Source organism: Podarcis gaigeae (assembly GCF_964106915.1).
Source record: "Podarcis gaigeae genome assembly, chromosome: 13".
Lineage (NCBI taxonomy): Eukaryota > Metazoa > Chordata > Lepidosauria > Squamata > Lacertidae > Podarcis > Podarcis gaigeae.
This window is the reverse complement of record NC_139689.1, coordinates 18,976,662-19,114,800: the sequence shown is the minus strand read 5'-3', so window position 1 is coordinate 19,114,800 and position 138,139 is coordinate 18,976,662. Positions and strand designations below refer to the sequence as shown.

The 138,139-nt window shown below is 46.4% G+C and overlaps 9 protein-coding genes and 2 long non-coding RNA genes across 19 annotated transcripts in view; 7 read left to right on the top strand and 4 right to left on the bottom strand.

The window, feature by feature from the left end:
- The window catches only part of TMC4 (transmembrane channel like 4), a 15,708-nt gene extending 3,795 nt beyond the window's left edge, over nt 1-11,913 (top strand). For all 3 annotated transcript variants that reach the window (XM_083707787.1, XM_083707788.1, XM_083707789.1), the window contains 12 exons: nt 1-57; nt 146-291; nt 386-533; nt 2,319-2,492; nt 3,637-3,800; nt 4,563-4,689; nt 5,026-5,123; nt 7,213-7,399; nt 7,584-7,714; nt 9,014-9,169; nt 9,722-9,800; nt 11,141-11,913. The exon at nt 1-57 is cut by the window's left edge and continues 29 nt beyond it. In XM_083707787.1, coding sequence (XP_083563913.1) covers nt 1-57; nt 146-291; nt 386-533; nt 2,319-2,492; nt 3,637-3,800; nt 4,563-4,689; nt 5,026-5,123; nt 7,213-7,399; nt 7,584-7,714; nt 9,014-9,169; nt 9,722-9,800; nt 11,141-11,194 — 1,521 coding nt within the window. In that variant the 3' untranslated portion in view covers nt 11,195-11,913. The remainder of the gene's footprint in view (nt 58-145; nt 292-385; nt 534-2,318; nt 2,493-3,636; nt 3,801-4,562; nt 4,690-5,025; nt 5,124-7,212; nt 7,400-7,583; nt 7,715-9,013; nt 9,170-9,721; nt 9,801-11,140) is intronic.
- Nucleotides 11,914-13,305: 1,392 nt separating this feature from the next.
- LENG1 (leukocyte receptor cluster member 1) lies at nt 13,306-19,149 on the top strand. The gene is made up of 4 exons (XM_083707801.1): nt 13,306-13,525; nt 16,169-16,342; nt 17,104-17,357; nt 18,368-19,149. Exons 1-4 carry the CDS (start codon nt 13,394-13,396, stop codon nt 18,579-18,581), a joined length of 774 nt encoding a protein of 257 aa, XP_083563927.1. The 5' UTR covers nt 13,306-13,393; the 3' UTR covers nt 18,582-19,149.
- Nucleotides 13,601-14,920, top strand: SPOUT1 (SPOUT domain containing methyltransferase 1). The gene is given in 5 exon segments (XM_083707800.1): nt 13,601-13,782; nt 13,784-13,866; nt 13,868-14,148; nt 14,151-14,260; nt 14,263-14,920. Coding segments are annotated over 5 exon segments (1,032 nt in total). The 5' UTR covers nt 13,601-13,740; the 3' UTR covers nt 14,779-14,920.
- Nucleotides 19,150-20,089: 940 nt separating the features above from the next.
- On the bottom strand, nt 20,090-42,448 carry CNOT3 (CCR4-NOT transcription complex subunit 3). 3 transcript variants are annotated; one of them, XM_083707784.1, is made up of 19 exons: nt 42,331-42,448; nt 36,045-36,104; nt 35,133-35,207; nt 34,602-34,669; nt 34,268-34,342; nt 33,477-33,566; nt 31,141-31,269; nt 30,347-30,442; nt 29,878-30,097; nt 28,906-29,039; nt 28,671-28,727; nt 27,743-28,058; nt 27,213-27,318; nt 25,875-26,052; nt 25,525-25,624; nt 24,245-24,446; nt 22,889-23,021; nt 22,580-22,705; nt 20,090-21,438 (listed from the first exon to the last, which is right to left on the bottom strand). In XM_083707784.1, the coding sequence occupies exons 3-19, from the start codon at nt 35,155-35,157 to the stop codon at nt 21,340-21,342; spliced, it is 2,154 nt and encodes a 717-aa protein (XP_083563910.1). In that variant the 5' UTR covers nt 35,158-35,207; nt 36,045-36,104; nt 42,331-42,448; the 3' UTR covers nt 20,090-21,339. The 3 variants fall into 3 exon arrangements, with proteins under 3 accessions (XP_083563910.1, XP_083563911.1, XP_083563912.1); XM_083707785.1 differs by lacking the exon at nt 42,331-42,448 and adding an exon at nt 37,050-40,454; XM_083707786.1 differs by lacking the exons at nt 33,477-33,566; nt 34,268-34,342; nt 34,602-34,669; ... (1 more) ...; nt 36,045-36,104; nt 42,331-42,448 and adding an exon at nt 33,111-33,208.
- LOC310829404 lies at nt 34,292-36,687 on the top strand. Its single transcript, XR_014557255.1, has 3 exons — nt 34,292-34,373; nt 35,198-35,293; nt 36,491-36,687. It is a non-coding gene; the product is annotated as an uncharacterized lncRNA (long non-coding RNA).
- A 6,056-nt stretch (nt 42,449-48,504) lies between the features above and the next one.
- Nucleotides 48,505-62,106, bottom strand: PRPF31 (pre-mRNA processing factor 31). 2 transcript variants are annotated; one of them, XM_083710495.1, is made up of 15 exons: nt 61,799-62,106; nt 61,319-61,453; nt 59,103-59,287; nt 58,482-58,542; nt 58,182-58,265; nt 57,660-57,757; nt 56,453-56,559; nt 55,253-55,422; nt 54,472-54,629; nt 54,279-54,368; nt 54,021-54,148; nt 53,141-53,213; nt 51,690-51,818; nt 50,934-51,032; nt 48,505-49,943 (listed from the first exon to the last, which is right to left on the bottom strand). In XM_083710495.1, the coding sequence occupies exons 3-15, from the start codon at nt 59,274-59,276 to the stop codon at nt 49,815-49,817; spliced, it is 1,500 nt and encodes a 499-aa protein (XP_083566621.1). In that variant the 5' UTR covers nt 59,277-59,287; nt 61,319-61,453; nt 61,799-62,106; the 3' UTR covers nt 48,505-49,814. The 2 variants fall into 2 exon arrangements, with proteins under 2 accessions (XP_083566621.1, XP_083566620.1); XM_083710494.1 differs by lacking the exon at nt 61,799-62,106 and having other exon boundaries at nt 61,319-61,462.
- Nucleotides 62,019-66,593, top strand: TFPT (TCF3 fusion partner). Of its 2 annotated transcripts, none has more exons than XM_083710496.1 (6): nt 62,019-62,154; nt 63,314-63,547; nt 64,421-64,491; nt 64,758-64,827; nt 64,941-65,177; nt 65,520-66,593. In XM_083710496.1, the coding sequence occupies exons 2-6, from the start codon at nt 63,323-63,325 to the stop codon at nt 65,652-65,654; spliced, it is 738 nt and encodes a 245-aa protein (XP_083566622.1). In that variant the 5' UTR covers nt 62,019-62,154; nt 63,314-63,322; the 3' UTR covers nt 65,655-66,593. The 2 variants fall into 2 exon arrangements, with proteins under 2 accessions (XP_083566622.1, XP_083566623.1); XM_083710497.1 differs by having other exon boundaries at nt 62,089-62,226.
- Nucleotides 66,594-67,119: 526 nt separating this feature from the next.
- On the bottom strand, nt 67,120-71,238 carry NDUFA3 (NADH:ubiquinone oxidoreductase subunit A3). Its single transcript, XM_083710498.1, has 4 exons — nt 71,165-71,238; nt 69,756-69,830; nt 68,146-68,223; nt 67,120-67,339 (listed from the first exon to the last, which is right to left on the bottom strand). The coding sequence occupies exons 1-4, from the start codon at nt 71,178-71,180 to the stop codon at nt 67,248-67,250; spliced, it is 261 nt and encodes an 86-aa protein (XP_083566624.1). The 5' UTR covers nt 71,181-71,238; the 3' UTR covers nt 67,120-67,247.
- On the top strand, nt 67,347-68,224 carry LOC310830678. The gene is made up of 2 exons (XR_014557675.1): nt 67,347-67,498; nt 67,548-68,224. It is a non-coding gene; the product is annotated as an uncharacterized lncRNA (long non-coding RNA).
- A 3,513-nt stretch (nt 71,239-74,751) lies between the features above and the next one.
- On the top strand, nt 74,752-99,388 carry LOC310829387 (T-cell-interacting, activating receptor on myeloid cells protein 1-like). 2 transcript variants are annotated; one of them, XM_083707774.1, is made up of 10 exons: nt 74,752-75,242; nt 75,547-75,831; nt 78,038-78,325; nt 80,745-81,005; nt 82,182-83,351; nt 85,098-85,944; nt 87,617-87,793; nt 89,027-89,257; nt 93,271-93,368; nt 99,159-99,388. In XM_083707774.1, the coding sequence occupies exons 1-5, from the start codon at nt 75,206-75,208 to the stop codon at nt 82,319-82,321; spliced, it is 1,011 nt and encodes a 336-aa protein (XP_083563900.1). In that variant the 5' UTR covers nt 74,752-75,205; the 3' UTR covers nt 82,322-83,351; nt 85,098-85,944; nt 87,617-87,793; nt 89,027-89,257; nt 93,271-93,368; nt 99,159-99,388. The 2 variants fall into 2 exon arrangements, with proteins under 2 accessions (XP_083563900.1, XP_083563899.1); XM_083707773.1 differs by lacking the exon at nt 93,271-93,368.
- On the bottom strand, nt 93,584-129,475 carry FAM83E (family with sequence similarity 83 member E). Of its 2 annotated transcripts, none has more exons than XM_083707767.1 (7): nt 129,377-129,475; nt 115,258-115,588; nt 111,292-113,984; nt 109,615-109,782; nt 108,918-109,042; nt 99,821-100,427; nt 93,584-94,343 (listed from the first exon to the last, which is right to left on the bottom strand). In XM_083707767.1, exons 3-7 carry the CDS (start codon nt 111,742-111,744, stop codon nt 94,104-94,106), a joined length of 1,593 nt encoding a protein of 530 aa, XP_083563893.1. In that variant the 5' UTR covers nt 111,745-113,984; nt 115,258-115,588; nt 129,377-129,475; the 3' UTR covers nt 93,584-94,103. The 2 variants fall into 2 exon arrangements, with proteins under 2 accessions (XP_083563893.1, XP_083563894.1); XM_083707768.1 differs by lacking the exon at nt 129,377-129,475 and having other exon boundaries at nt 111,292-111,747; nt 113,768-113,984; nt 115,258-115,583.
- Nucleotides 129,476-138,139: the final 8,664 nt, after the last annotated feature.

Here is a 138,139-nt window from a genome sequence, read left to right as displayed (position 1 = left end):
ACACCCAGAGGCTTGGTCAGCTTCTTTTCCTACGTAATGGACCTTCTGTCAGGCAAGGTGAGAGGCTGTATCCCCAAGAAGAAACTGTGGAAGGCTGCAGCAGTGACCCATTTTCAGACTTGGTGTTCATTTCTCTCCCTGACAGAGTTTCATGGAGCTCACCTACCTCTTCTACGGCTACTACCAAAATTCAGCTGTCGATTTTGTCGGCTTCTCATACAACTGCCCTCTGGCGTATGTACTGACTGCACTCTTCTACCTCCACTTCTCCTTGATGTGGATTGTACGGAGGTGAGGGCAACTTCAAGTCATCTTCCACACACCCCAGACAGAACTACAGCTCCAGGAATCACCTTCTTCTTTCTCTCCTACCCACCTTCTGTAGATCAGTCTATTGCCTCAAACGTAGCCTGGTTAGTGAAGATGCTTCCCTCGGATCCTACAGCAACAAAGTCTTTGCCGGCTGGGATTTTGGCCTGGTGGAGCGCAAGGCGGCGCAATTAAAGCACAACAGTATTCGCTACGAACTGCGGGTAAGACAAAGCAGGCAAGCCAGAAAAAGAGCCCAAGGCGTGCTAGTTGGCACTTAGGATTTGATTTCAGGGGTCTAGTACAAGGTCTACTCATGGCCTCAGGCAATGATGTAGACAAGGATGGGGAACTGAATCTGGCCATCAGGATAGATCAGGCATAGGCAAACTCAGCCCTCCAAATGTTTTGGGACAACAACTCCCATCGTCCCTAGCTAACAGGACCAGTGGTCAGGGATGATGGGAGTTGTAGTCCCAAACCATCTGGAGGGCCGAGTTTGCCTATGCCTGGGATAGATCATTATCTCCTCCACCCACTGTGGACCAAATTTGACACGTGAGCAGCAGCACCCATCTGTCAGTCACCTGACATCACCGTGATGTCACACATGATGTCAGACATAGGGCAAGTAGGCGTGGCTTGTCTGAAACGGCCTGGTGGGCCAAATGGGGAACCTGGTGGGCTTAATTAGGCCAGTGGGCCAGATTTTATCCTCCTTTGGCTTAGATCCTCCCTCAGATGCTTTGCTGCAGCCCTAACAGGAGAAAACCCAAAGCTCATCTCCCAGAATTCCCACATCACACATAGCTTGATCCTATCTCTTCCTAATTCCAGTGACAAACTATTCTCTGCCTGCTACCCGCAGCTAGAGATTTGTCACCTTTCCTGAAGTCTACTTCAGGGTACCTGTGCCACCACCTCTGTTTTGTTGGATTCCAACTCCTGTCTGCCCTAGCCAGCATGAACAGTGGCCAGGGCTGGCAGGAACTGGGGTCCAATGACATCTGGAGGGCCAAAGGCTCCTAATTCCTGGTCTAATGGGTGCCTCCCCAGACAACTGGAGAGAGATTCCTCCCAGAGTCACTCGAGCTGATGAAACATCAACTGTTCCCTCTGGGGTTATTTGCCTAACAGAGTTGATAAGTAGCCGCCAACTTTGTTAGGCAAAATAAGCCCAGTACTAGTGTAATTTGGTCACTAAAAATGGCAGCTAGGGTTACTATCTCCCACCCCACATCCCCTCAAGCTCCAGTGCTTTTCAGCAGCTCTGTCAAGAGGGTGAAATTCAACAGGTGCAGTTTTCTACCCAGTTCTCCTTTGCATGCTGCATACTATGCTTGTTGAAATTTCTGCCTAGCTTGCTGTTGTTTAAAAGCTACCAGAGCTTTACCAAAAAGGTGGCAACGTTAAGTACAAAACAAAAATATTCCTTCCTTGGTATGAGTTCTTGGTATGAGCTTTCGTGTGCATGCACACTTCTTCAGATACCTGAAGAAGTGTGCATGCACACGAAAGCTCATACCAAGAACTAACTTAGTTGGTCTTTAAGGTGCTACTGGAAGGAATTTTTTTTGTTTTGACTATGGCAGACCAACACGGCTACCTATCTGTAACGTTAAGTACATTTGCCTTCTTAACTCCCCATCGAAGCACTGCTTTTTAACAGTTGAATGGCAGGCAGAAATTCAATAGAGGCATCTATCTTCTTCATCTGCATCTGGCTTTGTTGGATTTCAGCCTGCTTTTTTCCCCTGTGCTGCAGGGTGGGACAGCTGAAAGATGCTAATTGCATTTCAGCTTTTGACAAGACTTGCAAGCAACACAGAGAACAAACGCTTTGATGACTTTTTTTCTTTTTTGTCCCTGGAGTTAACTAATATCCAGAACAAATGAAGATTTGGATAGCAACAATCTCACAGGAGATGCACACTGCTTATCCCTGCCCCACCCAACACCCTAGGGTGCTCACCTCTTTCTCTTTCTCACCTCTTCCTCCCCATTTCCAGATGGATCTAGAAGAGGAGGCAGTTCGCAGGCGCCAGGCAGAGATGACCACGGCACAGCGCAGCAGGCTCTATGTCTTCCGGGGGGTGCTTAATATTCTGGTTGTGGGTCTGCTAGGAGGATCTTTCTACTGCATCTACCTGGCAGCGACATATTCCCAGTCACTTCTGGGAGGGGTAAGGAAACGGCTCTCACTTCACACGCAGGAGGCAGTGACGGTCACTAACCTGGATGCCTCTAAAAGATGATTAAGCAAATTAATGGAGGAGAGGCTATTGATGGCTGTTAGCCATTATTGCCATGTTTGTCGCCATGTCAGAAGCAGAAATGCTTCTGGATACTCATTGCTTTAAACCATAGGCAGGAAGACACTCTTGTGCTCAAATCCTGCTTGGTACTTTCCCATGGGCTACTGTGAGAACAAGATGCTGGACTAGGTGGGCCATTGAACTGGTCAAGCAGACTCTTCTTATGTTCTTAAGCTGAGGCATGTGGGTGATATTCCTGGGTTGACTCAACACCATAGCTGTCAACTTACAGATTTGAAAATAAGGGACCAGCAGCCTCAAAAATAAGGGACCAGCAGCCAAAATAAGGGATTTTCCAGGCACAGATATGTTCAATTTCTGAGCCCCTCTGAGCCAAAGGCAGAAAGCCTAGCCAGCAGCCAAACGAAGCCTCAAGCGGTGGTTCCCACAGCGCAGCAACCCGGCAAAGGGGATGCAGCAAAGAACACCACCGTCCCCTCTCTGCTGGGAAGCGCTGAGCAAAGACGAGTCCCCAGGCAATGTGGCCGGGCACAAGTCATGCAAGCTCCACCCCCCAGTTGTTCTTAGGCTCCTTATTGGGTGAGCAACACAGCCAAGCAACACAGTTGGAGCCTGCCTCCTCCCTGACCGGCAGGGAGGGAGAGGAGCTGCTTCCTTTGAAACACTGTAAATTTAAGGGACATCATCAATAAGGGACAGCAGCGGGACATGGCGCTGGGATAAGGGAGTTTCCAGAATAGCTCCCGGTTGACAGCTATTCTCAACACTAGCCTTCCCATTGTCTACATGAACAGTCCAAGTACTGGCGGGGGGGTGGGGTGGACTGAGATTCTGCTTGCAATGGCTCTGTGTCTTTAACAGCTGCACAGCAGGCAGAAATTCAGCCAGCATAGCTTTGCCCATCGGTGCCTCACCACCTGCCTGCTGAAGTTCTGCATGTATGAAGCCCGGTTTCTCATTCTCCGGGAAGGCAGATACAAACCTTGCTCCATTTCTCACTGCAGCCTTCTTGCCCCCAGATTAACCTCTCTCTTTCTCTCTCGTTCTGCAGACAGACTCCCAAGTCAAAGGCCAATTTGTCCTGGAGCTTCTGGTGGCTTATCTCCCGTCAGTTGTCATCACAGCTGCCAACCTCATTGTCCCAATGATCTTTGAGATCATTGTTCAGCTAGAAAAATACCCGCTCAGCTTCCAAATCAAAATCACGCTTCTCAGGTACAGGAAGTGCTGAGTCCTTGGGAGTGCCTGGGACACACCGGCCTCCTCTTGCAGAGGCACCTGTAGCTTCCACCTCTGAGTGACGGACAGGACTGGATTGAGCATCATGCTACGCAGGCTATAGGGTGGGAGCCAAGGCCATCAGTTCCCCTTAGTGAACAGTAGGGAGCTTGTCTGGATCACAGTAGCCCCTGAATTATTTTCAGCTCTTCTGAATCATAGCCAGGGCCAGATTAACAATCACGCTAAGTACCGGTAAATCGCAGAATGGGTGCCATTTACAATGTTTCTGTGAGATCTCCATTGTCAGCCATTGCTTCCTGCAGTTCCTGAATTCTCTTTGCAGGAACTATACCATCATAGCCCAGGGATCATGCCTGGCTAGTGAAGTCAGGCACTAGTTGAGGGCTGGGTTGGCTTCAGGGGCCTGAGACTAGGCCCTGAGTGGGGCAGACGGTCAGTTCATGCTCTCATTTTGCATCAGGCTCATTCAGGCTGCAGGCAGCAAGGGCCAACAGAGCTGGAACATAACAAAATTGCATCATACTGTGAGTCTGACCATGGGTCCATCTAGCTCAGTGCTGTCTACACAGACTGGCAGCAGCTCTCCAGGGTTTCTGATGGAACTCTTGTAGCTTTACCTAGATTTGCCAGGGACTTGAACTTTAGAAGACCAGGAGCAGGCCATCTCTCCCTCACCCACCCACCATTTTCCATGGTCAGTTGGCAAACCTACATATCAATCTTTCTGTCTGATAGGAGCGTCTTCCTCCGTCTTGCAAGCCTGGTGGTTCTTCTCATTTCTCTCTGGAGCCAGATCACCTGTGGTGGAGATCCACAGAACTCTGAGTGTCAGAAATGTGGCTATAACAATCATCTCCATCCGGTGAGGTTAGAGGGAGACAAGAGGTTTGGAGCCAAGACTCCTGGGTTCTCTGGGTGGAGAATGAGTGGGCTAGAAATCGTGATGCCTTAGTTCCCTAAGAGGAGCTAGAATTCAGCTGGCAGCTGCAAGAGGTGGTCCTTCCCTTGCGGGGTCAGAATTTTGTCCAGCGGGGTAGGGATAAGGAACCATGACATGAAAGTTTAGGTGGCTTAAAGAAAGGGCTGTTCTCAACTATGATTCCTCAATTATATGGGAGAGAAATTGTGGGGCAGAGGGGAAATGGATAGTTATAAAATAAAATAAAAATATTGAAGTGTTTTTCCCCTGTCCTTCCAGTGCTGGGAGACCTCTGTGGGGCAGGAAATGTACCGGCTGATGATCTTTGACTTGCTTGTCATGCTGCTTGTCATGCTGTTTGTGGAGTTTCCAAGAAAGTAAGTGTTTGATACCCCCCCCCCCATGTTAGGTTTACTTGCTTTCTTAAATCCCACCCTTTGACTAGAGTCCTCAAAATGACTCCCAATGTTTATAAAATACAATTGACACACCATGGACCATATGCTAAAAAAACCCCTACAACCAGCCCCAATGGAACAAGTACTTCCCCATCTGATGTGCTTTCCCACAGAGCATTGGTATAATAACATGGCCAGCATTAAATCACTTGGTTTGGAGATTTGTTTAATTTGGTGTTGGGGCTTATAGCTTATAGCTTTTGTGTTTTTCCTTCCTTCCTATTATGTGTTTAGTTTGGCCTGCCAGCTAAGAACAGATTGTTTCCACACCAAGAATTCCCATACTGTCTATTATTCCCTCACTTGAATCCAGTGGATTCACTCTGTGGAATCAAGTCAACTTTGCTGCCCTCTGACTGTATTCCACTGCTTTTGTGTTGTTCTCCTGTCTTTCTTCAAACCTGCTTTCTCTGCCTTTCTTTCATTTAAAAGGCAGTTACAGCACCAACCTGTTCTATGTCGACTAACAAAATGCTATTGAAGTTCTAAAGGGTTACTGTGGCTTTAAGTAGCAACTTCCTCCTTGCCCCCCCCTTTCCTATTCAGCATGGTAATAACATTGCCCGATGACAGCTTTTTAATTGCTTCCTAATTATAAGGGGAGAAGTGGGGGAGCTTCCATTACTGATTTCCCCTCATTATTATTTTCTTTTCATGTTTAAATTATGAGATAGAGCTCTGTTGAAATAAAACTAGCAATAATAAAGTCTGCTACATCCCTAGACAGGAGTCAGAATGCACCATCAGACTTGATGTCATCCCGGTGTTTGTGTCATGTAATAAATTACTTTGGCTGCAGTCCTATGCCCTTACTGGGAGTAAGCCCTGCAGAACTCAGATGGACTTGTCTTTTGAACACATGTGTTTAGGATGGTGTGGTTTTCCACACAGAATAATTAAAATACAAACAATAATGTTTGTTTGTTTTTGTTTCTTTTCCCCGCTCCCCACATTTGTTATGCTGATGTTTAGGTCCTTCTATCCCACACTAACCTCATTCACTCAGGCTCCGAAAATCTGAAGCAAGAAAGGCTCAAAAACAATTATAGTATTTTGTGTGAAAATGGTGTTTTCCTAGCATGCATCCCTGCCTCAGCTCCTGTGCCCACCAGTGCTGTTTAAAACTTGCATACATTTCAGAATAATTAGCATACTATATAATAAAACCATTCCCCACCACCACCCTTGGGAAGATGCAAGCCTAGCTGAATGCACAGCAACCAAGGGTGCCAACTTGAATAAAATATTTGGGAGGCTCACCTAGCTTAATCGATCACAATACTCTCTGTGCGTGCATCATTTGAATGGCAGTGCCCATCAACTTTGCGGGAGCTCAGCCCTCAAATGTTTTTTTAGGGTGCTCAGGGGGAACTTGGTTCCTAGGAGTTGGCTCCTATGATAGCAATAGAGTCCTGGGCACCAGTGGTGTAGCAGGTAGGATGTTCTACCTGCTAGGTAGACCCAGGAAGACCTAGATTCCTATCCTACCATGGCCATGAATCTCAGTGGCCTTGGGCCAATCACACGGGTTGTTGTCTTCATCTTAAGTTCTACTCAAGAGTAGGTCCACGGAAATGAATTAAGTTATTCATGCTCATTAGTTTCAAGGGGTCTCCTCTGAGTAGGACTAACACTGGATACAGCCCTTTCCCAGTTTTCTTCAACCTTAGGTTCCCAAATATTGCTAGACTTCAACTGCTGTCATCCCTGACCATGGGCTATACTTACTGTGGATGATGGGTGTTGTTGTCCAACAACATCTGAGAGACCCAAGATTGAAGAACACTGAGACTTAGCCAGACCTACTTCACAGGGTTGCAGCAAGAATAAAAGGAGGTGTGGGGTGGACCATTATTTGTCATTTTGAGCTTCCCGGATGAAATCTGTAGTATAAATGGAATGAATGACTGGAGGAACAGAAGAGCATGTATTTGTGGCTGGGCTGCAGGTGTCAGATGCTGCCTGTGGGATCCATGCCTGCCTTCAGCTTCTTTTCTTTGCCTTCTAGGTTGCTGGTGACTGCCTTCCCTACCTGCCGCTTGCTGAAATTCTGGGGGCAGCAGGAGTTTGTGGTGCCTGGCAATGTCCTGGACCTGGTGTATGGGCAGACCCTGTGCTGGACGGGGGTTCTTTTCTGCCCCCTGCTGCCTGTACTCAATACCATCAAGTATATTTTAGTCTTCTACTTGAAAAAGGTGACCCTCATTTAAAAGTTATGAATGTTCTCTGGCTATGAACTGGGCAACCTTAGTTGCAAAGGATTCTGGGACATGTTCTAAGTGGCACACTTAGTTCAGTGCGCCATCTGGCCAGGCCTTCAGGGATCACAGCGGGAGGGTCTCCCGAGCTCTTTTACATTTTCTTCCCTCTTCCTTCCAGCTAACCCTCTATGCCAATTGTCGTCCGGCCGAACGGACGTTTCGTGCCTCCAGCTCCAACTTCTTCTTCCTGTTGGTTTTGCTTTTGGGTCTGGCTATTTCCTGTGTCCCTGCCCTCTACAGCATGTTTGTGTGAGTATAAATGCACCCCCTCTGAACCCAACCGCCTCCCAATATCTGTAATACAACCATTTGCAGCTACGAATGTTGTTCGCTGCTGGCACATCTTGTGTCTTAAATCTGACTGTGGGGACTTAATGTGCTCCTTTGTGCAAAACTGCTTGCCCCCGCCTCTAAAAAGGGAAACCCAGAAGGGCTGGCCAAAGTATAGTGAAAAACCAACACTATGTGGCTTACAAGATATACACATGGGCAGTCAATGACCAAGCTCCTTGCAATGAAGGACATGATGACAGAATTAGAGAATTAAGAGCCTAAATGGCTGGCTGGTCTATAAAGAATGGGGGGCTAAGTAGAGAGTTTGGAAACCATTAACGCTGTTGGTTTGGTATGGTCTGCAGCTCAGTGGTGGAGAATGTGCTCATCACACAGAAGGTCTGAGGTCCAATCCCTGGAACCACTAATTTAAAAATTATTTTGCGATGGGAAGAACTCTGTTCATCTAAAGCAGGGGGTGAAGAACCTGTTGCCCTCCAGTTGTTCTTGAACTACAACTCCCAGCAGCCCCAGCAAAGTTAGCCAAAGGCCAGCAATGATGGTATTGTTGTCCTGTACTATCTGGAAGGCCAAATGTTCTCCACACCTGATCTTGGACAGCTGGTGTCAGTCTGAGTAGGCAATTCTGAGCTAGAAAGACAAAAATGGCCCAGCTCTGTAAAAGGCAATTTCAGGCTGCTCCCTCATCTGAGTGAGAGAAGTAGCTGAGCAAGGATCCCTTTGCTGTTAGATCTGAAGTTTCCCATTCCCCCCCCCCCCCAAGATCTTGTTATGGGTTTGGAGGGTCAGTATGGATGATACCCATGGGGTCCTTTCAAATCTTATGTCTGTGGTCTTAGAATCTATGAGAGGGAACCTGCTGAATCAGTCAGATTAGTCTCTTTGTTAAAGGCCTTGGCTGGACAGTTAAGTAGTGCAATTTGCATAGGATAATAGAATCATAGAGCTGGAAGGGACCCCGGGGGGTCATCTAGTCCAACCCCTGCAATGCAGGAATCTCAAGTAGATCATACATGACAGATGGCCATCCAGCCTACCCAAAGAGGAGACAAATGAGTGAGCCTTTTCCAACCTCACCTTGCTGGAGGTCGTCATTATCCTTGTAGCTGTTTCAACAGACAACTGGCCCTGCAGAAGCTGGCAATATTTTCATGGTAGCTTTTGATGCTTTTCATTTGTGTTAACCTTGAAGTTGCCCTTCACACCTGCCGCTGCCAATTCTTCCTCTTTATCCCTGCTCTCTCTCTTCTCCAGTTTGCCTCCTTCAAAGGCCTGTGGTCCATTCCGGGGGGAGCCCACTATGTGGAACACTGTCAGCAGTGCTATCTCTGAGTTACCCCGCACTGCCCGGGACTTCTTTGGATATGTGGGCTCCATAGCATTTGCTGTGCCCTTGTTCCTGCTATTGAGGTGAGAAGGAGCTGGGTATCGGAGTGGGATGCTAGTGTGGTAAGGTTCAGGTATGGATTTGAGGAGTAAAAGAGAGAGGTCTTCTGAGTCCAGAGTCCATCTTGTGGAATGGAAAACACTGATTTATTCAAATTCTTTTTATCCCATTGTTAAGGTGCAAAAGACACTCAGCATGGCAGTTTACAATGATCACTAGTAAGATGGCCCCTCTCCTCAAGTTTACAATCTAAAGAGCACAGCACAAAAGGAAATAAAAAGTGGGAGGGAGGAGGAAAACAAACAAACACAGGTGCTAGTTTTAAGTTACAAAGTTCTTTGGGGTTCTTTTACTGTGTGGGGAAGCAAGCTCTCTATGGTTGCTCCTTCTCTGGTTGATCTCCTCCTTGTTATTCTTCTTTTGGGGATATGGAGGGAGCAGCCTCACAGCGCAATGGTCCCCTGATGGCAGAGACCATTGTGTGCTGTCTTTCACCTGTATAGTCTCAGGGGAACTGCAGTGCCATTGGCACCTGTCTCCTCTCATCTGTCTTTTTTCTTTTTAAACCTTCCTAGCATCCTCATGTTCTTCCTCAAGGCACTGGCTGACTCCTACAGCTCTGTGGTCAAAGGCCTTAAATGGCAGCTCCGTTTGGTAAGTGGTTCCTAACAGGTTGGGATAGCCAGTGTGATGCCGCTCAGGTGGTTTGGACTGCAACTCCCACCTTCCCCATCCAGCATGGTCAATGGTGAGGGATGATGGGAGTTGTAGTCCAACAATATCTGGAGGATCCCACATTGTCCACATCTGACAAGGGTCACAGTTAAAGAATGGGTGGGTAGTGCAATCCACTCTCAATCAATTTTCTTCCATATAGCCAAAGGCCTTTACAATGGACGACAGAGAATAAAAGGAAACTTTCATCTAAAATCATAAAATGTAACCTGTAGCAGTTTACAGCATCAAAAGAAATTTACAACATAAAAATTTAAGATTGGAGTGCATTCACATAGCTGGAACGGAGCTTCTTGGCTGCCAGTGCAAATTTGGCTACCTGGTGTGTAATATATAGATGTTTATCTGCTATGAGTTCCACTGTCACTTCCTGTGCGGATCGACCTGGAAGCCAATTAAGAATTGGCGATATAAATTTTCCTCCAGGTGTTGTATACAAGGGGCAAATCCAGCGTTGACAGGTTCAAATTGGCAGACTCAGAGGAGGAAGAGATTAACAGTGTGGTGCACACATTGATAAATGTTTTGGAAACTGAGATAATTTCCTCTCTGTTAATTCTGTTATCAGTGGCCACCAAAAAAGTTCAGCGGGAGAGATTCAGTCTTTGGCTTCGTTGATAGTAGGGTTGGGAATACAACGGCCACTTAAGCATCAGTCAAAGAGAAGACACTGCTTTGCATAAAGTCTACACATGCATAGATCAGAGGTGAAAAATATCTGTCAAATGCAGCCCTTCAAGCCTCTCTCTGGTCCTCAAGTCTCTTCCCCAGGCCACCGCACACACTTACCCTGGCTTTTGACACTTGAGGTGTATGCTTTTAGGACTCAACTTACTATCTTCTGCCAGTATCAAGAGGAAACCTCTGCTGCCAGCCACAATAACCAGTGTGATGCAAGAATAATCTAACTTGCTATTCAGCAGTTTCTTTAAAGATATCCCATCACTATCCTGGTTGTGTGTTTGGGGGCGAGGGAGAGATAGGGGAGAGAGAGAAAAATTGTGGTAAGTGAACTCCATCCAAAATGGGGGGGGGGGGGAGGAAACCTAGTAGCATCCTCTTACCGCCATTTCCAAAGTTGAGGGAGGAATTTTATTTCTTCTCCCTCTTAGAAGAAAGGCAGATTTTGTTTTTTATTAAAAAGGAAGATCAAATGCTGAAAAATGTTAGTGATTATATGGGCTCCTTCACTCAGTGCAGTATAGGGGAGATGGTGAGATAAATGCCATTGTTTTTAATTCTCTCTTTCTGTCCCTCAGGAGGGTCAGGACAAACTTTTCCTGGTAAAACAGATCTCTGAGCTGAGCCAGTGAAGCAAATGGATGCATAATGAGAGATCTCTTTTTCTCATCAGAAAGAATGTTAGGATATCACTGATTTTGGCAGTATTGATTCTGCAGATTCCATCAGCTCTGTTCTTCCATGCTGGATCCCCTGGCTTTTTCACCACTCTTCATAGACAGGACTCTGACCAATTTTGCTCTACGACAAATGTATTGTTATGTTTTATGGGTGCCAGAATGGTCTCATGTACACAGATCCTTGACCCAGCTTTGAAGTGAAATGCTGCTAGATATGTAACTGACACAAGAAACAAACACCTGTTGGGAATTAGACTTCAGTGCTGCAATGAACCAGAGAACCATAGCTCAGTGGTAGATGCAAAATATCTGAGGTTCAATCCCTTGCATCTCTGGGTAGGACTGGGGAAGAGCCTGGTCTTAAAACCTGGAAAGCAACTGCCAGACGGTGTAGGCAATACTGGGTAGATGGATCAATGGTGTGATCTTGCCTTAAATCCAGGAAATAGGGTTGCCATATTTCAAGCAGTGAAAATTTGGACAGAAAAGTTTTCAAAGTTGTTGGACATAGGGCAACCCTACCTGAAAAGCTACTAACTTGGAGTCTGACTTGGAAGAAGGCAGCTTCCTGTGTTCCTAATATCTAAAAAAAATGTGCCCCCCCTTGGAACAGTGTTTCGTTATATGTAAATGTTATGCATATTCAATAAAATTTCATGCTGATTTCTTAATTGGGTGACAGCCTACTAAGAAAGGAGACTTTGCACATTAGTTCAGGAAGAGTTGGGACATTTTGAAGTTTATTTGTTTACCATTATGTAGTTGTTATGAGTTCACCTGTGTTTTCTTAATGTATTTGATGAATGGTGAGTGGCTTTGGAGTACTGGTGCTGAGGACACAACTGTGGCTGAAGTAGGGGAACTACCAGCTTGGTAGGTGCACCCACCCTGTGGAACGGCCTCTCATCAGATATCAAAGAGTTAAAAAAAATATGCATTTTGTAGACATCTGAAAGCAGCCGTATTTCTGGAAGTTTTTAATGTTTGATGTTTGGTTTTGCCCAACTTGGGGCAAAATCCCAGAGCAGCTGGGGTAGCCGAGTCAGATGGGCAGAGTATTAGAAATACATTACGCCTCCTACAACTAAACAGGGCCTCACATGTAATTGATGGATTCAAGTACAGTATAACACATAACTGAAAACATTTCAAAAAGTATAACTTTATGCAATGTATGTTGAGGCAAGAGAGAAATGACTGTTTCGAATATATATACTGTACTGATTTTCCCAGTAGTGATGTATGGAAGTGAGAGCTGGACCATAAAGAAGGCTGATCGCCGAAGAATTGATGCTTTTGAATTATGGTGCTGGAGGAGACTCTTGAGAGTCCCATGCACTGCAAGAAGATCAAATTCATCCATTCTTAAGGAAATCAGCCCTGAGTGCTCAATGGAAGGACAGATCCTGAAGCTGAGGCTCCAGTACTTTGGCCACCTCATGAGAAGAGAAGACTCCCTGGAAAAGACCTCGATGTTGAGAAAGATGGAGGGCACAAGGAGAAGGGGATGACAGAGGACGAGATGGTTGGATAGTGTTCTTGAAGCTACCAGCATGAGTTTGACCAAACTGCGGGAGGCAGTGGAAGACAGGAGTGACTGGCGTGCTCTGGTTCATGGGGTCACGAAGAGTCGGACACGACTAAACGACTAAACAACAACAAAAACTACAGAGAATAAGCGGTAGTCGGTTTATGGCGGAGACCAAAACGGGGGTCATTTTCCGTTTCTGATGTAATGTGGGCACATGTGCAATAGAAGCTATTATTGGAAGAAGACTAACCGGAGGTAACAATGTGTCGCAAGAACCACGCACCTCACGGGAAATCGGGGGCTTGATTTAGATGCAGTGACACAGAGCCTAATAAATTCTCAGGCGAACGTGTGTGACTCTGCACCAATCAAGCCGCGGAACGAAAGGAGCACGAGCCAATCAGAACAAAGTACGAACTCAACATTCCGTCAGATTGTAAGAGGGGCGCGAGGGGCACGTACAGAGATGACGCAAGGGGCACGTACAGAGACAGCGCGGGCAACAAAAGCGGAGGGCGGGGCTAGACTGCCCCAATCGGAGAATAGACTGACACCGGAAACGGAAACGAAACTGGGAGGGAGGAGGGCGGAAGCTTCGGAAAGAAACCGCAAGAGCCAAGATGAACATTCTTCCCAAGAAGTCATGGCACGTGAGGAACAAAGACAACGTAGCCAAGGTGCGGCGGGACGAGGCGGAGGCCGAAGCGCAGAGGCAGAAGAAGGAGGCCCGAGCGCTACTTGCTGAACAGGAGGTACGTTGTCGCCAAGGCGCATGCGCGAAATTTTGCGCGTGCGCAGTTTTCTAGTCTGCGCGCCGTCTTCATTGCGCATGCGCGTGCTTTAGGCCAATACTCTGCCAGTTAAAATTGATGTAAAAAGGCAAACATATGAGGATGGTGGTTGGGCGAGTGGAACATGGCGGAGAAAAGCCAGGCGAAGCGCTTAAAGGGAGGGAGAAGTTAGGACAATGGACTGGCGCAAATGGAAGCAGGAAAAGAAGAAGGAGAAGGAAGAAATGGAAGGAGCTGAAGTTGTTGAGGAAACTGGAGAAGAAGATGATGCAGGAAGTGGCAGAGAAACAGAAAGAGGAGGCAAAGCCCATTGAGAAATAAAGGACCCCACTACACAGTCAGCATCGCCCTTCCAGGCTCCATTCTCAGCAACGCCCAGTCGGCAGAGTTGCGGACTTACCTTGCCGGGCAGATTGCCAGGGCCTGCGTCATCTTCTGCGTGGACGAGATTGTGGTGTTTGATGAGCAAGGGGAGGATTCAAAGACGATGGAAGGTGAATTTGAAGGGAGCAAGAAGAGAGATCAGGCCTGTGTGCAGCTGGCCCAGATTCTGCAGTGCCTGGAATGTCCCCAATACCTTAGGAAGTCTTTTTCCCCAAACACCAGGACCTCCAGTTTGCAGGGCTCTTAAACCTCTTAAACAGCCCCCACCACGTGTGGATAGGTGAGGAATCAGAGTATCGGGAAGGAGTGCTTTTGTCACCAAGCTTGGCCGGGGATCCTTTGTGAACTGTGGAATGCAAAAAGAGGTACAGATTGATAAGCAGCTGGAGGCAGGCCTTCGTGTTACAGTGCGTCTCAACCCGCAGCAAAATCCAGAAGGGTGTGGTCATTTCATCACACCAGCCTCGAACTGCTTCTGGGGTTACCGTGTCCGCTTGGCATCCTGTCTGAGTGTTGTGTTTGCTGAGTCCCCGTATAGAGAAGGCTACAGTCTCTCCATTGGAACCTCTGAGCGAGGGACCTCTGTGGACCAGGCAACACTGCCTCCTTTCAGACATGCTTTGATAGTTTTCAGAGGCTTGCAAGGCCTGGAGGCAAGCGTGGACCTGAACCTGGAGGTCACAGATCTAAGCACCTTGTTTGACTTTTATTTGAATATCTGTCCAGGGAAGGGCAGCTGCATCATCAGGACTGAGGAAGCAATTCTCATCTCTCTGTCGGTGCTGAGACCTCATATCAACGAAGCAGTGAAGAAAGGCAGTGGCCTCTGAATAGAAGCAGAAACTCAAGCATCCAACACAGGCAGACCATCATCAATCTTTACCTCTTCCATCCAACTTAAGACCGAAATGTGAAGCTGGACCATCTTCTCTCTCTGTTGGGAGGTCAGGAAACTCACCTCCCTGTTGCCACTGGATGATTTGAGAGTGGAACAGGTTGGAGCATCCAGACACAAATAGAGGGGGAAAGGGGGAAGGACTTTGAGACTAGCTCAGCTGCCACTTCTCAGAATCATCAAACTTGGGAAACAGTGAAGACCTAAGTGTGGCAATTGACTGGTGGTTGATGCCCTCTAGCCCAAATGCAATCTGTTGCAACCACATTCGTGTTTAACACAGGAGCAACAACTTCATCCACAAAATTAAGACTGCTATACCTACAGTTTAAGAAGAAACGTATCAAGTGTGTGACCTAATGTGATAATATTCCAGTAGTATCTTGATCAATGAAATGGCCAAACCTTTTTAGGTGTAAACCAGTGGTTCCCAAAGTGGGCAATACTGCCCACTGGTGGAGGGCAGTGCAATTACTTAGCAGAGCAAAAAGGACTATCAGGTGTTAAAAAGCTGGTATCACTGGATCAAGTTAATCAATTTTGTTGAATTAAATTAAATAGTTTTAATTGGGGGGGGGAGGCAAACATATAAAAGTCAAGTATAATGAAGCACCTGAATTCATACACACTATTTCCAAAACTTGCTATATTAAATAGTTAACCACCAGTTACCATTGCTGTGAATGTCACTGCTTAATCCTGTATACATTTGAGCACGGAACAAAAGTGTTCCAGACATAAGATACCTCTTGCATTTCATAAAATATTATATATATTTTTCTATACCCAGGAGTGTGTACATATATGCTACTCTGCCAACTATGGATAACATTTCATACATCAGATTTAACGGGCCGTAGTCCACAGAAACGTGTGTCACAATAAACCTGATAGTCTTAAAATGCCACAAGAATTTGTGTTGCTGCTTTTGTGTTCGTATTGTATATATACCATGTTGCTGCTTTTTTTGTTTATAACACTTGCTCTTGACTTCTGTCCACCCAGTTCTTTGTGAAAATACATGAGTTTAAAAGTGGTGGGCTTAGTGGTTCCCCAGTACATGCACACACTTAACATTTTTGCTTTGTCCCAGTCTTATTCTATCGTAACTCCTGTATCCAGTAATAGAATAGATTTATTGTTAATTTGACTGCAAAGTGACTATCTTGCAATGAGCCACAGGCTTTTAGAGAATAATGTAAGAGACTGGGAAGGAAAGGGCAGGTTGGCTGTCGTAGCAGAGAAATATGCCACAGCAAGGTAACTATGCAGGCAGGGAGGGCAGGGAGTTGCACCGTGGGCAAATTCTTCTCCTTTGATCCTAGGCCCGGACTGAATTCCTACGCAAGAAAGCACGCCTGTCAGCTCCAGGAGGTGATGACAGCAGCTCGGACATCCTCGCTTTAGGCTCAGAAAGGCCCTCACGCCATCTAAATCTCTTTCAAGAGTTGGAAGAAAGTGGCAACAAAGAATATGAGGAGGAGAAGAGGCAAGAGAAGGTAATGGGAGGAGGGGAGCTTGTTGTGGAGGCTTCCTTTTCACCAGCTGCAAACTTGGTGGTCTAAAGGGCTCCAACCCAGCCAGGGTGCAACATGAACTCCTTTGCCCCACTTGCAGAAAATAACTCTGGCAGAGTTGGTGTGGGGTGGTTTGGGTTCTTGCTACCCTCTGGCTGTGCAAGGGCAAAATGTGGAGGGCTAGTAGCATAAATATTCAGGGGTTTCTTTATCTGGCAAAGAAGTTTATTTTTGGGGTATCTGTTCCCACGTGCCTGTCATATATATATAGCCCTGGTTTGCCATGTCCTTTGTGCTCAATGTGCTCACCCTTCCAGAAAATATAGGCTTCTAGCTTCCATCCTTTTGGGTTAGCCTTCATTGTAATCTGTTACTGCCTGGTGAATACTCACTGGAAGGAAAAGAATATACTGCAGTGAGGGCCAGTGAATGGTTTGGGAGCATCCAATGCTGTAACATTGTTGAAGCTAAGTGGATAGAGTAGTATCTGGGTTGGGGATAGCCAATACAATCCCCTCCATATGTTGTTGGGACTCCAACTCCCATCAGCCTTAGCATGGCCAATGGTCGGGGATGATGGGAGTTATAGTCAAGCAGCACCTTTGGCTTCCCCAATATAGATGGTCTGTATTTTGTTAAAGGGGGGATAGGGATGTAAGTTGAGAGCCCATGGAGCAGTCTCGCACTGGCAGCATTAACAGTGCTTCGACTAACACTGCTTTGGGTTATTTCACTCCTCCCAGGAGCGTCGGGAAAAAGCTCTGGGTATCCTCACGTACTTGGGCCAGAGTTCAGCAGAGGCCCAGACAAGTCGTCCCTGGTACCAGGAGCTGCCAGAACGCAGTGAGGCCATCGCCAAAGATGAGAAGCTGAAAGGGAAGTTGGATCCCCTGGCTGAGATGGAAAGGCACTTGCGGAAGAAGAAGGGATCCCACAAGAAAGATGGGAAGAAAGACAAGCGGGAGCAAAAAGGAAGCGGAGGAACTCTGGCTTTCAGGTGCATTCCTTTAGCAGCCTAGGACACTGCTGCTCCTTCCTGCTGGCTGAGGCCGGACGCCCCAGACAACAAACACCCACCCTTAGGAGGTGCGGGGGAGGGAAGCCACACATGTGGGAAATGCAAGGTGTGCATTTCAGGTAGCACTTCCCATCTGTAGGTGGCTGCTCTGAAAAGAGGAAAATGCTCTTTTGTATAAAGGGGAGGTTTACAGAGCAGCAGTTACAGCCAGGTCTTAAGAAATAGGTCAGTGAGTGTGAGGGGTGGTTTTCCTGTTTTTGTGCTGCTTCAAAGAATCCAACTCTCAGAGATAAAAGACTTAACAGTAATTTGTCAAAGTAATAAAACTGACTCCTGCTCTGTTGCAGAGTGGGATATTGGCCCTGGAAAGGTGGTGGAGGGGGACTGGAAGTTCAGCCTTTAAGTATTGCCCCCTACTGGTCATGCAGTGCCCTGTTGTCAGGTGTTGAACGGAGAATATAGGGCAGGTGTTGGGAACCTTTGGCCTGACAGATGTTGCTGAACCTCAGTCCTACCCCTAAGTTTGCGTCCCCTCTCCTACATTTTATTGGCAATAGCTTCTGTTGCCTCCCAAAACAGCAGGACAAGAGCACAAAACAAAGGATTCCTGTAGGCAGGATGGTGAGGATTACAGACATTTGCAGGGTCCCATCTACACTTCCGTTTTTAACGCAGGCAAGCGGAACCTCAGCACCAGGCGTAAACTCAGCCTTCTGGGGCTCTGTTTGGCTCTTGAGACTTTCCAGGCTGCATCCCTCTCACCAGCTTCGTTTTGCACCCTTAAACGCTGATATTTTTTGCTGCCTCAGATGGAGGATAGAGGAGGATATGTAAGTGTAAAGAAGCTGGTCTACTGTTTTTCATAAATTTCATATTTTTTGCTTTTGTCTCTGGGCCTGCCTTCCACTAGAATGCCCTCTGCCAATAAAGCCTCTGGGCTGAAAAGGGTTCCCCACTCCTCTTCTTAAACCCTTTTGTTTCCATTTCAGGCCTGCCCCTTCCTCGGCATCGTCGTCATTGGAGCAACTGCGCCAGGAGAGGTTGCGCCGCGAGAAGGCAGAGCGAGCTCGTGCTGAGAGCCTTCTAGCCCAAAGGGCAGGCACCCTCCCACCCCAGGAGGAGGAAACGGATGAAAGAAAACGGGGCTACAACTCTCAGTTTAACCCGCAACTGGCAAGAAAGAGGGTCTGGGAACCACAGTGAGGTGTCGTGCAAGCGTGATATTACCAGACACTGCAATGAGACAATAGCAGTAGCAATGCTGTCAGGGAAAGCATGTTATCCTGCGGTATCAAGAGAGGAATGCTGTCAGAATCAATTTTCCTCAAGAGGAATATGCATAATTTTCTTCTTGCTCGATGCAACGTATTATTTATTGAATTCATACCCTGGCCTGGGGCGTGGACACGTTCTGGTCAATGTACAGTCATCAGGATTAGGCTGAGGAAGACTTTTGCATGTGGGCTTCAGTAATACGCTCACCTTATCACTATCGTTTTCTAGATTAGGGCTAGGCAGAGGCTGCTCCACCAGCTATGCAATCAATCAGTTGCCTGCCTTGGGACCGTTATGTACGATGGCAGTTGGATAACAAGTTCTGCCTATTTTCACCCCCGCCCCCTTCCAAGACCTCACCTCTCCCTATTCATCTTCGTTTTCCTCAAGGAAATTGGTATAGGCCAAAGCCTGTCAGTATCTATTGTGCAGGATATGTGTCAGTATCTACTGTGTCTTGAAATGGATTCTGGGCAATAAAGGACGCAGAACATCTGGTGCTTTGTGTTCATGAGTCTCCATAGGAAGTAGTAGCAGTGTCATCCTTCCACCAAAACGGCTCAAGGACCTGGAGGCAGTAACAAGAACATCCCTCTGTAGGGGAAGACATCTGCACGCATGCTAAAGTTCGTGACAAAAAAGGCATGGAAATAAGCTTCCATCCATTTTTTAAAAAATTAGTCTCTACTTTTGTATATGTGTAAACGTGTGGCCTAGGCAATGCAGGCCAAAGTCTCAGTTAGAAGCCTGAATAAGCACTGGAATAGAAGCACCAACTGTGAAGGGGGAACATTAGAAAAACCCTCAAGTCAGGGTAGCTGCCAGACTGGCCAGGGCTGCTGTGAGTTGTAATTCAACACCTGGAGACAGCACTGTTTGCTGCTGAACTCTAGTAGGGGAAGCTAATTTCAATGTACACATAAATCTACAATTCCCTCTTGTCACCCAAGTAGTACTGGGGGAAGATCTCTTCTGTTGTTTAGTCGTGTCTGACTCTTCGTGACCCCATGGGCAGGCACTCCTGTCTTCCACTGCCTCCCGCAGTTTGGTCAAACTCATGTTTGTAGCTTTGAGAACACTGTCCAACCTTCTTGTCCTCTGTGGTACCCTTCCCCTTGTGCCCTCCATCTTTCCCAACATATTTCCCAAGAGAGTGTTGATTAAGCGTGATCCACCTGGAGCAGGAACCGGCAAGCCACTCCAGTATCCCTGCCAAGAAAACTCCATGGGCAAAAACAACAGGCATATAAAAAGATCTATTCTGGGCAGCTTTTAAACATGTGGCGCATCCCACCTTAAACATACAATCACCACCTTGAACCACTGCCTCTTCTGCGAGGCACAAAGAGAAAGTAGGTTATTGGATTTCTTCACACCCCTTTGTTCCACCCACCCCCAATTTTATCTCCCCTTTTCTCTACAAGAGAAGAAGAACATTCATATAAAACTATTTATTCATAAATATTTTCCAAAACGAAAATAGGCTTACGAAAAAATATCTTAAACAGCGGCATGGGCGGGGTGCTCCAGTTCAGGGGGCTGCATGAGGAGGGAGATGGTGGGACACAGCTGTCTTTCCATCTCTCTCTGGGTTTCCCCAAGTCTTTCCCCTCCAATCAGGAATAAATTGCAAGTCATCAAGGGGGAGGGTCTCTCTGTGGGAGGAGCAGCAGATTAAGATATGAGCTCAGATACCAAATTTAGGGTGGCAACAAAATTTTGGAAAACGGGGGGTGGGGGTGGGGGGTTAGGAGAGAAGCAGCAAAGGGGGTGGGGGTGGGGATAGACTCCCTTAAGTCAAAGTTTCAGTCAGGAAAGGGAGCTTTGGGAATTTTTCCAAACTGAATTGATGAGGACAGGTGGCGTTTTGTGTCCCTCGACAACATCACCTGCAGAAGCAAGTGAAAAAATACGGCAGCCTATCAAATGTTAACAGAAGGTACCAGTCCACAAAATACTTTATGCTGGGATCCTTTCTGGCAGCCGGCTGACTTCACTGGTTGGTAACAAGTTGACGTCATTTTGCTTTTTGCCATTTCCAGCAGTGACAACTAGGCAGAGGTTGGAGCAAAGTCACCCTGAACTGTTGCCAACGCTTCTGACTATTGGGGATATTTATAGAGCCCTGCGCCCTCATCTGTCACAAACTTGGGCATATGATGGCAGCCAAATCGGGGGTGACGTCTGCACTTGAGAGGTTGGCGAGGAGGGCAAAGGAGGACAGGATGTTGGTGTTTGCTGCAATTGGTGGCGGAAGGGGCATAATAAATTCTCCAATTTAGAAGACACACAAAAATGTAGATTGGGGGGAAGTCACTCTTTTGGTGGGATTCTCAAATTCTTTTTTAATCTCCACTCTCTCACCCGAACCTGGTGCACATGAAGAGCATTTCCCCTTTTTCCCCCGACCTCTTCGTATGCATTACAGGCAGAAGAGAGCCAGGAAAAGGCAGAGGAGAATCCCGCCACTGCCGCCCCTCCTCCTCCGTCCCGCGGTCACTTTTAAAACTTGCATGCATTTTTTTTAAAAAAACGTGCAGCTCGCCCCGTTCCCCCACAGTTGTGACGGGTGGGGTGTGTGTGGGGTGATGTGGTGTTATTGGTTGGTCTTCCTTTGCTGCTGCCCCAAGCGCACCACAGTTGTCTCTGGAAGGAAGGCTTGGCACCCCCTGCTGGCCCCAGGTCATCACTGCAGGTCCCGGTCTTCCAGGTAGCGGTATTCAAAGGTGAAACCCTCCTTTTTGCGCTGGCCCCATTTCTCGTAGTCAAAGTAGATGTAAGTGCCCTGCACAGAAACGAGAGAGACAAAGTGTATAGGAGAATGAACTTCCTCTTACCCAGCAAGGAAGAGTCAGAGAATTAACAGCTTAGCAACTCCGCTCTCATGCCAGATTAAAACTTGATAGCAGGAGGCAAGGGCTACTTCCCAGTGAGGAGGAAGGGCTTCGGGGGCCCCTCAGTATCCCAGTTACATCCTCTTAAAGCATGCAGACCTGCTGAACCCCAATGCCATATAGCTATGTGGGGAGAAGAGACCTCAGAATACCCATTTCAGGGGTAGGTATGTCTATGAAGCAAGCAGAAGAATACAGACCTCCCTCCCTTCTCTATATTTTCCTTGAGGGGAGAAGTCACACTCAGGTAACTAGCTTTCCCTGCGGACAGTGGCATGAACCACAGCTCCCGAGAACCTCAAAACCTTTTCTGCATTTACTAAATGCAGAGAGCGCTGAAGCAAAGCTGTATTAGAAGTGACTCTTACTCAATTCAACAATGTCCACAAGAAAACTATGTAGGACCTTGAAAATGGGAAAACTGTCCTTTCTGCTTTCTACTTTCTCCCCAACTCCCTGTTACAGAAGAAAACCAACGATTATAAAATTCCCAGAGGCACTGCACAGTCATTTTGTACTCTTAAGCCCTACCCTCAGACATTCAAGCCAAACAACATCCTCATGGGAGTTACAGCGGAATTCATGCAGACTGGAATCCTTAAAAAAACCCAAAAATTTACAATAAGGGTTTCTAGTTTTCATGACAATGGAATTAACTGGCTCAAAACTCAACAAGAAGCTCCAGGGTCTAGCAGGCAAAGTTTCTACGCTTTACCTGGCTACTTACTCTGGTTCCCTCATTATCCCCCCCCCCCATTCTTCTCTTCTGGTAAGAGAAGGGCCATAGCTCAGTGGCAGAGCATCTGCTGTGCCTTCAGAGAAGGTCCCTGGTTCAAATCCTGGCATCTCCATGTAGGATTGCATAGGAACCTGCCTGAAAAACCCGGGAAAGCTACTGCCAATCAGTGTAGACAATGCCAAGCCCGACAGACCAACGGTCTGGTTCAGTATAAGGCAGCTTCCGGGGGGGTTGGGAATCCATGTGCTGGGCCCATTCCCACCCCCACACAGGAGCTTCTGTGGTCCCCTCACCTGCTCAAATTCATCAGTGATGGTCTTGGGTTCTTCGTGCCGCTGGAACCACATCATGTACTTTGTGTGGAAGCGCCAGGACTGCTTCTTCAGCGCCTTCGCTGCCAGGTATTGTGCCTTCGTGCCCTTCAAAGCATAAGGGGACAGGTGAGGGCTTGTGGGATACACACATTGGTACCAGTTCCAAGCGAGGGATACTAGTAGCACATCCATGGAGCACTTATAGGCCCCAGTGGGTGCCAGTGGCGGTGGGGAAAGGGTGGCAAAACCTGTCCATCAGAAACTACCGACAGAAATTCTACGTCTTACCTCCAAATAGTAGAAGATGAAGAAAAGGGTCTCTGTAGAGAGGCGCTGGTAGAACTCCACCGTATCGGAGTGTGGGGGAGGCATCTGGTGGTGGTACGGAGGGGTCGGGCAGGGGTTTCGCGGCAGATATTGCCTATGGGGTTAAGAAGATGAGAGTGTTCAACTCCAGCCTGGTGGTGGTGGCAGCAGCAGCAGTCTCCCCATCCCCTACGTGTGCATGCACACACCTCAAACCCCACAGATAAACTGATTGGAGGGTTAAAGCCGGTAGTTCAAGATGGCAACTGGAGTGGAATGGAGGAAGTGAACCAAGGAAAACAGTTGGAAACGATATGAGCAATTCCCACCGGATTGTGCCACTCTCTCCCTCCATCTGCCACTATTTGGTGACTGATGGGCCTCCATAATGTCCAACCATCTCAAGGTGTGGGTGGGTGTGCAATCTCAGGGTTTGGGTTCCAAGTCATTAGGGACATTATATGCTAGTGTTATTGACTGAATTCAGTCTGTGAGGACCGTCAGTCAGTGCCGTTCCTGCAGGACTGGTGTTATGCTGCGTGGCCACCACCCTTTGGAATAGTTCAGCTAAGGAACTTGCTTCCCACAGGAGGCAGTGATGGCCTTGGATGGCTTTAAAAGAGGAGGGGGCAAATTCAGAGAGGAGAGGGTTATCAATGGCTACTAGCCATTATGGTTATGCTTGGCCTCAATAGTTGGGAGGCAGCAACACTTCTGAATACGCGTTGCTGGAAAACACAAGAGGGGAGACTGCTCTTGTGCTTCCTGGTTTTGCACAGGCAATTATTTGACTCCGTGAGGATAGGATGCTGGACTCAATGGGCCTTTGGTCTGCTCCAGCAGGATCTTATTTTCTTACGAATACTTGCCCCTCAAATACTGGAAATGGATGCTCTAAATCCTCAGGGTCAAGGGAGGGCATCAAAGGCAACAGCAATTGCCAGAGCGGCTCAGTTAGCAAAGCCTGAGGCTCTTCATCTCGGGGTCATGGATTTGAAATCCCACATTTGAGCAAAAGATTCTTGTGTTTCGGGGATTGGACTAGATGACCCTTGCAGCCCATTCCAACTTTACAATTCCTTGATTCTAGGATGGCTCTTTTCCTCACCTAGCAGGGACATCCCCATGCATTGCATCTCCCCGTGTGTCTCCCATGTGTGACAGTGGGTTTTTGTTGCATCCTTATAAGTAAAGGGAAGATTTTGAGCTGCGCTGGCGATATGAAAACTGGACTGACAATTTACAGTTCAGAGAACTTGAGGATGTGACGTGGACTGTGAAAGGCAAAGGCCCCTGACACACCCACACACCCCACACACCCCAGGGCAACCCTCTTACCGGATCCTTTCTGAATCAGAAGGATGAGGCATGTGGTGCCAGGCGGCCTCCTCCATGGCCTGTTGGTAGAGCTGCTCCTTGGTGAGAGGCACAGGCCCCAGGGGGCACACCCCGAGCGAAAGGGGGATGTTCACCTCAGATAGCTGGATGGGGGGCTGGTTGGAGGCTGGCTGGGAGGTCGTGCTCGTAATTAAGATATCAGCTGGAGCAGAAAAGGGGAAAGAATCACTCAGCAGGGACTTGACACACGCTCTCAGGATACAATTCAAGCGAGCCTGGACTCTGAAGGCTGTATTTTTAAACACAGCTCCTCCTGCTTCTCAAGACGAGTCCTTTGATTCATCAAGAGTTATTATCCTTGCTACCATCTCTTAAAAGGTGGCTGCGGATTACAGTTCAGGTCGATCTCATTTCTTGCTATTGCATGTATAAGCAAAATCCTGTAAAGGCAGAACACCCCCAGCAAACCGGGGAGAAAGAGAAGCAAATCTCTAACTCCTCCACAAATCTCTCTGGCCTCCTCTGATCTCTTTCCAGCAGCCTCCCAAATGTTCTGCAACCTCCTCCGCTCTCCAACTTTTCAACTACACCCAAACGCTCTCCCAACGGCCAATGGGATTCGCCAGCCATTTTTTCCTGCTCCCCCACACCCCATTCCCTACCACACTTGGCATTTATTTATTCATGACCTGCATAAAGCTGTGATCGTGTAAGTGAAATCAGTGGTCTACGTGTACTACTCAGAACTTGGGAGAGTTCATTTTTTTCCTCCAAAATGTCTTCCTTCTCTTGAACAGACCCACAGCCTCAGAGAACACTTTCATTTATTTTTTTATTATTATCTCATTTTAAAGCAAGCTTGACTCTGTCACAGATTCTTGGCTTAAAATATCAAGCAATGAAAAGCTCCAGGGACAACATCTGGGCCAGAAAAAATTGATTGTTGTGTACCAGATGGCAGCCTGCTCCTCAACTGCCAACACAAATGGTGAATGGAAGGGCTGAGATCTATAGTAGAATGACTTGCCTGTAGGCCAAGAATTTTTCTTGTTGTTGTTGTTGTTGGGGGTGGGCGTAGAATGGAACAGAGAGAGAAGAGTGGAGACTGGTGGTCTTAGAAACCACCACCTCTCATCCAAAGTAGCCACACTTCAATTTCTGATCAAGGTTGTCAGGCACACTCAGGAATGCCACAGGATTCAGAAATGTGCGCCTGAACTGTGCTGACACTATTTGGCCTCCCCCTGAGGCAGGGGCAATGCCTCTCTCCCCACACTTACCCCTTTCAGCGAGATGAAGCGATGGCACGGGGTCCTCTATGCTAGAGCCGATAGCTGCCCTCTCAGCCATTGACTTCAATGTACTTAGAGGCTCAGGTGCCTGCAGGACACACAAACGTAGCAAAGGAGGAGTGAGAGAAATCTGTTTTTATGAAAGCTGCTGCAGTGATTAAGACTCACAGGGAGAACACAGGTAGTTAAGTCACCTTCTCTCGGGCAAACCTACCTTCCAGGGTTCTTTTGAGAGGATGATGTGGGACAAGCACAGCCACAAACACCAGCCCAAATTCCATGGGAGGAAAGAGGGCTGGAAGCAGCCTGTTGCGTGCGGAGCACAAGCGATCGCTCACCTTGATCTCTGCTGCGGAGCTGAACTGGGGTGGCCCGTTGAGCAGGGTCTGGGCAGGCTTGCTGTCAGAGAAGCTGGGCGTGGGCGAGGCAGGAGGGTTGGCAGTCAGAGGCACCAGGAGGCTGGATCCAGTGGTGTTGCCACCGCTTGGTGGCTGTGAAGTTGCGCTGGGCTCTTTGCTGCCAAAGGAGGCGAGACACAGAAGTCAGGGTTGCACCTCCTTCAAAGCTTTAGACCTCTCACCCAAACACAGGAAAGGAGAGAACCTGTCATATCTCCCAGGGAGGATGTTCCAAAGTATAGGCGCCATCATCGAAAAGACCCTCTCTGGTTGCATCTCTGGCAGTGACGGGAAGCCAAGGAGGGGCTCTGATTTCAGACAGGTTTATGCAGACTAGAACACCTTTCTTGAGAACATCCTGGCATAGCCTGAGTCTTTATAAAAGCACTCTAAACTGAGCCCAGAAGTAAATATGAACATAAGAAAAGCCCTGTTGGGTTGAACCAATGACCCATCTATTCCAGCATCCTGCTCTCACAGTGGCTAACCAGATGCCCCAATGCAGGAGCCAAGCCCAAGAGCCCCCTCTCCCTTCCTCGGTTTCCAGCAACTGACATTCAGAAGCACTACTGCCTCCGACCAGAGCTAAAGAGCAAAGTTATACAGTGGTACCTCGGGATGCGAACGGGATCCATTCCAGAGCCCTGTTCGCATCCTGAATAGAACGTAAGACGCGACAGCATGTCTGTGCGTGCACGGGTCGCGTTTTGCCGCTTCCGTGCATGATGTCATTTTGAGTGTCTGCGCATGCGTGAGCACTGAAACCCAGAAGTAACGCACTCCATTACTTCCGGGTTGCCGCGGAGCCCAACCTGAAAGCGCTCAATCTGAAGCACATTCAGCCCGAGGTATGACTGTATTTTATTTATTCATTAGCAACATTTACAGCCCAGCTCCTTGTGTGCCCAGATACCAAGATACACAGAAGTTTTTTTAAAAAAAAAAAAAATGCTGCCAAATAATGCACTTTTGCTTTGCAGAGTTTGGTATTCTTTTCTATTATTATTATTATTATTATTATTATTATTATTATTATTATTATTATTACTATTAAAGATTTCTCTTTTGCAATTTTGGTTGCTTATATTTACCCGTATTTCTTTAAATCAAGATTTAAAAAATAAAATAAAATAATACACTTTGCCAAAAGATGGCAAAAAAGAGAGCAAAACACCACTTACAACCGAGTAAAACTGTATGGTCTGCCCACTTGGAAAAGTGGACCATGGTGGGAAGAGTGAGAAAGGACAGCCAGGAAAGGACAAGACAGAAACTCACACAGAAGCGCTGGGCGGGTTGTGCGATGCCGTCTGATTAGGCAATGCCTGGTTGCCGCTGCTTAGCGTGGAGTCTGAACTGCTGTCCGCTACCACAGAACTATAACCTAGGCAGGAGGGATTGAAAAAAACAGAAGCTCTGGCTTGACTTCTGGGCTAAACAGTCACAATGTTACACAAACAAGGGGAAACTGAGCTTCCTGGCCTAGGTGTCAATGGAGCAGCTCCTAACTTTGGCTTCGTCTCAACCCTCCCCTCCCGTAGCCTATAAAACAGCACCTGCCGGCCTCGCTACATTACAGCCTGGCCTTTAGCTATTGCTGGATAGGAAAGAACTGGCAGGCGACACTTTTCGGAGCATGGAGGATTATCCCCTGTGGGTTTTCAAGATGCTGTTGAAAAGGCACAGCTACATAAGGCAACATCAGGCGACCCTGCTAAACACCTGGCATCTGCAACACAGCAGCCATTCCTAACCCCCCAGAAATCTTTTGGGAAACTTGAAGCAATGGCCCAGACCCCCAGACTCACTGGTTGCCCCGTTCTGCTTGCTGGCGTTCTGCTGGGTGCTGGGAGGCCGGGGCTGAGAGGCATTGGTGCTGGTGGGCGGGGGCGCCACAGCCTGGGCGTAAGGGGTCGGGGTGGTGGGTGCGTGCCCTGCCGGAGGGTTAGCTTTGCCGCTCGCGTTCCCACTGCCAGCCACAGCCCCGTTGCTGTTGGAACCAGGCCCATCCCCCAGCGAGGACGAAGTGCTGGAGCTGCCGCCCATCGGGTAGCTGGTGGGGATTGTGGGAGGCGGCTGGTGGTGGTGGTTGTGGAGGCTTTTCGAACCATTCTTCGCTGGGGACTGGGGGGAGAGAAGGATGGGAGGGGGGGGAGAGAAGATTTAGGATCATAACTGCTGCCTTTCTACTCCAAAGAGGGCAAAACTAGGAACCATTCATGTCTTGGTTCACCCGTCCCTCCACTCTTTTAAGAGCTGGCCTAAAACATACCTTCCTTATGGTGATGGTACAGTCCTCTTATTGGGCTGTACCACCTCAGAAAATGCTTTCAGAGAGGGGAGCCCAGGGGAAAGCAAACTCACAACTCCTGGCCTGTCAAAGCTAACTTTTTAGGAGGTGGCCTGATAGAAACTGTTCCCCTCTCACATGCAAGGTGTTTGTACGTTAAGGAGACTGCAATGTTGGTGTTACTCTCAAAGCAAGTGGCTCTGCCCAACCCTCCTCCCCCCAGCCCTACACTTGCATGCATTCTGGAAGTGGTACAGTCTTCACAACAGAACTGAACCAGATCAGAAGTAACACGCTGGAAATGGCTCTACCTAACTAGTCCCGATGCCCCTCTGTCCCAAGAAGCCCTGGCTCCTCTCCCCTTGCCCAAATCACCAAGGGAGTTTCTAACCCGTCTTCCAAAAGCCGAACCCTTGAGAGGAATGAATTCTGGGCTCCAAACTCACTTGGCTCACTTCACTGTCTGTTGATCGTCCCCGTTTCTTGTCATCTTCAGAGTTCTCCTAAAGGAAGGAAGGAAGGCCTGATTAGAAGAGCTGTTACCCGTGGAACTAAGAAAGCAAGCTGGGTTTCTAACAACCTGTAGAAGCAGTCAGTACTATTCGCTCAAGCTGATATAAACCCGAAAGTTTCCCTTTCCTACCCCCAACCCCTGGCATCGTAACAGGGGAGCCTCCTTACTGTTGTGCAGTTCGCAGGGCTGGGAGGGATTGGGGAGCTGGACGTGGTGGAGGTAGGCGTGCTGCTTGACTGGTTGAACATCTCATCCTCCATGTGACTGTGGCTGGGTGGGGAAGTGGCAACCAGGGCCTGTGCTGCAGAGTCAAGAACAAGGAGATGCTTATGAACCCAAAGAGGCTACAGTTCGTAGGCGGTGGCACAATCCAGCAGGTGGGTACTGCTGTTACAGGATATGATCCCGCTGTCTGGGCTTTGCAAGAGTTCACTGCTGTGCCACTTTATATCTGAAAAGTATACCGATATCCTGGCAAGCGCCGTCCTCCCAAAAAAAGGATTAAGATGAAATCAGCGATCAGTACGCCCAATTCTAATTTATACCAAACCCCATCACTACAATGCACTGAAGTAAACCATCCTAACAAGTTTCTGGGACACAAAGACCAGCATATGCTCCTGGAGTTTTAAGAAGGGTCACGACGCAAGCGTTCAGAGTCAGTAGCCCAGGTGAACAGATATAGTTCAAGTAGCAACAAAACAAAACAAATCTCAGAACAGTTAATGAGCTATCTAGCAATAATAAAATGCAGAGAACCACAACAGACTCCCACCAAATGCTAAATCTGCGACAACAGCCAAATGGCAGCGCCTACCCAGTAAAAGCCCAAATTTCTAAATATTATTATTATTTCTTGAATTTATATACCGCCCTATACCCGGAGGTCTCAGGGCGGTTCTAAGGGTGGATGGGTATCAAGCTAAATGCTACGCTCAAACTGACAGTTGCCTCTAGGCCACAGGTTTTGTTAGGAGGGAATAACTGGTTGATTTAAAATGATTTGAGGTTTGCTCCTTCACAGTTATCATAGCTAGCACTGCAATACTGCTTCTTCCCCAAGTCTCAAGGCTGCTTTGGCTTCCCCCACACCACATATAACCTCAACCAGAAGCAGCCCACCCAAAGGAGACACTTACGAATGTCTTCTAAGTCGAGGTCATCATAGAGGAACTCGTTCTCCTCAAAATCAGGGTCCTGCGAGGAATCCACATAGTATTCCACGTCATCCTTGATCTTGCGGATGGAGTCCACGTTGATGGAGTCGTTGTCCAGCATCCGCAGGATGGTCTCCAGCATCCGAATGTGGTACCGGTGTTTCTCAATGTGCCGCTTCAGGCCCTCGATCCGGTCTTGCTTCTGTGTGGTGGGGAGGGGAGGGGAAGAGAGCCAGGTTCAAATCCTCGCCCATCCAGGAAGCTCACAGCATAGCACCCAGGCACCACCTCTCAGCCTGACCCCCAACCTCACAGAATCTTGTTTCTTGTGAGGTCTCAGAAGTCCTAGCTCCCATAGATACCTCCACCTTGGCTTCTGACCTGTTAGGTGATGCCATTTCCCCAAACACAACCCTCCAGCCTCTGAGGAGGACATCATCCATCGACTCACATCCTTGTCTCCTTTCTTCTTGCGTGTCTGGACAGACAGCGACTCCACTTCGCTCTCAAACTGATCCACCTGCATGTTCAAGGTGTCTATTGTGTTCTGAAGGACAGACAGAAAGAAACATGTTATCCTCCCCAATCCTCCCTCACCATGGAAAAGGGGTTCTCCCTCTTGCCAATGGGTGGCTAACTGTGACTGTCCGGATATTATTGGACTAAAACTCGCACCATCCTCGGCCACTGGCTGTGCTTGCAGCACCAACAGTATCTGGATGGGCACAGATTTCCCCTACAGCCCCAGACAGAGCCTCATGGCTCTCTGTTTGCTAGCATTAGAAAACAAAGTCTGGTAGTCAGAAGCTGTCGGGTTCAGGTGAGAAGACAAAACTTTTTTTGGGGGGAGAGGGATGAATCTGTCTCCCCCTCCCCCCATGTCTGATCCTCAAGCCTCCAATGTCAACTATGAGTGGAAAGGGAGGACCACTTGTATCACATGGCATAAGGTCACAGCTTACATTCAGTACTATAAAAAGAGGAAGTTTTAAAGCAGGAAGGGGTTATTGGTGGTCCTCTGGTTGCTAACAGATTCTATAACCTCTATCAGTCCCAGTCAGTACAGCTAATGGTCAGGGCTGATGCAAGTTGGATGTAGTCCAAGGATATCTGGAGGTCCAGAGGTTCTCCTGCTCCTGCTTTAAAGCCACACCCCTTAAAAACCAGAGCTTCCTTCTCTCTTCCTCTGCTAAAAAGCAGCTCCTCCTTCCAGGCATTTAGCAGCCAGCCTCCACTTGTCCTCACCGTCAGCCACTGCCCGACCTCCTCCTTTTCCTTCTGGGCTGGGTCCACCTTCTGCGCCAGGCCCAGGCCCTCCTTCGAGTAGGCTTTCGTCTTGGTCTCACGTTCCACTACCTTGAACCGCTCCATTTGCTGGAAAAGACAGACCAGAGGTAACTAGCTGAGCTAAGGACCGCGGAGAAGTCCAAGCTATCAGCATATATTCCCTGCTCAGTGATCATTTGAAAAGACAGAAATCCTCAGCAGCAGCAGAGGAGATAAATTGCAAAATAAGTAAATAAACCTAGATTAATTACTTCCAAGCATGTTACAGCCCCAGTTTTCAATCTTCAATCAGGGTGGGGAAAGGGTAACTCTTCTCGGGCTTTTGAACATTGGTGGGCTGAGAATTCTATCTGCAGTAGGCATTTAAAGGATACAAAATGGGATCTTACTTTGTTAAAAGGGACCATTCAATCACACAATTCTTCCACCTAAATATTGAAGCAAACCCCTATGGGGAATTGGTACTTTTCCTGAACATGGGGACTGCAGATCCAGCCCAAGAACCACAGCCAGCAGAATGAAGTGGCAGAATCCTCAGGTGGTAGAATGGACTGTTCTATTCCAGACAGCAATGGAGGGATAACCATTTCTAAATCATTCTTGTGTATTTTTTTTAAAAGCCCACTGCAAGTAAAAAAACCAGTGCAGTAGAAAGGATGTGGTTGGATCGGAACCTTTCTACTACTGTGTTGCTTGTTCCCTGGCAGAGGCATTTAGTTTGGTGGGTAGGTTAGGGGTGGAGGTCCTCTAGGGACATTTAAAAACAGCTTTGCCTCATCTGTAGTTTGAAGTGCTACCTTCCATCCCAAGATCCTACCACCCCAATTCAGCTGCCACGTTTAAACTGGGCCACACAGCTCCATGCCCTAAGAGAGCTCTGCATCCCATCCCGTTAACTAAAGAATCCTGGCTCCCTAACCATTAGCTGGAATTTACCAGGATCCCTTCCTACACAGGTAGCGCTGTGGGTTAAACCACAGAGCCTAGGACTTGCCGATCAGAAGGTCGGCGGTTCGGGGTGAGCTCCCATTGTTCAGTCCCAGCTCCTGCCCACCTAGCAGTTCGAAAGCACGTCAAGGAAGGTAAACAGTGTTTCCGTGCGCTGCTCTGGTTCACCAGAAGCAGCTTAGTCATGCTGGCCACATGACCCGGAAGCTGTACGCCGGCTCCCTCGGCCAATAAAGCGAGATGAGCACTGCAACCCCAGAGTCGGCCACGACTGGACCTAATGGTCAGGGGTCCCTTTTACCTTCCTACCCAGGAATCCCAGGCTTCAGGTCTATTTTTGTAACTTCACTGACAGCTTTTTCAACCATCCCATTTTATCTCTGAAGCTTCCCCCCCCCCCCCCAAAAAAATGAAAACTTGTGAATATAGTGCATGTGCGTGTATGGAACTCAGAAGAAATGGCTCTGCACACATTACCTTGCAAAAGGAGATTTAAGGCAAACCCATAAAAAATGTGTATGTACCAATGCATTTTCAGTCACAAATCACATGCCAAGAAGCCAGTGTCGGCTGCAAGTACCCACAGCAATAAACATGTAAGCAGCCATTTAATGCACAAAGCTGCCCTCAAGTTTGAATGATCCAACTAATATGCAATTTGTGCCCCCGGGGAATTGGTCAGTGATCACCCTTTCTTTGCCACAGTGAACACACAGCACTTGGGCTTGATGGTTCTGCATTAGAAGATAACAGATGAGATTTACAGCAGTGCAGAACCGTGCAGAAAAGAAAAGCTAAAATCTGAATATGCATCATGCCAGTCTGTGCACATCATCATGGCAAATACAAAACTCTGCTTGCCCGTTGCAAAACAGCTGTCCAAGTGTTAAACTCCTTTCCAAAAGGGCCCAGGAAAGTCTTGGCCCACAGCTCAATAGACCTTTTCCCTGGGTGTCTTTAAACCATCTCTAAAACTTTACCATCTATCCCATGTTCTCCCAATCAGAAGACCTGCTCCAAAGGGCTCCTGGGCTCCTCACAGAACCCCTTTCTGCAAAAGTCTCCCAGTCAATATCTGGACTGTAAAGGCAAGCTGGCTCACCTTTATGAGGTCACACTACTTACTAGCCAATTGCAATGCTGTGGGGGAGGAGCTAAGCAAAGTTAAGCCCACGTATAAACAGGAGATCCTCAGCAAAACTAAGAACCAGCATGAAAATAGCTGAAGGCAATAAAATGTGTTAGTTTTATACCTTTGGTAGACACATAATTTCCCAAAATAAACCCCCAATTAATTAGGTATGTTGACAGGCACTAATATGTAGCAGGTAGAGGATTCTTCTTACCGTCTCAATGAGTTTTCGGTTGTCTATTAGCTGCCTTTTGTCCTTAATCTCATTGGATGCAACCCACGTCTTGATCTGGTCCCTCAATCTCTGCAGAAGAAGAAGGGCCAGTTGAGCAGGCAGGTGGGATCGGTTGGGGAAAAGATGCCAACCTACCTTTCCTCCAATGAATGAAGGCTAGTGGTCAGACGTATGAGCAAACAGAAGTAACAACCTCTAGATTGTTCATCATATGCTATCACCGCTAGAATTGGCATTAGCGAGCAAGGAAGCTAGCCTTTCCTTGCTCCAACAATTAGAATTCACTTTCTTTTAACAGAATCTAAACACACTAAACAGGCTGTCCTTTGTGAAAAATCTACACTTTTCCAAGCCTCATTCTTACTCAAATTCAGCCATGTCTGATCTGATTGCTCCAGATGTTTTAAACCTCCAACCAATGGTCAGGGATGATGGGAGGTGTGGTTGAAAACATCAGGAGAACATCAGGATGGAGAAGGCTGATCTAATCTATGCATCCTTGCTATCCCAAGACATTCTCACAATGAAGCTATGACACCCCCCCAAACACCTAGGTTCTCCCCCCTTCTCAGTGGAGCCATACCTGTGTCCAGGCCACCCCAACCTCTACTAACTATAAACCAGCAAGCCCTGTGGGGAAAGACTGCCCCATCTTCCTCTGCTCCTTCCAAAGGGCCCCCTAGAGTCCTGATACTCAGATCACTCCAACCCCAACGTTCCCTAAATTTGGTAAGAAAAGATCTGGAAACAAGCCCAGGCAAAATGTTTACCTGGAGTTTTTTTATTTCTTTTTTCAGATCGGCTTCATATTTCTCCTTCTGGTTGGCATTAGCTGCATTGTGGAGCTGTTGCATAGGGAGAAAGAGGAAACATGAGGTGGGGTGAGAAAGATGGGAGACCCCAGGGCTCAGGGTGGAAATCAACCCAGAGCAGAAAAAAAACGGAGCTGAAAAGATTCCAAGTGGGGGGTGGGGTGGAGAAGAACAGAAACCTCTGCAGACATAGAACAATTACAGGGCAATGTGATGGTCTAAAAGGCTAGTGTGGGGTGGATGTCAGAGAATAGGGCAGAATTTAGGAGGAGAGGCCACTGCCAGCCCTCACCTTCTGCCAGATATCTTCAAACTGCTCCACGCCTTCCGACACCTTTTTCAAACACCGATCAATCTCACCTGGGGAGAGAAAATCCCTGCTGAGAGCAATCTTAAGATCTACCTTGCCCATACCTGGCCATTCCTTCCTCCCAGTCTGAGAGGATTCTGGAACGGTGGTTCTCCTCTCCCTCAGCTTCCCACAAGCCTGCCCCTCTCACCTTACTGACCAAAACAGAACCGAGCCACCTCTCCCCTTCCTAAACTCCTCTCTCCCTTCAGAGCATAGTTATTGCTTTCTAATATCCCAAGTCATTCTCCACTTCTAAAAAAAAAAGAGGGGGCCCCTCTTGCTCCTTTAGTCAACCCTTCCCTTCCCTCCACTCTAACCAACGAGACCCCACCCTCTCCAAGAGAGCTCAGAGGAGTCCTGGCTCTGGCCCAGCTGTTCTGATGAGCAGCCCCGCCCTCTTTTGCAGGCCAGCCAGGTGCCTAGCATGTATTAGTAGCCCTGAGCTTGGAGAGTGCAGGTAGGCTCCCTTACCTTGTAGCTTCCTCTTGTCTGCCATGTTTCCTTCACTATAGAGGGGCTCTCTTCATACTTTATAGAGCGTTGACGCTTTAAGAAAAGCCAGCAGAAAGGCAAAGTTATGAAGCAAGCCCAGGACAGAAGTAGCACCTCCTGCTGGAAGGTGCTAAATGGAGGTAAGCAGGATGAGTAAGATTTGAGCTACTGCTTTGTTTTAACCGACAGAACATTTACTGCTTTTAGCAGCTGTATATATAAAAAAGTAGAAGTCACAGGTAAGGCTTTCTTCAACACTGTGCTTCCCCCTGTTGATTTCTACTCATTAAAAGCAGAGAGTTTCTGTCCAATGAAAAGTAAAGGCCGCAAACCTAGCTGAATCACAGAGATTATCCCAGGAGAAAGTGGGCAAGTGGGAGGTAATGCCTTGGGGGAAACTGGACCCAGTGGAATTAAAGAATTCCTTCCCACCTCCCCCCGGTGACCATGCAACAGGCAAACGCTCAGCGTGTGGAGCTTTACTCAGTATTCAGGTGATGCAACACTAGGGAAAGCTTCATCTGTTGAGTTTGGTTTTTTTTAATCATGCAACTCTTAAAGGCACCCGGTCTTCCAGAAAAACGTAAAACACATTGATCGTCCAAGGTGGAACAGATTTGGAGCAGGGATTTCCCCAACCCCATCATACGGTATATATATCTGCCACTCTTTCCTACAGTCTTTTACAGACTTTGGTGCCTTTGGTGCACAAAGACAGTTAGGCTTTTTACAAGGCCCAGAAGACTTGGGTGGTTTCACAAATCAAGCAGCTTTTTATTTTGTCCATTAAAAAACAACAACAACGGACTAGGTGCCAGCTTTTCTGTGCTCTGTTGTTTGACAGTGTTGCTTTAACCAGGCTAGGGGATGCATTATAAGGCTTGCACTCACCTAGTGGCCCCTGGGCGCTTGTTGTCTCTCCTTCTCTCTCTCTCTTTTCCAGCCAGGTTCCTATGCAGGTGAGAAAAAGCACATGACTCACAGGGGGAAAGAGCCCCACCTTTTCCTCCTCCCCCATCCAGCTACCCACCATGTCAGGCAGCAAGCTGGGAAGCACAAGAGACACCTATAAAGGCACAGTGGTGGCTGGCTAAGGTTACTGCAGTCTAAGGGACTCAGGCCTGGAATGAAGCAAAAGTACAGGGCTTGCAGATGGAAGAAATGGTTCCTGCCTCCTCAGACAATGGAGTTGTCCTAGACTAGCAAAACCCCAGCACTAGGGGTTGGTAACTTTTTTTTCCTGGCAGGAAAACACCTGCCACCCCATCAGAAGTCTAGTGGATTAAGCTTTCCTCATCTATACATCAGGAAAAGCTGAATTTCTCGTTGTCACACAGGTATTAAAGGCACAAGAGCCCTGCTAGGGGGAAAGCTGGCAATCCCACCAGTCACTAGTGCAGGTATGTGAAGAGATGCTTGCAAAGGTGTCTGCAAAGCAGGATGTTTGTTTTTTCTTCCCAGACTGAAAATATGCCACAAACAACATCCATTGTTAAGCCTGTGCAATTTGAACTAGTAAATGTTTATGGGTTTATTCACATGTCTGAACTAGTCCCTATTCTCTCTCCAAAATGCTCAGCTAACGCAACACATTTTCCATTCTCCTCTTGGAAAATCATGCAGCAGAATTCTGAGGTAGCAAAGTGGACTGGACCACTTTAGACTTGTGGGCAGGGGAAAGGGGAGAGGGAATGCAATGGTTAAGTGCACAATGGGAAAAGGGGGGGGGACCATAAGGAGGAGACAGTTTCTAGTCTAGCTTGGTACCTGCTGATGGATACTAGTTTCCTACCATTTTGAAACAAATGTAAGGGAGCTTTCAAAACTGTGATCCACACCTGCAGTGGCGCAGCCCAGCTTATCACTTCCTTGTGCTGCCTGAGTTAGACTACATACCTGCCAGGTTCTTCACCATTTCTCTCCCAAAGATTCCATACTCTGGTAGGCATCTGCCCTTCAGCTTCCTAACCTCCAGAAAACTTAGGAAGTCTTTTCTTGCCTGTTTATCTACTGTCAACTGCAAGATCCCATCATACCCCCCCCAAAGTAAGTGTGAGTCAGGGTCTCTCACCTCACCCCTTCAGAAACAAAGCTTTCTTCACAAAAAGGCATCAGTAGACCAACAATAAGGGTGAATTTGGGTAACCCAGGAAGTTCCTAACATTTTCCTATTCCAAGCAGGAGACCTGGGTCAAAAGCCAGCTCTGGAATAAAAGCAACTTGGTTCAGTGCATGTCTACTCAGAAGTAAGCTCCACCAAGTTTGAAGGGAATTATTCTCCAAGTAAGCATGCACAGAATTGCAATTTTTGGAGTTTCCAGGTCCTCACTTGGAGATGGTACCTATACCTTTAACATGCTGTGTTCCTCTTACCTGCTGTGGAGGGAAATCAGAATCTCACAAGCTGGGGAGAGGGCAGGAAGGGCTTCACTGGAAGAACTGGGCATTTTAAGAAAATTAACCCGATGCTGTTCCAGTGCCCTTAAAGGCAGGTTCATCTGCAAACATCAGCAGGTGGCTATGCTTCTTTTCACACTACGAAAAGCTTCACCTGCCGATTTCTGCATATCAAGCCTGCCATTAAAGGCACAGGAGTCCAGGCCAGGCCCTCTGATAACCTTAGACCAGGGGTGGGGAACCTGCAGCTCTCCAGAGGTTGCTGGACACCAGCTCCCATCAGCCCCAGCCAGCACAATCAACGATAAGGGAAGATGGGAGCTGTAGTCCAACAGCCTGAGAAAGAAGAAAAACAGTAGTGATTTGCTCACTGACAGGAACAGCTTGGTGAGCAGAATCAAAAGTAAAACAAAACCCTTACACTAAGCAATGGTGACACCAACATCTAAGATGGCAAACTTGGGCTTTTACTTAAACTATTGTAAGTTATAGGATTCCTTCTGGGTTTTTGTTGTGGGTGTTTCTTTTGGTTTGTATTCTGTTCCTGTGGCTGTCATAAAACAGATATTTACAGGCTCATGTCGGTTACTTACATCTGGCATACTGATACAGCTCAGTGTCTACATTTTCTACATTCAAGGAACAACCCCAGTTTGCCAAGGAACCACTGCAAAAGATTGTGGGGCATATTCTAAAGTAAACAATTCAGTTAATGTGAATCACTGCATCTTGAGCAAGGGATTCATGTAGAAAGCTGCCCTATACAAAGTCACACTACTGGCCCATCTAGCCTAGTAATGTCTACACTGACTGGCAGTAGCTCTTCACAGTTTCAGACAGAACTCTTTCCCAGCTTGGAGATGTCAAGCCTTGAACATGGAGCCTTTCACATGCAAAACATGTGTCCTACTGATGAACTACGAACCTTGTGTTGTATATAAGCAACACTTTCTAGCCCAACTGATTTCATTGCCTGAGTAACCGAGTTGTAGTGTTTTGGGAAATAAAACTCTCTTGAGCCGCACTGTACATATCAACCTACCTAACGCAGCCCCAACAGCCTTCTGACTTGCTGCAGAATATGTCATACATGCTTTGCAAAGGTCTGGGTTTTGCTTGATGTGGAGTGACAGGGGGTTGGTGGAAGGAGGCAAATCTGGATAAGACTTACAGCTGGATCCCATGCTGTATCTGACATGGAAGTGATTCCCACTTTGTCCAATAGGACTGAAAGCATGTTTAGAATTTCAGCCTTAGAGGCACTACCCTCATGAATAGTGACCGCTGCGAGTGTCCTGAGGCTTTCGCTACATTTATGTCACAGTTCACTGGGCTTCAATTCTGGAGTGTTCTAAAGCTATCTCTGCGTTTATGCATCCTGTAAAGTGCACCCCCTGGAAATATTTATTTTTATATATCCTTTATATTAGTTTGTAAAAACTGCTCTGTGCAATCCCCATAGGATATTTTTTTTTGGGGGGGGGGGAGGGAATTGCTGCAGAGGAGACCACAGATAAAAGAAAAACCTAGATTGACACACAGTCCTGAACCTCTGGTACCCAACAGAAAGGTCCCATTTGCAGAACATGTACCCAATGTGTGAGTGCCTCCCACTAATTTGTGACCGCCTGAAGGAGGCAGCCAAGCTTAATGCAAACAGCCTTGCTTCTTTAAGTGTGGTGTAGAAGCTAAGAGTCTGAGCTGCGATTCAGAAAATTCAAGATTCGAATCTCAATCTCCATTATGAACTTGCTAGGTGGCTGTAAGAAAGCCACTTTCTCTTTGCCTCACCTGGCATCTGCAATATGGGGATAATAGTATCAAAGGAATTGGATGAAGTGGGCATGGCTTGTTCTTTTTAACACATTGGGGGGGGGGTTTAACCACAGGAGAGAGGAACACACAAACCTTTGGAAAGTTAAAGAAAAATCAAGGAAGGCAGGAGACGGTTCACAAAAAAAGAGATTGGAGATGCTTTGGCATTGATGGTTTTTTAAAGGGCTAGATGAGTGCTACTGCACTTGAATGATGAGCAAGCTCAGTCCCAACATATTTATAGACCTTAAAAGAAAGAGAGAGAACTTTTACTGTGATTTATGTCACAGGTAGTGACCAATAGGTAGCTAGGCCCATTGAACAATTCATACGTAAATGCAATCGATACTCTATATGGAGGAAAATGGCAATTTCCCACCTATAGTTTTGAATGCTGGGTAAATGCAGTTCTCCTGCAAAAGGACCACAATTTGTTTTTAACAGGGACATCTGAATCCTGTGCCTTAACAACATCTGGAAAGCCCCCTTCCCACCCCCTGTCAGCAATAGGGAACACTGTCATCAAACTGTTCAAGATTAACATTTACTAACAGAGTTGATATATTAGCATTTTCCAGAGTCAAAGGTTTAAGGACAGCCTTGCCATCAGGTTACCATAAGCTAATGTGGTCCAATCCACCTCGGAATTCAAATCCCATTTCAGTTGTGGCCTCAGAGTGTTCCCCACAGATGAGTCATTACCTCTCAGCCTCTAGTCCCTGACCTGGTACTGTCTATTCCAATGGGCAGTAGCTCTCCCAAAGCCTCAAGCAGTGGCCTTTCTTAGCCCTGCTATTAAGGGATAATTTGACAGTCACAACTGAACCTGGAACTTTTATGAACTTGCACATCCATTTAGATCATTTGGAGAGGCCCTTTTCCATCTCCTGCTGTCACCAAGAGATTGGGCTGGTGAGAATGTCGGAAGCAGTTATAGAATCTCCTGCACCAGGAAATGTTATTCGCTCCTACACTGCTGGTATTTAAAGACCACCTGAAGACATAATAAATATTTTAACAAGCTTTTCAATTTCTGCTTTTTTTTCCTTTTTAAAAATCTGGTGTATTGCATTTTTTAAAAACTATGTTGTGTTTGATATTTTTAAATATTTTTGTTGTAATCTACTGGACAGCTTTTATAAATATATAAACAAATGCACATATACTGTATAGGCTAAGTGCATTTTCTACCTTCAAGCCTTCAACATGTCCTGAACCCAAGACACGAAAAAATAATAATACAGGGATTCCACCTATGCACATAATCACTGAGCTATTATGGTACAATATTAACGGTGTGCCTTACAGAACAGAAGAAATATTCCAAGTTCCTAGGATCACACACAATTTTTAAGCATCAACCCTGAGGAGAAATTCAATATCTTAGGTAGTAGCCTCAATTTGTAAGCAGCTTAGTAGTAAAGCACACGTTCTGCATGCAGAACATCCAAAGTTTTGTCTCCAGCATCTCCAGGTAGGACAGAGAAATACTCCTTTCTGAAAACTTGGGAGAGGTATGACAGGTCAGTGTAGACAATACTAGACAGACCAATGATCTGATTTGATAAAATATGGCTTCCTGTGTTTCTGCCAAGCTACTGAGATTTCACTAGGTCTTGACGTATTCTACATAAGGCTGACCAAGGTGTGACTTGTAATGTACTTTTTACATTACAGTCAGTGACTGGCTATAGTACCAGGCAACTCTGGCACTGGGGGCAGAATTCTGAATCTTAAGAATCTTCACTTTCAATGGGGGGGGAGGGGAATGTATGTCTCTAGCCCTTAAATCTGCAAAGTGTGCAGGTAAAGGCCAATGAAATCTCAAAAACCAGCAATCCTTCCCTTGGATAAGAGGCTGCAGCTTCATGCCTCTGCCTACTTACTGCCTTGTCTCTGCCCACAACTAGCAAAAACCAAAACCAGTTAGAGAAAAGAAGCAAATAGATATGCAGACATGTTGACAGCTAGCTACACATTCCTTTAGTAATTCATTACGAATTCTTATCACTCTGAAGTTACTTATAGTTAAGAGATGCACTTATATGCTAATGGGGTTTTCCAACCATTGAATGCTACATTGAGAAATACTCCAGATCCCTCCCCAGGTGCACAGACGCCCCTACAGGACCCTATAACACACATCCACACACACAAGCGGGGGTAGGGGGGAGAGGTGGCTTTATGAAAGCAACGTTTTTTTTTCTAACGGGTTCCTTTATTTCTTTTAGATACTTTAGCAACATAACAAGCATTGTGGAACCTTAAAGACGAACACATTTTATTACGGCATAAGCTTTTGCAAACGAGAATCCACTTCATCAGATGCCACAATGCTTATACTATAATGAGATCTGTTAAGTCTTTAAAGTACCACAATACTACTGTGTTGTTTCTGCCTAAACAGACTACCCCCTATAGGAATCGTTTCAGTAATAAAGATCTCTCTCTCTCTCATACACACACACGCGCGCCTCTCTATGGACCTCTCCAAATCAGGTATAAACTATATGTGCAAGTTTTCCAGGTGATCACAAGGACCCACAACCCTCCTTGGCTCAAAGTAGCCCTCATCACACGGCGCCCGCCCCACATCCTCCTGCCAGAGGCTCTCGCTCCACCCCAGGCGCCTCTTCCCTACAGAGGCATGTGGGCCTCACATCCTATAGGTGCAGGTCCTACCTGTGGAACCGCATCGCCCCCCCCCCCGCATCCTCCCCAGCAGGGCGCCGTTCGTGGCCCCTGCGCACCGCTGCAACCCCAAACACCTGGCCCCCAACAGAGGCCCCCTCCGCCTGCAGCCCCTCGCGCAGCAGCGCCTACGGAAACACCTTCCCCCATACTGCGCCCACCTCCTATAGAGCCCCCTATAGACCTCCCATTGGCCACGCCCCCTACGGAGCTCCCGTAGGTACTCGTAGGCCCCGCCCCCTAGGCTAGGCCCCGCCCCTTCTCGCTCTCTCACCGGCGGCTCCGGAGTCTCCGGGTCTCTCTCTCTCTCTCTTTTTCCCTCTCTCTCTCCCTCTCCCCCCTCTCTCGGCCTCCGCGGCATCCAAGATGGCGGCAGCCTCCCCCCCTCTCCTTCCGCTCGACCCGCCTCTGGCTAAACTCCATTGGACGAGTCACCCGCCCTTCAGGATAGTCTCTGTTTCTATTGGGTGGTGGGGAAGGGGCTGGTGGAGGGAAACCGGGGCGGGACGACGCGGCGCAGCCGCAGCTGTCATTTACATAAATACTTTTAATTTATTGGTTAAGGGGAAAAGTCCGTCAAAGCGTATCCGTATACTGATTGGCTCAGTAGGTACGGATGTAGCCAGTGTGACCACGCCTACCAGCCCGCGGAAAACAACCCGAAGGGGCAGGGCTTGTGGCAGAACAGATCGCCTAATGGTCATAAAAAACGTCCCTCAAGTCTTATTCGTTCATGATTGGCTATACGTCTTCCAACGCGCGCACTCGTGGGCATAGAATCATTTATTGGATAGCAGTTCTGCCACTCAGTCTAATAGTATTGCTGTTTGGCTGCTAGAGGGATTCGGAGGCGAGGGATATTTCCAAGCGGTAATTCTCTATTGGCTGTAGCGAAGCAAGCCTGCACACGTTGTCCTCCCATTGGATGGCTGTTCTGCCCCCAAAAACCCTTCTTCCTTTGTACTGGCTTGCATAGTTTGAGGCGGGTCACAGTGAAAAAACGTGAGGCGGGGGCGAGGCCAAGGAGTTTTCCCAGAATCCTGATTGGTACAGGTGAGGTACCCTGTCACTTAAAATCACAATAGCCAATAACACAGGAGGGAATGAGCTCACTCTAAGGTGGGTATTGATAGACTTCTGTCTCAGCCAACATTTGCCAACCTGGCGCCTTCCAGATTTGAACTACAGTTCCCATCAGGCCTTGGGAGCCTTGTAGTCCAAAACATCTGGAGGGCGCCAGGTTGGCGATGGCTGGTCTAGACATCACTATTTTCACTCCTATGCTCACCTCTTTTAGAGGGATAGTTGTAGCCTTAGTAGGATAACCTCACACCCTTCATCATTCACTGCCATGCAACTGAGACGAGTCCACCCCTCACAAACATTTCTCTGATGAAAATAGGATGTTCTATTAAAATACGCCTGCTCCTTGGGAGAAAAGCAATGACAAACCTAGACAGCATCTTAAAAAGCAGAGACATCACCTTGCCAACAAAGGTCCGTACAGTTAAAGCTATGGCTTCCCCAGTAGTGATGTATGGAAGTGAGAGCTGGACCATAAAGAAGGCTGATCGCCGAAGAATTGATGCTTTTGAATTATGGTGCTGGAGGAAACTCTTGAGAGTCCCATGGACTGCAAGAAGATCAAACCTATCCATTCTGAAGGAAATCAGCCCTGAGTGGTCACTGGAAGGACAGATCCTGAAGCTGAGACTCCAATACTTTGGCCAGCTTATAAGAAGAGAGACTCCCTGGAAAAGACTCTGATGTTGGGAAAGATGGAGGGCACAAGGAGAAGGGGACGACAGAGGACGAGATGGTTGGATAGTGTTCTCGAAGCTACTAGCATGAGTTTGACCAAACTGCGGGAGGCAGTGGAAGACAGGAGTGCCTGGTGTGCTCTGGTCCAGGGTGTCACGAAGAGTCGGACACGACTAAACGACAACAACAAATTCAATAATAATAATAATAATAATAATAATAATTTTATTATTTATACCTTGTCCATCTGACTGGGTTGTTCCAGTAACTGTAGGTGGCTTCCAACATATCAAGGAAATAAGAAAACATTAAACAGGGCTGCCTTCAAATGTCTTCTACATGTTGAATAGTTTGGCTCAGGGGCTGCATAACTCCATAGCCTCTGATGAAAATAGGGAAACCCTACTATACCCTTCAACATTTATCCGATTAAAATAGGGATCTCCTAAGGAAAAGTGGGGCATTCTGGGATCAAATAAGAAACCGGAACAGCTTGTGTAAATCTGGGACTGCCCCTGGAAAATAGGGACACTTGGAGGGTCTGTAATCGCTCCCACAAGAGCCAGTGGTGGTCACCAACTTGGACTGACTTAAAAGATGAGTCAAATTCATGGAAGATAAGGCTGTCAGCCTCCATGGCTATGCTTTGCTTTCACAGTCATGCCTCTTTATGCCAGCGGCTAAAGGATGCTGTTGTGCCAATGTGCTGCTTGCAGGCTTCCACAGGCATCTGGTTAGCCACTCTGAGAACATGATGATGAACTATATCATTATGACTGGCAGTGATGGCCAAACTTGGCCCTCTAGCTGTTTTGGGACTACAACTCCCATCATCCCTAGCTAACAGGACCAGTGGTCAGGGATGATGGGAACTGTAGTCCCAAAACAGCTGGTGGTCATCACTGTGTGAACCCCAAGGTCCCGGGGTGGATTACAACAATTAAAGCACAATATTAAAATCAGTTAAAATGACACAAATAAAAAGAGGGTCCTAAAAATATACACTTCACATGTTGAATGTGGGCTGCTGGCCTGATCCAGCATTCTCCGATGTTCTTTGAAAGAAGCTTCATAGTATTAAGCAAATGCATTGGGGGTGCCTGAACCATTCACCTGAAGAACACTTGCACCTCTTAACACCTGCTTGCCCCACTTTTGTGAACACTGCAGAAAGGGGCCTTGCCTGCGTATCTGAATGCATAAAGCTGCCTTATACTGTTGGAGGGCACCTAAACCTTTCTCAGCTCAGCTCTTTCCCCCATCCAGGTGGTTAAGAACAAAAAGAGAACCCTGCCGGATTAGACCAGAGGCCTGCCTTGCCTAGCATCCCGTTCGCCACAGTAAAGCAACCAGATGCTTGTGGGAAGGACGCAGGCAGAAGATGAGTGCAATGAGCCCTCTCCTGCTGTTGTTCTCTAGCAACTCTGCTGGTGGGGGGCGGGGAGGTAGGAGGGTTAAGCACATGGCTTTTTTCCTCCATGAATTTCTCTAATCCCTTTAAATCCATCTAAGTTGGTGTCTGTCACCCACATCTTATGCCAGCAAATACCATAGTTCTAACTATCTGCTGTGTGCAAAGTACTTTCTCTAATACCACACGTAATTCTATAAACCTCTATGTCTCTCCCTGATTTTTTTAAAAAAACAACCTAAAAAGCCTCCAGTGTTGTAGCCTTTCCTCATAAAAGGGAGCCGCTGCAGCCCCCTGATCATTTTGAATGCACCATTTCCAGTTCTGCAATATCCTTTTCAAAGCTGGCATAATGAGCTATACACACTATATCAAGTGTAGTCACACCATAATTTCCATCACGGTATTATGATATAGGCAATTGTATTATCTATCCCTTTCCTAATGATCCCTAGCACTGAATTCATAACTTTCACAGTCGCCATTCACTGGGTTCAATTTTTTGTTGAGCTTTTCCCTACAATCCCAATACAGTACCAGTCAGTGAACATCTATGTGGTTAGGATTTTTTTGCCCCACACATTTGCTACTTTAATGTTCACCCCACCCCCACAACCTCTTTATGAACTTTAACATCACTGGTTCTAATACAGATCCTTAGTAGATCCCACTTATACCCCTTTTGTCAGAACTGTCAATTCCCCCCCCCCCCATTATCTGCTTCCTATTCTTTAACCCAGCTACCTGTCCATCCAGTCCAAGGCCCTTGGTGAGGGGCTTTGTAAAAGCTTTTTGGAGGTCCAAGAATACAACATCTAGTGGATCACCCTGCCCACATAGCGCTTTCAAAGAACTCCTAAAATATCAGTGAGACAACTTACACCCACAGAAATCATGTTGATTCTTCTTCAATACTTGTTCTTCTAAATGCTTGATCATTTTATATTTAATGTTTTGCACCAGTTTACCCTGAACAAACATTAAGCTAACTACACTGTAATTTCCTGCATCCCTCCTGGATCTTTTTAAAAATTAGTTTTACCTTGATTGCTTCCCAGTCCCCTGGTACAGAAGCTGATCTTAGGAACCAGGTAACTTTTGTTGTTGTTAAAATACTAATAATTTCCACATTTGAGTTCTTTAACAACTTGGGAGGTGAGAGAATCCCATAGTAGGTTAATTTTTTAATTTGCTATCAAGGCCTAGAACTTTGTCTCTCGCCACCACTGTTGCGCTTAGTTCTTCCGACTCGCCTTCCTGAGGGAGTCAGCTCCAGCCCTGCGGTGAAAACGAATGCAGATACGTAATTGATTCAGCTTCTCTGCAACCTCCTCGCCTCCCATTTAAGAGCAGGAATGAAAGTTGTGAGGTATCCCTTAGGGTGTTTTTGGGGGGGGGTGGCATCCCTTTATTACCTGCTTGTGTTTCTTTTGCCAAAGTTTATGTTCCTTTTTGTGTTCTCATTTGGACAAGGCTTCTATTTTCTGAAGGGAGCCTCCTTGCCTCTCACAGCCTCCTTGCCTCTGCTCATCAGCTATTGCTTGGGCGTTCTTGCTGTGAGGACGTTATGGGTGCAAAGCAGGGATGGAGAAACTGAAGGCCACAAGCCCTTTTGGACACCTTTCCAGCTACCACATGTCTGTGGTAGGTGGAGCAATATAATTTTTTCCCCTTTGTACTGTATATTGGCTTCTACACCCCCCCCCTCTTTATTCTCCACCCAGACACCAGAGTTCAAGAACACATTCTAGCCAGACAAAAACTCTCCTTGTGTGGCTGGGTAGGGAGCGTGGCCTGAGGAAAGTCCAGAGGGCTGGCTGGAAAGGTCTGGAGCGCCACACTCAGACCTGATGTTACCCATCCTGGTGTAAAGCATGTGCTCTACCACTAACTTGTGGCCTATTTCTTCCCCAGGGAGCTCAGAATACCCAACAAGGTATGATCATAGTCATGACAAAATACCAAGTTAGGAGGAGCTTGGTGCAGGACAAACACAGCAATAGCAAAGAGCTGATTTAAATCCACAAAGGCCTGGCCCTCCTCCTACCTTTGTCCCACCCCCGCAGCTGCTGGAAACTTTATGTAGGTCCTTTAGGTAAAGGTAAAGGGACCCCTGGTGGGACGCAGGTGGCGCTGTGGGTTAAAGCCTCAGCGCCTAGGACTTGCCGATCGAAAGGTCGGCGGTTCGAATCCCTGCGGCGGGGTGCGCTCCCGCTGCTCGGTCCCAGCGCCTGCCAACCTAGCAGTTCGAAAGCACCTCCGGGTGCAAGTAGATAAATAGGGACCGCTTACCAGCGGGAAGGTAAACGGCGTTTCCGTGTGCGGCTCTGGCTCGCCAGAGCAGCGATGTCATGCTGGCCACGTGACCCGGAAGTGTCTCCGGACAGCGCTGGCCCCCGGCCTCTTGAGTGAGATGGGCGCACAACCCCAGAGTCTGTCAAGACTGGCCCGTATGGGCAGGGATACCTTTACCTTTACCTTAAAGGGACCCCTGACCATTAGGTCCAGTCATGACCGACTCTGGGGTTGCGTGCTCATCTCGCTCTATAGGCCGAGGGAGCCGGCGTTTGTCCGCAGACAGCTTCCAGGTCATGTGGCCAACATGACTAAGCCGCTTCTGGCGAATGAGAGCAGCGCACGGAAACGCCGTTTACCTTCCCGCCGGAGCGGTACCTATTTATCTACTTGCACTTTGACGTGCTTTCAAACTGCTTAGGTGGGCAGGAGCAGGGACTGAGCAATGGGAGCTCACCCAGTTGCGGGGATTCAAACCGCTAACCTTCTGGTCAGCAAGTCCTAGGCTCTGTGGTTTAACCCACAGCACCACCCATGTCCCATGTAGGTCCTTTACCACCTAGCAATAAGACAACTACTTAACAGGCTGTTGTCTAATAGGCATCACTAATTCTTCTCTAGGCAAGCAGGGATTAAATAACAAGCCTAGAAAAAATAGCAAAGAGGCAACACCCTAGAAGGCTTTGCGGTTACTGGGCAGAGCAACCACAGCCTCAGCTCTGGATTGTTGTGCCATGGAAATGTATTTGACAACAACCTGTTTAGAACCAAAAATAAGCTTGTTTTAGAATGGCAAATTCTATGCCCAACACAGGAAAGCAAAGCCCTGCCTGAAAAGTAGAGGTGTGGTATGGAAAGGGGTGGAGGAGGCCTTTCATGCTGCAAAGTTATAAAAAGCAGGCTCCTGCACAAATAATCTATATGGAGAGTTTCCTTAGGAAGTACTACCTTCCCCAACCCAGAAAGATCACAAACACAGACTCCAAAGGTGCCACTCTATTTTTTCCAAAAATGTACAGGTTACAGACAAAGAAGTTTCATGCTCCCACTGTCAAAACAGACACCCCATAAATCCTATATGTCTCTCCCCACACCCAAGGCATCCTGAAATCAGCATGAATTTAGAGTGTTTTCTAGATTGCAGAGAGAAAACATGGCATCTATGAATCAAGTCTTCCTCGACTGTGCTGGCTAGGGTTCATGAGTGCTGTCCAAAACATCTGGAGAGCATCAGGTTAGGGAAGGGTGTCCTACATGTAGCAAACATAGGGTGTCCTACATGTAGCAAACATAGTCCCTGCAACTGTCTCACCTATGGAATCAACCAGTCACTTCTCTCTCACAGGAGAAAAAAGTCTCTTATTCTTTAATAACTATTGCTTTTCCTACCACATTAAAACACATCTGAAAGTCAGACACCATGAGAAAAGTGTGATTCCCTTAATGAGCCACTCATTTACACAGTAAGAAATGGAACCAGTTACCTTCAGATCCCCCGAAGTTGCCAGTCCTGCACTCACAGTTCCATGTAACTGCAAAGCTATTTATTCTACCACCCTAGCACATTCATACATAGATATAACCTTCCATAGAACTTGAGCATAGAGCATTTTGAAATTTCAGTTCCTGCCAAATGACAGCACACACACAGCACAGTCCTTTTACAGGACAAACTTGAATCTACTTGTATGGGGAGAGAGATACACGCACTATAACCAGTAAATCTGTTGTTTAGTTCCAGATCATGAAACAGGACGAAGGGTTAGTAACTCCTAAACCAACACAGCAAGGGAGAACCGCTCTGGTACTATCCCAAAGCATTACTTGTATTCATACTGGTATTTTTACAACCTCGGTTTCATTTAAAACTTGGGTTAACAGTGAAGAGGATCGTACCCAGGATGATCTAAAGCCATGGTTGGGATGTTGTAAGTTCATTCAAGTTACTCCTTTAAGCTAACCACTCCATGCCCTTATAAACACACCTTCAGTAGCCTGCTTCTGAATACTGCATGAGACCAGGGAAGAGAACTCGATTCTCTCTACTGCATGCCTCCCCCTGCCAGAATACTAGGCTCCCTGACAATGACATTTCTCAATAAAGAAAAGCAGGGTAGGGAGAGAACCACAAGGTACCACTTGGGCCCGGGAGAATGGAGAGTTCTGAATGCCAGGTCGCCTTTGGAACTCCAACAAAGGCCTGTTTTTTGTGCAAAGGCTCCTCTTCTTGAATTTGGTTCATGGTTCAAACTGCTAGTCAAAGGGGAGGGACAGCGTCCGTGGCAAGAGGGCTATGTGGTGGACATGATGCCACTTTTCTCGCTCTTCACCTTCAAGAATTCAGCCATGCTGGAGAAGTACTTCTGGTTTGCTTCGGCTACCTTCTTTTCAGCCGCCTGAGGGTTCACAATCTCCAGACCCTGGAAACAAGAGGAGGGGGGGAGGTGAATGTGAGAGAGGGAGGCTTTTTTTTTTTTAATGCAGAGTCCAGAGATCTTGCTGCCTTTAGAAAGTAGGAGAGGCGCTGAATTACGACAACACACACCCTCCAAATCTCCAGCTTCCGTCTTGGACAGAAGTAAATTGCTTGGTGTGCTCCTAGTTGGTGGAACGCTTTCCGAAGAGAAACCTGCCTAGCACCATTGTTGTATTTTTTTTAAGTGCAAGGCAAAAGACATTGTTATTTACCCAGCCTTCAGTTTTTCACTGGGAGGGTAGTTAGTTATGTCCAGGGCCATTTTTGTACTCATCCATGCTGTGGGTACGACTTCTTCCTTGAAATAAATTTACAGTACTGTATTTCATTTTTTCTGTATTGCTGTTTTTATATCTGGCTTTAAAGTCCTGGTCCTTTTTGTTTTTACTGAGACACCTTAGTGCAAAAATACAACTCCCGTTGTTGTTATTATACAATAACAACAACCGATATTGTACACATGAGCTTATAATCTTTCCTCCTCAAGTGCTGCAAGCAGAACAGTGAGGGTGGGGAGACAGAGAGGGATTAGGGTTTCAGCCAAGAAAAATGTATTATAGCATTTTATAACCCTCATTTTTTATAACCCTCATTTAAAAAAAAAAAGACTACAGCAAACAAAAAAGTATTTAAGAACCAAAGAACCCTGCTGGATCAGAGGAAAGAAACATAGCCCAACATCCTTTTCCCAGTGTAGCCATCCCGATGCTCCTCTGGGAAGCCCTAAGCAGGACATGAGCACAACAGCACTCCCCACAAAGGTTCTTTATTCATCCATTGGACTTCTCAGCATCCTTGCCAGGCACACACTCAGTTCTCCAAAACTCCTAGAGCCCAGCACTCCCAGCTCTTTGTACACCCAGCCCCCTCCTTCAAAGACGTCAGTGCCACTTACATGTAATTCAAGGAATGCAGAGCCAAGAGCGGTGCTTACCTGCAGCGGAGTGAAGGCCACGCTGGACGCGGTGCCCGAGGAGCGGTCCCGGATGGTGGACTTCCCTCCATACACCATGCTCTGCTTCTGGAGAGTGCGCTGGTTGGGAGGACAAATGCAAAAAGGCATGGGTGTTAGGCCTTTCATAGAGGAGGCCGTGGAAAGAGAGGGAAGTGATGCTAAAGCACGGGGACAACCAAATGGCTGGCTGTCCAAAGGCATGCCCTTCATTTGTTCCCCTCCCTGTCAAAAAGCATGTCAAACGCACGTGACACTCATATCCTGTCCTCCCTGGCTCAGTAGCCGCTCCAGTAGCCCTGGCACATTCTTTCGCCAATCACAGACAAAACCTAGTGTGGCACCCTTCACCTCAACATTAAAAAGCCACTTGGAACAGGGAAATTGCCTACCCTTATCAGAGACTAATGGCCAGCAATGTGACCATAGAATTAGTCTAATTCTGCTGAAGCTCTCAAGGGCTGCTCCACACGGAGCTTGTTGGCCTGGAAGTATTTTCTGAGCACTTTGAGTAACAATAGGACATACATGCTCGGCATAATTACACTGCAGTTAGAGCTCTGATCTGGTTGCTCAGTGTAGCTGTTTGCCGAAACCTCAAGAGGACAATGTGATGCTGCCTTCAGGAATGAACAGCCCCTGCCCAGGTCCAGAGGCTTTGAAATACAGCCTCGATGGACCCAGTCATAAGATGATTTACAGCTCCCGGCACTCCACATCCAGTCCCCATTTCCTTACTTGCAGCGTCTTTGAGATGCGGGCCTTCGTGGCCTCGTTGACTTGTGTCTGCCGGACTCGGCCACTGCCTGACTTCCCCAGGTGGCCCAGACTGAAACCAAGGTCTTCCTGGTAAGCATCTTCTTCAATCTAGCAAAGGCGTGGAGAGAAGCGTAGCACAGAGAAGAAAAGGCCAAGTTTGGATTAGATAGTACAGGACCAATGACCAAGTTGACAGTCTTAATGAGAATGCAACCCCTTCCCTTCCTCTCCCCCAAGTGACTCAATAAGGGACAACAGGTGCTTTTGAAATTTCCTTTTTTATTTTTAGCCTATAGATCCAAAAGACAGCCCCACCACTAATCCTGCAATCTAGGAAGAGGCAAATTGGTCCCTATATTTATATGCAAGAGTGCTCACTGGAAGAACAGATCCTGAAGTTGAGGCTCCAATACTTGGCCACCTCATGAGAAGAGAAGACTCCCTGGAAAAGACCCTGATGTTGGGAAAGATGGAGGGCACAAGGAGAAGGGGACGGCAGAGGATGAGATGGTTGGACAGTGTTCTCAGAGCTACCAACATGAGTTTGACCAAACTGCAGGAGGCAGTGGAAGACAGGAGTGCCTGGCGTGCTCTGGTCCATGGGGTCACGAAGAGTCGGACACGACTAAACGACTAAACAACAACAAATTTATATCCAAACTTTCTTCCAAGGTGGTCAAGTTGACATAAATGGTTCTCTCCCTCCGTTCTCACAACAAGCCTGTTGTAGGGTGATCGGCACAAGGTCATGTGATGTACTTTCATGACTGAGCAAGGATTTGAATCCTGGCCTGAGCCCAGGACTCTGATCACTACACGAGAGTGACTCTTCCTGGCCACAAAGGTAATTGTGTGCCAAGGTGAGCCTCCCTGAAATGGCCTGGGTTGGGTCACATGCAAGAACATCCGAAGCAGAGGGAAAGAAAATTTATTATTAGTCAAGGCTATAAATACATCTAGTTATCCGTCCGTTCCATCAGCCTTCTCAGAACCACTTCTCATCCTATTTATCTAATTTAAATTAAATCTATCTAATTTAATCTGTGCACACATAGAAGAAGTGTGAAGCCCACCTGTGGCCATATAACACATAACCGCCACCCAAACTTATATATTCCTGCATGTAGATGTGGGCAGACGTGCAGCTTCTGTACACAGCAAAATGCACATATGGCTTGTCAAGTTTAATGCTTTGTATTACTTGGAAGTGCTTATTTTACATAAAATGTAAATCAACCTGGAGATCCCTGCCCTGCAAAATATTTCTGTTACTTCCCCCATTCCATTGTACCAGTTAAAAAGGCACAGTTGGGGAACAGAGTCTGAACCGTCCGAAACTCCCGGTTTCTACTCCTGCCCTCCTGTGGGATTAGACAGCCCCCAACGCCCAAGAGAAATCCTACACAAGGAGACTATGCAGGATTCCTTACCTCTCCAAAGCTCATCCGGTTTGCCTGCTTCCGGATTTCCGTTAGACCGAGACGCTCCTTCATCTTGCGATATCTGAAGGAGCAAGGAAAAGCACTTTTAAGACTGGCAGCTGAGAACTGAATGATGCCAGGACAGAGTGCTGCTGCCAAGAATGAAAGCAGTGTTTGGCATAGAGACAAAGGGCTGAAATGCCAGGATTCCTGCGTTCATCTCAACGAGACTGTTTACAGAATTCTGATACAACCTGACCTGACCCTCTCCTACCTCCATTAATGTGGAAATTGAAACTTTCTTATACGCCACACCTCCCCAATATTCTGGCATAATTCTGGGCTCAAGAAACATACCAGCGACTGTATTATGAGGAAAAATAAGTTTTAAAACCGTTTTGAAAAAGCAAAATGAATTGTTGCATTAAAATCTTTTTTTCCATGAAAAAAGAATATTTGATGGAAAAGATAAAATCCCATTATTCTGGTTTGATTTTAACAGGTGTGTATATATTAAAAGTAGATCAGGGATTCCCTAATACAGTCACACCTTGGATCTCAAATGCCTTGTTTCCCAAACGATCGAAACCCGGAAGTGAGTGTTCCAGTTTTCGAGCGATTTTTGGAAGCCGAACATCCGGCGCGGCTTCCGATTGGCTGCCCGAGTTTCCTGCAGCCAATCAGAAGCCACACTTTGGTTTCTGAACGTTTTGGAAATCGAACGGGCTTCCAGAACAGATTCTGTTCGACTTCCGACTGTACAGTTCCAACTGTACTTATTTCCTAGCACGCTTAACACCACCCTCCTGGCTGCCTCAGCCAGCTCAGCCTACTCTCCCTCCCACCCTGCCCCTGCCGCAAGACATCTCTTCAATTCTCTCCCCCGCACCTGCGTCCTCCACGTTTCTTCCTTTGTCCATCCAAGGGCGCCGGCAGTGGCTTCACTTGCTTGACAGGAGGTGGCTCCTGCCACTTGTCAAATTTCCTTTCAATTTCCTCCTTGAGGTCATAGCCAACCTGAATGGTAGCAGAAGGATAAAAGAGCAAAAAGTGTTTACACAGCAGCCATCCCCTTGGGGCCCTCCGTTATGCCTCTCACACCAGCCACTCCCCCAGGATCCCGGAGCTTTTGCCTTGTACCACATACCTTCCCTTCAGAGCTCTCGTGAAAGCTGTCCACACGCGCTGCCAGTGTGCATTTTGCTGATACCAAGCGAGCTGCCTTCCTTCGCAAGTCCTGCAAGGAGGGAATCAAAGGCACATGTTGGCTGGTTGCTGTTAGGAAACCCCTGCATCGACTCAACAGAGAAAGGAGGAGGGGCAGACTCACTCACACCTACCGGAGGCAACGACTGTACAATGTCGCTGTGATAGATGTAGCCAGTGTGAGGCAGCACCGAAGTGCTGGAAAATCCAGACAGTGTCTTCCTCTGGGCCCCCAAAAGCATGATGTTGCAGGCTGGCATCTTGGAGAGGTTTGTGAGGCCGCCGGCAATGCCTTGAGAGAAGGGAAGGCAATATGGAATGAATGCTAGTTGAGGGACCAAGGAGGTTCGGAGTTTTTGATCAGCCAAACCATGGCTTCTCCCTGGCCTGTTGGGATTTGTAAACAAAGTTCCTCTCCTTGTGCGCAAGGAGAGCTCTTTGCTGTTCCTGGCCACAGAGACCTGCCAGAACTGATCATACATCAACAACATGACAGATGCTGCTAAATTTCTTGGACCGTTTAATTCATGGCTTCAAGTTTATAATTTTTTACATTAGCACTCCAGTGTTCTTTTGTTAAATACAGTACTTCGGCAGTCTTTGGATTTGGAAAGATGAATTGTAAAAATTAAATGATTTCCCCATAGCATCCAATCGGGACGGGTGTTTGATCCTTTCAGAGAAGGCTTTACATTCCTTTCAGAATCTAGTGGCCTTCGTGTTCCTCTCTGCCAATGACAGACTTACTTATACATCCAACTAAATTACACTAGAATAGACCCATTTACATTAAAGGACTTAAGCTAGTCACATCCATCAATTTCAATGAATCTGCTCCAATTCTGATACAATCCCAAGATTCCATATTCTCATACGCAAGGAGCCAAGCCCACAGAGCTCCACTGAGAGTCTCACCCATTATTTTAGCAGCAGTGGAAGCTCCCACAATGATGGACAAGTTGGGGGCGATGAAGGACATGCGGGACTCCACATACTCGTAGATGCGGTGTTTAGACTGGTTCAGCTCCAGAGCCATGTCGCAGGCCTCCTCAATGCGCTCCAATTCTTCCTCAGTTAACTGTTGCCTGCAGCAGGAGAGAGGCAATGCTTGAGGCCGAGATACATAGGTCATCAGGTCTGGTTCACTATATCTGCACCATCACTCCATGCCAAGAGCGTGGCATTTGTTTCAAAGCTTTCAGGACCACCCTATATGTTAATATTCTATCTCTGAGCATGGATCCTTATGTAGCCAAAAATGGCACCATCCACATACACAAAATGGGAGATATCTGTAGATTTTGAGAGCCCCCGTTTGCAGTCATACAGCAAAATTGTTGGAAAGTCCAAAGGCAGGGGAGCCCCAAAACCAGCCCTATAAAGACTGAGCATGCTCAGTGGTCATGGAATGCTGGCTAACAGTTGAGGACAGGGAACAGATGGCTGGAAACCTGAATGGGAGCAATTCGAACTGCAATGTTTTGCTGCAGGTCCCCCTTGCGTATTTTGATTTGCAACCCCACACTCTATCTCCACCAGCATATGTAAGCTGTGAGTCATCAATAAGTTAACTCATACCATTTATCATGTGATCTGGCAGGTGCCTCCTGTCTCTTCATGTGATAAGACGGACCGTAACTGTCTGAAGGCCACTCTCTTGACAACCAAGCAGTGACCTAAAAGCCACACTCTCATCCGAAATCTATTCTCTGTGCTAAAATCCCATAAAGGGAAAATTGCCATGATTCTGGGCCTGCTCTATAGATGATGGAACAAGTGGTACAGTAGACTGTAGTACTCCATACTGCCAGAGATAAGATATTATTTTTCAATGCTCCCCTATATATCAAGAGAAATCTGTAAAGGGAGGAAAAAGCACTAGCACACCAAGGGGAAAAGGGCTAAGCTAGACACTCTCCCTTCAACATAGGAGTATTCTTCTTATAGGGAATTTTGGAAAGTAATTCCCCCACCTGCAGCCTGGAATGGTACAGTCCACCTTACACCCTTCAGCACCATTTGCAAATCCAGTCTATATCTCTCTCCCAGTCCAGATGCCCACTAATCTCCCATAACCTCCCCAAAACCTCCTCTTTTTCCTGTGCAGAGCCTTACCCCTGGGTAGTGGATGCGGTGACACTGACCACCATGATTGTAGCGTTGGTGAGGATCTGTTGAAGATTCTCATTGTTCTTGCATTTGTCCAAGCTGTTCCCTAGTTCCTGCAAGGTTCAAACGTTTTAAAACAGAAGTTTGCCATTGAAGAAGACAGAAAGCACACACCCCCCCCAAAAGCACAGGTGGGAGGCACTGTAACCATCTTTAACTGAAGTCCCAAGCTTATTTAGAGAATTCTGGTCTCAGTTTTGTTCATTACTGAGAAGGACCAAGGCTGCTCGAGGGTCAGTTCTAATTTGCGTCAGCAATTCTCGGAACGATTTGTGGATCACATGAATATTCTTTTCCTCCAAGGGTGGAATATTTGGGGATCTTCCCCCGGCCCTCCACACACACAATCCTCATTTTCCCTAACCTGGAAGCTTGTTTAAGACTGAGCAATAACAACTTCTCAAAAGCAACCATGTGAACTTCCCGGCAGGATAAATATTTGAACACAACTCATCTGCTAGCTTTACCCACCACACCTTTTAGGTTAAAGGTTGATTATGACATATTAAAACCATGAATTAACTGTGGACCTGAAGAATACTCAAGAGATTTTTGGTCACTGTGGTTTTTGAACAGTCAGTATTACTGTGTGTTTACTTACCATATTTTTCGGGTAAAACACGCCCCTGTGTATAAGACACCCCCTATTTTGGGGGATGCAAAATTGAAAAAATGGGGGGAAACTTCCCTGAGTTGTTGAGCTTTTTCTAGGGGGAATTGTCAAAAATTGCTCACCTGCATAAGCTACACTGCGACAGTCGTGCATCGTAAAAGCCACCTATCGTCTGTCCCCGTGCTGGCAAAAGCTGCCAATAGCCCGCCCTAGTGCCGCAGTGGCAGCCAATGAACAACAGCCATTGCCACAGCAACCAATAACACGCAACATACCCGCAGACAATCTCCCCACATCCCCCCTTTGCACAATCCGTGTATAAGACGACCCCCAATTTTTAACTTAATTTTTGAATTAAAAAGGGTTGTCTTATATACAGAAAACTACAGTATGTATTATCTGAGTTACAATCTTAATAGCCATTTGAACATAGAGCACCTCTGCTAAATGTGGCAAAAGTTATATGAGGGTTGGGCTAGTCATCGATGCAAATGTAAAGAATTGAATTTGCGAAGTTCAAGACACGGACAGACACAATACCTTGACAGTCCGGATGTAGTCCAGTGCATTTGGAACAAGGGATTCTAGTTCAGGAAACCGCTTGGAGTACTTGTCTCGAATGAACTTGTGAATAATATCTGAAAAGAGAGAGGCAAAGACAACCTTTTACAAAACAGACAGAAACACAGAGCGCCATTACACTAGTGAGAATAAAAGTAGGCCTCCCAGAATATACTAGCTCAGAGACATTTTAATGCTGAGCCGTATAGCCTATTCAGAGATTGGCCAGCTTGCTCTTATCAAAACAGTCCCTGTTCTACTGTGACACCAACACACAAATGTCCTTTGCATCCCAAAACTCCTGTGAAGGTTTGTCTGGCCAGTATGTGCCCTTCTATTTACTAGATCGCACCCCTTGCTCCAATGAAGCCAGCCTTTCCCAATCTCACTACTTCCCTAACTCATCATCTGCCACCCTCACAGGGTAGCAGCTACTGTATTGTTTTCAAAGCCTTCTCAACCTCTCCCACCCCAAAGCGAGTGGCTAAGGTTTGCACTTACTTAGCTCGTTCTCAATCTCCACTGTGAGGTTATTGGCATCCACAATGACTCTGTATTCGGGAGCAGCCTCTACCGGACCTAGAACTAATAAGAAATGAAAATGCAAAGTCAAAATCCATACAGGGCACCTCACTATAAGGTGACGGAGATGGACATATGGGTACATTAGCTCTGTACTGCAGGACAAGGAAGCCCTGTAGCAGACTCTATACTGCAGGAATCAGACTGGGTGATGTGTGCATACACATCTGTTGGGTGACCTCTTTCTCAAAAGAAATCTCAGCCAGGGACTCTCAGTACCTTCAGATGCTTTGGGCTGTTTGCTGATGTATTCCTCAATCTTCAGCAGGATTTCAGCAAACTGCACAAGAGAAAAAAACAAAAAGTTGAGTCTTACTTTTTGAAGAGGGCGCCCTTAAAGGGTTAAAAAGGTAAAGGTAAAGGTACCCCTGCCCGTACGGGCCAGTCTTGACAGACTCTGGGGTTGTGCGCCCATCTCACTTAAGAGGCCAGGGGCCAGCGCTGTCCGGAGACACTTCCGGGTCACGTGGCCAGCGTGACATCGCTGCTCTGGCGAGCCAGAGCCGCACACGGAAACGCCGTTTACCTTCCCGCTGGTAAGCGGTCCCTATTTATCTACTTGCACCCGGAGGTGCTTTCGAACTGCTAGGTTGGCAGGCGCTGGGACCGAGCAGCGGGAGCGCACCCCGCCGCAGGGATTCGAACCGCCGACCTTTCGATCGGCAAGTCCTAGGCGCTGAGGCTTTAACCCACAGCGCCACCTGCGTCCCCTTAAAGGGTTAACTACACCCAAAAAGGAAAAGGCAGTTTATAGAACCAGTGGACCCCAGGTTGAACACTATTTTGAAAACCGTCGCTTCTATACATTTTGGCCCGGCAGCCAAGCTCATTTTCTCTCACCGTCTTACTGTCCCAGAGCTTGGCAATACTCTTGACTGAATCAGTTGCCAGATCCACTTGCATTTCCTCCTGGACATCCTCAATGGGAGGCTCATCCTCTTCATCTGCAAAGCTGCCATCCTCTTCTTCTGCTGCCTCTTCGAGGTCAGCCAAAAGCTCATCCGCCAAAGACATGATGGATCAGGCTGCAAAGGAGAAAAAGGGAGGGACACAGGAGAAAACCATAATAAGTGACATAAATATCCAGAGTCTTATTGATCTGTTATTTCCCGCAGTACTAGACCAGGAGAAATTCTAACCACTATCTAACCCAAGGGTAGCCAACACAGTGCCCTCCAAAGGTTGTAAACTGTAACTCCAATCATTCCCACTCATTAGCGAAGCTGCCTGGGGCTGAAGGCAGGTGAGGTCCAACAGACTGCTGGAGGCCACCACACTGATCTAATACAGTGGTACCTCGGGTTACATACGCTTCAGGTTATAGACTCTGTTAACCCAGAAATAGTGCTTCAGGTTAAGAACTTTGCTTCAGGATGAGAACAGAAATCGTGCTCCGGTGGTGCGGCAGAAGCAGGAGGCCCTATTAGCTAAAGTGGTGCTTCAGGTTAAGAACAGTTTCAGGTTAAGTATGGACCTCTGGAACGAATTAAGTACTTAACCTGAGGTACCACTGTACAACACTTATGAGGTAGCAGCAACCTCCAGAAAGCCACACACAGTTGCTAGACACCCATCAACACAAGATCCAGATCCACTGTGCCCCTCAGTTGAATGTGTCCTTTTCTTAGTCCCCTCTCCAAAAACATCTCTCCCTTTCCACAAATACAGGTGCTCCATCGGAACCCCTTTCAATTTAAGAGACCTCGAGTTAGCGCTTCAGTTTCCAATTCACCCATCTTTTGCCGTATAGAGATTTTTTTAAAAAAATCTGAATCGGATTTCAGCATCATTTCACAATAAGCATAAATACTGAGGTACCATGTCAGTCACCAAAATTCTTCCCTCCAGGTATCTCAACCCAAACATCCAAGTTTCTAATTTCTGTTACTCTAAGGGCTACATCGCCTTTGCCTATATTCCACCACTACAAGGACAGGCTTCTCTCTGGTTTCAGAAACTCTTACAGTGAAAAATTAACCATGCCTATGTAGAAGTACCGTAAGTCCTACTGGGTTCAATGGGGCTTAATTCCAGGTAAGTAGGACTGCAGCCTTATTTAGTACCCCACCAAACAGAGAGCAAGTCCTGTGGCAAAGGAAGCACACGCCAGGAAGTCTTAGTTTCAAGTCTCAGCTCTAATGTGAACTTGTGTGGTTGCTTTAAGAAAAGATCCATCTCAGAGTTCTCATCTGCCAATGTAAACCTACTTTGCAGGAATTAGCATAATCTTGGAAGCCTACTGCAGTATCTAAAAGGCTAATAAATTTATTGTGACATACATTAGATACACAATGAAATGCTTATAATCTGTTAACAAAGTATACATTCTCAAACACAAGATACAGACAGAAGAGGCAGTGTAGGTATAGCAATAAAAAGTGCCAAAAGGGTCCTCAATGGAAGAAATATAAGTGTTCCATGACTATGCAGAACACAAATGAAAAACAAGATACTGTCCAAACAGCAAAAAAGCCAACTAGAAGGATAAGCCATGACGTATTCCCAACCGATAAGAGTATGGAAGAGAGTATTACTTTTGTTATTTCTACTGTATTATTATTATTATTATTGCTACCACCACCAGGATAGGCCAAACCCATCTAATCCGAGAGCCACTGTAGTGTAGTGACTGGGGAGACCAAGGTTCAGATCTCTGCTAAGCAACCAAGTTACTGGACGATTTGGGGATAGTGGTTATCACTGAGCTTGACCTCCCTCGCGGGACCCTGAGCTTCTTAGGGAAAAGGCAGCACAAGTGCAGCAAACAAACAGACAGACAGACAAACCTCTCCACCCTTCTCCACCTTTTCTGCAACTACCGATAAACCTCAATCTACAGCGCAATCCTCACCGCGTTTATATAGGAGGAAGTCCTATTGAATTCCATGGTGCTTACTCCTAGGTAAACGGGGTTAGGTTTGCAGCAATACTGTAGCGTCTCTCTCTCTCTCTGCCCGCCCCCAAACCTTACACTGCTCTTTACCCCTTAGGAAACCAAAGGCCAGGGCTCCTTTTTGGTTGCTCCCCAGTTAACCTCTCCCTCCCTCCCTCCTCACCTTCTTTTTCTTTCTGCCACTCCTCCGCCGCACAAACGAACTCCTCACGTTCCTTCTTTCAGTCTCACAAAAAGTACGTCATGCACCGGGCGCCCTTGGTGTCGTCATCAACGAGCGCCTTCTCTCTGCCGGGCACTAAAACGGATAAAGAGAAAAAGGAGAGGTCACGAAGAGAGGTCGCGTTCAGCTTCAGCACAAGCGCCGCCATATGCGTGGCACCAACCTAGGCCAGAGTTGGGGTGCCGTTCTAACTTATGTCTCTATGGCATTGCCTATTGGGCCGTCTCTTCGCACTGGGTGACCCACGCATATGCCAAGGGGAGCCGGAAGTGTCTTTAGGGTTTCGAGTCAATTTCCTTTGAAATACAGTACTATTTATGGCAGCACCCCAACCGTAGGTTTCTAATACGCTATGCTGAACTATGTCACTATGTCAACTGACGCTTCCGTCAGTTTTTTGTAATTTTTCCTCTGACTTACCTATTGGTCATAGAGCTAAGAGAAAGGCAAAGAATCCCCAACAGCAGCTTTCGATTTTTACCGGAAGTTTAGACTGTGAGTTCTCTATTTTTCCTATCTCTAAGGCCACGACGCATCCAACCGCGTGATGACGCAACCGTACTTCTCCGCGCCAAGTGATCCAGTCTCCTACCGGGGAAACGGCGACAGGGACGCGACCACTGTTTACGTTAACACGGCGCGACGAAACGCTAGGACATTCCACAGCGGGCTCTTCTGCAATACGTAATAAGCGCGCGACACCTCTTCTACCCTGGTTCACTGTAGCCGAGACGTCTCGATAACTCAAACGCTTTTGTTGTGGGCTTACGTCACCGGTAAGCGACCATCCATCCCATTATCCTCATTGAAGGGTTTCTCATTTCGCCTATAGTACTGGAAGGGTTAAGGTACGTCTGATGTGCTAGGAAATCCCATTGCAAAAATACTCGGGCAAATTAAAATCGCCAATTGCCATCCTCCTCCTTATTGGCTCTGGAGCCTTCTTTCCTTGGAGGTTCGCCAGAAGCAGAGCCTGAGCTCCCTTAATTGAAGTCGAGGTGCTAGAACCAAGTTTTATTCAGCTTCTTTTAAGCCTGTTCATGTACTGCATTGCAGTCTTTTCTGAACCATAGAGATGGATAAACGCGGAAAATAGTATGACCAAAGTATCTTGTATTCTCTAACTGAATAACAGGAGCAGTTGTATCTGTTTTCTGGCAGGTATTTGCCTTTGCCTGGACTTAACCATCCAGGGTCCCTTACCTTTTACATTTACTTTCTGGCAGTATATTGGAGATTGTGAATAACACATTTTTAATTTTGGTGGGACACCTACTCATAAAATGGATTGTGGCAACAGCAAATAGCACAGTGTCTACCCATTTAGAGGACATGCTGTTTCTCCTACTTGGAAATTAGAAATCTCAATATTTTATGGGTTGATGAAATGATATTTTAAAGGAACTTTAGTATGTAAGGAAAATTTAAACTTCTGAAAAATTGAGTATTTTTGGAGATTGTTTAGGATTATAGATTATAGAACATTTAAATACAAATTTGTGCATCCACAGAGAGCTGTAAGAAAATATATTTCACTGTTTGCTTTTTTAAAAAAATTGCAGGTGGATTATGCTCCCAAGCCCATAGTAGTGGCTGCCCCTTTGGTCATCTCTTGTGATACTAATACCCTTGTCCTTGTTAATCAGCAGTGTGGAGCCTGTGGCCCTTCAGATGTTGCTGGACTGGAACTCCCATCTTACACAGCCAGAATGACCAATGGCCAGGGAAGATGGGAATTGTCATCCAGCAACTTCTGGAGGATCACAGGTTCCCCATCCTTGTTGTAAATGTACCTGTTTCCTGTCTCACATGACATAGGAAATTGGGGTGTAAAGGGAATGTAGCTTTTTGAGTACCACCATTAGATCTTCAGATTGGGGAGGAGGATGGTTAATATTGGTTAGTATGTCAGTTTCTTTCTCTTTAAATCTCCAGAACGCAATCATGGCTGGTGTGGGCTTTGAAGAATTCTCTGTGCCCCCTGGATCAGAGCTGGCACTGCCTCCTCTTTTTGGTGGCAATATCCTCGAGAGTGAACTGGAGACAGAGGTGGAGTTTGCCGATGGTGGAATACCAGAAGAGGAGGAGGAAGAGGGGGCATTGAGGCAGCAGGAAATGACACGGCGCAAATGCCAGGCTCTTGCTCGGCGCTGCAAGGAGTTAGAGCAGGTAAAGGATTGGCTGAAGAGGGGGAATCATTTTAATACACCAGTTGGAAAAAATTAACAAACAGCTGCCACAGTGGGTTGAGCTCTGCTTTGACTTCAGGTATGAGCTCATGGAGCTGCCTTTTTATTCATTTATGTAGCCCAGGACTGTCTGCTCTCATTGCCAGGAGCTCTCATTCTTTCCCAGCCAGGGACTGGACCTGGGACTTTCTGCTTGCCAAACATGTGCTCTGCCAAAGTATTTGGAAATCAGTGACACCTTGGGTACAAAGATCATCCAAAGATCACAGGGTGATTCACAACATAAAAGCACAAAATGAGAACACAAAATGCATAATAAAAGAAAAACAAACCAATAACCCCCTCCTACAAACACATTTGAAAGGTCATAGCATGTTAATCAGCCAAGTGCCTGATTATAGAGAAACATTATCACCTGGTACCTAAAGATATGTTATGAAAGTGCCAGGTGAGCCTCCCTGGGGAGAGCATTCCACAAATGGGGAGCCACCACAGAAAAGGCCCATTCTCATGGAAGAGGCACACGAAGAAGGGCTTCAGATGGTGATCAGATGAAGATATTAAATATATTCCCAAGAATCCTCTGAGCAAAGTAAAACGAGACAAGCCCTAGCCCAATGTCCCCCAGCATCTTTGGGGGCTGAGTGGAGTTTTAAACTTGGGTCTGTACTCTACCCACTATGCCATACTAGCTGTAGGTGGACAAGAAGTAAGAGATTCTTGGCCATGGGATGGTAAACTGGACCAAATGAAGACCCGAGAAGGGACCACTGGGTGGGTGAGTGGAATACAAGGCTGGGTGTGGGAGAGGCAAAATTCTGATGTATTCTGGTGACATTACCCACAAATACAGGTGAATGAGAGGATGTTAAACCGGCTGCATCAGGTCCAGAGAATAACACTGCGGCTTAAACAGGAGAGAAGGTATGTCTGGTAGTATGTCATGGGAGTAGGAGGGGTGGGGAGATTTAAATACGTTTCCCTATTGAATTTTCATGCTCAGCAGACGAATTTTCCATGAATTCATTGGATCCCTCATTTAGAGCCATCCAAACTGACAGCTGTTACCACATCTCATAACAGTGAATCCCCTACATCAACAACACCTTGCAAAAGAACACATTAAAGAGGATTAGTGGCAATGTCTTGTCTGCAGGTTATCTTTCTAATGGACTCTTACTTCCCTTCAGGTTCCTCATGAGGGTCCTTGATTCTTATGGTGATGATTACAGGCAAGGCCACCTTGATATTGTCCTGGAGGTAAGAAACACACAGCTGGTCTAAGGAAATAAGGACATGTCCATGTTACCTTCTTATGGGTGGAAGGAATGTTAGGATGGAGGAGTTATAGCTGAATCATTTTCTCTGACTAGGATGAAGGTAGCCACAGCACTGATGCTCCAGCTCCTGGCAACACAGAGAATGAGCCCCCTGAGAAAGACACTCCCAGGTGTCTCTCGGGTCCTTTGCCTGCCCCAGAGGCTGAAAGCATCTCACCTACTGAGGGCCCCACCAGTAAGAAGCGGCGGCGCCACATGCGAGAGGAAAAGGAAGTGAGGTTACGCCGAGCAGCCCAAACGTTGCTTCCTATGGAAGAGTTTCCTGTGCAGGTACGGGAGAACTTAGAGGCTTTCAACTTTGAGAATATATAGATGACCATACAAACTTAACCTACACACTACCTTTGGGGGTTAGGCGGGAAATGTGGCCAGATATAATGGTAGACAGGCATATTACAGTACTGGGTTATTTATACTCCAGCTGTCGGCTACACAGAATCTGCTACCGTAATACAAATTCAGGATTTTGTCTTCTATTTTTAAACAAGCTTCTAGTCCTGCTGGTTTATCACACATAACAGTTTGAAAGCATCCCCTTTCTACGCGCCCCCCCCCCTCACGCAGAGCGCTTCTGTTTGGCTTGAAACTGTGTTTTGGTTTTTGTGGCTGCAGATAAAGTCTGAAGAGGATTTCCAATGTGAGCAAGAGGATGTCCTCACTCCTGCCTGGCAGCAGTCTAGTCCTCAGGATAAGTTACTCCATTATTCAAAGTTCTCTAGCCCAGGGGCCTGTTCTGATTTTGACTGAGGCTGGCCACTCACGAAAGAGACTCTATATGTATATCTGAACGTCAGTTGCCTCCCTCCTGGGTTAAAGAGGCCACTGCGCTGTCCGCTGATCAGTCATCTGGGGATGAATTTTGGACTGAAAGGAGCACAAGCACATTTTAAGAGCCAGCAAGAGACGGACTGTGGAACTCTCAGCCACTTGGAGTGCGCTCGATCTGAACTGACACTGGGCGGCTGAGGGGCAGGCGCTGGAAAACAAAATGGACTGCACTAACTTAACAAAACTCGAAAGCCAGTGTTTTAATAGTGTTCAAGTCCATCTGCATTAGGGAGATGAATAAATTATGCTACCAATGTCCAAAAGCTTAAGTATGGGGTGGGAATGGGTATGTATGCAGAATTTGTATGTCTTACATGTCTTGGGCTGCACAATTTGTGAGTTTCTGAAGGAGTTAAGTGATCTCTGACTGAGGCCGCATGGGCACCATATGTTTATAAAGCACTTTTATGCCATTTTAAACAGTCTTGGCTTCCCCCAGAGAATCCTGGGGACTGTAGTTTGGTAAGGCTGTTGAGAGTTGTTGGGAGCTCCCTATTCCCCTCCCAGAGCTACAGTTCCCAAAATTCCCGGAGAAGAGGGATTTCTAAACCACCCTGAGAATAGTAGCTGTCAGGGGAATTGGGGTCTTTGGAGGAAGCCACGACTGCCCCCAAAAGTGGCATAATACTGCTTTAAATGTATAATGCAGATTGAAAGTGGTGTGCAGGAGCTGGCTTCCATGCACTGTTCAAGAAAGGAAACAGAAGTAGCTGCTGTTTGTGTGACACATGTTCTCAGTGAATGAGGAGTCTTCTTACAGCTGTGAGAGAACTCTGCTGCTTTGCTTTCCAAGCCAAGATTTTTATGTGTATCTTAACCATAAGGCACAATATATTAAAGCCAATTCTGTACTGAAAACAGTAGACTCCTACAATGTGCAAATTATGCAAGATTAGCAAATTTGTCAAGTGTTTGCTTATTTTCTCTGCCAGTCAGAAAGAGCAAGGCACTAAATCCCCCTCCCTCATTCTTTTCTGAAGCAATAAAGACCAGGCACTTCTTCCAGATCTACTGCAGAGCAGTGGTGCCTGGATTAAATTCTGCCCACCCGTTAAGTTTATTTTCATGTTTCTTTGAGGGCTGCAGAATACTGCACACTTCCTTTCCTTCCCCTTCCTCATTCCCTCCCCAACTGATCCCTTTCAAGGGAGCTGCTAAACATAACAATTGGTCTCAGGGCACACTGTCATTGCTTCCCTTAAAGACTCCTGGGCCAAGCAGTTTTGTAAAGGTGCCAGGAATTACTCTCAGGTGAACTGCAATACCCAGTGTCCCTTGAAAGAGGAAGCTGTGATACCTTAGCTTGGTTAAGTGTCCCAGCCCCTTTAGCAATGCTTTGTTTTGGGGGAGGGGGGTCACAAAGAGAAAGGCTGAGGAAGCCTGCTTTTAAGTTAGCAAGTTTATTATATCCTGAAAATGTTACACATGTACACAAAAGAGCAGAGAGCAGTGCAGGCCTGGGTTGCCCCTTCAGTGTTGGTTCTCTAGGCCTGTTCATCACAAGGGCCCGTCTCAGAAGTTCTTTAGCCATTCAAGACTTGGTCCTTCCTTGTCACAAGGGTGGGAGGGAATATCTGGCATATTGCCATCATCCCGAACTGGAACTGGAGAGAGGAGAAGAACAGAAATCAAGTGTGTCTATCTCCCAAATGCAGCTTGGATACAATCAAATACTTCTGTTAGGGAAGGACACAACAAGCATTTGACTAAGAGACCCTGTACAGAACAAAATGGTGCCTCAACACAAAGTAGACCACTAGCTTGTCAAGAGAGCCACCTCGCCAATGCATCTCCACTCTCGTTTTTGGAAAGTGTGTGCGGCCATCGTTGACATTGTTCTTCCTGACAAAAGCTGTGCTACAGGGAGAAATGCTAGGGGAGAACCATTTCCTCCTAGCATAGAGATGCAGTGATGGAAAAACTATGCCCATTCTGGTTTTGCCAGCCAATCAGCTTGATTTATAGGTGCAGACCCTCTGCCCACAAATCAGAGTGTAGGGTGGTAGTATTTAGCGGTACACTGCCTCTTAGTTACCATGGATTCATTTTCAAGAATGTGTTGGCCAACTTTCAATTCTCCTGCAAGGAAGCCAATTGTAGTGAAAATTTGACTGTTTTGTTAAAAGGTGAACAATATGACAATTGAGCTCTTTTGTGAGTTCTCTAGTACGTGCCTTCCAGACCTCACAGTCGGTTATTTTATTTGGGTGTGTATGCTTTAGTTTTTTATTAGTCAAGTATCCCAACAACAACATCACATATCACTTCTATTAGATCTTCAGTTGCCTTGCTCCAAAGAAGTGGCTCAGCCATAGATTCCTGTCTAACATCAGCTGCACTAAACATGGAGTCAAATATTTCATGCTGCTCTTCTGCTAAGGAACTGCCTTTAAAGGAATAGGTGTTATACCTGGATATGTATATGGTACAGCCTGGGTCATCATGGAACTGTATTTTGTTAACGGACTGACCCACGGTGCCACCAAAGCTGAAATCGGAAAGGAAAACACAGATATGAGTCAGAAAGAAACTGAAAACATAAATTGCACACCAAGCCACTAACAACAAAAGAAATAAACTCAAGAGTACTGCTGTCTCTAGGTCAGTATAGGGATGGGCAAGACTTTAGCCTCGAGGACCTGCTTTGTTTTCTAAAACTCAAGAGATCCGCCAACCAGAGTCCAGTGCAAAAGGCTTTAAAGTCAAGAATTCTGAGTCCAGGAATTGGTTTCTAGTTCCAGAAACGAGCCCTTCCATAGAAGAGTTACCTCTGGTTACCTGCTTTCTTGGCTTTCTACATTTCAACAGTATAACTTGGGCAGGAGGTTATCTCAGAGTTGTCATTTTTAAGCAACTGGGAGTAAGAAATAGTCGCCAATCTACTTCAAATTACACAAAATATCCACCAACAAATCCTAATCGTATCTTCTGGCTACCCTTTGTCTATATCAGGGGAGGGGAACACCCATAATAGACCATACTGATTTTAAATACAGAGATAAACACCGGCAATTCTCTAACTGGGAGAAAAGGGTATCTATAGATTATAGACTATAGGCATTAATACTTGGCCACTAACATCGTCATGGGCAAACACCAACTCCAAAAGAATGCTATCTAGCATTTATAAGGCACTCCTATCGGAATGGACTGGTAATACACTAGGCTTGAAAAGAGTATGGGAAATTGACTTAGGACAAGAGATACATGAGGACAAATGCTCTCTGAGGCAAAGCTCCATTTAAAACTATGCCCACAAAAGTTCAAGCATCTACTTTTAAAATAATACATAGATGGCACTGGGTTCCAGTTAAATTAAAAAGAATCAACCCAACATCTCTCCGGACTGCTGGAGAGACTCTGGGAAAAGGGGAAGAAGTTAGCATCTATGGTGGGAATGCTACTATGTGAAGGAATTTTTAGTTGTGTTTTTGAAAAAAATATTTAAAAATCACAAAGCAACAATTTTTAGCCCTTAGCTCTTAATGACATCATCCACAAAGGCCCTCATTTGCTACACCAAAAACTTATAACCCTACTGCTAGAAATTGTGAGTCATTGGAGGGCTACAGGTTCCCTGTCCCTAGCCTACACAAAGGATTTATTCCAGTTTCCTGGTAGAGTATGCAGTCCCAAAAACATCCCCACTGCACTCTCTTTGATCTGGCTGCACCTTTCTGAAAGTGTGCTTGATATCTCCAATACCTGAAAATAATCGCTACGCATTAGTCCACACATGGAATAAATTTGGTATGTTTCTGAAAAAGTACAATTTGACAGTGATGCCACTGCAGTATGGGTTGCATGCTGCAAATTGTGCAAGGCCAGAAATTGGGGGCTAGGTCAATAACATACTAAGGATGTGGTCTGAAGACCCATAGTGCAGCACTCTTTCTAAAGCTAAGCAGGACTGGCCCTGGTCAGTGTCTGGATGCGACAAGCTCTGGGACCCCATACACAGCACCCACAAGCAAACCAAAAATGCATTAAGTAAGAAAGGGAAAAGTAATGCAAACTCACCCATAAAACCAATGCCGAAAGAGAGAACGACAACTGGATCCTTTCCCCATGCATTTTTCAGAAATGGGATAATTTCTGTGGGATAAGGAAGTATGCACACTTATTAGAACTGTTTTGAATTCTTGCTTCTCTGACAATGTTTGGAGGCCTAATAAGTTAGAGCAGGAGAAGGGTATCAGAGTATTTGGGAGGATAGGAATTTTTCACATCTAATATTTGCCTGCCGCTGCAGCTTACCAACGTGGCAGGACCAGCATCTCCTTTTAAAAAACGGTGTCTTCCTCCTAGTGGCAAAGTAGGGAGTTGGCTTGTGCAGGCAGATCTACAAAGGACAGATTTTGGGGCATTTTTTATTCATAATTTAAGAGAGTTGGGAACCAGGAGTTGCACGAGGCACTAATTAGGCCTCAACTGGGAGACCATGAGCAGATCTGTCATTCAGTGCCTCACTTTTCCCATGTGAAAAATTGAAACAACAGTGGCATCTTAAGACTTTAATTATAGAGGCTCTGTTCTAGGTACCCCAACTTTTCTAAGGTGGTGACCAGAATTGCAGCCTTTTCTATGTAGGCACTGCATCTTTCAAACAACAAGATACTTGCTTGGTGCCTACACGCCAGATGAACACTTTTATTTCTCCGGAGCTATTCTTGCTCCTGCTTCCAATGTTTGCTCTTGGTTTTTCTGATCATTTATAATACTGCACACCGCTTAGACACATTATTAATGGGAAAGCTGAAACATATTTTTTTTAAGTAAGTAAAAATAATGGATGCACAGTGGAACCTTACGAAAATCTATTCAGAAGTTAAGTCCCACCAAGTTCAATGAGGCTTAACCCCTGGTAAGTGTGAAAGGGGTTGCCACCACACTTGGCTCACAAGATAGCTGAGAGAACAGGTTTTGTAACGTGTCTTGTGCTCAGGACTGAGTGAGCACCTACAGGTCGCTTTTCCTTCATTAGGAGTTTAAAAGCAGAGGGAATGTGGCTGCCTATCAGAAATGCTTCTGTAGCGGATTTTCAGTATCTGCAATGGTTTGAGCTAGATGCCTCTTGTGATCCCTTCCAACACTATGGTCGTGGTAGACTGAAAATACACAAAGTACTCGTGTACCACCTGGCAACCCTCCCCCGTGCACCCAGTTTGCACGTGCCCTAAAGACTCCGCCACGTTCCTTCTCCACCGACCCACTTAAGAAGGTCATCCTCTTAACAATTTGAATGTCCTTGTTTATCTTTACAACCCGGCCCAAAACGGATCCCCACTTAACACTCATTGCCATAACTCTGGCTCCCTCTAGCAAAGGGGGGAAACCCCTCCACGAACCCCGCGCCACTCAAAAGACACGAACCCACCAGCCGAATAAGTAGGGAGAAAGAGAAAAAGAGACACAGTTGGGGCACTTACTGCTCAGCGCAGCCATCTTGAAAGAAAAGCGGAGGAGGCGCAACGCATTGTGGGAACTGTAGTTTTATATAATTTCTCTCTCTCTCTCTCACACACACACACTGCATTTCCAATGTGATTTTGCACCCTCTAATAATACTTATTATTATTGTTATTATTGTTATTATCGCTGCTTTGTTTCTTTAAAACTGTTATAACCCGTTTTTCTTCGACAAGACTGGACGTTTGCAATGCAGGATAATGCACGCCGGCTTTTTCTCACATCGTTAATGGATTTCTTACATCTCCGGATGTTTTCATGCAGGTGTTTGCTTTGGATTGTAATATGAACGGAGAACACGGGGGTGGGGAGGAACCCTAGTAAGTTGCCCAGTGCATGCGTGCAATTTTACAATAGTTCAAACTCTCGGCTCCCCCTCCCCGCGTTTCTTTGCTGCAGTGTGTTCACACGTGCATATGAATAACGCCAGACGGCCAATCACGTCATCCTGAAGGTGCTTTGCTAGGGTAAATTGCTAGGGGATTTCTTTTTACTTGGTGCACGTTTGCCCTTTAGTGGCTGGCTGTGAATCCAGGTGGCTAGAAATGCATACACACACCCCAAAAATCCTGGGAACCGTGGTATGTTAGGGGTGCTGGGAAATGTAGCTTTGTGAGGAGTAAACTACAGGTCCCCAGATTCTTTTGCAGGGGGTGGGAGATGTGCTTTAAATGTATGGCGTGTCAGCTGCAGAGAAACCCTGCTGAAGTTAATAAACTTAAGTTCATCACGTTCATTGGTTTCAATGGGCCTGCTCTTGTTTTGGCTTAGATACAACCCAATGGGCATTTGATTGATGGCGGCGGGGGGGGGGGGGAGGCAAGTAGCGGAGTCAGATGCTATACAGTGGTACCTCAGGTTAAGTACTTAATTCGTTCCGGAGGTCCGTTCTTAACCTGAAACTGTTCTTAACCCAAGGTACTATTTCTGGGTTAGCGGATGTAACCTGAAGCATATGTAACCCGAGGTACCACTATACTTTCTTTGAATGTCCTGAAAAATGTGAAGTTGCATGACATTATCATTGCTAATGTAGCGGGAATGATTTGATGACTTAAAAGAAAAAAGTTGCAACAGGACACTCTGCCCCAGAGCATGTGCAGAGTGTATTTCCCTGACCCCTTTACAGCCCTGGGGATGGGTTGAGCTGTGGATGTGGCATCCTTTTTAAAAAATAGCCTCTGAACTTCTCTGTGATTAACCATTCGGGACCAATTTCCTTCCAAATAGCGATATTTCCACCTCCTCAGTCAATGCCAAAGACACTGGCAGCCCAACTAACACACTGGCAGCTGCTTCCTTTTGAGTCACCTCAGGGACTTTCTGGGTCTAAGATAAGGAAGCTTTCGACCTTGTTTGACCGCAAAACTCATTTTTTGACATACTGTCACGTTCAGTTCCCCTTTGAAATGACCAGTCTGTTGGATAAAAATATTATATTCTACAGGGGTATATTCTAGAGGCAAACAAAAAAAGGGTGGGGGATCTTTTTCAGCCAGTAGGTCACATTCCCTTCAGAACAAACTTCTGTTCTGAGGGCCACCTGCTAGTGGTGGATAGGGCCCGAGACCAAAGGCGGGGGGAGCAACCATCTTAAAGGAGGCTAGTTTCTATACGCACACATGCCTCCCTTTCTATTACTCATACATTATGAGATTTGCCAGTTCAGGCAAAACCACTTCAAAAGGGAGGCAAATACTGGGAGAGTCTACATTTTGTATCTTGAGAGCTCTGCTGCTGTTTGCCAGATGTGTTGCACAGCTGGCTCAAGTAACCAAGAGGCCCTTCCTTATTATCACTTCATTTATTCCCAGGTTGAAGGCCTGGTCTGGCGCCCAGCCATCAGGCAAACTCCAAGTTTCACATGTGACATGCTTCATAACACGTTTGTAACGCATTTGATATTGTTACATACTGCCTCAGTCTCCACCGACGGCTGCACGGGGTTTGTGTTTCCTTCAGAAAATTGGGCACAAGGGAGGCTATAGTGTTTTATTATTCTACAGTGGTTGTTGTTTAGTCGTTTAGTCGTGTCCGACTCTTCGTGACCCCATGGACCAGAGCACGCCAGGTTAAGTACTTAATTTGTTCTGGAGGTCCGTTCTTAACCTGAAGCACCACTTTAGCTAATGGCCTCCTGCTGCTGCTGCTGCTGCTGCTGCGCCGCCAGAGTACAATTTCTGTTCTCATCCTGAAGCAAAGTTGTTAACCTGAGGTACTATTTCTGGGTTAGCTGAGTCTGTAACCTGAAGCGTATGTAACCCGAGGTACCACTGTACCACACAACCTAAAACTGTTGCTGGAGGGGCTCACAGCTACAAAACGGCAACAAAACATTGGCAGAGGTTGGGAACGGATCCCAAATTCTGAGGTTTGTAGTTAATGAATCTACCCCTGACTTGAGTATCAATTATTCAGTTGTGGGGGCACAACAAACTGCGGGGTTTGAAATGACTCTAAAACATTGACACAGGTTTGGAGTGAATTGGACAATGTTGGATTTCTGGGTGTTAACTACAAACTCCCATTTGATGTTTGCTGAGCGGAACAAAATACATGGATCATTCTACAACGCTACAAAATGATTACAAAACCCTACAAAAGTTTGGAGAGGATCCCAAATTTTGGGGTTCATAGTTAATGATGCTCTCTCTGCCTCCTGGTTACATTACTTCCCCCCTGCTTTATCTACAGAGGGAGGACTCCATTCATTTGCGTTCTAACACCCAAGGAAGTTTGTCTGACTTCATTAACACTTGTCAAATTAGCTAGGATTACACTGTCCAATACACAACCCAGGAAGTTGTTTCTACTTAACTAGCTTTTAGTGTCCTAATAACACAAGCTTATCAGTGGGTCCATCACACCTCTTACTACCCCAATGCACACTTGGGTCTAGCTCCGTGGTTCCCAACATGGGGCACATGCCTCACAGGGGGGCAATTTGATTTTAAGGGGGGGGGCAATTCGAGAATGAGTTATTAACAGTTAATGGCCTTTTAGGCTTCCTCCACGTGAATAGGAGTTTACTTTTTGAATAATAAGAATTACAGTATATGTCACAGTGGGGGGCGGGGATCAGGATTTTAGAGATGCTTAGGTGGGGAATGGCCAAAAAAAGGTTGGGAACCACTGTTCTAGCTATTTCCCAGTTCTAACATACCAGTTCCAATTAAATTCTAACATTTATTAAATACAAGCATTTAGCACCCACAGATCTATAATGAAATATGAAAGTCGGTGTGTGTACATAGGTAGGCATGGGTTTATTTTTAGATAGCAGTCCATACTGCATTGTGTGAACAAAAGTTGGCAATAGTGTGCACAAAGGCAGAACAAGATATTTGTTGAAAGCAGACTGCTGCCAAGATGTTGCCTTCAGGGATGTGCAGCCGTGCTGTTGTTGAAACAACAGACAAAGGAACAAAAGGCTGAGTGTGTACGATGTGTGGCAAAATTATTGCAGACGCATATGGCATGAAGTTTTCCTTATAAAGCTACCTTGAAGCAGAAGCAAGTTGGGGAGGAGGATACTGCAGCTACAGAAAGGAGCCAGTGTACTTTTATTGAATCTCTGGCTTCCAATTTTTTGCTGCCTCTAGGCCACACAAACCACACACTTAAAGCACTTCAAACAGTCATGGCTTCCCCCAAATAATTCTGGGTGCTAAAGTTTGTTAAGGGTGCTGACAGTTGTCCGGAGGCCCCTATTCCCTGCAGACAACTACAATTTCCAGAGTTCCCTATGAAGAGGAATTGACTGTTAAACCACTCTGAGAATTGTACCCCTGTCTTTAGAGCAACTGAAAACATCAAACGAGAAGCCATTTATTGCTGCCTTTGTCAGAAAGGGAACTGTCCTTTTCCTTTTCTCTCTCTCTGTCTCTCTACCCCAACCCAACATTATGACTGATGATGGATCATCGTTTCCTGGGCATCATATTTATATACTGGGATGTCCAGACACTCAGATTCTTATTTGAAGACTGTGTGTTTTAAGGATGCCTGTTACTCTCCCCTTCTTACTGCTTACGATCTGTGAGTATAGTTTAGCTTAATGGGGTGGGAAGTAAAATCAGAGGGGCATTGAACTCTGGGACTGCAGCAGCATCAGCAAGGAGAAGAGAAGTGGCTAGGGCTATCTGAAGATGTTTCTTGCTGCCTGATGAAACCCGGGTGGGTGGGTGGGTAGTTAGATGAGAGCGAGGATTTGAGTTGTATAGACACCATGCATTAAAAGCGCATTCAAAGCCCACATGCCTCAAAGAATCCTGGGAACTGTAGACATGGGATCTTGAATCAGCATTCCTGGGTTTTGGCAATCGGCCCTTCTCTCTTTCAGCCCTGCCGAAGCCCTCTATCTTCTGGCTCCAGGCTCCGGATGCAGATGAGAAGCACCACCTCCGATGTACGGCTCAAGGGGCATATTTCGGCAGCTGGTTCTACCTGTACCAGGGAGGGAGCCCGGAGGCCGTGGCTGAAAAGAAAGCCTTGCCCACCCAATCTGAAGTGACCTTTGAGGTGCACAACTTTGGGCCCAGGGACCAATTCCGCTGCAGCTATGAGATCTGGGAGAAAGGGAAGCCCATTCGCTCCCCGCTCAGCAGCCCTGCAAACATCACAGAGGGTAAGTGTTGCGCCGTACAACTCAGTGACCATACTGGGAAGGTCATGCGCAGCAATAGGCCCAAGTGGTGCATGCAAGGAGGGTTGGTGTGAGAACCAATGGGACTGGGACTCGTCTAGGAATAGGACTTTATGGTAGTGAAGGACTTAGGGCAATGATGCTGGTCTTTAGCAAGGATGAGGAACCCGTGGCTCTCCCAACATTGTTGGATTCCATCAGTCAGGATCTTGAGCTTGATGGAGATGACACCCTGTGAGGAAGGCTGATGAGAAGAGGTTGATTTTTTTGAACACTTGTTATGATTATTTAGGCTTGCCATACGTCAGGAAAATTCTTGACATGTCCTGGTTTTCGGGTGTAAAAATGGCATTGGCGGAATTTTGCCGAATCTGCAATGACAGGGAAAACCTGTATGTATGGCAACGCGAAGGAAAAAGCAACAGAAACAGCTCCAAAAGCTTAAAATCACTATTTTGGGGGGTTGTTTCCCTAAAAAAGCTCAACAACAAGGATTTGTTCCCAAAAAGCTGAACAATTTTGGGTCTTCCTTAAAAAAAGGTCAACTTACTTTGAGAGTGTCAGGAATATAGCAACCCTAGCATTGCTTATACTATACCCTATACTTACACGATCAAGCTGCTATGAAATGTGTGCACTTTTAACTTTTAGTATTTACAAATCATTTGTACACTTTACAGTATAGATCTATTTATTACTATGTATTTTATAACATATGTTCAAGCTTCTGGTCACTATGGAAACATAAACATTTAAGCCTCTATGAAAATTTTCACATACATTGCTAGTTTTTGTACCATTTGGTCCTGCCATGCAGCAGCTGCTGGTTATATTATTATTGACATGCAATTGCACTGGAATGTGCATTATATTTGTAATTAATTGATATCTTTAATGATTGATAGTTCATTTTATGATGGCTTTAAAATGTTGCAATGTTCATATAATCACACAGAGTTATTTGCTGGATTGTCATACTATATTTTGAAGAGATTTAGTATTTGAGCTATTCTAAACATATACTGTACTGATTTGCATTTTGTTGTTCTGCTGCAAGCTGCTTTGAGCACATTTATAATATAAATGTAAATAATAAACAGAGAAGCACACAAAGGCAGTATGTTTGAACCCCTTCTCTTTCCAAAGGTTTGTCGCTACTGTTTTTACTGTTGTAATTTTGCAAACACACTATGTACCTTTAAAGCACATTCGAAGCACGTTCTTAACCTACAAGAATTCTGGGCACCTTAGTTTACTGCTTACAGAGTTACAATTCCCAGCACCCTTAACAAACTACAGTGCCCAGACTTCTCTGAGGGTGTGTGTGTTTCAAACATGCTTAAAAGGTATAGTGTGTATAGTGGTACCTTGGTTCTCAAACTTAATCTGTTCTGGAAGTCTGTTCCCAAACCAAAGTGTTCCAAAACCAAGGCACACTTTCCCATAGAAAGTAATGCAAAACGGATTAATGCGTTCCAGACTTTTAAAAACAACCCATAAAACAGCAATTTAACATGAATTTTGCTATCTAACAAGACCATTGATCCATAAAATGGAAGCAATGATCAATGTACTGCACTATAAGATAAATATGACAGTACTGTATTGTAGATGATAAAAATTAAAATTATTTTTTCCCCCTTATCTGCACTGATGATAGTCATTGTTTGGATGGGGGTGGGCTTTTTTCCATTTCCACAGTCACACAATCAATCAACCAGTAGCTGAACTGGGTTCCACATAGTCACAAAAACAAATTAACTGAAAAAACCACAAAAACGCAAAATAAACAGCAAAAACAAAAGCACCAAATTCAATCCATTCTGGAAGTCTGTTTGACTTCTGAAATGTTCAAAAACCAAGGTGCAGCTTCTGATTGGTGCAGGTGCCCCAGAAACAATAGCCAACAACCACATTGGACGTTCGGCTTCCAAAAAACATTTGATAACCGGAACACTTATTTCTGGGTTTTTGGCGCTTGGGAGCCAAGGTACCACTGTATGCAGCTTGTGTATTTTGATATGAATTGGTTTTTGTTGTTTTATGGGGAATGTTTTAAAAATGATATTGATATTTTTTTCGGCCACCTTGTATTACTATGCAAAAAGAAGCAACCTATTATTATTTTTATTAACAGCAGAGAATAAGGTCTGAGGCCCAGTAAACAGCTTTTCTCTCCCACTCACAGACCATTACCCCAAGCCATCCATCTCTGCGAGTCCCAGTACTGAGGTCCTTGCAGGGCAGGACTGGACAGTCTGTTGTCAGGCTCCATTGCTAGGGGTCAACTTTGTCCTCTACCAGGCCAGGGACTTTCGGATAGAGGTCACTCCTCGAGGGGACTCTGACACCGCTGAATTCTCCTTGAAGAATGTCACCATGGCCGATGCAGGCCGATACACCTGTTATTACCACAGCATCATAGAGCCCATCATCTGGTCAAACGCCAGTGACCCGGTGCAGCTGAGAGTTATCGGTGAGGAAACCTTTTGCTATCTTGGGGGCAGAATTTCCAACTTTCTTTTTCTGTGCCTTCAGCAGACATATGGTAAGCAGAAATTAATTTGGCTGGGTTTTTCTTTCTTTTTCTGGCACGGGAAAAACCAGAACCCATTGAACTTCTGCTTGTTGTGGAGCTGCTAAAAGATCCCTGCCAGAAAGGGGGAAAAAAGAGAGAACCTTGTTAGGTGGAGGAGTGGTTTTAGGGATGGGACTTGCTGGTTTGGGAGTGAAATATACCGGTACTTGGAGTCAAGTGTGGATTTCATGCTCTTTATTCAGTTCATAGTAGTAAGGAATGCCAGTTCCCCCAAAATGTCTGCTTTATATACATTATTTACACAATGGGCCCCCTGTGATTGGCTAATTCCGGGATTCTTCTATAGGCCAATGAGGTTGTGGATTTGCTCCCACCTGGAGCTGGATTGGCTGGCTCCTGCGGACCAGTCAGACTTCTGCATTCTGGATCCTATTGTTCTAGGACCAATCAGACTGCTGCATTTTGGATCCTGTTCAACTCAGTACATAACAGGATACAGCAGAAGTTGAGAGGAAGGGAACTGAACTGGTGCAGATATGGGCCACCACCCTTTCTGGATTGAGATTTAAGCAATATATTCACAGTCAGAAAGCCAGTGTGATGTGTTGGATAGAGTGGCAGATTGGGAACAAGAATGCCCGGATTGAAATCCATACTCAGCCATGATGCTCACTGATAATAACCCTTGGCCACCCGCTTTGTCTCAGTCTAATTTACCTCACGAGGACGCCATGGGAATAAAAGGCAGTACAATGTGCATCAGCCTGAACTCCTTGGAGGAAGGGCAACACTGGGCTAGCTAGACACCTCTCTTCTGGCATTATAATTAATACATGAGTGTGGGGTACCAGGGATGAGCACAATGGTTCAACCTCCACACACCCCCATTACTGTCCCTGTTGCCCTCCAACTAATGGAGAGTGCACTTCTGAAGCAGAAAGCCACCCCCCTCCCATGGAGGTTCCTCATGTGCTTTAGGACATTACAGAAAGTTCCTTCCCACCTTATATAATAATAATAATTTACTATTTATACCCTGCCCATCCAGCTGGGTTTCCCCAGCCACTCTGGGTGGCTCCCAACAGAATATTAAAAACACGATAAAATATCAAACATTAACAACCTGCCTAAACAGGGCTGCTTCAGATGTCTTCTAAAAGTCAAATAGTTGTTTATTTCCTTGACATCTGATGGGAGGGAGTTCCACAGGGCAGGTGCCACTACCGAGAAGGCCCTCTGCCTGGTTCCCTGCAACTTCACTTCTTGCAGCGAGGGAACCACCAGAAGGCCCTCAGAGCTGGACCTCAGTATCCAGGCTGAACGATGGAGGTGGAGATGCTCCTTCAGGTATACTGGGCCAAGGCCGTTGAGGGCTTTAGGGCATCTAGTGCATCTTCTACAAGTTGGAGAGTGACAAGGAATGCAACCTGGGAGTTGAGCTAGCAACAGTCGTCTTCAGTGCTCCCCCAGCTTGCATACTTAACTCCTAATTATAATCTGCAAATCTTTTCCCAATTTCCCACAATCAAGGCACAGGAAGAGTTTCAGCATAAAAACTCATGGACTTGTTCCTTTTTACATAGTTTGGAAATAGAAAACTCCAGAGAATTCCAGTAATCAAGAAAATAGGTCTGCAAAAGCATTTTTTGACAAAAGCTACAGCCACCTCATTTGTCCACTGACATTCCAGAACTCCCAAGCCCGAAAAGCAGATGACAGCTAAAAATAAATTATGAGTTGTATTCAGCTAACTTTTACTCAGGATAGGCAACTGAATGCAATGGAACTCAGGCATGGTCATTAATTTTAATGGGCCTTTGTTGAGTAAAAGGCAGTTGAATGTAGCCCTATAACCCAAAAGTGAAACATTAATATTAATTGAATTGTACTCAGATTTTACTAAACTATCCTGATCCTACAATGGAGATTTTGTGCGTTTACACTTTTTGTATCATTTAGTGTTGAATTCCCAATTTTGCAGAAAGTGCCAAAGGTTGCGGGGGAGGGAAGGATAGGTTAGGGAAAGACTGGACTGGTTACATTTTAATCATGCCCATTCTTTTCTTTAAAGAATTGCAATTTATTTTGCTTACGCATTCCTTGCCCTTCCATTTATCTGTTGTATCCTGGGGCATTCTGAGAGTCCTGCTTGATTCTCAGCCATCAACCTTGAATTATGGGAAATTCCCATAATCTTTGTGGTGGCTGTAAAGTACTAATCTTCTCCTTAGAATATGTATCTGTGGCCACAAGGATTACAAATGTGTTTTTAGAAAAAGAAAAAGAAAGAACGCCAGATCAACACTGAGCATCCCTTAAGCTATATCTTTTCGTTTTCACACTTCTCCTCTTCCAGATGCAACTGTGGTCCCCAATTACCTGGAGGTGTTGGTGGACTCTGCAGGAAGATATCGAGTGAATTGCTCAGTCCCTTCTGCTGCTGAGGGCTGGTTTTATCTTTACCAAGGTGGGCAGCTCTTTGCTGAAACCAGAGCTTGGCAAGATGGGGCGATGGCAAGCTTCAACCTCGCAGAAGAGGCCATTAACATTACCGTAGGGGAGCTGAGCTGCCAATATAAGGAATATCAGCTCAATGACACTGAAGCGTGGACAGAAGGTGAGTCCAGGGGGGATGGGAGAAGTGTACACTAGCAGAGAGCTACCTGTGTACCTTTGAAGCACATTCCACACACATTCTGCCCTCAGAGAATTCTGGGCACTGTAGTTTGCTGGGAATTGTAACCCTGCAAGGGATAAACTACAATGCCCAGAATTCTTTGAGGTAAATAAAAGTGGTTTGAATGTGCTATAAAGGTATCGTGCACAGCCTTAGGTGATGATGATAATTGTACCATTCATGGTGCTTTACAGACTAAAAGAGGATAAGCTCCTGGTCCCAAGGAGCTTCCATTCTAAAAATGGATTTGAATATGGAAGTATGGAAGATATTGTGAGGTTGAGTGGATGCCCACAAAATGAATGACTGGCTGGAGAATCAAACACAAGCATATTCCCACAGAAAATAACTTGGATGGGTGTGGGGTGGGTGGGACGGACAACACATACAGTCCTATGTAGCAGCAAAACAAGGTTTACCACTCCGTCCTTTGGTGCTACCCACAGCTGGTCATTGGTATGCAAGCTGATTGATAGGTCATGCCGCATGTCTCCTTTAACGTCGCTATTTTCCCTACATGGAAAACTCTGTAGTAAAAAGCAACATACAGCTGTATGAAAATTTTCATCTGTGGCAATCACATGGGCATGTGTGTGGTTGAAAGGCTTACAGTCCCGCACAGTAAGAGGCCACCATTAGTTGCTGCTTTTCCATAAAGGAACACAGCACTGGAATAATTTCATGTGATGTTTCACATCTAGACGTCACGCCACTTCTCTTCCCCCGCCCCCCCGCACTCGACAAGTGCTTTCCACGTATGTAAAGGATTGCTGTGAGATGGTTCTGGTGGTGTCATTGTCGCCACTGGAATGTTGCCCTTTTCAGATTATATTAGCACAGATGATTCAGGCTGCAGTGATAAGCACACTTAGCTGGGAGAAGCCCTTTGAACAGGATGGCACTGCCAGTTAATGGCTGCCAAGGAAACCAAGCACAGGCAAGTGGATTCAAGGCGGCTCCTGTAGTGCTAATGCCCCATTCATTTGCTGCCTGCTCAGGGGCAAATCCATCTTCATGGGGACAGTTCTCAGGCTGCATAGTGATTGATGAAAGAAGAAAACCTGCTGTATACCGAAAACTATTTTTACATTGATATGCGTTTTCTAATTTCTCCAGACTCACATTCCCAGGCCATGGATTTCACTGCAGCCAACTCACTGCGACTTGGGATCGGGGCCTGTGTCCTCTTATTAGCCCTGTTCTTCATAGCTGAAGCATGGTGGAATGAGAAGCATCAGGAGAGCTGGGCCAAATGAAGGGATCCTGGATCAGCAGGATCCCGCTAAACTGACCGAGTCTGGTTTGAAACCGCAGGTTCCAGTGGCTGCTTTTGATGGGAAGGAACATAACGATGGATTGGGAACCGCGCAGAGAGATTGTCAGACTGCAAGTCCTCAACCAATTTACCTCACAGTCACCACATCATGGCTCCTCTGAAACAGGAGCTTTGGCCTACAGGAATAAGGAACATGCAGGCCACCAGATGTTGTTGGACTCCATCTCCCATTGGCCCCAACCAGTATGGCCATTGGTCAGGGATGATGGGAGCCGTAGTCTGGCAACATCTGGAAGGCCACAGGTCCCCTACCCCTTGCTGAACCTGAGGCAGAACTCGGAACCAGTTTTGACCAGCATAATTCAGCCCTAGATCATGTCCAGTAATTATCAAGAAGAATTTGCTCCTGGGCATGCAGAGAATGCCTTTGCCTCACCAGTGAGTAATCACAATCTGGGCCTTCACACAACTGATTTCCAGAGTGACATAGACACTAGCACCTCAGGCCAGTGATAGGATAGGAGCGGAAATTCTTATTTGTTTAAGTGTTTTCATCATGAAGTGTATTGCTTTCATGCATGATCCTGTAGTTATATACAGCTTCTGCTCTTTTGCATTTTTTTGCTGTAACTCTAGATGCTTTATTCATTTTCAATGTTGTTCAACTCCTGTTTTATAATGTTATATCATCCAGTGCTCCAGAACAGACAAAGGGCAGGATATAACAATAAATGATTGAATGAATATTAACTGAAGGGAGGGACAGAATTAAATGTGTGTTCTTTGTTGTTCAGAATTGGTCCTTTGTCTCCTTTTGGAATGCTAGATAAACCACATACCACTATGTTGGCACAATATGAATTATGTGATCATTTTTTATCATGTTGTTAATAAGAACCATTTAGAAAAAAGGGAGCAACTCCAGAAGAGGAGAGTTCTCTGCCTGAAGGTAGGGGGGCAGAACAAGAGAAGGGGCAGCTGCAGCATATTAAAAATGACTGCCTTCTCAGGTAAAAATCTGTTAGCCAGGTTTGCCTTTACTGTTTGAGGGGGCTGGTATAAATTGCTAGTTAGGGCACACTGGTGGATAGAAATACTGTAATGATTGGTTGAAATCACGACTGTGCAAGTGAGAGGAAGGAAAATGCCTGTTCTGTCCTTTTAGATGCAAAATAATGGTGTGTCATGCCAACTTAGACAATTGCCTGTTGGGCATTTGGGGGAGGAGGATGGAAGATAAGAACTAAGAAATACATGCCTTAACAGCCAGCCTTGCTGCGAAGTAGCCTGCTTTGGCACCACTGCGTGGGGAAGGGCATGACTGGTATCAAGGGTTTGTCATGGTAGGGCCGCTGCTGAGGGACCACGCTCCTGCAGGGAACCCACTGACGAAGCCTCGTGGAGTGGCTGTATTGTGCAGGTAGACTTAACTGAGTAGAGGGCAGGGAGGGTCACCTGGAGGTGACCCGTAGTGGCAGTGGCGTAGTGTGGGTTGTCAGCACCCGGGGCAAGGCAAGTAATTTGCGCCCCCTAACCTTTTAGCAGGGTTTTAGCAGGGGGCAGAGAGCTGCGAGTGCGAGCGCCCCCCCAGATGTTGCGCCCGGTGCAGCCGCCCCCCCTGCACCCCCCACGCTACGCCACTGCATAGTGGTATAAGGTGAAAGCAGGAATTAATATCTGAATTGTACAGTGGGATTTTTTTTTTTAAAGTAAGTGTTGGTCCTGGAGGCAGAGGCACTATTTGGACTCTGCTTCAGGCGGGATATTGAGCTAAAAGCTGTTTTAAGCATTACCTGCACCTCTGTGCCAGTTTGTGAGGTGGCACTTAAATTCGAAAGCCTCAGTTCTATTAAGCACACCTCGAAAACACTGCCTCCTCCTTCCTAAGCTCAAGTGCCCAGAACTCCTAAACATTTATTCCAAAGGTTAGAATTGAACCATCTGAGAATTCCCCATCTATCCACAGGTCTTGTATGACCTATAGCTCCCTCTTCAAGGTTTCTCCTCCATAAAGGGGCAGAGGCAGAAGAAACTTGCTTTAGATCTCCCTAGTCCGATTTCTTCTGAACTGGATTCTGATTGCAACTCTTTTTTTAGACAAACCTATCCAATTTTATAGACTGCTGATATGTGTTTAGTTTGTTTTCTGAATGTTTTAAATATTTGTTTTAACTGATTTTACTGATAATTTTATTCTCTTTTTTCATGTGTGTGTGTCTACCATCAAGCGGTGTAGTTTCTTTTTCCAAACGGTATATAAATTTTGTAACATATATAAATAATTATGAAGTCCTTCTGGTATGTCCTGTAAAAATAAATATGTACTAACCTACTAATGAAAAGAATGATATGACAGCACCAGTCGTGCCTCTTTGCAAAGAGTGTTCTAAAGTTGGGATGTATGCATTGCAAACTTGTGGTAGGGAAAGCATGCAGAGAAGGTCTTCAACCAAACATATTAATGCATTAAAATGAATGACAAGTGACTGGAACATCAATTGATAGTAATATTTGATAATAATTAATTGTACATGACAGCAAACGACTGGACGAAGTAACCTTTAGGTGGATTTGTAGCTGGTTGACTGACCAAACCCAAAGAGTGCCCACTAATGGTTCCTAGTTATCCTGCAAAAAAAAAAAGGGGGGGGGGACAAGTGAGGTGCCACAGGGTTCTATCCTGGGCCCATTGTTGTTCAGCCTCTTTATAAACGACTTTGATGAGCACCCCCTCAATCCCTTCATCCAATTTCCAGGTGACACCAAACCGGGAGGGGTAGCCAATGCCACTCAACATGGAATCAGGATTCAATATGACCTTAACAAACTGGAAAACTGGGCCAAAACTAACAAAATGAATTTCATTAGGGGCAAATGTAAGCTTCTACACTTAGGCAGGAAAAACCAGCTGCACCAATATAAGATGTGGGACACCTGACTTGCCAGTAGTAGATGTGAAAAGGATGCTCTTTTTCCCCTGTAACAGCAGAGGGCTCAGCTGCTTCCTATCAACGTAGCTATTGCTTGTTATGCAGGTAAAGTGCCCCCTCTATTGTAATGGGCTGAGGAGGTGAGGCTATGGTTTTAAATAAGTTGTGATTGGGTCTGAGTATGGCCCTTTTTCAAGCTACACCCTTTTGGGTTAATTGACTCTTGCCACACCCATACAAATGCAGGTTTATTAAAGGGGCATTGGTAGTGAAGCTCATCCCCCGCCCCTTTAATTGTTTGTGGTTTTCTTCAGCTTGAAAATATTTTACTTTTCTTTGCTTTTAAAGGAATAGATTTGTCTGGCTTGGAGGAGAATGCAGGTGGGCTTTGTGCTCCTCTCCCAGTACCCTGACTTGCAAGGGTAGCTGAATTTTCTGGAAAAGTGTTGAGGGTTAGGCAAGCCTGGGGAGGGAGGTGAGAGGATGTTATGAGCTGAGGCCCAGATTAGGACCATGGAAAAACCGCTCCTGGAAGTTGTGGTGAGATCCACAGAAGAAGACCTCTGTCAGAAACGCCCAGCGTCTGAGGAAGAACAACCTGTTTATAAAAGACTACGCATGGATTCGCCAGTTCATCCAGTCCAGTCAGAGGCCTCTCTACCACCAGAGAAGAGTATGTGGAGCTATTCTAATTGTGGGGAAACTGTTTTTCCCCCCCTTTAAATTTGATTTAAAGATGGGGGATGCAGCAGGAGTGTGATATGGGTGTTGCAAAGAAGGATTGTCTCCATGGAGGTGGTAACTCCTATTGATTAACGTGTATTCAAGATTACTTAACGTTAGGCCCCATCTGCGCTAAACATTTAAAACACTTTAAACAGGTTTCCAGCAATGACTCTTTGAGAACTGTAGTTTGTTAAGCTTGATGAGAGTTGTTTGGAGACACCCCCCCTTCTCCTTCTGAGCTACAATTCCCAAAGCTCCTTATAAAGGGTGATTGAATGCTTATTTATTATTTACTTTGTACATTTATTATCCCGCCTGTTAAACCACTTTGGCTTTGTTAAGCCACTCTGGGTTTAAAGCAACCTACTACTGTGCAAATGGGGCCTTCGATTAGTTATTCATAACAGCAGCCTCTGGCTTAGGGGTCAACAGACAAAGGCCTTGGAGCCAAATCCGGCCCCTGAGCTGGGACACCTGCAGCTTCTCCAGAGGTAAGAGAAGTTGTGGGGAGATGGGTTTGCATGGTGATAAGATGTGTCTGTCGCTGATTTTGCTAGGTGAGAGGAGGGCCCCCAGTCCGCATTTGCTCCTCACATAAAACTGGCTGTGCCCTTTTCTCATGCTATGTCCCCTTTTCTCATGCTTCGGGTGGCTTGGATTAATCTAAAGAAGCGTGAGCAGAAGGTGAAAATGCATTTGTGCTCCTTCGGGAACAATTGTGCCAGAGTTAATGGAAGGGTACTTAGGCTGTAGTGCCATAATGTATGGGGGAAAGCAGGGTTGCATTTTGGTATGAAGGAAACAGTGCATGAGGAAAACATAGGCCGTACTCTTTGTTTCCAGGTCCAGTTCAAGGGTGCTCACATTAATGTTGAAAGCCCTAAATGACTTAGGCCCCAACAACTGCTTCTTTCCCTACAACCCCCCCCCCCCCAGGAGTGTTAAGATCAGCAGATGGGGCCCTCTTGGTAGTTCCACCTCCCTCAAAAGTTTGGGGTGGCGTTCAACATGGAAAAATAATAAAATCTTATTATTGAATAATAATACTGTAATTAGTTTGGGGTGGTGGCTCAGGGAAGGGCATTCTCTGTGGCAGCCCCAAGTTGTTGAACTGTCTCCCCAAAGAGGTGTGTCTGGCTTCTTCACAATTCAGCTCCTGGCAAATGCTGCAGACACACTTTTTTACCCTGGGCTTTGGCTCATGAGATGTGTGTTCCCAGGGTCCACCCTATTCCTGTAATTTTAATCTGCTTTAACTGTTGTTTATTTTGAATTTTAAATAGTGTAGTTGTCATTTGCCCTGGGATCTGCTGGTGAAGGGCAGGGAATAAATTTAGTAACGATCATGAAGTTTAATAACGAGCAAGATGTAGAAGGCCATAAAAAAGGTCTCGCTTGAGACTAAGCCTGTGTGCAATTGGAGGAACTTGTGGATTTGGTGTTTGTTTTCCTCATACAGCGGTTTTCTGCTAAGAAAGAAATAGGCCTTCTCTGACAGGAATAGGCTTTGTGCTAGTGGAAAGACACCTTTAGGATCCAACTCAAAGCATACGTAATGTGAAAATGGGGATTCCATACATCCTTGACTTTTAAATGTTTTGTATCCAAATGATTTGTAGCTTCTACTCCAGCCTGCCCCACAGCGCCCCCTCCTGCCTGCTCCACAGCTCCGCCTTTGTCCACACACCAGTGCAAGAAACCTTCACGCAGGGCTGCTTATCATCCCTTTGATTTCACCTCAGACGAGCTGGACCCTGCCTATGAGTGGCCAAGGGAATCATCTTCTGCAAGGCAAAGTAAGAAGGAGCTGACTAGTAATGTTTGTATGCTCTTTGGAAGGGACCCTGGTATGTGAGCATGGAAAAATTGGAGATCTAAAATGTGTGGTTTTTATGCTAGAATGGGAGAGATGGTGAAGGTAAGAAAAGGAGACTGGTCTGTTTGAGAAGGTGTGGCCTACTGCTACACATTCAAGGGAATGAAGTGGTGGAATGGACTGCATCAGATTACAGGAGGGTGGGGTTGGTTGTCCACTTTTGCATACTTATCCTTTAAAAAACACCCACCCATCCCAGGAAATAAAACACATAGACTCTAGCTGTGTGCTACCTCAGCCCTTTCCTGCTATGCTGAATTTATCATCATGGAGAAATCTTAACATAGGGAAACTTTCAAAAATGTGATGATTTACTTGCGGTTTGAAGAGGTACACTTTGTCCTCCCTGTTCAGCACACTCATTTATCACCTCGTTCTGTGTAGAGAAGGCTGGCCATACCTTCCCCACCTTCAGCAGGAAGAAAATCATCCATCTTTCTGAAGAATACCCTCATCCTAATGAAGCCTGTTTCAGTTTAATTTCTGATCGGAGGTTCTGTAAATACTCCTTTAACTGGAGAAAGGCCTTCAGCAGTTGCAATGGGAACTGAAGCCTAATGAGGCTAAGGGAAAAGAAATATAATAAAAGTCAGGAGTCCTGTGACTTTGACAGTTTGTAGTATAGTCGAGAAATAATCAAGAGGAATTTGGCATGAAGAGCACAAAAACTTGTGTGCAAGTAAAGCACTGGTTCCACACTTAGCACCCACCGACAAATGGGCTAGCTGTTCCAGGTAACTGAGATCCATTCCAAACAACACTAAAAAGTAGGGCTGTGGGGCCACTCTGTCCGAATTCTAGATCCTGAGCCGAATTGGGCTGATTGGCTGGAGCAGCTTGAGGCAGCCCTGGGTTAGGTCCACCCAAAGTGATCTAGAGCTGTCCAAAGGGGTGGTAATCGGGTGGGAAGGAGCAGGTTGGAGAAGAAGGAAATGCAGGCAGCCTGTCTGTGTCTCTTCCCCTGCCCTTGGACCACCTATAAAATAGGGTTTAAAACCACAATTAAACAATGTGCTAGGGCCCCAATTTGGGGCCCAGATCCAGGTCAGGTCTGCCCAGGACATATCTGGAACACCGGATGGGGGAGGGAGGGCATGCACAGTCCTACTTAAAAGCCTTTTTATCATCATTGAGGCCTCTTTGTATCTTTCAGGTGGTGTGGATGTGATCCCTCTCCTCCGAAGCACTCTGGGCCAGTTTCCTTTAGGTTTGCGTCTGGATAAGCTGGAGGCCCTGGTGTGGAAGGAGCACAAGGTCAAGCTGTGGAAACTGTGCTTGGAGCGAGGCTACAGTGACAGCCTGAAGTTCTTGGAGGTGTTACCTGGGATCAGGCTCAAACCCTCCGGCAAAGGGACTTTCCGGTGCCTTGTGCTGTTGGACCCAGGTGAGTGTTTCTCTCTTCCAGCCTGACCTTGTGTTCTCTCAGGAGAGCTACGGGACCCACAGCCTGGCAAGCTTTGGCCTTAATTTTATGCTTTTCTAGGTCGTTGAAGGTTTGTATCTGATCTCCAAGAAGCAACTTGCAAATAATCTACAGGCCTAATTTTATTCAGAGGTTGTCAATGCGGCACCTGCTCGCCCCATGGTGCCTGCTATAGCATCATACGGTTCCTGCAAAATGTCTCAGTAAATATCATCTCGCAAAATGTCTCAGTAAATATCACCTCAAAAATCCATAATGCATGAGAGCCTGATTGCTGTACCTGCTCATTTCCTGTTTGGGTTGGCTTTGTTGCTCTCTTTCTTCAAACACCCCCCCTTAAATGTGCCCATATTTTTCGGAATGCCAGGATTGGACACCCAACTTCCCATCCATTCTGAGCAGAGGAGAGATTCAGTGAGCTTTTCACTGTGAGTGTATATGGCAGTGGCTGATACACATTCTTTTGTGAGGCATGCCCACTGCTTTTTGTGATCCGGGCTGATTTTATGCTCCTTTGGATGTGGCATCCCTTTCATGTTATACCACGCCGTGACAGCACTTTCTCATAGTTCCACATGTGCCCCCTGGCTCTAAAAGGTTGGTGACTCCTGTTAGTTTGCCTGATTTAAAGGGATCTGGGTGGGAAGCAGTGGCTGGAGCACATGCTCTAAATGAAGAGTGTCCTGTGATCAGTTCCCCAATATTTCTAGCACAAAGGAATCAGATAGCAGCTGATGCAAAGGCCTCTCCCTGAGATGTGGAAAGGCCACTGCAGGCAGTGTAGACAATAAAGGGCCTGTAGTCTGACCTGCTATAAGGAGGCTTTGTTTTGTTTTGATTTGTTTTTTTGTTTTGTTTGTTTTGTTTTGTTTTTTTAACCCTCCTTTTGAACAGCAGGAAAGGGCAAAATAAACAAACCCCAATATTTAAAAGCCCTCCCATTCCCCAAGATTAAGCGTACTCTGTACCACGCCTCACTCCACTTGCTTTTCAAAAGTCTTGCTTTTATATCCTGCCTTTAGTACAGAATGGAGCTCAAAGTGGTTTGTGTGGGGTTTCAAAGTGGTCTCCCATCCAGGCACTTCCGAGACCAAGATCTGCTTAGTTCCAGAAAAGCTGCTGTTGATGCTGTCTGGAGGTGGCAATATCTTTCGGCTCAGCTTTTGTACACCTCCAGGCCACTTCTCTCTGCTGGTTTCTCCACTCTGCTTCTCCCATGTTGCTTTAGTCTTCAGTAAGTAACTCTCAGTCCCAGTGGATTTGCACCGCCCATTTTGGGAAACCCCTGAGGCTTAACTGTACGTGGGTAGGAATGCATTTTATTCCACTGGGTACTGTTGTTGCAAAGGCTGGCTTAAAAAAAAATGAGCTTGGTGAAATCTCCAAAGCTATTGGCTGTGTACATGCTATAAACATTTAAAGCGCTTTCGAAGCACATTCTTTTCCTCAAATAATTCTGGGCACTGTAGTTTGCTAAGGGTTGCTGGGAATTGTAACTCAGAGGGGCAAACTAGAATTCTTCGAGGGAAAGAATGTGTGCCAAATGTCCTTTAAACGTTTAGTGTGTGCATAGTTGTCAGGAGGCAAGGCTTCACTGCCCCCCAAAGGAAGCTGTCTTAAACAGAACCAGACCTTTGGTCCACCCAGCTCAGCATTACCTGCACTGACTAGCCGTTGCTGTCCATGTTTCAGTCAGGGGACATTCCCAGCGCTACTTGGTGTTGACTTCTAGAACTTCCACCTCACCGTTGGCCTTGTTTGCTGCATGGCTCTCGGATGAGCTGGCAATGTTTTGAGAGTTACAGTTGCACAGAAGGAGGTGACAGAATTCTGGTTATTCTTCTTGATGTAGTTAAGCTAGCACCGGAGGGAGAAACTGTGTATATACATATATACACAAACATGAATTATTATTTTGTTAATGCAAGGGGAGCGTTGAAATTTGGTCCTCCCCCACCTGCAGTCTGAACTGGTGTAGTCCAGAAAATTATACCATCTCATTCTGTGTTGAAAGGCTGTTCTGGTTTAAAGGATATAGTGCATCCTCAAAGAGGAATGGTTGCAACACAGCATCACAGCACACATTTTACATGCAGAAGGTCTCAGGTAGACAGTCCTGGTCTAAAGGTAAAGGGACCCCTGACCGTTAGGTCCAGTCGCAGATGACTCTGGGGTTGCGGCGCTCATCTTGCTTTACTGGCCGAGGGAGCCGGTATAAAAAGCAGCTTCCTACGCGGGTGGATTACTAGTCTGAAGGTAGCTTCCTATCTTTGGATTTCTGTTTTATGGCCCTTGGATATCTTGAGTGTGTTGTCTTCTGCCCCTCCCTTTTATAGCTGGTCCTTATCGTTTGTCCTATCAGCCTGCAAACACAGCAAGCAAGGAACTGTGTGGCACTGCAAGAACCGTAACGAGTTCTGCTTTGCCTTTGCAAGGATCCTGATGCCGTGAAAGAAACTGGATTCCAGCATCAGGTGGACTTTGTTGAACGGTGCTGGTTTCATTATAACAAGCTTCTCCCCCCCCCCCCAAAAGTGAATGCATTGGGTGCCCTACATTACTACTTTGATTCGTCAGACTTGGGAGTTGTTGGTCTTGAAAAGAGGTGCCTTTAGGGATCAAACCTCTAGAGGGAGCAACTTCCATATTTTTGTGTGTAAACCGCCCCCCCCCCTTTCTTTGGTAGGTTAATAACCTAGCACTTTTATGCCTGGTGTTAATAGCTAATGGAGGAAAGTATTTAAAGGAGCTTTGGAAATGGATTCCCAGCACTGGAGCACACCAAACATTTATTTAACAGTAAGGGAAAGGAAGATAACTTGAATTGTGGAAGCCTGTGTAATTTGTGCTACTTTGTAAGGAACACTTAGCATGCAGCCGGTGGGCATCTTCCCTCGGGGCTGTTGGCTTTATCAAAAGGGTGGGGGAAGATAGTGTCTCTGATTAGTGATGCAATCATTGGTACTAGCCAATTTGTGCAGCCACAGTCTGAACTGCACTAAATACTCAAATTGGTGCAGTGATGGGATGGGGTAGACGTGTTGCATGATAAAATATCCTGCATCTAAAGTGCTGGAGAACTGCTTTCCCTTTGATGCAGACATTTCTTTGAAAGGCGGCTTCTGAAATCCTAGGACCGGGCCACACACTGCCACAAAAAATGTGGACTTGTACCTGCCTGTCTCCCCAATAATGGGAGGGGCATCCAGATGAGACCCTTCCCATCCCAGTGTTGTCTTAGAGGGGAGACAGGCAGGAAGGTTGTGTGTGTGTGTGTGTGTGTGTGTGTGTGTGTGTGTGTGTGTGTGTGTTCCTTGGAAAGTCCAAAACAGCCAGGATCGAAAAACCCTGCATTTAAAGGGGGAAGGATGCAGGACAGCATTATGTGGGAGCCTCTTCATTAGTAGAAAGACGGGTGCCAGTCCAGTGTAAACAAACCCTGAGATTCTTATTTGCGTCTTGATTTCCTGACAAATATGAAGCTGGGGGTTCTACCTGCAGGATACAAGATCCAGGCCCTCAAAGGACTCGTCTGCCTTTAAAAGGGGCACAAGGGCGAATATTTTGCTGCCTCAAGCTGCTCTTCCACTATCAGCATAGACGAAGCAACTGGAGAATCTGCACCTTGCTGGAATTTTCCCTTCTCCACAACAACTGAAAAGATGAGAGCTCTCTTGAATCTGGATCCTAGCAACCATAATTCACTTCAATCCATGCTGATAAATTGTTCTATGATGCAACAGTATGTTATTTTTTCCCTTTGTCAATGAGTCTCAGGCATCTCTTCCCACTTGCTTTAGGACACTGCAGTAGCAGAACACTGGAGCCTTTGAACAAATGGGTAATAGTCACAGATGGACTGGCCTTCAATAAATCATCTGGGTTGTGCCTGTTCTCCCTTTTTGTAGCTTAGGTTCAAGCATGTATGAATCTCTTTCCAGTTCCCTCTTTTAATTTCCATTTCCTTTTTCTAGATCCAATGAGGGAGGGAAGGGTTTCCTTGCCTTACTTTACTTTACAGAAGATGTCTTTTGCATGCTGTTTATCATCTGCCCTGGGTCAAAACCTCTGGGTGTGTATAAACCTTGGAACAGTCACTCTTCCTTTCTAAACTCTTTCCTTTACCAAACCAGTGGGGTTCAGTGCAATTAGTCTAACCTCTTAAACGTCAAAGCTTCTTCTGCAGGCTGCTTTGATCCAGTGCCGAAATACTGTATTTTGATCATGGAGGGAGATTTTTTTTGTAATACAGCCTAGTGTCTAAGAAAAAAAAAACACAGCATGAACTGTTCTGTATGAATGTCTTCTATTTTTACAAACATTGATTTGAGGACTGGAGAAATGTAATTCCAGATTTCTGCTAGTATAACCGTTTATATATTCTTCAGTGTCTGAGTTGCTGCACCCAGCATCCCTTGAGCAGCTCATCAGTGTAAGTTTACAAACCTCCTGCTTGTTCCCAGTTCATCCTACACAAACTTGAATTGCTCTAGTGTAGTTGCATTGAAGGAAAAGTGTTTGGCTTCCTGCATTGGCAGATGAAACTTAAAATCTCACTAAAACATGCTTGTCACAGTTTAGGATCTCATTCTGCAGTTCACTGGGGTCGGTGTTCATCAGATAGAAAAGTCTCCCAGTATATTTTATTAAAAGCTGGAAACCACAGTTTTATAGCCATCCCTGACTATTCTGTCCTGTCACATGAATAATCTCTCTATAAACTGTTGTTCCTCTAGGAAATATTCCAGTCTGTTCCAGATTATCCTCCCAGTATTTTTTTTCCTGCCTTGAGATTTTCAGAGAGGTTTCAGTATCGTAGCTGATGGCCATACTGGAACTGTCCTGGGTGTGGCCAAGCCCGGGATAGACCTGTACTGGCAGGATTATGATACAGCTGTCCTTGTAGTCTTCCTAGAGGCAGGTAGCCAGAGGAAGGGGTCATACGCCCAGGTGCCAGATAAACGGGCATCCTTGGTTCTTCTGGGGCATAGCCAGTCCCTCGCTGTTTCATCAGCTCTCTTGCTGGTGTGTCCTGGTAACCCCATTTCTGTGGAAAGGTTGGAAAAAAAACAACACTTCAGACTTAAGAACCAGTGTGACGTTGTGTGCACAAGCTCATGTACAAGTAAAATAGGCAGTACCTGCCATGCATTGTAGAACTCCTCTTCAGACATAGATTTCTAGTTCTTACTGTTAAGAGAACCTGGGTTTGCAACATGGCCTAGGTTCTTTCATGTTGTTCTCCACAACCTTCAAAAATATACTTGCTGATAAAAATGAAATGAACATCTTGGCAAACCACATGAATTACAACCAGGTTTTACCAAGGAGTCCCTCCACCCCTGTATCTGTTCTGAACTATGTGAAATAGTAGAAAGATGGAGCTACTGAGCATGTACAAAGTAATTTCTCCCACTACCACCTGCATCTACAGATCCTATGTTGAGGGGCAGGGCTTCTGTTTCACCCTGTTTGGCTTCCAGGTATGGTTAAACCCTAACTCTACTTAGAAATTTAATCACTGCCTATGAGAATCCTGAATTTGAGGCAGAGTTCTAACATTTATGGTGTTGATGTTCCTAGATTCCCTGTGGAGACTGCTAGGCACAATAGCTGCAGGAAAGAGGAAGCGAATTTGTGGTAGATGAGGAAGCTGGGGGGGAATGGGGAGGGTAAATTTGTATTTTCAATATTGTTATGCTCCTTTCATGATTCTCTCTCCAAAGCATTTAATATTAAATGTTTCCTGCTTGGCAGGGGGTTGGACTCGATGGCCCTTGTGGTCTCTTCCAACTCTATGATTCTATGATTCTAAAGCTATTAAAGTTACAAGATGTAACATTATAAAAACATGATTTCAAACATACTACTGCACCTAAAAGAACTATATCTACAAATAGTGTGAAGTTCAAGTGGAGGAGAGCAACTTCTTTTTTTCCTGACAAGGTGACTGTGCCTTAACAGTTCCTGGTACAAGGCATGGCGAAAGCCTTACCTGTTCAATGGCTGGCTGCCCTGCATAAAAACATTCAGGGTATAGGAGGGAGGAACCTAGCTGATAAGTACAGAGGGACCTTCATGCTTCTAAGGCTCGTCATTCTAGAGTTCTCCCTCCCTATCATAGGTGTAGCCTTGATCAATATTGACCGAAGGTGCTGTCTACAGCAGTTCACCCAAGCTCAAAGCCAAAGGAAGCAGAGTTTTCTATTAATCTAATTTGTCAAAAAACTCCAAAGGTAGCCCTAATGCTTCCTTGAATCTTCTGCTCTAGGACCTGCCTCCTGTCCTGTGCCCAGCTGTTGCTGGTGGCAACCAGGCACCCTATGAAAACAGGGACATAGGAGCTGAGGTCCGGGTACCACCAGCAGGGTCTGCTCAACACAATTTAGTACTCAAGGCAGAAAATGCCCATTACCCACTCTCATTATGGAGTATAATCTGTCATCCTATAATAACCAGGCATTTCCTTTTCAACAAGGTTTGTGGGTCAGATTAGTCTGCCTGCCACTCTTCCCTCTTTAACAGTACCAAGATGATATCTGCCACCTTTCTGGCCACCAGAAAGTGCTAAGAGCTAGTGTTTGGTCTGTGTGTGGGACTGAAATCTAAGGCTGCCATATTTTTAACAGGCCACGCATTGTTAAAGCTACGCCACACCTTGTTTTTAACCACCTGTTGGCCAGCTGTTAAAGTCACGAATTCTGTCAAATAAAACAGCTGCCCTTCCCTGAGGCCTGGAACTGTGGTGCAGAGGTTGAGCCATGATTCCGGAAGGCCCCACTTTCAAATATGGCCTCATCAAGTGGCTCTGGCCAAACCCCACTCAGCCCCACCCAATCCCTCCAATCTAAGGATGCTACTGGCCCATCATTTCAGGGCCATTGAATGATTACAAAAAAGTATGTGACATGATAAGGACAAAGTCCCATCTCAGCCAGAGGCTTACAGGTAGGCCTTGGGGAAGTCATAACCTTTTAGGGCTGTTTTCAAGCACCCTGGCTCTGTCCTTACACAATCACCAAGTACCTACTGGGCCGCTGGCCTCTTCAGAAACTTGATTTTGGTTAGGAAGTAGGGACATGCATAATTTATTTTTCTGTGACAAAGTGTAACCTCAGGGGTGTTCTGACAACATGAAAATGCTCTCATGTAAGGGAATTGATATCCTCACTATCCTGTAAATGAAATGACTGGGTTTGCTTTGTTTTAAGGGAACAGTATTATTTATAATTTTTCAGCCTTATTTGGTACCTTTAAATTTATATATTCAACACCCCTTTGTGATTGGAAATCAAAATATTGATCCTACCCAGCCATGGGAAGCTTTGTTGGGGGGAGGTTGCGGGGCGAGATAGAACAAGTTGGTTCCCACAGTAACCAGGACTCAAGATCAGGAACTGGTTTCTGTAGCAACTGGAATGTCTGAGGGAATGTTGAGTGCTGGAATTGATGGAGAACAAAACATCTGGAATTGATGGAGAACACAAACTTTTTTTTTGTTTTAAAACCATCCAGACTTCATGGGGAAAACAGTGCTCGAGTCCCCAAAGTGACTAGAAGCGATCATCACGGCTTTTTCCAGGGCGTGGATTTACAGAAATGTACACTTTGACCTCCTGCAGCATAAAGCAGGATCAGAGAATATTGAATTCTTTTGTTCCCATGGAAACCTAAATTACTACCGAAATGTTGATTCGCAAGGGAGTCGGAGTTTAGACTGCACAGCAAAAGGAATGTCTTGAAAACCAAATGCGTTTTCTCTCACAGAAAGAAACACTGGGGAGGGAAAACCAAATCTCCCTCTGGAAATTGGTTCCTGCATCTTTCCACAGTGGCTGTTAACATGGGGGCAGGTGTCTGGGTTTTGCTGTGTTGCCCCCGAGTGAAAGTCTTGCAGGCAGACCTGCAAGCATATAAATGTCTGGTGCGGGTGGGGGTTGCAAAGACAAATGGGCAGGTAAGAGAAAGGTGCTTACTCCTCCCCCCACAACCCCTCCCCCAGGTTATTCTCCCCTCCCTACAAGCTGTGTTTATCCCCAATCTTAGAACAGATCTGGAGAAAACAGGAAGAAGAGACTGAGGATACGGTAATCAACAAGGGGGGGGGCGGAAGAGGGCTAAGTTCCCCTGGCACCGACCCCACCAAGTCTCTCCGCAAGAGACCCTCTGCCATGTAATGCTGCTGTAGGTGCAAACATGCAATTAGAGGGCAGCTAGAACGAAGATCATAGCGGCCATTGTATGTGCTGCCCTCTTGTTCCTGCTGCTGAGAGCCAGTCACTAGCCAGGCTGGGTTCTGAACGGAATGTGAAGGTTACTCACAGTAAAAAGTCATGAAATGCATGCGGCAACAGAGAAGTTTGTTGCGACATCTAAAAATAGGTCTGCCGGAAAAAAGGATCTGGCTGAAATGGACTTGGGCTGCCGCCAGGCTCATTGCCCTCTTGTATTTTCCCCTTCTTGTCAAGCAACGTGCAAGAGGGATCAAGCACCTGCCTAATTACTATGGCTTCTTACCTGGCTGCTTTAGGAGTAGACCTGCTTACAAGGAAGAGCTCCAGTCTCTTAATTTGAAAGACGGGGTGGGGGCAACTCAAGGCAGTCCCTTATTGAGTAGGCATGTAAGCCTAAAAGGTAAAGGTAAAGGTACCCCTGCCCGTACGGGCCAGTCTTGACAGACTCTGGGGTTGTGCGCCCATCTCACTTAAGAGGCCAGGGGCCAGCGCTGTCCGGAGACACTTCCGGGTCACGTGGCCAGCATGACATCGCTTCTCTGGCGAGCCAAAGCCGCACACGGAAACGCCGTTTACCTTCCCGCTGGTAAGCGGTCCCTATTTATCTACTTGCACCCGGAGGTGCTTTCGAACTGCTAGGTTGGCAGGCGCTGGGACCGAGCAGCGGGAGCGCACCCCGCTGCAGGGATTCAAACCGCCGACCTTTCGAACGGCAAGTCCTAGGTGCTGAGGCTTTAACCCACAGCGCCACCTGCGTCCCCATGTAAGCCTACCAGTGTGGTATTAGTGGTTAAAGTGTTGGACTAGGACCTGGGAGACTAGTGTTCAAATCCCTGCTTGGCTGTGAAGCTCACTTGGGTGACCTTGGGCTGGTCACTGCCTCTCAGCCTAACCTACCCTGCAGGGTTGTTGTGAGGATTAAGTGAGGAGGAGGAGAACCACATGCGTCGTCTTGATCTTTGAAAAAGAAGTGGGATATAAATGCCTTTTATAAACAATACCACTTGATGTGTTAGTCCGGGATACCTACTTGTGAGTCGCATGCCAGCTCTCTGTTTCAAGTGCCACATAGGCAAGGCAGATTTTTATTAGATGGTTGGGGTGCAAAGCCTGTCCAGCCATCAAACGGACAGGTGGTGGAGAATGTACAATACGACTGCAATAATACTGCGCTGTGGGGCCTTAAGCAATGACAGTGCCCACTATCAAATGTGGACTACACTTCTGATATCTCTTGGGACACAGAACAGGAAAGATGGTGTAGATGAGAACTGGATGTACTGTGGGATGGAGACTGGGTTCTTAGGAAAGGAACTTGGAAATAATTGGTTTGGAGCATGAATGGGGCTGTGCATTGTTCTGTTTCTAAGATGAGAAGGCTCAAGTGTGGAAAGACTTGACCCCTAACCTTATACAAAGGAAGGCTGGCTGATGATATGCAATGATACAATAAACACACTCTGCACATGCCTAGAAACACCCTCTTCTTATTCAAGGGTTCTAGAATATATTTCTGGTGTTTTTATTTTAAGAGGGTTAAAGGATCCCAGGATCCTTTCCTCTAATGCACAGGACATCCACTTTCCAAAGAACCCTAATCTCCTGTCTTGTTTCTGTCTTGTATCCAGTGGAGAAATGGTGTGGTGAAGCGGACAGAGGATCGGACAGAGAGACCTGGCATCAAATCCCCAGTCAGCTATGAGGCCCCTCTCACATGGCTGCAGTGCTCTGTTTTTAATGTTTGATGCTTTATTATGTTTTATATATTCTGTAAGCTGCCCAGAGTGGCTGGGGAAACCTAGCCAGATGGGCAGGGTATAAATAATAAAATTGTTGTTGTTGTTACTTTGGAGACAAATGGGTGACCCTTTTCTGTGTATGAGAGGGAGGTGGTTGTTGTGTGTGAGTTGGGCTGATGCTGGAAGCTGGGAATACAGACACAAGACTGCTCTGTGCTGGGCTTGGTTACCCTACTAACCTAAAGGAGAAGAAGGATCAGTTGGGGTGTGGGTTCTACAAGCCCCTCCATCCTTTGCTCAGGTTGTATATATGTGTAAATAAAACCACATACCCCAAAGACACCATAGTCTCTCCTGACCTCCATTCCAAGGAAACTGAAGCCTGGGGAAAGCGCTTGGAGCCCGTGGAGTTTCTTGCCACTGGCCAATTGGGGTAATGTGTAACAGTATAATGGACAGCTTTATAGTATTGGCAGGGTTTCCCTCCCAAGATATGTGGCCACTCTAGAATGTACTAGGTCCTAGAGTTGGAAAATATAGGTGAGGCTTACCTTAGCTTCTTCTGCTGAGTCTATCCCATTCCACCCCCTTCCTGTTGTGCTGGTTCCAGAGATCTGGCTGAGGTCCCACAGGGACTTACTAGCACGAGCCCCTGTGGTCTTGGCTGCTGAACGCCGATTCCGATGTACGCTCTTAAGTATATCGCTAAGAGCATTCTGCCCATCGGGGGATCCGTGCAGGCCCCCTCCTGAAAGGTCTGTGCCACGCCATGCTGCCAGTCTGTTTCGAATAGACACCTCTGGAGGTGGAGTGGGTAGCACAGGGTCTTCCGCCGTAGCAGGGGAGGCCAATACTAACTCCCACTCTCCAGCGTGGCTCTTAGCCACGGGTTGAGGGGCCACAGAGCGTCGCTCTGCAATGCGGTTGGACAGCTGCACCCCATCCAGGACGCTGACGTACGGAGTGATATCTGGCCCATTGGTACTTGGTAATGGAGCCAGGCTCGAAGCAGGCTGGAGTCTAGGTGAAATTTCTAGGGCTGGCAGGGGACAAGAGGCAGCATATAAGATACGGAACTCCCGGTCAAATGCCCCTGTCACTTCTCCTGTAAGCTGAGTGACCAGCTGGCGGTTCAAGCGAGCATCTGTCCACGTGAAGCTGTTGAGAAGAAAGGGGTTTTAGCCATAAATCATGTGCAGTGTTAGAAACTGAGATATGAAAGCATGGAGCTAAATGGCCCCTTAAAACTAGGTTATGGGCACAACAACAAAATGTCTAGGCACGCTTTTTTATAACAAGAATACAAAGCTGAAAATGAATGAACTGCAGCTAAAATATTACGTTCATTTTTCACATGCTCCAGTCCTTCTCCTGCCCACCCCCCTAATATTCTTAAGAGGGTCTTTTCTCCAGTCTTCAGAGAGTAGCTGGAAGTGGAGAGGCAGAAAAAGGTCTTTCTTTCCTTCCACCTGGCAGTTTCAGTCTGAAATCTTAGGCGCAGTACTGCCCCCAGAACTCAGAAACTGCTCATGCTAATGAAATTCCCTGCCACAAAATGTGCCTAGAACAACAGGAGTTTCGAACACTGATCATGTACATTTTGGGCAACTACTGTCTCTTTGTGTGGAATCATGAATATAAGAAAATCCAAAAAGCTGAGATTCCAATGACACAATAATGGACAAGCCATGCTTACTTTGTATCCATGTGGAGCTCAACAAGGACATTTCTAGGTCCTTGAAAGACCTGGGAAACAGGTCTCTGATGCAAATTTGCGTATGCTAATTTATATATGGTAATTTAGGCTGTCTTTCAGAGGGAGAAAAACAAGCTCTGGCTGTCTGAGCTATGAGCTAGCAACAGGATTTTCTGACCTCAGTGTGTGCACTGAATGCTTGGCCTCACCTGCAATCGATTGGCAAGAAGGTTGCTTCTGTGTGTACTGCAGCTAAAACGAATGCCCCTGGGCAAATCAAGAGGGCAGGTAGAATGGCAGGTAGAAAGGGGAAATGGGGAGGAAAGCCAGACCTCAGCACAAGAGACTTGTGGCTTGGACAGACCCCCAGGGCCATTGTATAACAATGCTATTTGAGCTCAGTCTGGAAGCTAGGGTGGCTGTGTACAGAGGTAAGTCCTCTGCTTGAAGTGCTGTCTGATGTAAGTATGGTTTAAGGAGAAAGAACCCTAAGAAGGGAGAGCAGGAGGGGCCTTGAAGTCTTTCATCCACAGTTTTAGCAACCCTGCTCAGTCGTCCCTACTACTGTACAAGGAGATGTGTTGTACAGTGGTACCTTGGTTTAAGAACAGCTTAGTTTATGAACAACTCGGATTAAGAATGCTGCAAATCCAGAAGTAGGTGTTTTGGTTTGTGAATTTCAACTTGAAAGCAGAACATGTTCCGCTTCCTGTTGAGTGTGTTCCATTTGTAAACTGGGTCCCCTACTGCTATGGAAAGCACGCCTTGGTTTAAGAATGCTTTAAGAACGGACTTCCGGAATGGATTGAGTTAATAAACCAAGATACCACTGTATTTTTGTCTTAATTACAGTAATTATTTCTAAATTTGCATCTAAACTTATACATTTGCATATGATATGCTTTCTTTTTTAGTGTTGCATTTTCTCTCTTTGGGGGGACATGTGTGACCAAACTAGAGGTGCCCTAAGGGCATATCTACATCTCAGGATTTCTCAGTTTCGTGCCAGTTTAACTCTCATCGCTTACCCCACAGAATTCTGGGTATTGTAGTTTGAAGGTGCTGAAAATCTCCGCCCCACCCCCCAGTGCCTTACAGTTCCTCAAGGAGAACAAATGACTGTTCAGCCAGTTGAAGTTTGTAGTGAAGATAATCTGGATGTTGGCCACTTTTATATGTGGGGCAAACAGATCAATGGGCAGGGCTATTGGATACTGTAGCATGCTTAAAAAAACCCCTGTAGAAAGTACAGAGGCCAATTATTTTACTGTGTTCCATGCAGCCAGCTAGGAATGTGTGGTACTAGGATGTTGGCGAAAGTTGCCTGATCATCTGACTGGATTCAAGAGGTGCTTGACTTTGCACATGCTTGTCATCGCCCTGTAGCAAATTTATGAAGTGTATCTAGGCCCAGAACACTTGTAAGGGATAGGAAGATGCTAGCACCACTCTAACTTATAACGTGAGAAAACAGTTTCTGGACTGTACCAGCTACCTCAGAACTGAAAGCTCTTCAATACATATATATATATAATAAAACAACAACAGGACATGGAAAGTAGATGTCAGGGAGAAGGGTTGCAGCCTCTCTTTCCTGACATGCTGGTTTTCAACAGAGAGATATTTTAGCATTCAAACATGTTCCGCATCCCAACTCAACTGTGGTCTGTAATGGTTTCAGTAACACTGTTTAGGAGGCAAAATGGTTCTAAAGTATTGTGACAACATAAATAGAAATTCCTCATTTTATCTTCAGAACAACCTGTGAGGTAGATTAGGCTTAGGTATCAGCCTGCCAAGCCATGAGCTTCATGGCCAAATGGGAATATCTTAGACATGTTTTCCCCACATCCAAACCCAGCGTTCCAGCCATGACACTGCATTGATTTTGCTATACCGAACCTCAGTGCTACAAAGAGCTATAGCTAGCAATACAGAGATTAGAAAAAAGATGGTTAGAAATGAGAAGTTAGAAAAAGAGAGGTTAGAAAAAGGTAACTAAGAGGAAAATAGCAGAGATTTACAAAATTATGTATAGTGTGGGTAAGAATTTTTCACCCTCTCTTGTGATGCTAGGACTCAGTCACCCAGTGAAATGAATGAGAAGTACCGTAGATTCAAGACAGACAGGCATAAGTATGCACAATTAATTTGTAGAATTCAGTGCCATAGCGTGCGGTGATGGCTATTAGCTCAGATGGCTTTAAAACAAAGCGCAGCCCTGTGGCCCTCCTGATATTGTTGGACTCAAAGTCCCATCAGCCTCAGCCCAAATGGCCAGTGGTCCAGGATGATGGGAACATAGAATGGGACAATGGCCCATCTGGTCCAGCATCCAGTTCTCACTGTGGCCTCCCCAAAAATCCAGGAATCGTAGTCCAGCAACAGCTTGGAAGGTCACTTCTTCCCCACCCTGCATTTGATAAATTCATGGAGAAAAAGTCTACCAGAATTATTAGCAGCCATAGCTGATCGAACCTCAGTGTTCAGAGGAAGCAGGGCTTTCAGTCTGCTTGGGGGGAAACAGGTGAGGGCTGTACCCTTCATAATGGGTTGCCAGGCTTCCCAGAAGGGTTTGACTTGCCACTGTGGGAAATGGGATGCGAGATCAGACACACCTTTCGTCTGATCCGGGAAGGCTTGTCTTTGGTCCTTAGGAAGGATTAACTAAAAACCAGCCACACATCTCATTGTTTATCCAACTCATTGTTAAACTGCCCATGAAATGGGGTGGGGACTCTGCACCTTTTCTGTGTAACTTGATCCTGGCCTTTCACACTTATCTTCGCATCTCAATTAATTTCCCAAAGGGTGTATTGTGTGAGGTGCTCCCTGATGCATGCCCAAAACTTTATCTTCAATTCTGAGGTGCTAGTGTGGAGTGGACCCATGTGAGTGACAGGCGCCAACTTAAAATGCAGTTGTGTGTTTTCTTAGTATGATCCAGTTGTGCCCAGAGATTGAAGGAAATTACCTTCAGCACAGGTAAAATTTTGGACAAGAACAGTAAATTTATCAGAAACAGCAAGCAGAAGTCCTGTTTGGCCAGCTTCAGTGTATCTGTTTGAAGAACCAGGTAGCAAGCGATAGAAAAGTCTTGTGCCTGAAATGTTGTAAAGCAGCTGAGCTGGATGTGTTTATAAGGCAAGCTTTTCCATTCATTGTCGTCTCTGCTTCTTAATGTCATTGTCCGTTTTGCCATTTCAGCATATTCCATTAATTTAACTTGCCAATCTTCTTTAGTTTATTGCATATATACAGAAGCATTGTATACAGGTTAATGCATTAGCAGGGTTTTAAAAAGTACTTGTAATTTTACAATGAATGGATAATAGTGATTTAAATATGCTATAATTTAATAATGGACATGCAGCGTGTTGACAAATAAGGGACTAGAGGGAAGTCAATTTGTTTTTCTTTGTTTTTGTATTGTTGGGGGGGGGTTGTTATTTTTGGAAAACCAATAAAATATTATTTTAAAAAGGCAAGCTTTTCACTGCTGTCTTGCCATCTGCTCACATAAGAATTAGAGTTGCACACATGTATGTCTCCTGAGAGACCCTGCCCCATGTGGTACTCAAATCCCATGTATTCTAAAAAGCAAGGGACTTCCTCCTTCTTTTGAGATGCACAGACCTCAATCAGACCCTCATGGAAGGCTGCATACAAAGAGGTTCAGGGTGCAAAACTGAACCCAGGGAGGAAGAAGCGTGTAGCTGGTAGGACAGAGGATAAATCCACCAAGCCAAACTCTGGGAGGCAGAGAATTAGGATTATATTGCAGGCTGCGTGATTCATTGCCATCAAAAAGCGACGAGGAGAAATTGTGCCTGAACTTGGGAGACTGCAGAGGTGGCATCGTTCCACACAGCAATCTGCTGCAGCCACCACAGGGAACAAACTGTGATGTCTTAATGGACACAGAGGACCGAGCCATAAACATGGTATCTACATGTTCAGGATGGATTGTGCTGTGCTAGAGAATTCTCGGGTAACTCTTTTTGGCATCCCAATAGCGCTGCTGAATTATTAGTGTAAGGGAGCAGCGTGAGATACACCATTATTTTTCACACAACTGCCTAGATGCAGCCATTTCTGGGTTGGGACGCACCATCATACCACAGGCACAAGGACTCAACATTCAAAAGTGTGTGAAGGATTTTATTGCTTGCAAAGTCAGAGGAGACCCAGCACAACAATGGCGGGGAGGGCAAGCTGGAGGAAAAGAGGAGGGGCTTTCAGGAACTGAGCTGCATTGCACAAATTCCCCTGGCAGCAGTTGGTGACCAAACTGTAGGTTACCCCCATGTGGGCAACAGGTTGCTCTTTGCCACAGTTGATGGAGCGAGTACAACCCTTGTTTTGGATCATTGATACCCCCAAAGCAGCTCCTTGACCCACAAAGCAGTCTTCATCTTCGGCGCAACTCATCTTGGTGGCTGGGCATTTGGCTGAGGCAGTGATGTCACAAAAGTAGCATTCCTTGGAAAATATGGAGGGCAGCACACCGACCAGAAGATATACAAGGCCCAAGTACACAGGATTCTTCATCACTTGCCGCTTGAGAATAAGAGAGTTCTTTCCTAAGTAACAGAATTGAAGATGCTTGTGGCTTTCTAAAATCCTCTCCACCAGCTGTTTTATTTTATTTCTCCACCTCTCTTTTTTGTGGCTTCAGAGAATTCAGAAGTAGAGTTGTCTTGTTTTTCAAGCCCTGTTTTCCGGTAAAATGAATCGTCTTGATTTCCTGGTCCCAGAAAAGAAAAAAATTCTCAGCTGCTGGCTGCAGGTTTTCTGAAACGCAGAAACTTGTTTTTTCAACAGGTTGGATCCCAGCTTTCTCTTCTTTCAAAGGAAGCTCTTAACCCAGGTTTCCTCTACCATGTAGTTTTCAAAAACCAATAGTACTACTACCCAGCTTGACTTTATTCATCACTAAACCAGATTCCTTACATTTTGTAGATCTGGCTTTTCTTGAGATACAGGAATCTTACACAGAGGAAGAGGAAGCTTACTTAGCTTTGGAAATGAGCTACAATGTCAGATCAGTCTGTGCTTCCCAAATAGCAGCTTTCTTTCCAGGAGCAAATCACAGAGATAGCTTTAGATCTCCTAGTTCCAGAAATGTAAGTCCTCACTGATGAATGCATAACTCAAAAGTCCTTATGACTGTCTGGCTTCCAGTGGATATACTCCATGCCCTGCAGCTTCAAAACAAATATTTTGCTTGATCTGCATGGGATTCCCAGAAAGTCAGTGTCAGATGGGGTTTTTTTTTTGAGCTTCAGTAACTCAGTACACAAAGCTCCAAAACCAGGTCCTAACTCTTGTGTTTCTCTGTCTACGAAGCACGTGGTACCAATAAATCACCAGCCCTGCAACTCTGACCCACTCAAGGGATAGAATGAACGTTGGGCATCAGCCTAGCAGAATTTGATGGCTGCTTAAGCAACAGCATCACAATGGATGCCAAAAGCTCATTGGCAGATTCCATGGAGGACTTCCAGTTTAAGCCTCTTGAGGTCATAGGTGGTGACATCACTTTGATGACATTACAGAAGGAAGGAGAACAACACATTGCGGAAGTATCACCATATATAGAAGACCAGGCAGCAGTGTAGGGCAAATGTGGTACTGCTTCACCAACCTCAGCCTCCCCTCAGCCAGTTCCCCGCTGTCTGCCTGCCTATATACAACAACCCCAGATGTTGGTCCTGACTGTCAGCTCCCTCCTCTTTAGTAAAAGGTAAAGGGACCCCTGACCATTAGGTCCAGTTGTGACCAACTCTGGGGTTGCAGCGTTCATCTCGCTTTACTGGCTCCCTTTTACTGGCCAAGGGAGCCGGCGTACAGCTTCCAGGTCATGTGGCCAGCATGACTAAGCCGTGCTTTGGAACTGCTAGGTAGGCAGGAGCAGGGACTGAGCAACGGGAGCTCACCCCATCGCGGGGATTCAAACCGCCGACCTTCTGATCAGCAAGTCCTAGGCTCTGTGGTTTAACCCACAGCGCCACCCACATCCCGCCCTCCTCCTCTTTAGTTTTACCCAAATTCAGCAAAGCTAGAATCATTTTGCTCTGCTTGTTGCTGGCTCTGCCGCCACCTGCTGCTGGCCTCCTTGCCTTCTGCGCAACCAGCTCCAATGGGCAGCAGCCACCACTGTGTCCTTGAGAAATGAGATACAGTGACTTAATTCCTGGGCTCTTAGAGCTCTTAAGCACCATCTGTGGTTTAGAGCTGAGTGGAATGTGGAAGAAACTAGGAAATGAATCAGTTTCTGCTGAAACTAAAGATTGAACTATGGCTGAGTTGTCACTCTCTAGGAAATCTGCTAATGGATGCCAGCAAGTCCTGGAACCAATTAGGAAGGAGTCCTGTCAAGTAATAATCCCAAATCCCTGGCCCAAATCCAGCTGAATTTCAGCACCGTCACAGGCTCTCTCTGCTGACAACTGAGAACTAAAGCAGAAAAGGCCGTATTTCCAGTCACATCAAAACAAATACTAAAGTTTCACTGAAACAAACAATAAATCATATGATGTAATTTGAAGTCCCTGAGAGAAGGACGCTTTGTCGGTGGCAGGTATTTCGTGCCCCAAGACATGCATCAACCCCTCGTGTGGGAGGTTGTAGTCACAGAGATCCATCTCCTATATGGGATGCCATCTTTTCCGCCATGCAAAGAGAGGCTCTTTAACACATTAAACATGTGTATGACAGGCAGAAACGGAACAGAGGCAGCGTTCCCCAGCAGTGTGCTGTCAAAAAGCATCGCTTGTTGTATTCTTGCCTGTCATGTAGCTCGTTAAAGACACAGAGGCTGACTCTACAAAAGGTGGTAACTCTAGTTTTCTACCGAGTCTGGCAGTCTTCACTGTGAGTAATTATAGGGGGATCAGGAGCTGAGTATGTAGCATGAAAATAGAATGAGATGCAATTATTCCAGGAAAGAAATGGGGGAGGGTGCAGCATCCATGCCAGCTCCAGATTTTAAGGGCCCATGGACAAGATGTACTCTGTGGGTCCCCTTAACTTGAAAGAGGCAATGTGTGGAAGCCAAAACATGGTCTCAGGCAGCTTACAATCTTGGAGTAATACACTCAGAGCAGGCGTAGGAAACCTTTGGCCCTCCACATACAACTCCCATCAACCTTAGCAAGCATAACCAATGGAGCAGTAGTACAGGAACTTCTGGAGGGCCAAAGGTTCCTCACTCCAGAGGCATGATGGGGACACTTTCTCCAGTGCAGCCACTAAGGCCAAACCACCAGGCATAGGTGCAGGACCTTGTAGCCCCTTTCCCTTTCCCAAGCAACAGTGCCAAAGTAGCCTTCAGTCCCCTCCATGCATTTTCTATAGCAGGCTCACTTCTGAAAATGGAGCAAAGCTCAGAACAGCTGCAGCTGCCAACTTTAGCTTCTCAGAGTGGGGATGGGTGAATCTGTCAGCCTCTTAGTTTACAACAGTTTATTATGTTTATGTTTATTAAAGTCCTTATGAAGATTCATTAGAATTTAAATGCAAATTTATCTCAATATACACATTTTTGTATGCAATTTTGCCTGATGTACACATTTTTGCAAAAAAGTTTTGCCTAATGTAATGCATTTTAATATCTTATTTCCCCAAATGCCTGCATTTATCTACACACTTTGCAGTACAATGTGCAATTTTTGTATACGTTACTGTCTGGAGAAAATTCAGAGGAGTGTGAATTTTGAAGGCTGCCTGTGTTTTGGTAAGGGCAAATTAGGTAAGTTTGACTTTCAATGCAAACTGAATCAAATTCCCTCCCCCATCCCTTCTCCAAAGTGCCTCTGAGTCCTACATGGGGACAGAGGCACCCTGAGTATCAAAGAGTGCAGGTGTGACTCTTTAAAGCTTTGCTCCATTTGCAGCAGCTCACGCACTGCAAAAATGCTCTTTAAGAAGAGGTAAGGAGAACTCCTTACCTGTAGCTGCCAGTGATCACGACTTCCCCATCAACCAGGACAAATTTCTCCTTCACGGTCCCTGTGACCTGCTTCTGCTGTCTGCTTTGAAAAGTGCAACCCCGGATGACTCGGACTCTCAGATTCTAAAAAGGGGTTGAACAATTATATAGAAACAGCCACTACATTTCCCCTGCACTTCATTGTTCAGTCGTGTCCGACTCTTCGTGACCCCATGGACCAGAGCACGCCAGGCACCCCTATCTTCCACTGTTTTCCTGCACTACTTCTGGGCAAAAGGAATGCTTGCATCCCACTTACAAAAACCCAACTTGAGTAAGGAACTGGTCCTAGAATTTTCCCCAAACCAATTAAAAAATACCTGCTTTGCTGCTGCTGCTGCTTCTTTTGAGGCTGCAATCCTGTACCCAGTTACCTAAGAGTATGCCCCATTGAATTCTGCGTGTCTCACTTCTGAGTAGACTATACAGGTTTGCACTGTGTATCTAAATAATAATAATAATGGCGGTATCCCTTCTGATGCACCTCCTTGGGGACCTCATTCCAAAGGCACCACAAACCAACCTTTGCCCCTATTATTTTAGCAAAGTCTGCTAGTGATTCCTTGTTTTTTGGAAAGCACAGGAGGTGAGAGTCAGCTGCCTCTGCCTCTGGGGGTGGAGAGACCTGCACAGAACCAAAGCCCTCCCCATCTCACCTCTGTGTGACGGACATTAAGGCACGTTTTCTCAGCCATGGTGAGGAAGGAGGCAAGATGCTCTCTGCTGAGAATGATGTAGACGGGGACTCGGCGCCTGAGTGCTGCATCATACAGATCTAAGAGGATGTCGGGGTCCGTGAAAACATCCATGGCAATGGCAATCACCTGGAGGATAAACAGGTTGGCTTGTGGGATATATAACTAGACAGAAGTCATGCAATTTTGCTTTCAGAATTAAATATCCCCAAATCAACAGTGATGAGAGCCAAGTCAGGTGTGTGCATTGTATGCACAGTGACTCAATTTGCATCCTTACTGTTGAATGAGCAAATATATCACTGGCTTTTGTTCTGAGTCTTCCCCCTCCCTCGTGAGCCTCCCTTCTGGTTGCTTACTGAATAAGGAAATTTGAGATTTCTTTCCAAGGCGGGCTTACAGAGAAAATGGTTAATTCAAGCATCTGGAATGCCAGTTACGTCCATTTGTACTGGTGTTGCAACCCTTAAGTGATTGATCGATCAGATGCATATATTAAAAAGCATTCCCCTCTTCACTCTCACACAGGAGAGAATATCTCTTTTAAGATGGTGCCTGCTGCAACATATATGTACATTGCCTAAAGCAGTGTTGGGGAATCTGGCCCTGCAGGTGTTTTTTGACTCCAGCTTCCATCAGCCCAAGTCAACATGGCTAATGACCAGGGCTGATGGGAGTTGTGGTCCATTACCATCTGGAGGTCAACAGGTTCCCCATCTTGAATCGAAAAACAAAAATATAATTTCTTTCACTAAACTGCCATTTTAACCTTGTATAGATTTTATTTTTGTATTTAATTTAATGAGATTTCTGAATTTGGGTGGTAGTATGTTGGTACTGAAATTGATGCTCTGTGTGTGTGTGTGTGTGTGTGTGTGTGTGTGTGTGTGTGTGTTTGTGTGCAGCTGGAAAGCAATACTTAGACGTGATTATAATACTAACATGGACTGCATGTTTGCTTCTGACCTGTCCTACTTGCTGAACCTGTAAATCTGTAAAGACACCAGTACAGAGCACCATAAATCTCCCATCCTCTCACTTCCAAGGAAATTGATTAGGGTAAACATGCTCTGAATTACCCTCCACTTTGTGAAGGGGGAACACAAACATAGGAATGATGACAATAAATAAATAAACCCCTGCACAGACAAAAATGGCTCTCAGCATGCTTTGAGGAAACTCTCTAGAGGTGGAGTGGAGTGGAATTTAGAGCAAAATCATGTATGTGTCTGTTTGGAAAGTAACTTTACCAAGTTCAGTGCTGCTTACTCCCAGGTTAGTGATTATAGGATCACAGTCTGCATCTGCTCAACTGAGCTGCAGCAGAACAGTTCTCCCAAGTGGTGGTGTTTTAATTTCATTTCCCAGAGATAGAGCTTCCTTGAAGCACACTGAGAATCAATACTATTTGTGCCACTGTTTTTGATCCTTTTTTACTGTGGATCACATATCACACTCAAAAGATAGGGGGGCAGTTTTGAGAGAGATGAGAGATAAAAAGAGAAAGAAAGCGGGGGTTGTTGTGAAGTACGGTAATTATGTGGAAATGTATGTTTTAGAAATGCACCTTTGGCTAATGTGGCTATTCTCCTCCATATCCACAACATCTAGAAGGATGCTGCTACCTTTCCTCAGTACCTTGTTGGCTTGCTGGATGTATCTTCGCACCAGTTCCTTGATGTGGGGCGCTCCCTCTCCTGGTGGGTGGGTATAGACCTCCACACGGGTAATCCCTTTCCAAACACTGTTCTCCGGCCACCCTAGCTCCAGCTCTGGAGTAGGCTCGTCTGAACGTCCAGGCCAGTAGCTGAGGCTTGATCCCTTGCCCCCGTGGCCACCATTGCCAGTTCCACCTGGCGAGGGAGCCCGCGAGTCTTCTGCAGCTGCCTTCAGTTCCTGCAGCTCTCCATCTGACAGAAAGGGGCGCAGCTTTTCCTGGGAGATGCACTCCTTAAATGCCTCTTCGCCTTTAGCGAGCAGCGCTTCGAGAGCTACCCGCTGACCCTCACAATAATAAAATTCAGGGTTCGATTCCGTTACTTTAGCATACGGCTCTTCGCTCTCCAAGCAGAGGACCTGGGAACCTGCCATGGCCTTTGGGGAAAGGGCATTCAATTATACAGTACCCACAACTCTACCCTGTAACCAGAATGGGCCTTTCCAAACCCTCTGGGTAAGCAGCCTTATAATCTTGCATCCTTAACCTAAAATTCTTCTGTCATGTCGAAAAAGAAAAAAGCGTGCCCTGCTCCTGCCTCTTTAACAGAGCTTCTGTGTGTGGATTTTAGCCTCTGCAGCTGTTGAGGGCATAGAAATCAGAATGATCATTGTTCATGGGACAGCCCCAGTGGCTAGTTCAACCAGAACTTTCACCGTTTTCAGGTGACCTAAGTGCCTTAGTTTCACTTTCTAAACCCTGATGGCACACTGGATTATTCTAATGCTGGATACCAGGACTCAGGACCTCCTTCCACCCCTTGTCCAGATAAGCCTAATGTTGACACATCAGTTTACCACATCCATAACTCCTTATCACCTGCTCTCTATTTACATTCATGGGAACTATCATATAGGCAACCCGTTTTCATGGTACGTGTCAAAATAGAGTTGGTGCCTCTAGATTCCAGATCTCAGCCTCACGAAGAGTATAATTTGATTTAAAAACCCTTTTAACCCTAAACACAATATGATCTACGTCCAAAGGTATGAGTAACGGTAGTTATCCTGGTAATCACTGCTCAAAAAATATGTCCGGGGGTGGATGGGGAACAGCCGTAAAATACAAAACAAATGCCCAAAGTACCAGTTGTACTAACCAGTGCTAGAGCTGGTGGCCACACAACTGTTTGCCTGTTACTCTAGCATCCCCTTGAATCATAGGTGTCCTTTACACAGGACATAGGACATTTACAAACAAAAATAATCTACTAGAGCTGTCACCCACTTCAGTTTGTGAATTGTCTTCATTCCCACTGGCGGAAATTATGGGAAATTCATTTGAAACTAAGAGCCTGTGGAACAAATCTCTAGTTGGGCTATCAGCTCTCTTGTAAGCAACTGGACTCTGCAATCTTTATGGGGGATGACGAGATTAGCAGAATGTGGGGCAGGAGGAAACTCTTGCTTAGTAGGCAAAGACTAAAGGGAACCAGCAAGCTGTGTGACACTTGGGTGGGCAGGGAGGTCTAGAAGGTTAGAACAGTGAGAATAATACAAGCTGGGCTCTCTGACTGGGGGCTGAGCCTATTGGGTTTAAAAAGCAGCATCCAAGAGCATAAATCTCCTAGGTTCTCTTGTTGAGTTTGTGAAACTGTGCATCAACCGGCATAATATTATCTTGTCTTGCCAGGTAACCTTTCAAGGCACATCTCGAGAACAGTAGTTCTTTCTCTGACATCTTCTGCCAGTCTGTGCAATCCTCTTTTTTGCAGCTTCAGATGATTTTTTTTTTTTTACAAAAAGGAAATACACCTCCTACACATTCACAAAGCCAAAACCTTCTTCCCAGAAGTTCATTTGGAAAAACCACTACTCGTCCTTCCACTTGCAGACACTTTCCCACACTTGCAGAAAATGGCCGTGTGAGAGTGTAGAAACATCTCAAAATGATTAATCAAAGAATTCCAACTTTCCTAGATCCAGTTGTTTCTGGTGAGAAGTTTCGTCTTCTGTTACGGGCCAGAAGTCAGAAGTTATCCACATCTAGGCAATGAGAATATTCTGCACCAGTTATCTGCTAGGATGATTGCTATTTTCTGTGAATAAACAACTGGATCTAGGTCACCCCAAAGATGGAAATTCCCACAGTCCTTGGCCAATGGCAGTCTGTCAGTTCCTGGAACAAGTGCTTTAAGCAGACCCAATGAATGAAGAAGAAATTAAAATCCCATGCCGGCCAGATTCTCCAGCCAATCAACCAGTGAAATAATATTCTGTTCTTAGCCTATGAGGATGAAGAGTGCATCCCTGCTGACTGGTGAATTAGCATTATGAAATCTTTCCTCCTTTTATTCAAGGAAGAGTTTAAGGTTGCCGATTCTTCTTAGCCAATCAGCTTTCAAGATTCAGCACTGGGATTTCCATCCAATGAACAGGAGCACATTCCTCTTTTTACCTGCTCAGCTTCTTAGATCTCAGCCATTCAGATGTGTGACAGGTTCACAACTGAACATATCTTCTGCAGGCTGATTTTCCTGTTATGCAGTGGGTGGGAATTGCTTTCCCAGGGAGGTGTGGAGGAAGCCAAAAGTTTAAAGAAGGGTGTCCTTTCACAGCTGCAGGTGCATCTCCTCGGCTGAATTGTGGGCCATCCCTTTGTACGGTCACAGTTCCTAAAGCATACAAGAAGAGTGGGGGAATAGTACAATGAGATTGTTCTGCTCGTGTTTTTCCAGAAGAGTGAAGGAAATAGTACTTTACAAGGTTGTGGTGGACTTCCTTGAGAAAACAGCCACTCCTGTTTCACTGCCTGTCCAACCCAAGCCTGCCAGGTACATTAGGTGCCACACAGGAAATTGCAGATAAGATTATATTACGTTGTTTATTTAGAACCCCACCTTTATGGTGAGTTAGAGGGCTATATAGAAACCAAAGGAAGCAGAGACTCTTGGGTCCTCTACAAAGAGAGGAGGGTGTAACATACAGTGCAGTGGTTAGACAGCTGGGCTACGATCTGGAAGGCCAGGGTTCAAATGCCCACTCAGCCATGAAACTCAGTGGCTGACATGGGGCCAGCCACCATCTCTCACCTTAACCTACCTCACAGGGTTGTTGGGAGGGTGAAATTAGGCTGGGGAGAACTTGGCACACCACTTTTTAGCTCCTTGGAGGAAAGTTGTGATATGAAAGTAATGATAAAATAAATATTAATTAAGGAGCCATAAGTCAGGATGATTTTTTTTAAAAAAATTGTAAGGCCATCAAACCATCTTGGAGTCATGTTCCCATGCCACCCATTCATTTCCAGAGAAAACCCTGTACTGTGTCCACCCGCATTAGGGACGCCACACTTTTCAGTCAGGAGTTTTCTCATAATCTGTCTCTAAATGTCTGTGACAGGAACTGATGCAGCAATAGGGAAAGTTTGCCCAACCTGTTGAATTTCTGCCAGCTTTAAAAGCACAAGAGCCACCCAAGCAAATGGGGAAAGGCAGGGAGGGGGGAAGCTGTGATTCTAATCCATTAAAAAGCCTCCCCCCAGGGTGACGGATTATAAGAAGTTGTAGCATAGATGCCGTTTACAATTGCAGAGAAGGCCGGTAACACAACTTCTGCCTTTGATACAGCTATTAAAGGTCCCCTACCTATTGTACAACTGGGTCACATCATTTTCCTCTCCAGCAGCCTGTGTTCTTCCATCCTTCGTTCCTCTCCTTAACTCTGTAGGACTCAAATCTCCCTTCTCCAAAAACGCATGAGACCTAACTTAATAGCTGCTCCCCCAAGTTACTTAGGTGGTGTTGTTTTCTGCTTTTACCAACACTGCAGACACCAGCTCCTTTGCGAAGGAGTAACAAGCAAAAACCTCATGCTCTCCGCCCACCCTTTCTTCTAGGAGACCTCGCTAAACTATCCAGTTCATTCTTCCTTTTTCACACCGCATACCTGCTTGCTTAGGAGTTCCGGGTGTATATCCTCTTTTAAGTCCCCTGTTTATTGCTCTTCCTCATGAGAGAGCGAGAGATGCTGTATCCAGGACTGTGCTCAGAGGGAAGCCACGGAATGCCCAACACACACACACTCACTCTCTGTCCAAAACGACTTTTGGAGTTGTCTTCAGCAGCTGCCCTTCCTCCGCTTGTTGCCAGGTGGAGAGTAGAAGCAGCTCACTGATCCCGGAAGCCCAGGGATTGATTATTTGCAAAGCACCTGTTAGGATTCTGGCTGCCAAGGTAGCTTAGAGGAATCGCCCTCCCCTGTAAGCAAACAATGCAGCCTGCGGAGAATTTTAATTAATGAGACAATTGCATACCAAGCAGGGGTGGGGTAGGAGAGAGGTGAGCTCTGGTTGTCCCCTTCATTTGCATGACTAGGGGTGTAGGCAACACCCCCTCTTTTCTCCTTGGCTCTTGTGATATCTGCATGATCAGATCACACTTGGAGCCATGTCTCCAGACACAGGGCATTTATGCACAAACATTGCTTTGGAGTGTGGGTGGTAATACGCATTTAGTTCCCATTTGTTGCACCTGTATGCACTGTATACCTCAAGGCTGCATGAAGGTGATTGTCCGCTTCTCAAGAGCACTGATTGGCTGCTTTCTGTGGTGTCATTCATTGTGAGTGATATAACTTCCCCTTTGTCCAAGTACCCATACGGTTTTGGAAATTTTTAAAATTTAATTTACATATCCTTAATTCTGCAGATGTTGTGTTCTCCTAGTCAACGATTTGGTGGTTGTGCTCATCTACCATTTCATTATAAATTGTGAAAGGGCAGTAAATCGACCCCACTCCGATGCTCCACCAGTTTGGGAATTTTAAACCTCTTTGGAGACTGTGAACAGGCCATAACTTACCAATAGCAAAGCATCTGCTTTGCTTGGAAGTCCAACTCTGAGGGCCTTCTGACAATTCCCTCACTGCCAGAAGTGAGGTTACAGGGAACCAGGCAGAGGGCCTTCTTGGTAGTGGCTCCCGCCCTGTGGAACGCCCTCCCATCAGATGTCAAGGAAATAAACAACCATATGGCTTTTAGAAGACATCTGAAGCAGCCCTGTATAGGGACGTTTTTAATGTTTGATGCTTTACTGTGTTTTTAACATTTTGTTGGGAGCCGCCTAGTGTGGCTGGGGCAATCCTGTCAGATGGGTGGCATATAAATAATAAAATTATGATGATATTGATGCAGAAGATTCCAGATTCAATTCCTGGCCTGCAGGTCAGGCTGGGGGACCACCCTGACTGAAATCCTGGATTGCTGCTGCCAGTCAGTGTATACAGCACTGAGCTAGAATGAGCAACAGAAGCAAAGCAACCATCTTGCACTAATATGTTGCTTATATGTGCAGATAGGGATAGTGTGTTACTGTTATAAACAACTTTTGCAGAGACCTTTCCAAAAGCAATTGCAACATTACCAGCATTCTGGTCTCTCATGGGGCCACCCCATTTCCCTTCTCAACCGTTCTGTCTGCCCAGGGAGATGTCCTACTACATAATTTGTTAATCAAATGGATCATCCTTTAAAATTTCTCTCTATCGCACACACACGCCTGTGTTTTGAATATATTTGGGCTTCATCTCTCTTCTACCTCCCTCCCATCTATCTCTTCTATACACAGGGTCCTTTCTCAGAGGGAGACCACCAGGCTTCTTGCTTGGGTGCTGGCTCTGTTTACCCATCCCAGGATACAGCAGATAGCATTCTGCAATAAACTGTGAAAAAATACAGCAATTTGCAAGAGCCCATCTGAGCCCAAGCCATGAATAACTTGAATGGGAGCTGGCTTTTCTGCCAATGTTCCTGGTGTTGAAAAAAACAAAAAAAATTCACATTTGGGGTTACTCACTGGCATGAGGAAACTATGCCCCGATCCTAGTAGAAAGAACACGATACTCTCTGTTTGTGGCTCCAAGGAGGTGGATAATTGTCAACATTGCATACCAGTTTACTCTCTTTGGAAAGAATTGCTTATAGATCTTCTGCTCATACAACCACCACAGTCCTGAGCTTTTACTAAATGGCAAACGATAATGTTCAAATTGGGTCTGTTTGTGGTGGCAGCTGCAAAAATCAGATGCAATTTTGTTAAATTAAATCTGTGTTACTGAGAAAATCATCTAAAGTAATCAGCTGCCTATGTTATTCTTCATTTGTTTTTCTAGTTGCTGTTATTTGCATCATTATGCCACCTGTCAAAACTTTCTTTCTATTTATTGTTTTTCTGTCCGAGTTATTTGTTACAGCAGTTTTTGCCATTTAAAACAAGGTGTTTGTACAGGCTGTTTACTTTGGGATTATTGCTCAGGTTTAATTTTATTTATTTATTTATTTATAAATGCACTCCTACAATCTGTTTGTTTTCTGATCATTACTCTGGTTTAGATTGGTTTTTTATTTATAGATGTATTTTCTGTCAGCAATCCTACAGGTGCAGGGAGAGTGTTCAGTGCTGTCAGGGTTTCAGGGACAGAGAGCGAGGGGGAGGGGTCCCAGGGCGACGAGGAAGAGGACGACGACGACCCGAGGTTGTCAGTGAGTCCGTCAAGTGAATCCGAGGATTCCCAAAAGGGAGCCCCCCTGGTCAGGCCAAGGGGCAGTAGAGAGGGAGGCAGTCAGAAGCAGGGGAACGAAGGGGGAATCCCCAGTGGGGGCTGGAGATCGGGACCGGCCTCTCCGTCGGAACGGAGTGAAGGGGGTGGAGTTGCCAGTGTGTCAGAAAGAGCAGAACAGGAAGCAGAGAGGGGAAGGAGTTCGGAGCAAAACGTCCTGCCGGAAGGGGAGGAGTGTAGTACCGAGAGTAGCGTAACGGTCGAAAGGAAGGTCAGAGGCAACGTACGCGCGCCAAGTTCAAATGTGGAGGCGCGCGGAAATGAGGAGAGCCCTGAGGAGGAGCCTGGTCCCAAATCACGAAGGAGGGGGGAGCAGGCGGCAGAAGACTCAGCCTCGGGGGAGTCCCGGAGGGAGGGAGCACAGGGGGGCAGGAAGACCCTGCGGAAAAGGAAAGAGAGGAAAAGGTGGAGCAGTACAAGCCTCTTAAGCTGGTGCAGGGGCGGGACTGACTCAGAGGGGACTTCTAACATCTAAGGGTAACAGATGCGGAGCCACGGAGCTTGGATGTAACGACAACAATGTTCTTCAATAAAACCTTTTGTATATATCTTGGACTGGACTTTGGTCTCTTGTGAGCTGGGACCTCGGGTGACTCTGACAGTAAGTCCCCTCTCCCAAAGAACGCAATTTTTTTTTTTGCAAAGCTCACAAACGGTGACAGCCATGAGTGCGGAGGATCAGCTGACAGCACTGCGAACTACAGTTTCCGAACTCACCGCTGCAGTCCTTGCGTCTCAGAAGAAGCATGACGAAATGGAGAAGCGCTGCCAAGACCTGCAAACAAGGTGGGAGCGTGCAAGCAGGGAAGGGTTCCCAGGGTCCAGATCAGAGGGAATTGGACTTGGAAGGCGGGGGGGCAGCCTAGTCACCCACTTCGATGGGAACCTGAAGCACTACCCCAGTTTCAGAGCAGACGTTTTGTATGCATTGCACTTGCTTCGTCATGACTTTAAAGATGAGGAGGAGAAAGTGGGGTTTATTGTTTCTCACTTGTATGGGGCGGCCAGAGACTGGTTGCGCAATTTGTGGCGTGAAGATGGCCCTGCCCGCCGCGATTCTGATGAATTCATTAAAGCGATGGATGCCTGCTTCCAGTCAACCGTAGATTTGGATCTTGCACGCAGGGAGATATTTGGACTGCGGCAAGACAAAGCCACTGTGCGTCAGTACCATTCCAGATTTTTTGCTTTACTGACTGCGTTACGCTGGGAGAAAGACTGCACACCTGTGAGGGATTTGTTCTGGGAGGGTCTCAGCGGTCCCATAAAGGACGAACTTGCCAGGGGAGACAGACCTCAGACCCTGGAGGAGGTGGTGCAGAGGGCTCTGGCGATTGGGATACGTCACGAGGGACGTCCTTGGCACAATGAGGAAGAACGTCAGGTGCGTCCACCAGTGAGGACGTCTTCTTTCATCCCCAGGGAGTTCAGTCAGTCACATCCCTCGCCGCTGGGGAGGCAGGGGGAGGAGCCGATGGAACTTGGTGGTGCTAAGGCTCAAGCAACAGCCAGAGCCCCAGCTTCCGGTGCAGTAAAGGCGAAGCCTCCTAGAGGGACCAGGAAGTGTTACATTTGCGACAGTGCACTGCACATGGCGAAAGAGTGCCCCCAGAGGCTCCAGAAACACACTGCAGCTTTAGCAACGGTAGCAGCAGAAGTGATCCGAGAAGAGGAGCCTCAGGGGAAACGAAAGTGCCTGGCTGTAAGCACGAATGCTGGGGCTCAGCCAGGCGGATCTATAGAACAGTCCCCAGTGTCTTTGCAACCCACAGACCCTTTACCACCCAAGCCAGCGGTGCAGCTCACCGCAACTCTTCAGTTGCCAAATGGGACCACCCTAGAAGTGCCCATCACGATCGATTCTGGGAGCAACGCCGATTTCGTGGGGATGCAATTCGTCAAGCAGCATCGCATAGCGCTTCTGCCCGCCACAACGCCTCTGAACGTAGTCACGGTGGATGGCAGGAAATTGCTTGGAGGGCAAGTTGTGCAACAGACACCTCCCATGGTGATGCGGATAGGAGATCACCGAGAAGTCATTAGCTTCAATGTCACCCACCTGTCTGACACGCCTATAGTATTAGGCATGAGTTGGCTGGAGAGACACAGTCCTGCTGTAGCGTGGTACCAACGCCAGATCACCTTTTGCTCATCGTACTGTGCTCAAAATTGCATCCAGTCCTGCCAGGAGGAGGGGGCTGAGCAGCAGCTGCGACTTGGCATGGTGCAGGCAGTACCTAGCAAGTACGAAGGGTTCCTGGAGGTTTTCTGCGAGAAGGAAGCTGACCAGTTGCCGCCCCACAGACCTTATGATTGTGCCATCGACCTGGTGCCGGGGGCGCAGTTGCCGACTGCAAAACTGTATTCCATGTCTGAGGACGAGATGCAAGAGCTCAGGGAGTTCATAGAGCACAATTTGAAGCGTGGATTCATCCGGGAATCGAAAGCAGTGGGGGGCAGTCCTGTGTTCTTTGTAAAGAAGAAGGACACGCCCCAAAAAAGACTCATTGTGGACTATAGGTTCATAAACAGTATGACCAAGCCCAAGGCCTTCCCCATGCCCAAGATAGATGATCTCCTAGCAACCGTGAGGAAGGGGAAGATCTTCACCAAATTGGATCTGCGTGGAGTGTATAACCTCATACGTATCCGGGAGGGCGATGAGTGGAAGACGGCCATGTTCACGCCTCTGGGCACGTATGAATACAGAGTTATGCCGTTTGGTCTCCAAAATGGATCTCACGTCTTCCAAGCCTTTATGCATCACGTGCTAGCGGGACTTCTCTACAAGAAATGTGTGTGTTTCCTCGACGACATCCTGATCTTTTCGGAAATGGAAGAGGCCCATGAGAAGGACGTAAAAGAAGTCCTGCAGAGACTACGGGAGAACAGGCTCTACGCCAAGTTAGAGAAGTGCCAGTTTGATGTGACGGAGGTGGATTTCCTAGGCTACAAGCTGTCCGACAAGGGGCTCGCCATGGACAGCGTCAAGGTCCGCGCGGTGTTGGACTGGAAGAGCCCACGCAATCGGAAGGAAGTCCAGAGATTCATCGGCTTCGCCAACTTCTACCGCAAATTCATCAGAGGTTTTGCAAAGGAGACGGCAGCGATCACGGACACTCTGAGTTCCAAGAAGAAGAGGTTCGTGTGGACGGAACAGGCGGAGCGCTCTTTTTGGAAGCTTAAAAGCCTTTTCGCCTCCGAGGAGCAGCTGCTGCACGTGAATCCAGGCAGGCCCATGCGAGTGGAGACCGACGTGTCAGACAGAGCGGTTGGAGCCGTACTCCTGCAAGAAGATCCACATGGAAACTGGAGACCCGGTGCCTTTTACTCCCGAAAGCTCAGCAAGGCGGAGCAAAACTACACTATATGGGACAGGGAGCTGTTAGCCATTCACGCAGCTTTCAAAGCGTGGCGACACTTCCTCATAGGAGCCAAGCACACAGTACAGGTCCGCACGGATCACAAGAACCTAGAGTATTGGCGCACGGCGAAGCTCCAAAGCCAGAGACACATGCGCTGGGCGGAATTCTTCGCGGATTTCGACTTTCGGATAGAGTACATCCCAGGAGATTCCAACGTTATAGCCGATGCGCTATCCAGGAAACCGCAATATCTCGATGAAGCGGCGCCAGTAGCAGCCAAGCACATTTTTGCACCGCAGGCGTGGTCGTGCGCTGCCATCACAGTAGATCTGGACGCGGTGCGACGCGCGTTACAAGTGGATCAGTTCGCACAGTCCAAAATGGAGTTGCGCAGAGGTGTGCAGAGTGGCGAAGAGTTCCAACTACGCGACGGACTGCTAACTCGCAAAGGTGCCCTCTACGTGCCAAGCGACGAGCTTCGCGCAAAGGTTCTGCAGCAGTTGCACGACGCCCCCAGTGCTGGCCACTTCGGTAAGGAGAGGACAATAGAACTGGTGGCAAGGGACTTTTGGTGGCCCCGGATGCGCGGAGAGGTAGCGGATTACGTCGCCAGGTGTGACACTTGTCAGAGGTTCAAGCCAGTACACCAGAAGCCAGCGGGGCTGTTGGAACCGCTGGAAACGCCACAGCAACCGTGAGAGAGGGTAGCCCTGGACTTCGTTACTGACCTGCCCAGCTCCAGAGGGAAGACGGCGGTACTGGTGGTTGTGGACCTGTTCACCAAGATGGCGCACTTCATTCCGTGCGCAAAGGTGGCGACGGCGGAACAGACTGCCAAACTCTTCATTGATCACGTGTTCAAGGTGCATGGGCTGCCGCAGTCCATCCTGTCCGACAGGGGGCGCCAGTTTGTTTCCAATTTTTGGCAGAAGCTTTTAGGTATCCTGAACGTCAAGATCAACCTTACGTCGGCGAGACACCCACAGACCAACGGCCAAGCTGAGAGGGTCAACGCGATCATGCAGCAGTACCTGAGATGTTACGCCAATCAGCGACCCGCAGCTTGGGTGGACTACCTGCCGATGGCAGAGTTTGCCTATAACAACACGAAGCACGCGTCCACGGGGGTGACGCCGTTCTTCGCGAACAACGGTCGTCATCCCAGAACCTTCCCGGGGTTCGGGGCACCGAGAGAGGGGGTGCCGCAAGAAGCCGACCAGTTTGCAGCGGAGCTGCAGGAGGTGCACGAAGAGTTGCGGAGACATTTGGAGCTGGCCAAGCAAGCATATAAGGTGCAGGCAGACAAAAACAGGAGAGCGGGGGAGGAGATCCAGGTGGGGGACTGGGTGTGGTTAGCGGCCCAAGCGATGCCAGCCAAGTCGTTGGCCAAGAAGAAGCTAGGGCACAGGCAGTTAGGGCCGTACCAGGTGGAGGCTAAGATCAACCCTGTAGCCTTTCGACTAGCCCTCCCCGAAGGTTCCAGAGTGCATCCGGTATTTCATAGGTCGGTGCTCACCCCCTACAAGGCACCGCACAGGTTTCAGGAGTCTGAAACAGTCCCGCAACTACACACTAAGTTACAGGAGAGGGAGAGGGCGCCTAGGGCCGAACCACTCAACGAGGTCACAGAAATCCTGGACTCGAGATGGGGGGAAGAGGGGGTAGAATACTTTCTAGCCACAGAGGGCACTCCAGCCAGTGCCAACGGTTGGGTGCCGGGCTACGCTTTAGACGAACCTCTTCTAAAAGACGAGTTCCATGCCCTTTTCCCGCATAGACCCATGCCAGCCGAGTACTTTGATGACTGGCTCTTTACGCCCACACTCTCAGACAGTACTTTCCGGGGTTTTTCTTCAGCCGAGGAGAGAACGCCAGAATCTAGCCCGCCCAGGGGATCGTGCTCAGGGGTGGACACAGAACCCTCTTATTGGTGGGACGAGCAACCAGAGGAGGACTGGCGCAGGAAATGGCTGACGGGACCTTGGCCGGCAGCACCAGACGAGGTACCAATGGAAGAGGGAGAAGAGAACACTTTGGGTCAAGAACCCGAATTCGAACACTCATACACCGAACTGCAAGCAGAGGATATGGAGGTACACAACCTGTATCCTGCATCCACCTCCGAAGAGCTGCAGCTCCTACAACCTGCACCCGATGGGCGGGAGGGGGGAAGGGGGGGCTTCGAGGGGGGGATGGATGTCAGGGTTTCAGGGACAGAGAGCGAGGGGGAGGGGTCCCAGGGCGACGAGGAAGAGGACGACGACGACCCGAGGTTGTCAGTGAGTCCGTCAAGTGAATCCGAGGATTCCCAAAAGGGAGCCCCCCTGGTCAGGCCAAGGGGCAGTAGAGAGGGAGGCAGTCAGAAGCAGGGGAACGAAGGGGGAATCCCCAGTGGGGGCTGGAGATCGGGACCGGCCTCTCCGTCGGAACGGAGTGAAGGGGGTGGAGTTGCCAGTGTGTCAGAAAGAGCAGAACAGGAAGCAGAGAGGGGAAGGAGTTCGGAGCAAAACGTCCTGCCGGAAGGGGAGGAGTGTAGTACCGAGAGTAGCGTAACGGTCGAAAGGAAGGTCAGAGGCAACGTACGCGCGCCAAGTTCAAATGTGGAGGCGCGCGGAAATGAGGAGAGCCCTGAGGAGGAGCCTGGTCCCAAAGCACAAAGGAGGGGGGAGCAGGCGGCAGAAGACTCAGCCTCGGGGGAGTCCCGGAGGGAGGGAGCACAGGGGGGCAGGAAGACCCTGCGGAAAAGGAAAGAGAGGAAAAGGTGGAGCAGTACAAGCCTCTTAAGCTGGTGCAGGGGCGGGACTGACTCAGAGGGGACTTCTAACATCTAAGGGTAACAGATGCGGAGCCACGGAGCTTGGATGTAACGACAACAATGTTCTTCAATAAAACCTTTTGTATATATCTTGGACTGGACTTTGGTCTCTTGTGAGCTGGGACCTCGGGTGACTCTGACAAGTGCCCTTGGGAGAGCGTTATAAAGTTCAGGTTGAAAGTGTGTTTTGACTATATGCAATTTTGGGTTTATGCGCTATTCCCAGAATGTAATCCCTGCATAAGTTGTTTCTTTTGAACCAGCCTGCAAGCAAAGCAAAGGACAAGGATGGTTATCGTTTACACACCTTAAGTAATAATATGCCATTATACTAGTTTTTGTCTTCCGCCACAGATAAATGACACTAAACTCCAGTCCAGGCCCTCTTGGTCCCAGAATATTTCACATTTACATTTCAACAGTTTCCTTATCCTGGTACTTACTGGGTAGATATACACATGGCTGGGGAAAGGGGTGGGGATTGTGAGGTTAGACTGAGGGAAAGGAAATGCAGAAAAGTACAGACATTGTTAAGTAACTAATTAGCAGCAGCAATTTGCAAATCATAAAGTGGAGTGGCTGTACATGTCCCAGAATTCTTTGCAACTCTCTAGGGCAGATGTGTATAAGTTCCTCTACAATGAAGTTGATGGATGGCTGCAATGATAACTGGTTTTTCTGAGATGGGCTCCATGATAGTTATATACACAACATCCAGGATTATAGGCAGCATGCCAGAGAATACTGACTGCTGGAACAACAGGAGAATTTGTCCTATTTGTGGGCTTCTCATAGGCATCCACTGACGGCTGAGGGAAGATAGATGCCCAGCTGGCTGGATCTTTAGTCTGATCCATCAAGCCTCTCCTTAAGTCCTTACGGCTTCCCCAAATGAAGTCTGAAACTCACAGACCTAAAGCACTGATTCCTTGCCAATGCTATAGGGACAAAGAAAGCAGCATGACCTGTTCCGTAGAGATAATCTAACCAGGAAAATGAGAAACGACCAAACCCAAATCTGACCTTTAATCCTAGTGGTGGTGAAACAAAAATGTAAAACTATCTGGGAATCTGGAAGCATTTTTATTGAGTATTTTTCTTTTTTAACCAGCACCAGGAAGCAAACTGCACCCCCAGCAAAGGAAAAAACACAACACCTAACTAACTGCAAGGCAGGTAGAACCTGTTGTGTGAAATCTTTTCCTTCTACGGCCGCTTCCTGAATCTTCCAAGGAACTCTAGTGTTGTGGTTTCAAGACATACGTGGCCACTTACCATCCATCTTGCTGGACTTGGGGACTCTCTGCAAGGACTCACAAATCCAGTGGCCCCCATTTGTTGCAGGATTTTTTTTGCTGAATTAAATTTATTTGGACAGCGGCATATTACTGCACAGCAGGGGTTTGGACTAGATGATTCTCAGAGTCCCTTCCAAATCTATGATTCTATTATTCTTAGTAAACCTTTTAGATGGATATTGGCCATTGGGCTGCCATATAATATAATGCCATATAAAATGCTTGTACCGAACCACCATTTTAATTTAGAAGAAGAGGAGTTTGGATTTGATATCCTGCTTTATCACTACCCGAAGGAGTCTCAAAGCGGCTAACATTCTCCTTTCCCTTCCTCCCCCACAACAAACCCTCTGTGAGGTGAGTGGGGCTGAGAGACTTCAAAGAAGTGTGACTGGCCCAAGGTCACCCAGCAGCTGCATGTGGAGGAGCGGGGAAGCAAACCCGGTTCACCAGATTACGAGTCCACCGCTCTTAACCACTACCAGCAAATTGCAGAAAAGCAATGCATCAGTAGCCCTTAAAGGCTTTAGCCATGTTAATAGGCAGGAGAAAGTGCGTGACCTTTGGTGTCTAGCTATCTGGCACTCAGATTTAGCACATCACACACACACACACACACACACACACACACACACTATAATTCACTCGCAAAGGAGCCCAACTTGCCAGCTGCCTTCCTTTGATCTAGCAGTTCAGGTGTGGCAGGAGTTATTTTCATGAGTTTGCAGCAAGGCTGTCCTAATTATGAGGCGGGGTAAAGGCACTGCAGGTAGAAGACTGTAGCAGCAATAAATTTTATCTTGAATATGCATCTCCTGGGCCCTAACTTTCCCAACTCTAGTGGAGGGGGGGCATAACATTCAAGATAGCACCGTGGACATGCTTACTGCTCAGCACTCCCAGGTTTCCTAGAGCAGTGATTTTGTTAAAAAAGCCGCTTCCTTGAAGCAAATATAAGAGATGGGCAGGCAACAAGGTATGGGTGGGAGCAGTGGCGTAGCGTGGGGGGTGCAGGGGGGGCTGGCCGCACCGGGCGCAACATCTGAGGGGGGGTGCGCTCACACTCGCAGCTCTCTGACCCTACTAAAATCCACAGGTTAGGGGGCACAAATTACTTGCCTTGCCCCGGGTGCTGACAACCCACGCTATGCCACTGGGTGGGAGAGTGAGAATACGAGACAGAGGAAGCTTTTAGACTGTCACTATTTCTGGGTGGGATTCAGTCACAGACCAGCAAATTCAGGTTGCACAATTATAGTTGATTGGAAGGGCTTGTGCAACAAATCCACTTCTCCAAAAGATCAGTCTTTTTGCAATAAGGAATGTGAGTGGGAAATGCACTGGAAAGTGCGCAATAACATTGAACCTCGAAAACAAATCAGAATGAAAACTCATTAATTAGCCACTGTTGTCTCATCTCCCTGAAAACAAATCGGAATATATGCTCAATAAAGCAGGTTGTCTGGAAGCATCCAGAGGCTGGCTCGGAAGAGTCAGGACAGAACAATAAATGGCTGTGGCTGCAGTGGCGTAGTGTGGGGGGTGCAGGGGGGCCCGGCCGCACCGGGCGCAACATCTGGGGGTTAGGGTTAGGGGGCCCAAATCCACGGGTTAGGGGGCGCAAATTACTTGCCTTGCCCCGGGTGCTGACAACCCACGCTACGCCACTGTGTAGCTAAAGGGCAGCAAGAGGAAGATCACACGAGTCAAGAAACTTACCAGTTATGGGGGCTGATGTTACATGCTGCTATTCCTTACCATGCACAAAGAAGATTGTGAGGTCAGCTTCAAGTACCAAATTAAGGTGTACAGCTCAAGAGTCCTTTTTCTTTGGAGTGATACCTCTAAACATTTTGTGAATCTAGGTTTGGCCTTATTGAGGGGCAGTATTTCAACATGGGAGAAAAGCAATGACAAACCAAGACAGCATCCTAAAAAGCAGAGACATCACCTTACCAACAAAGGTCCGTATAGTAAAAGCTATGGTTTTCCCAGTAGTGATGTATGGAAGTGAAAGCTGGACCATAAAGAAGGCTGATCGCCGAAGAATTGATGCTTTTCAATTATGGTGCTGGAGGAGACTCTTGAGAGTCCCATGGACTGCAAGAAGATCAAACCTATCCATTCTTAAGGAAATCAGCCCTGAGTGCTCACTGGAAGGACAGATCCTGAAGCTGAGGCTCCAATACTTTGGCCACCTCATGAGAAGAGAAGACTCCCTGGAAAAGACCCTGATGTTGGGAAAGATGGAGGGCACAAGGAGAAGGGGACGACAGAGGACGAGATGGTTGGACAGTGTTCTCGAAGCTACTAGCGTGAGTTTGACGAAACTGCGGGAGGCAGTGGAAGACAGAAGTGGCTGGCGTGCTCTGGTCCATGGGATCACGAAGAGTCGGACACGACTAAACGACTAAACAACAACATTTCAATATGAGTAGGAGAATGAGAGGACCCCTAAACATTTTTTTAGAAAACACTGCAGCTCAAGCCCCAGAGAGCACGAATTTAGGCCCAGTTCATGTTTCACCGGTGCAATTTGGCACTGGCGGTGGAAGTAACCTTTTTGTTGTTATTGATCGTGGTGATGATCTGTCTTTACTAAATTTGTACGGTGGCTTTCACCACAAAGGGCTTGAGGTGATTTACAGAAGGGTAAATCAAAACAACATTAAAAGCTATGGAAACCAACCCAAATAAAGCAAAGAACCATTAAAACACAAAAAGGGACAGAAAGACAACAGTGACAACAGACCCACACTAGCAACATGAAGGTGTCCATGCCTGTGGAACACCAGAATGAAAGGAGCCAAGCACACAGCTGATGGAAGGACATCCCACAGTTCTGGGGTAGCAACCGAGAAGGCCTTGTTTATTTGCCTGTAGTAGCATGACCTACTGCTGCAATATGGATCCCCTACCAGACAGCAGAAGTTTGGGGGACTGCTGTATGCTCAGCCATCTAGTCCTGAGAACCAGACCTCTTCTTTTTCACCTTAGGGCATGTTTTCATGGGGCTATTGACACAGAAATGTTGAGAAACAGAATCAAGGGAGTTGGCAGCCCTAACCAAAAAGAGTTCAGTAATTGACGATGGGATTACGCCTGTCTCCTTAAGCATTTTAGCATGCCCGTAGTGTCTGTCATTGAAGCAACACAAAAACGTTTCCTCAGGGTAAAATATTGTGTGAACATAACCAGAGAAAAGATTGGCTTCTTGGGCCTCCAGAGGGCTGCTGAAAGGAGGAGGAGGTGGAGAAAGAGGAAGTGGAGAAAGAACTGGCACTAAATCCAGGGCAGGCGTTACCTAGGTGTCAAACGCCCACGTGCCCATGATGGCAAGAAAATTGTCCTTTCAATGGCACTTCCTGCTAAGACCTGCCTAATTTACTTCTCGCTACAGGATCTGAAGACGTGTGCTGAAATTTCTTGAGATGAAAGGGGAGAAGGGTGGGGGGGAATTGATTTCTCCTGTGGAGGCAAACGAGCTAGGCCCAGCCCTGTTCCTGGGGTCTCTTCCCACTCCTGTCCTTCTGCAACTCCTCATGCCAGCATGGCATGGGGAGAAGTAGGTAGCGAACAAGAAAAGAGACCCTGTTGGTTACCGTGGCACTCCCATCACCATGGAAACTGGATGATATTGCACACACTGGGAAACATCAGCTAATTGAGCAAAATTGCCAATACCCAGCCCCCCTCCTCCAGGCCGGATAAGCTCAGGGTGGGAGTGAGGAATCCAATGTGGAACTTGCGAAAAGCAGGGATCCCTCGCCTGGCATTGCCATGTGGCTGCCTCTGGGCTGGGGGCGGCTGTTTATATGCAGAAAGAGTGTCATGAAATGCGATCTGGGGCCTTTCCTGTCTCAGAGAGATGGCTGCAGTCCAGGGGTGGCAGAGAGGCAGGCTAGGAAGAGCAGGGAGAAAGCCTCGGGTTGGAAGATTGGAAGGGGAGGGGGGCAGTGGATGTTGCTTACATGTCATATTTGAGGGTCCGAGGGAGAAGGGCAGGCATGGCGACTAGGCTGCAGCCTTTCCTACCCTGGCACCTCAGCGGATTCACTCTGGGAGCCCTTGACCTGAAATGTTGCAGCTGCCCTGCAGCCTGGAGCTGATCAAGAAGAGATCAGTGCATTTTCAAAGGTTACCCGGGCCCCCCAGGGGCACAGAGTCTCTCAGTGCAAGCAGCCGATTGCAGCTGCCATTCCAAAAGACAGTTTTGCAAGCGGGGGAGTGTTAGGGGAAGTTCTCTGGACAACACTTGTATGTTGAGGGCCATCTGAAGCTAGGAGAGACAATGCTTTTCGGCAGATAAATGTACATCCCTCCTTATGCACAGTCTGGTTGGGGTAGGGAATCGCACAGCAGCTCAAGGCAAGGAGCCGGCAACATCTGTGAGCATCAGATGCCATTTTGCCCTCTAGACTGGCATCATCCCTATGCCAAGCTGGTACCAGGATGTCAATTGACTTATCTTTATTGGCCAAGTCTCAGCCACCTACCAGAATGGTGACTGTGTGAAGTCCTTTCTCTGCGCTCGGCTACTTCCCACTGTCACAACTGGGATGAAGCTGCAGGAGTAACACACGGCTGCCTGCAGTTGGCTTTTCCTTTAGAGGAGTGAATGACTACATTTGGACAACCCAGGAAGCTAGAAACTTAGTAGGAGCAGCAGCCGTGGAAGTACAAAACCAGTGCTCAGTACTTCTTCTCCTTCCAATAAACCCAGGCTGAAGCCAAAGTTTGTTCTTGGCTTCCTGATTGATCATGGTTTGTTTGAGAGAAACAAACCACAAGCGCTGGTTCAGAGGCCACAGCAAACCCAAGGCTCATTATGTTTTGCTCCTGCTCTTGCTAGCGGAGAAGTGAAGCAAGACCATTCCGGCACATGCAATAGCACTCTGCTTGTTCACAGTAAACCATGGTTCATGGCTTACTGCAACCTTCCCCAACCTCATGTCTTCCAGATGTTTTGGACTACAACTCCTATCCATTCCAGCCAGCATTGTGCCTTTGTAATACAGTGGTACCTCGGGTTACATACGCTTCAGGTTACATACGCTTCAGGTTACAGACTCCACTAACCCAGAAATAGTACCTCGGGTTAAGAACTTTGCTTCAGGATGAGAACAGAAATCGTGCTCCGGCGGCGCGGCAGCAGCAGGAGGCCCCATTAGCTGAAGTGGTGCTTCATGTTAAGAACAGTTTCAGGTTAAGAACGGACATCCGGAACGAAATAAGTACTTAACCCGAGGTACCACTGTATGTATCTTTCAAATGTTGGCTTTATTTACATATTTACATGTATGTATTTATATACAATGCAAAGCACAAACAGAAAAAAGCAATATGCACACTCCTACAAGTTTGTAGATATGCCAGCTCATATAATATCTCCAGGCAGAAGCATCTTGTACCCTAAGATGCTTTAAGAGACTTCAGCTCACACCCTGCCTCTTTTCTGCCTGTCCCTAAAACTGCTTCTTTTGTTCTTTCCTTATACACACACACAGCTGGATAGGATGTGTCACCTCTCCCAAATTCTATGGCTTTCCCATTCCAAACATTCTAGAGATATACCAAGAAAACAGATGTTGGCGGTCCCAACAATAGGGGCGTGTGTGTCCACACCTGCACAATGATGTTGTGGGTGGACGTCTACCAAGATCAGTCACCACCTCCTTCTTCATTCACCTGAGGTATGTGCAGGGAGGAAAAGGAGTGGATAATTTTATAAAGGGGAAGCTTTATAAGCCGTGTGTAAACAGCCTGAGATGGGGAAGGGAGACAAGTACAAATAGTACCAAATAGCTCTTACTGACCCCCAGCTTGTCACCATGCCTCTAGGCTTGTTGTCACTTGCCATTTTGGGGGGCACGTGTCTGGCTATTGTAGGACACTTCTGCTGCATACGCAGGCAAAACATTTTGCCAGATTCTTCCGCTTGAGTCAGTCTACGTGCGCCTGAGCACAGGTGCTTAAAACTTGAGATTGTCTCTGTGTTAGTGAGAAATCCTTTTCTTTTGGCAAGAGTTATTAGCAATGCTTTCAAAATGTACAGCTCAACATAAGACTTCAGAATTCAATTCATCCCCTCTACCTGGAACAACCAGAATTAGATTTCTAACTCAATAGCACTAGCCAGCCAGCTTACTAGAGTCCTAATCAAATCCAGATAATGGTTTGCATGCTTATGAATGACATATGATGTGTCATATGAGATGCATACATACAGGAAAATTAAGTGTGTAGGAATCAATGGCCCAATTGGTTCTTGGTTTTTGGCACCAATTGAAAATGCAGAGGTTGATAGCTTTCACAGGCCACGCTCACGCCATACAGTTAAATCCCTATGATACCATACATAGTAACAGCTTCCGGCAAAGACTTATGGGAGTTGCAGTTCCTTAAGGGCATTGAAAGTTGTCAGGTTACCCCTGTTCCCCTCACAGAGTCGCAGTTCCCAGAGTGGTTTAACAGCCAATGCCTCTTCCCAGAGAACTCTGGCAATTGTAGCCCTGTGAGGGCAATAGGGGGTCTCCTAGCAACTCGGCACGCTTAACCAACTACATCTCCCAGAAATCTTTGGGGAAATACCTGGTTGTTTAAAGTAGTTTCATACCGGTAGTTTTGTCAACATATGTGGTGTCAATGTGGGCACAGTTCTATGTCACAGGTTCCTCTCCCTGATTAGGAATGCCACCATGTTTCCCCCCCAAGCAGTGCATTTGTACTTTTAATAGCTGCAGAAATTCAACTGAGGGTTTTTTTTAAAAAAAAATTATTTAAGGTTTTCTCAATACAACAAAAAAGCAAACAAAATAACATATAATTTTTTCAATATCCACATTTTCTTCACTTCTTTGGACTTCCTCACATCTCTCGTTCCTGCGTTCTAAGTTTTTCGAACTTTACCCAGCAATTTATCACCTTGTTTCAATTCTTATATTATAATTTCCAATATTGTGTCCCTAATTTTAGATAGTTTTACCCAAACCTTAAAAGCTTAATTTTAGCATAATATTTATCCAAAATCTGTCTTTTCTTATATTTTCATTTATCTTCATACTCCTTTTAACTATCTTAATGGTACCATATTATTAATAATCTTACATCTTTCTTAACACTCATACAATTTACAGTATTTTTGTAAATAGTCCTTAAATTTCTTCCAGTCCTCCTCCACAGCCTCTTCTCCCAGGTCTCGGATTCTGAGGGTTTTTTTAACCATCACTGTATCTCAGTTTCTTCTGCTTCAACTGCCATTTGGAGCTACCCTCAGTGCTTGGTTCCAGAACTAACTGTGTAGCAATAATAAAGAGAAGGTAGTCTCTGAGCATGCACAGTCTGCATTTCCCTCCTCAATGAGTAACGCACCCAGCAACCCGCATGCATCTGGGGCAGGGGTTTTCCAGGCAAATTTCAGCCCCAGTACTGCGTTTAATTACGACTCATACAAGTAAGCATTGGTTGACACTGGTTGACAGCCCACCCCACCCCAAATGTTCTGCAATGTTTTGATTCTAGCACCAGGGAGCTTCTGTGCCCTCCTGCCAGATTTCCCTAATTACCCAAAGAAGCCAACATCAATTGGCAGAAATTCTGATCTGTTGCCAACCGGGAAATGGAGGGAGCCAAGAGATATTTATGCCAGTCACGGAGTTGGCGTGAAGACTTAGAAAGTGTGAGAGAGAAAGAGAACACACATGTAGAAGGAGCAGATGGGGACACTGGGGAATAGCGAGGGAAGAGGGATACACCACGGGTCGTTCCTAAGAGCCATTATTTGTTCCCTTGATCTCTGCGGATGCTATGAAACAGTCTCCATCATCGACAGGGATGTCACAGGGCTGGGTGCCTACAGTGTACTGGAGCCTTCACAGAAACACTTTCCTGCATTTTACAGGCCAGGAGGTAGGAGTCCACTTTCCCACACAGAAGTCTGCCTTATGCAGATGCAGACCAATGGTCCAACTGCATAGACACCATACCTTTAAAGCACCCCCTCCTCAAAGAATTCTGGGAACTGTAGTTGGTTAAGGGTGCTGGGTGGGTGAGCTGCAGCTCCCAGGATTCTTTGGGAGGAAGTTATGTGTTTTAAATGTCTGGTGTGTACACAGGTGGCATTAACTGTTGAAGAAGGAAATGCGAGAGTTAGAGGCTCCTTCTATTGGCCTGGCTGGGACACCAATTGTCATTTGGCACCTCCTCCCGCCCCAGAACAGCCCCCCATTTCAACCATTTTTAAATAACAGTTACGTAACTTTATTAGGAATTGATATCTGAAGTTGAATTACAAGTCCTTTGGAACCTGGCAGAGGGGCAATTTAACTAAAAGCACTCAGGCTGGCAAAATGTCTAACGCTTCAATACTGGAAAGTGAAGTCTACCTCCCTGATGGAAGGTTTTCCTGTTTCTTGTTGCAAGGTTAATTGGTGTTCCTAACACATATCCAGTGTGATTGATGGGTATTTTGTCATTTTGCTACTTTGTATTGTATTATATTGATGGATAGATGGAGTGATTGTATGTGTCGTACATTTATCGTACCTTCTAATCTTTTGTATTAACAAGTTTTCCATAGCTGTGGGAACATTTGAGCGAAAAAGCAATATCCAAATAAACTGTAACACAGAGCTTTCCAAACTTTTCATGTTGGTGACACACTTTCTAGACAAGCATCATTTTGCAACACAGTAATTCAGTTTTACTAGCAAACTGGAGATTAAACTAACCCCTTTCCAGCCCCGGGAGGAGCGCAGGGAGTGTTTGCATTAATAATAAATAAATAAATAAATAAATAAATAAATAATAATAATAATTTATTATTTATTCCCCAGCCACTCTGGGCGGCTTCCTGCAAAATATTAGAATACAAAAACACTGCAGCCGACACACTAACGTGTCGCGACGCACAGTTTGGAAAGCTCTGCTTTAACATGACTCCCCTGCTGTAAGTGTGCAAATGATGAAGTGTGCATGTAAACTTGTTCATTTACTTGTCTATCCTTCCTCTTTGATCTAGAACAGCTTTCCCCAACCTGGTGCTCCCCAGAACATTTTGGACTACAATCCAACCAGCATGACCAATTGTTGGGGAATTTGATGGTGGAGAATAGACTCCAAAACATTTGGAGGGCACAATGTTTGGGAAGGCTGATCTGGAATTATTTCCAAGGTGATTATGTAACATCTAATTACATTAGGGCTGTGTCCAGTCCTCTGAAATTAATTACAGCATAAATCAAGGGTGGGGAAGCTGTGGACCACCAGATCCTGTTGGAACTTTAACTCCGATCATTCCCTTTTAGCAGGGCTGTCCTAAGCATACGTGGCCCCGGGGTGCAAAGATCCACCCGGTGCACCCCCCAGGTTGCCCAGTCCCAGGCATGCAGGAGGGTGGAGCCAGCCTGCCACCTTAGCGTCTTGCTGGCTCGGTTGCCCCCAAACTCATGGCGCAGAGCCGCCCGCAGCAGAAGAGCCCACCACGGCGCTCTGACCGATGGGCGGGCTCTTCCCCGAACTCAACTTTTGGGTCCCGGACTCTCGACCTGGCACCCCTGAGAGCTCGGCGCCCAGGTGCCCCACACCCCTAGCGCCTATAGGTAAGACGGCCCTGCCTGTTAGCATGGCTAAGGGTCAAGGATGGTGGGAGTTGCAGTCCAGCAACATCTGCAGGGCTACAGCTTCTCCATTCCTGTCAAAAAATACCGTTACAAAACACCCCTAATCTCTGCCGAGCAGTGACATGATTCCAGAGCGTTCCAAGTGTTCGCCCAGGGTTTGTGTTTAAATTGGAAACTAGGCGCAGCAGAGACTGCAGTGTCTTTATGAAATATGGTTTATTCACACATATTTACAACCTGCGTCTAGATGGAGAGAGACCTTTGTTGCTCCCCTAAGAGCAGACAGTGGAGAAATCAGCCATGCTACCTGTGCCCCTGCGTCATGGCTTCTCCTCAGCCCCGCATGGCGTTTTCTTACTTCCTCCTTCTTCCCAGAACTACTTGCTGAAATATCTCCTTCCCCTTCCAGCATTGCCCACTGTCACCTTGGCAACGTCCCCCTTTGTGCTGAGGAGAGGGTCTTACTTTTTTGCAGCTGGCTTATCACTATGAGGCTGGCCTCAAGAGGAAGCTAGCTACTGTTATTTCCCGCCCTTGATAAATTCATAAATTTATGTGTTTGCTTAAATTGTAACCCTTTTCTGAATCTAGTTTGGGGGGCCTTGTCCGTCGTTGTCCCCCCAAACATATTGCAAGACATTGTAAGGACATTCACCCTGTTGTTTGTGGTAAAGCAGAGGAATCTATATTCTAGACGACAAGCAGGGTTCAGCAGGCTAAGGAGAGACTAAATTTTATAGGAGATAGGAATTACAGGTTGGGAGTCTGGGTGGTGGTATAAGTTTGTTCCCATACATATCCATAGTTATATTTCTTTATCATGCACCATTATTATACTTGACTACTGTACTCTACATGGGACATGGGTGGTGCTGTGGGTTAAACCACAGAGCCTAGGACTTGCCGATCAGAAGGTTGGTAGTTCGAATCCCCGTGCCAGGGTGAGCTCCTGTTGCCCGGTCCCTGCTCCTGCCAACCTAGTAGTTCGAAAGCACGTCAAAGTGCAAGTAGATAAATAGGGACCGCTCCGGCGGAAAGGTAAATGCCGTTTCCATGTGCTGCTCTGGTTCACCAGAGCAGCTTAGTCATGCTGGCCACATGACCCGGAAGCTGTCTGCGGACAAACAGCGGCCGGCTCCCTTGGCCTATAGAGCGAGATGAGCGCGCAACCCCAGAGTTGGTTACGACTGGACCTAATGGTCAGGGGTCCATTACCTTACTGTACTCTACACTAGCTGCTTAGGAAGCTGAATGTGTGATGGGGAACTACTGTTGCCTATGCTCTGGTAACCTCAGGGTTAGATTACTAAAATGCGTTATACATAGGGCTGCCTCTAAAGATGGTTCGGAAACTTCAGCTAGTGCTGAATTCAGCAGCCAGGTTGCTCACCTGAGCAAGACGGTTTGAGCATATTACACCGACCTTGGTCCGACTGCCCTGGCTATCAATTAGTTTCCGGGCCCAATTCAAAGTGCTGGTTTCGACCTATAAAGCCTTAAACGGCTCAGGACCACAATACATCAAGGACTGCCTCTTTCCATATTAACCTACCTGGACCCTGAGATCATCTTCTGAGGTCCTTCCTCGTGTGACTCCTCCTCGAGAGGTCCAAATGGTGGCAACATGAGAAGGGGCCTTCTCTGCAGTGGCTCCCCTCTGTGGAATGCCCTCCCTAGGGAAGTTCACCTGGCACCTTCATTATACACCTTTAGGCGCCAAGCAAAAACATTTCTTTTTAACCAGGCCTTTGCTTGGTTTGATTAACATCCTATGGCCTTTTAAAATGTGGGGTTTTTTGGTGGGAGGGGTTATTGGGTTGTTTTTATTTTGATTATGTATTTTGTGGTTTTATGTTTGGATTTAATTCTGTGAGATCTCTGGGTATAGGGAGGAATATAAATTATATTACTACTACTACTAATAATAATAATAATAATGGGAGAGTGATAGCTCAGTGGTAGAGATCTGCTTTGCATGTAGAAGGTTTCCAACTTCAATCCCCAGCATCTCCAGGGAGGGCTGGGAGAGTCTCCTGTCAAACTACGGAGAGTCGCTGCCATTCAGTGCAGACAGTTCTGAGCTAGATGGTCAAATGTCTTGATTCAATATAAGGCAGCAGGCTGTGAAATGATTCACAGTTTGTATCCCATATAAAGTATATGGATCATTGTTGGAGGTCCTGCTCCATGTTCCCCTGCCTTCTGAAGTGAGGCAGGTGGTTATGCGGGACAGTGTCTTTTCTATGGTGGCACCTTGCACATTCCCTCCCAATGAAGTTCACTGGGTAGTCTCTTCTCTGCTTCTGAAGGCAAATGAAAACCTTTCTTTTTAGGAAAGTCTTTGGAAGAAAGTCTGTTCATTGAGCTGTGTTGATGGCAGAGTATTGTTGTCTATATACTGTTATTGTTTTCATATCGTTGGTACTAATTGGTTAAGTTTTATTGCAATTGAACAACGTTGAAAATTGTCGCTTTTTGTACACAAATACATAAGAAGAAGTGATGTATGGAAGTGAGAGCTGGACCATAAAGAAGGCTGATCGCCGAAGAATTGATGCTTTTGAATTATGGTGCTGGAGGAGACTCTTTAGAGTCCCATGGACTGCAAGAAGATCAAACCTCTCCATTCTGAAGGAAATCAGCCCTGAGTGCTCACTGGAAGGACAGATTGTGAAGCTGAGGCTCCAATACTTTGGCCACCTCATGAGAAGAGAAGACTCCCTGGAGAAGACCCTGATGTTGGGAAAGATGGAGGGCACAAGGAGAAGGGGGCGACAGAGGACGAGATGGTTGGATAGTGTTTTCGAGGTTACCAGCATGAGTTTGAACAAACTGCGGGAGGAAGTGGAGGACAGAGGTGCCTGGCGTTCTCTGGTCCATGGGGTCACGAAGAGTCGGACACGACTAAACGACTAAACAACAACACATAAGAAGAGCCCTTCTGGATCAGTCCAGAGGCCCATCTGCCCCATCATCCTGTTTCCTAAAGTGGAAACATTTTTAAAAGGTAGAGAACCAAGGCAAAGAAAGTGGAGCAGACATAAAACATTTAATTGCTTAATACTATAATCTGCCTTGGATATGTTGAGATCTAGAGTAGGTTATATACTAACG

Excerpts from the sequence above, each read along its gene's own strand:
- TFPT (XM_083710496.1), top strand. The coding sequence starts at position 63,323 with ATGGCTGGTGTGGGCTTTGAAGAATTCTCTGTGCCCCCTGGATCAGAG. Across the intron at positions 63,548-64,420 it reads GCTGCAAGGAGTTAGAGCAG|GTGAATGAGAGGATGTTAAA; the intron begins GTAAAGGATTGG and ends CCACAAATACAG. Across the intron at positions 64,492-64,757 it reads CGGCTTAAACAGGAGAGAAG|GTTCCTCATGAGGGTCCTTG; the intron begins GTATGTCTGGTA and ends ACTTCCCTTCAG.
- LOC310829387 (XM_083707773.1), top strand. The coding sequence starts at position 75,206 with ATGCCTGTTACTCTCCCCTTCTTACTGCTTACGATCT. Across the intron at positions 75,832-78,037 it reads CCCTGCAAACATCACAGAGG|ACCATTACCCCAAGCCATCC; the intron begins GTAAGTGTTGCG and ends TCCCACTCACAG. Across the intron at positions 81,006-82,181 it reads CACTGAAGCGTGGACAGAAG|ACTCACATTCCCAGGCCATG; the intron begins GTGAGTCCAGGG and ends TAATTTCTCCAG.
- CNOT3 (XM_083707784.1), bottom strand. The coding sequence starts at position 35,157 with ATGGCAGACAAGAGGAAGCTACAAG. Across the intron at positions 29,040-29,877 it reads CCTCGACTTAGAAGACATTC|CACAGGCCCTGGTTGCCACT; the intron begins GTAAGTGTCTCC and ends TTGACTCTGCAG. Across the intron at positions 21,439-22,579 it reads TCACTGATGAATTTGAGCAG|GGCACTTACATCTACTTTGA; the intron begins GTGAGGGGACCA and ends GTTTCTGTGCAG.
- PRPF31 (XM_083710495.1), bottom strand. The coding sequence starts at position 59,276 with ATGTCTTTGGCGGATGAGCTTTTGGCTGACCTCGAAGAGGCAGCAGAA. Across the intron at positions 57,758-58,181 it reads GGAGATTGAGAACGAGCTAA|ATATTATTCACAAGTTCATT; the intron begins GTAAGTGCAAAC and ends CTCTCTTTTCAG. Across the intron at positions 55,423-56,452 it reads ACCGCATCCACTACCCAGGG|GCAACAGTTAACTGAGGAAG; the intron begins GTAAGGCTCTGC and ends CTCCTGCTGCAG.
- FAM83E (XM_083707767.1), bottom strand. The coding sequence starts at position 111,744 with ATGGCAGGTTCCCAGGTCCTCTGCTTGGAGAGCGAAGAGCCGTATGCT. Across the intron at positions 109,043-109,614 it reads TTAATGTCCGTCACACAGAG|AATCTGAGAGTCCGAGTCAT; the intron begins GTGAGATGGGGA and ends ACCCCTTTTTAG. Across the intron at positions 100,428-108,917 it reads GTGATCACTGGCAGCTACAG|CTTCACGTGGACAGATGCTC; the intron begins GTAAGGAGTTCT and ends TCTTCTCAACAG.
- NDUFA3 (XM_083710498.1), bottom strand. Across the intron at positions 68,224-69,755 it reads TTTCGGCATTGGTTTTATGG|CTTTGGTGGCACCGTGGGTC; the intron begins GTGAGTTTGCAT and ends TTCCGATTTCAG. Across the intron at positions 67,340-68,145 it reads TGTACCATATACATATCCAG|TTCCAGTTCGGGATGATGGC; the intron begins GTATAACACCTA and ends TCCTCTCTCCAG.
- LENG1 (XM_083707801.1), top strand. The coding sequence starts at position 13,394 with ATGAACATTCTTCCCAAGAAGTCATGGCACGTGAGGAACAAAGACAAC. Across the intron at positions 13,526-16,168 it reads CGCTACTTGCTGAACAGGAG|GCCCGGACTGAATTCCTACG; the intron begins GTACGTTGTCGC and ends CTTTGATCCTAG. Across the intron at positions 17,358-18,367 it reads GGAGGAACTCTGGCTTTCAG|GCCTGCCCCTTCCTCGGCAT; the intron begins GTGCATTCCTTT and ends TTTCCATTTCAG.